General features: G+C 40.3%; 1 protein-coding gene and 1 long non-coding RNA gene across 4 annotated transcripts; one reads left to right on the forward strand and one right to left on the reverse strand.

Moving 5' to 3' along the window:
• Nucleotides 1–37261: 37261 nt before the first annotated feature.
• VAMP7 (vesicle associated membrane protein 7) lies at nt 37262–102283 on the reverse strand. 3 transcript variants are annotated; one of them, XM_077889553.1, is made up of 9 exons: nt 102033–102162; nt 100529–100602; nt 90892–91046; nt 85232–85289; nt 82889–83026; nt 80348–80438; nt 44819–44886; nt 41879–41971; nt 37262–39131 (listed from the first exon to the last, which is right to left on the reverse strand). In XM_077889553.1, the coding sequence occupies exons 2-9, from the start codon at nt 100529–100531 to the stop codon at nt 39063–39065; spliced, it is 675 nt and encodes a 224-aa protein (XP_077745679.1). In that variant the 5' UTR covers nt 100532–100602; nt 102033–102162; the 3' UTR covers nt 37262–39062. The 3 variants fall into 3 exon arrangements, with proteins under 3 accessions (XP_077745679.1, XP_077745681.1, XP_077745678.1); XM_077889555.1 differs by lacking the exon at nt 100529–100602 and having other exon boundaries at nt 102033–102173; XM_077889552.1 differs by lacking the exons at nt 90892–91046; nt 100529–100602 and having other exon boundaries at nt 102033–102283.
• LOC144308693 (uncharacterized) lies at nt 102140–104261 on the forward strand. The gene is made up of 2 exons (XR_013375057.1): nt 102140–102461; nt 104039–104261. It is a non-coding gene; the product is annotated as an uncharacterized LOC144308693 (long non-coding RNA).
• The last annotated feature ends 9998 nt before the right edge of the window (nt 104262–114259 follow it).

The raw sequence follows: 114259 nt of genomic DNA on the forward strand, positions 1-114259 counted from the left end.
TTATGTTCTGTCTCCCTTTCCTACCCATTTCTTCTCCCTTCCCTTCTATTCCCTTTCACTATTATTTATATTCCCCAAATGAATGAGAACATATAATAAAACACAGTATCTTAAATAAAAAGAATACATTGCAATAGTGCAGAAAACAAGAAAAACTCCTAAGACATCTGGGGAAGTTAATCCAGTGCCCTTCCTGGGTGATGGGAGGGATCCAGGGAGAGTCCTGGAAAATCACGATGACCAGTCAGTTCTAAATATGAAGGAGCCATATAAATATAAAGGTACATTTTTTCCCTTAACCTATTATCAATGCATACCCATCATGACAAAACAACAAAAGTGAACCATGAACATAACATTTTTAATGGCACAGCATAGATTACTGAATCATCAAATTGGATGCCAAAGGACTGTTTACTATGGAATAACACTGCAGCAGATCATTATCAAAACACACACAAACACACTGGCACTATTCTCAACACACCAGAGACCCCACGAACTCCTATACCCTCAGCCTAACCCTCAATTATGTCAATTAGGTCAATTAGGGTAGGAACTCTCCTAGCCAACAATCGTACCGGCACCCAGGGACTTGGGGAAGCCCTCTGTCGCAGGAATGGTCAAGCTGCCACAGAGACAGAAATCGTTCCATGCGGAACCGTCACCAACAGAGAGTATGGCACAGACTGGAAGCACCCTGAGACATGAGTCCCCAGTCCACGGACTCTCCCGAGGGTCAGTGGGAAACAATTCCAGGGAGGAAGGCTCACTGCGAAGGCCCCTGTCATTTCTGCATCCTAAAACCCTTTCCACGCCGCCCACACACAGGAACCCAAGCTCCCCTGCTCCCTAATCCTCATCCAACCTGGAGGTCCCACATGACTACAGACCAGCCCCTCAGAGTGAAGACGCCAACTGGAAAAGACACGCAGAAGCCAGCCCCAGGTTCACCGTCGCTGGGCTAACAAACCCTTAGAGTGAGCCTCACTCAGCCTACAGGCTGCCCTCAACTCATGATACCACCACAGACCCCACACAGCCTCCATCCAGGTTCTCTGCCTACGAACCCCAGGGACTGGGGGTAGTTGGACCTGCTCCAGGAGACTCAGTGAGCAACATGCATGGAAAATGTGCCATTTGGAAGAGCAGTCGAGGGAGAGAGGTCGACAAATCCAAAGGCAATCTGTAGAGGGCCCTGTCCAACTGCAGTAGAGCGTGTATGTATCGTTCAGGACATGACCCAGATTCCCAGACCTGAGTCAGTCCTTTGGCTCCTGGCATAGAGCCTTCCCATCCCTAGCATGTGTCTACGGCCTTAGATACCGCTATCTCTCGAAGTATATCCAGAAAATTGATTCCTTAAAGAATCCATCCATGTCGATACATCAATGAATCAATAAAATCACAGGCCACCCGGAACCGAGCCCCATGTTTCCCAACGCCTCGGACTCACACCAGAGATCCAGCCTCAGGCTATATGTTTCTCACAGTTGAACATTCAAGGGCGGACTCGACAGTGCCTCTTCCTAGAATTCCATGAACTCCTGATCCCTAACTCACACCCTGATTAGAGCTACCAAATATTCCACAAACTGACATGGGTCCGAATGCCTGTGAGATTGGGACGTCGGAAGGAAGGAAGACGTGTTCCACCGTTCCAGAGTTGGACTTCTCTTCGGGAGAAACAGACATCAGGGAGTGCACAAGACAGTGAGAGGATGCTGAGAGCTGAGCCCTAAGTTTCATGGCTCCCACACACAGTCCCGAAGCCCTTATTTGGGCTGAGACATGGTCAACTGTACTGGCTAAAGCCCCTGAGCAGTTTCTGCTGGCGGATCGACCTGTGAACTTTTAGACCGCAACGTTGATGGAAACCGGAATATTTGGAAGACCAGCCCCTCAGAGTGAAAACGCCAACTGGAAAAGACATGCAGAAGCCAGCCCCAGGTTCACCGTTGCTGGGCTAACAAACCCTTAGAGTGAGCCTCACTCAGCCTACCGGCTGCCCTCAACTCATGATCCCACCACGGACCCCACACAGCCTCCATCCAGGCCCTAAAAACTAATGTCCCCAAATGATACCCTTACAGGAGGTTTGGAAGTGATGACACCCACAAGTGGGGTCCCGAATCCCAAGGGACGGAGGATGCCAGAGCATCAGAATGGGCTCAAAGGGTAACATAGATGACAAATGTGCCATTTGGAACCGTGGCCCATAGAGCATGCCCAACTGAGGGAAAGACAGCTGCCCCTGAACTTCACGTGCCATCAACCGCTGGTAACTGCCCCTGTGACTGAGCCCCACTCTCGCGGTCCTCCTCCATTCAGCATCCCACTTTGCCTCATCAGTGTCCCCATGCACTCCGGATCAAGCTCTTTCACGCACAATTGTGCTGCAATCACTGAGACCAACGGTCTCGCTGAAGACCCCAAGGAATTTCCTTTGCCTCACCGATGACACAAGTCTCAGCCCTCAACACTCAGGCGATGGCTGACCAGAAAACGCAGGCTAGTTGACAAATAGCGACACTGTGTGAAAGGAATCCAGAAGCGAGTCACTTGTCAACCACCTCTTGGTCCCAAACCCACAGACTCATCTTCAGGCTACAGGCCGGCCTTCATTCAACATTTCAGGGGGGTCTCCATACTTCCTCCCTCAAAGACCCACCCACGGGCTCTCCCACTCCAAATAGAACCTGAATCTTGCCTCTGAGGTGACCTTGCCCACAATGTTGGCCGAGAATGCCCGACACGTACGCTGCCACACCGTCCCCATAAGTGTCGGCCCACAGCACAGAGGGATGTTGTCCCACTTGGAAGAACAGACAATAGAGAGGCCACGACAAAGGCACATGAACACCAAAAGGAGCCTCACTTTGCACGACCCCCTTGAACACAAAACCTGACTTTCAGCCGAGGGCTTAGCCTTCCTCTCGATTCCGATATCCAGAACTATCTGCACCGTACCACTTCCTAGGACCCCACGAGCTCCCGTACCCTCAGCCGAACCCTCAGTGAGGGTTGGAATTCACCTGGCCAGCAATCGCACCCGCACCTCCAGAATTGGGGAAGGGGTTTGTCGCAGGAAGCATCGCACTGCCACAATGACGGAAATCGTTCCACACCGAAACTTCGCCAACAGAGAGTACGGCACAGACTGGAAGCACCCTGAGACAGGAGTCCCCAGTGTTCTGACCCTCCAGAAACAATTCCTGAGACTAAATCTTAGCGTAATAGCTGCTGTGATTTCAACATTCCTAGACACTCTCCACACTGCCCCCAGCAAGGACCCTAAGTGCTCCTGCCAACTAACCCTCATGCTACCTCAAGCTCTGAAATGACCCCAGCCCCATACTCTGCCCGTAAACTGCAAGCAATTTGGGTCCCTTAACCAATGCCGGAATTGTCGGCAAGCAACAAAGATTGAGATTGTGCCATTTGGAATACTGGCGAATTGAGAGAGGTGACAAATCAAAAGGACACCCGGTACTGAGTCAGACATTAAATGACGCCTTGTAGAACACATCCTGAAATCAATCATCAGGCTAAAGTCTGCTCTCAATTCTGCATTCATGGACGGTTTTCACAGTGCTTCAATCCTGGAACACAGGAGCTCCAGCTCGGTAACCCTAACCCTAATTTTTGCCTGAAAAATATTTTGTCCCAAATCTTGCTGCAAACCCATAGGATTTTGGGATGCCTGTCCAACCCCAGAAGTTTGAGACTGCAACACAGAGGGAAATCATGCCATTTGGATGACTGGCCAAATGAGAGAGGAAGACAAATAGAAATGACACCCAGGACTGGGCGTCACATTCAACAACCTATTGGACACCAATCTTGAGACTGAACCTCAGGATAACCACCACCCTCAATTCAGCATCCCATCAGTCTCCACACATCCTCCATCTAGGTAACCTTGAAAATATTCATCCTAACCCTAACCCTCATTTGGGCCCCAAAATGACATAGCCCAGGGTCCAGTGTCTGCCTGGAACATAGATGGAAATTGTGCCATTTGGAAGACTGGCCATTAGAGAGAGGATGACAATCCAATCAACACTCACAACTGAACCCCACATTCAAAGACCCCTTGGACAGAAGTCCTTAGTGCAATCCTAGGCCTAATAGTCACCTTCAATTCAGCTTCCATGACGGTGTTGACACTGACATCATCATCTAGGATGCAACGAGCTCCTGTACCTTAACCCTAACTTGCACTCAGAAATCACCCAATACAAAATCCTGACCATGAACTCCGAGGAATTGGGGATGCCAGACTGACACAAGAAGGGTCAGGCCCCAACATGGATGGAAATCAAGCCATTCGGAAGACCAGCATTAGAGAGAGCTCAACAAATGCAAATGATTCATGGAACTGAGCCTCACATTCAATGACCTGCCGGTAACAAATTCTAAGCCTGAGCCTTGGGCTAATGGCTGCCCTCAAATTAGCATTCCAGGTCTGTCTCCACACTGCCTCCAGCTAGGTCCCCACAAGCTCCTGTGCCCTAACTCTTACCCTAAACTTGGCTCAAAATAGCCCACAAGATCCTGCCCACAAAACCCTGGAAATTGGGAACGCTAGCGTGACCCAAAAGTGTCAGGCCATAACTTAGATGGAAATCATGCCATTAGGAAGACCAGCCAATAGAGAGAACACAACACGGTGAAAGGATACATGTACCCAAGCTCCAAGTTCAATGTCCTACCAGACACAATTGATGAGACAGAATCTCAGGCTATCAGTCACCCTCAATTCAGCATTCCACAACAGTCCCCACACTGTCCCAAGCTAGGGCCCCAAATCTCCTGCACCCTATCTCTAAACCTAATTTGGGCTCCAAAATGACCCAGCCCAATATCCTGGTTGTGAACTCCAAGGAATTTGGGACACTGGACCAACCCCAGAATTGTCAAACTGTAACATAGATGGAAGTTGTGCCACTTGTTAAACTGGCCAATAGAGAGATCATGACAGAGTGATAGGATGTCCAGGCCTGAGTCCCACTTTAAACACTCACACAACACAAATTCTGAGACTGAGCCTCAGGATAATGGTTGCCTTCAATTCAGCATTCCAGGACGGTCTCCACACTCTTTCTAGCCAGAACCCCATGAGCTTCTGCCCCTAACCCTATATTGGGCTAACTTACTCAGCCCCAAATCCTGGCCCCAAACCCCACTGAATATTGGACACAGAAACAACCCCAGAAATGTTAGACTGCAACATAGACGGATATCGTGGGTATTCACAATACTGGCCAATAGAGAAGCATGACAGACCTAAACAACACCCATAACCGAGACCCACATTCAATGACCCCCTTTACACAAATCCTGATAATGAGCCTCGGGCTAATGGCCACCCTCAATTCAACATTCCAGGATGTCTTCACACTGCCTCCAGCTAGGACTCCACACACTCCTGTGCCATAACCCTAACCCTAAATTTGGCTTCCAAATGGTCCAGCCCAAAATCCTGTCCCAAACCCCCAAGATATTTGGGATGCTTGAGCAACTCCAGAACTATCAGCCTGCTACATAAACAAAAATTGTGCCATTTGTAAGACCACCCAATAGAGAGAGGACGACAAATTGACACAACACCTGGACCCAAGCCCCACGTTCAATGACCCCCTGGACACAATACATGAGACTGTGCCTTGGGGTAACAGTTGTTCTCAATTCAGCATTCCAGGACGGTCTCCACAGTGCCAACAGCTAGGAACACATGAGCTATTTCATCCTAATTCTAACCCTAGATTATGTTATGAACTGACCCAGACTGCAGTCTGGCCTTGAACCCCGAGGTATTTGGGATGCTGGTGGACCTCAGAAGCACCAGGATGCTACATAGATGGAAATAGTGCCATTTGGGAGACCAGCCATTAAAGAGAGCACGAGAGACTGAAATGACACCTGGACCCAAGCCCCACATTCAACACCTTGGACACAAATCCTGAGACTGATTCTCAGGCTAATGGCCCTCTCAATTCAGCATTCCAGCATAGTCTCCGCACTGCTACCAGCTAGGACCCCACATGCTCTTTCACTCTAACTCTTGATTGGTTTCTGGCCCAACCCAGCCCCAAAGACTGATTCAAGACATCAAGGGGTTTGGGGAGCCTGAATAACACCAGAAGGCTCATCCAACAACAGAGAAGGTAATCATGCCATTTGTAAGAGTGGCCAATACCAAGAACATGAAATATTTGAAGTAATCCCTGAGCCAAGCTAAGAACTTTGGGACTGTCTTGCACCCAAGAAGTGTCGATTCACAACATAGATGGAAATTGTGATATTTGGAAGACTGGCAAATAGAGCACAAGAAATCTGAAGGGCACCCTGAGCCAAGCCCCATGTTCAGCACCCCCAGAAGACAAACCCTAAACCTGAGACTTAGCCAAATAGCTGCCCTTAATTCGGCACTCCTGCAGGGTCTGCACACACCTGGCAGATTGGGCCCTGCAAGCTCCTGGGCCTTAACCCTAATGCTAGATTGGATTCTGAACTGACTCAGTAGAAATCCTGGTCCCAATCCCTGAGGAATTAGATATACCTGAATAACCCCAGAAATTCAAGCCACAATATAGACAGAAATTGCGCCTTTTGGAAGACAGGCAAATAAAAAGAGCATAACATATCAAAATAGTATCTTGGACCAAGCCCAAAGTTTAGCCACTCCTTGAGAACAAATCCTGAAACTGAGCCTCAGGCTCACCAGCACCCTCAATTCAGGGCTTCAAGATAGTCTCCACATTGCTGCCAGATAAGACCCCACAAGCTTCTGGGCCCTAACTCTAACCCTAAATTGGGTTTTGAACCAACCCAGGCACATATCCTGCTCCAAACCCCCAAGGAATTTGGGACACCTGGAAACCCCAGAAGTCTTGAGCAGCAACACAAGAGACAATCAGGCCATTTGGAAGACTGTCAAATAGAGCATGAAATATTGAAAGGAAACTCTGAGGCCAGTCCCACGTTCAGCATCCATCTAAACACCAACCTTTGCCTGAGCCTCAGCCTAACTACTGCCCTCAATTCAATGTTTGTGGAGGGTATCCACACTCCTGGCAGACAGATCCCTCTGAGCTCTTGGGTCCCAACCCTAAACTAACCCTAGGATTGGGTTCTAACCCAACCCAGTCCCAAGGACTGGCTCTGAAAACCAAGGGATTTGGGGCACCTGAATGCCATCAGAATGCTCAGCCAACAACAGAGAAGGAAACTGTGCCATTTAGAAGAGTGGGAAATACCAGAGCACAAGACATCAGAAGGAAACCCTTGGCCAAGCCTCATATTCAGCATCCCCCTGAAGGCAAACCCTGAGCCTGAGGCTCAGCTGAACTGCTGCCCTCAATTCACTGGTCCCACAGGGTCTCCATGCTGTGGGCAGATTGGACCCTGCAAGCTCCTGGCCTTAACCCTAACCGTAGATTCGGTTCTGAATTGAGCCAGCCTGAAATCCTGGCCCCAAACACTGAGGAATTTTGGACACCTGAGTAACACCAGTATTCTCAGCCAGCAACAAAGAGAAAATTGTGCCATTTGGAAGATCAACAAGTACCCAGCACAGAAGAAATTAGAAAGATGAACTGAGCCAATCCCTACATTCAATGTGCCCCTAAACCGCAAGTCAGCCTGAGCCTCAGACTAATCACTACCCTCAATTCAGTCCTCCCGGAGCACCTCCAGAGTCCAGGCAGAATGGACCCTCCAACTCCTGGGATGTAACCCTAATCCTGATTTCAGTTCTGAACTGATCCAGCCTGAAAACCTGGCTCATCATATTCCAAGAAAATTCAGATGCAAAGGGACACAAGAAGTCTCAGCCAGCAAGAAAGGAAGAAATCATGCCATTTGGAAGACCAAAAATAGTGAGAGCACAAGATATTAAAAGGACTCCCTAAGCCAAGACCCATGTTCAGCTCACCCCTGAACATGAAACCTGAACCTCAGTCTAACTTCTCCCCTCAACCTCTCCACACTGCCTGCTGATAGGACTCTCAAAGCTCTTGAGTCCTAACCCTAAACCTGGTCGGGGTTCTGAATGACCAGACCCCAAAGCCTGATCCAAATCCCCAGAGATTTGGCACACCTGCACAACACCAGAAGTCTCAGCCAACAACACAGTAAAACTGATTTGAAAACGAGAAAAATGTGAGAGCAGGAGAAATCCCAATGACCACCTGAGCCAACCCCCATGTTCTGCTCCCACCTGAATCCCAACCCTGTATCTCAGTCTCAGCCTAAGTGCAGCTCCTGGCAGACCTCCTCACTGCTAGCACACAGGACCTTGAAGCTCCTGGCTTCTAACCCTAACCCTAGATTGCATTCTGACCTGACCTAGCTCCCAATCCTATCTCTGAATCCCAAGGAACTTGGAATGCCTGAAAACACCAGAACTCGGCCAGCAACACAGGAAGAAATCATGCCATTTTAAAGACTTGCATACATCTAGAACAGGAGATATCTGAAGGATGTCCTAAACCACCCTCATGTTCAGCACCTCCCTGATCACTAACCCTAAACCTGGCTACAGCCTAACCCTTGCCCCCAACTCAGCCCTCTGGTCTCCACACTGCCAGAACAGGGTATCCTTCAGCCACTGAGTCCCAACCCTAATCCTAGATTGTGTTTTTTCTCGACCCAGCCCCAAAGCCTCACTCTGAACCCTGAGGGATTCGGGACACTTAATCCATACCAGAAATCTCAGCCAGCAACACAGGAGGAGATCCTGCCATTTTAAAAAAAAGATTTATTTATTTTATGATAGAGAGTGTCAGAGACACAGGAGGAGGGAGAAGCAGGCTCCATGCCGGGAGCCCAACGTGGGACTCGATCCCAGGACTCCAGGATCGTGCCCCGGGCCAAAGGCAGGCGCTAAACCACTGAGCAACCCAGGAATCCCCGATCCTGCCATTTTGAAGACTGGAAAAGAGAGCAGGAGAATTCTGGAGAAACAGTTAAGCCACCCTACACAGTCATCTTTCCCCTGAACAACCCTGAGTCTGACCCCCATTCTCACCTCACCTGATGGTCTCCACCCTGATGGCAAATAGAAACCTGCAAGCTCCCGAGCTCTGACTCTAACAGTAGATTGAGTTGTGTCACTACCCAGCCCAAAAGCCTGTTTCCAAACACCAAGAGATTTGGAACACCTGAACAACACCAGAAGACTCAGCCAGTAACACAGAATGAAAGCATACCCTTTTAAAGATTGGAGAGTATCTCGTATAAGTGATGTCTCATGGAAAATGTAAGCCCACCTACACATTCAGGGCACCCCTGAACACAAACCTAGAATCTGACCCTCACCCTAACCATTATATTCAAATCATACCACCAAGCAGGTCTCCACACACCTGGCAGATTAGCATCACCAAGCTCCTGGACCCTAGCCCTAACCCTAGATCGAGTTCTGATACTACACAGCCCTAAGCTTGGCTCCAAACTCTGAAATACTTGGTACATCTGATTAACATCAGAAGACTCAACCCGCAACACAGAAGCAAATCTTGCCATTTGGATAACCAGAAAGGAGCTAAGCAGGAGAAATCTGAAGGAAAACCTAAGGGCACCCCCATGTTCAGTCCCCCTCAACACAAACCCAGAGACTGACCCTCACCCTAACTTCATCCCTAAACCCTAATCCTAACCCCTAAGGCCTAAACCTAACCCTCACCTGAATTAGAAAATTGGATCATAATGGTTAAGTCATTTTAGATAGTGGGCAGGTGGACACAGTTGAAAACTGTGCTTCAGGTTAAAATGTTTCATGTGTAATCATTTCCTCATATAGGGTTATGTGGTGCTTCCTTCTGGGAAAGTGTCCTTGATTAGACTAAAACACACTGAATTATTCCTTGTGAAGTGGCAAATGTGGTAAAGAGATGATAGTTGGGGAGTCTGAGTGTTTACATGAGGGGTATTTGTGCTGCTCTGACAAGTTTATTGCAGGTTTGAAATCTCTGCAGAGTAAGTTACTCTTCCAAACGACCATGTCAGCACCTGGCCAGAGAGGCAGAGATGATATCACACTTTGTGATGGAGGCCAAACCCTACCCACACCGAGCTCATCCACAGCTGAGAGGCCACTTGCCCTTATAGGAGGCCACATGTTAGCAAGAGGCACCTGGAAGGATTAAATCAGTGGCACCTGTGTCCGGGGTGCAGAAGCAGTGGGATTTGGAATTCCAACTTTCCACAATGCTCCACAAAAACTGTTGAACTGTGAAAATTAATGAATGAAACTTTGGTAAGGGGATTCTAGAAGGGGAGCCCACCACCCCGTGTTAATTATAAGAACAATTGTCAAGTACAGACCCCAACATTAGAACCCTCCACAGGAGAGATTTCTCAGGGACAGGCCCCAACAGGGGAAGTTCAGGGAATGTCCTACAAGACCTTGACCCCTCACCTCCATAGCTCAGCCAGTGAAAAACCTCCATCACCCAAAACCCTGCTTTTATCCAGGGTACTTTCCTTCAAAACAATTCTCCCAACTTTCTTCTCTGTGAAATAAAGTCCCTCTCCTTTTGTTTCTTGCTCTTGCCTGTGTTTTTGGCTACAGCGTGCTTGTCCCGGATTTCAAATCTCTGCTATTCCTGAATAAACACATTTTGCTGGCAAAGTAAGTGGCAGTGTTATTTTTAAGGTTAAGAGAACTAATACATTTAAAACCCTACAGGATACAAAACCAATATACAAAAATCAATTGAAGAGTGCTGGGTGTATACACAACTGAAAAATCAACGAACACTACATTTGAAACTAATGATGTACTTTGTTGGCTAATTGATTTTAATAAGAACAAAAAAACCATAAATCAATTGCATTTCCACACACTCACAACGAGCCACCAGAGAGGGAAATTTGGAAAACAGTCTCATTTATAACTGCATCAAAAAGAATGAAACACATAGGAGTAACTTTAAGCAGGAGGTGTGTCTGAAACATGTTAAGACACTGATGACAGAAACTCAGGGAGACACACGGAGATGGAAAAATCCTCTGTGCTCAGCGATGGGAAGAACCCATTGGGAAGAACCGATGCTGTGAAAATACCTATTCTCCCCAAAGCCATCTATACAGTCAGTACAGTCACTCCCAAACTCCCAGAAGCGTTTTCACACAGAACAAACAACCCCAAAGTGGTGTGGACACAGGAAGGACCCAGGCGGCAGGAGAACCATGACTGCAGACGGCCTGAGGAACTGCAGGAACCAAATGCCACACCGACCAGCCCTGCGGATCCCAAGCTCAGAAAGGGGGCCCCTGCAGCCCCCCACGGGACCCCAAGTCACCAGACACACACCCACGGAAACCCCAGTGTTCCTGCAGCGTGCCCTTCCTCAGTGGGGTCCTGTGAACGCAGACCCCCTTAGCACCCCCGTCCCAGGCAGCTTCTCCTCACCTGCTCTTCCTACGGAGGGTCCCGAGGAGGCTCCTGTCAGCTTGGACAGGGGCTCACATCCCTCCACAGTGGGTCCTGAGAGGGCCAGGGCTCCTGTTGGCATTGATGCAGACCCATGTCTTCCAGAACCCTCCACAGAGAGTCCTAAGGAAGCGGGGCTCCTGTTGGCATGCACGCCATCCCATGACGTCCCAAAGCCTCCACAAGGGGTCCTGAGGAGGCTGGGCTACTGTCAGTATAGACACAGCCACATGTCCTCCCGAAGCCCCCACAGCCGGTCCTGAGGAGGAGAGGGCTCCTGTCAGGGTGGACGCAGACCCACATCCTTCACAGCGGGTCCTTTCAGCATGGACGCAGCTCAACATCCCTCTTCCACACGACTCCTACAAGACTGGGCTACTTATATATAAGAAGTAGTGAAAGGGATTAGAGGGAAAAGGAGAGGAACTGAGTGGGAAATATCAGTGAGGATGACAGAACATGAGAGACTCCTAACTCTGGGAAATGAACAAGGGGTAGTGGAAGGGGAGGTGGGCGGGGGGTGGGGGTGACTGGGTGACGGGCACTGATGGGGGCACTTGATGGGATGAGCACTGGGTGTTATGCTAAATGTTGGCAAATTGAATTCCAATAAAAATATATACAAAAAAAAAAAAACCCCACTGGGCTCCTGTGGATGCAGCCTGAGGTCTTCCGCAAGAAGTTTCTGAGGCGCATTCTCCCATGGCTAGGGGAGCTAGGCTCGGGTGCCCCCCTGTGGGCAGTGGAGGCAGTGCAGGAAACGCTGCACTGTTCAGTGGAGGCATCTGTCCCCCAGTTGGAGTCCAGCTGAATCCATTAAATTTTGGAAATTCAAACTGAAATTGAGCCTAATATCCCCTGACATCTTCTGGAGATGGAATAATTATTTGGAAACCATACATAATAAAATAAAATTCAGATATGAACTTTACAACTTATACCAAAATTCACTCAAATTTGTAGGTAGGGACGCCTGGGTGGCTCAGCGGTTGAGCGTCTGCCTTTGGCTCAGGCCATGATCCTGGGATAGAGTCCCACATCGGGCTCCCCACAGGGGGCCTGCTTCTCCCTGTATGTCTCTGCCTTTCTCTGTGTCTGTCAGGAATAAATAACCTTCAAAAAAATGTAGACAAATTTAAAACACAAAACTATCAAAATATCAAAAAGAAAACAAAGGAAAACGTACGTGACCTTGGTTATAACACAGGTGAAGAGTTTTAACACAACATCATAAGCCAATCCACAAAAGAAAAGAATTGATAGTGGGCACGGCAAGATGTTGGAGGAGTAGGGTCCCCAAGTGAACAGTCCCTATCAACTTACCTAGATAACTTTCAAATCATCCTGAAAACCTATGAATTCAACCTGATAAATAGAGAACACCTGGAGTGCTACAGAGAGAAGAGTTTGTGCTTCTAACAAGGTAAGAGGGCGGGGAAAAAAAGAATCCAGTGGGGGAGGGGCCCCATGAGAAGCCAGGCTAAAGGGGGCAGTGAGAGCCTCTGAGACAGGAAGGCCCAGCCCCAGGGAAGCAAAAACTTTTAAAAATCCACACCAGATTCTTTCTGGATGGAAGGGTGCTTAGCAGGGAAACCAGGCAGAACCGCAGTAGGGACAGTGAAGCCTCATCTCCCGAGGTCACTAACAGAAAAAGTGTGGCCCGGGGAGAGCACACCACAGACCGCGGGCGAAGCTCGGTAAAGGGCTGGAGCTCCTGCCCCATGGGGCCTCAGGAGAAGCTCAGGCAGTGGCTCTGGGCAGAGTGGGCCTCGCCCTGCTGCCTTCAGGGGCCACGGCCTCAGAAGTGCAATTCCAGCAGCACAGGCCCCAGATTCCAGGGCGCCGGGGAACACAGCCCAGGATCCTGCAGTCCCCCTGGGACAGTCGGACGCAGAGAGGGCCAAGGACAGCAAAGACACTCCTGCTGCCGGGCGCCCCCAAGCTGTGCAGATCAGCGCCCCCGCCCCAGGAGCATCCAGGCCAGCACACACTGGGAGACTGTGGTAGTTACTGTGGGAGCTGACTCCAGAGCTGGAGACCTGGCCGCCACCAGTCTTGTTGTTCCTCCTGGTGTCACCCTGTGCCTGGGACAGAGCCAGGCCACCAGGGAACAGGGGCCTCACAAGATAAACAGCTCCCACTGAGCCATGCACCTGGCAGGGGGCCGGGCAGCTTCCCCAGGTGCACACACCTGAGAATCAGCACAGAAGGCCCGTCCCCCAGAAGACCAGCTGGAAGGACAGGGGAAGAGCAAGTTCTTGGCCTAGCAGCACTGGAAAGCTCCAGGGGAAGTCGAGGGATTTACAGTATATAGAAACAGAGGATACCCCTCCTTGTCTTGTTTTGTTTTGTTTTGTTTTTCTTCCTTTTTCCAGTATAACTCGTTTTTAGCCACTCTGCACTGAGCAAAATGACTAGAAATAAGAACTCAGCACAAAAGAAAGAATCAGAAACAGTACTCTCTGCCACAGAGTTACAGAATTTGGATTACAATTCGATGTCAGAAAGCCAATTCAGAAGCACAATTATAAAGCTACTGGTGGCTCTGGAAAAAAGCATAAAGGATTCAAGAGACTTCATGACTGCAGAATTTAGATCTACTCAGGCCGAAATTAAAAATCAGTTAAATGAGATGCAATCCAAACTGGAGGTCCTAACGGCGAGGGTTAATGGGGTAGAAGAACGAATGAGTGACATAGGAGACAAGTGGATGGCAAGGAAGGAAGCTGAGGAAAAAAGAGAAAAACAACAGACCATGAGGAAAGGTTAAGGGAAATAAATGACAGCCTCAGAAGGAAAAATCTACATTTAATTGGGGTTCCAGAGGGTGCTAAGAGGGATGGAGGACCAGAAAGCATATTTGAACAAATCATAGCTGAAAATTTCCCTAATTTGAGGTGGGAACTAGGCATTCATATCCAGGAGATAGATCCCTCCCCCCTAAAATCAATAAAAAAGCATTCGACACCTCGACATTTAATAGTGAAATGTGCAAATTCCAAAGATAAAATCCTTAAAGCAGTGAGAGACAAGAGATCCCTAACTTATATGGGGAAAAATATTAGATTCACAGCAGACCTCTCCACAGAGACCTGGCAGGCCAGAAAGGGCTGGCAGGAATATTCAGGGTCCTGAATGAGAAGAACATGCAGCCAAGAATACTCTATCCAGCAAGGCTCTCATTCAGAATAGAAGGAGAGATAAAGAGCTTCCAAGATAGGCAGGAACTGAAAGAATATGTGACCACCAAACCAGCTCTGCAAGAAATATTAAGGGGGACTCTGTAAAAGAAAGAGGAATTCCAAGGAAACAATCCACAAAAACAGGGACTGAATAGGTATCATGATGAAACTAAATTCATATCTTTCAATAGTAACTCTGAACGTGAATGGGCTTAATGACCCCATCAAAAGGTGCAGGGTTTAAGACTGGATAAAAAAGCAAGAACCATCTATTTGCTGTCTACAAGAGACTTATTTTATTTTACTTTTTAAAAATATTTTATTTACTCATTTATGATAGAGGCAGAGATATAGGCAGCGGGAGAAGCAGGCTCCATGCCAGGAGCCCGATGCGGGACTCGATCCTGGGACCCCAGGATCACGCCCTGGGCCAAAGGTAGGCGCTAAACCGCTGAGGCACCCAGGGATCCCCCAAGAGACTCATTTTAGACCCAAGGAAACCCACAGCCTGAAAATGAAAGGTTGGAGAACCATTTACCATTCAAATGGTCCTCAAAAGAAAGCAGGGGTAGCAATCCCCATATCAGATAAATTAAATTTTATCCCAAAGACTGTAGTAAGAGATGAAGAGAGACACCATATCATACTTCAAGGATCTATCCAACAAGAGGACCTAACAATCATGAATATTTATGCCCTTAATGTGGGAGTTGCCAAGTATATCAATCAATTAAAACCAAAGTAAAGACAGATAATTATACACTAATACTGGGAGACTTCAATATGGTGCTTTCTGCAATTGATAGATATTCTAAGCATAATATCTCCAAAGAAATGAGAGCTTTAAATGATACACTGGACAAGATGGATTTCACAGATATTTACAGAACATTACATCCAAACGCAACTGAATACACATTCTTCTCAAGTGCACATGGAAATTTCTCCACAATAGACCACATACTGGATCACAAATCAGGTCTCAACCAATACCAAAAGATTGGAATTATCTGCTGCATATTTTCAGACCATAATTTTTTAAAAATTGAACTTAATCACAAGAAGAAATTTGGAAGCAATTCAAACATGTGGAGGTTAAAGACCATCCTGCTGAAAGATGAAAGGGTCAACCAGGAAATTAGAGAAGAATTAAAAAGTTTCATGGAAACTAATGAGAATGAAGATACAACCATTCAAAATCGTTGTGATACAGCAAAAGCAGTCCTGAGAGGGAAATACATCGCAATACAAGCATCCCCCCAAAATTGGAAAAAACTCAAATACACAAGCTAACCTTGCATCTAAAGGAACTGGAGAAAGACCAGCAAATAAAACCTACACCAAGCAGAAGAAGAGAGTTAATAAAGATTTGAGCAGAACTCAATGAGATAGAGACCAGATGAACTGTAGAACAGATCAACAAAACCAGGAGTTGGTTCTTTGAAAGAATTGATAAGATATATAATCCATTAGCCAGCCTTATTAAAAAAAAGAAAAGACTCAATAAAATCATGAATGAGAAAGGAGAGATCACCACCAATACCAAGGAAATAAAAACTATTTTAAAAACATACGAGCAGCTATATGTCAATAAATTAGGCAATCTAGAAGAAATGGACACATTTCTGGAAAACCACAAACTACCAAAACTAGAACAGAAAGAAACAGAAATCTGAACAGGCTGATAAACAGGGAAGAAATTGAAGCAGTCATCAACAACCTTCCAAGACACAAAAGTCCAGGGCCAGAAGGCTTCCCAGGGGAATTCTATCAAACGTTTAAGGAAGAAACCACACCTATTCTACTAAGGCTGTTCCCAAAGATAGAGATGGAGTACTTCCAAATGCATTCTATGAGGCCAGCATCACCTTAATTCCAAAACCAGACAAAGACCCCACCAAAAAGAATTATAGACCAATATCCCTGAGGAACACAGATGCAAAAATTCTCAACAAGACACTAGCCAATAGGATCCAACAGTACATTTTTTTTTGATCCAATAGTACATTAAGAAGATTATTCACCATGACCAAGTGGGATTTATCCCCGGGATGCAAGGCTGGTTCAACACTCATAAAACAATTAATGTGATAGATCATAGCAACAAGAGAAAAAACAATAAGCATATGATCCTCTCAATAGATGCAGAGAAAGAATTTGACAAACTACAGCATCCATTCCTGATCAAAACTCTTCAGAGTGTACGGATAGAGGGAACATTCATCAGCATCTTAAAAGCCATCTACGAAAAGCCCACAGCAAATATCATTCTCAATGGGGAAATACTGGGAGCCTTTCCCGTAAGATCAAGAACACGACAGGGATGTCCACTCTCACTGCTGCTATTCAACATAGTACTAGAAGTCCTAGCCTCAGCAATCAGGCAACAAAAAGAAATAAAAGGCATTCAAATTGGCAAAGAAGAAGCCAAACTCTCCCTTTTTTCAGATGACATGATACTGTACACAGAAAACCCAAAAGACTCCACCCCAAAATTGCTAGAACTCATACAGCAATTCGGCAGTGTGGCAGGATACAAAATTAATGTCCAGAAATCAGTGGCATTTCTACACTAACAATGAGACTGAAAAAAGAGAAATTAAGGAGTCAATCCCATTTACAATTGCACCCCAAAGCATAAGATACCTAGGAATAAACCTAACCAAAGGGGTAAAGGATCTATACCCTAAAAACTACAGAACACTTCTGAAAGAAATGGAGGAAGACACAAAGAGATGGAAAAATATTCTATGCTTATGGATTGGAAGAATTAATATCATGAAAATGTCAATGCTATCCAGGGTGATGTACACATTTAATGCAATCCCTATCAAAATACCACAGAGTTTCTTCAGAGAGTTGGAACAAATCATCTTACAATTTGTGTAGAATCAGAAAAGACCCCAAATAGCCAGGGGAATATTAAAAAAGAAAACCATAGCTGGGGGCATCACAATGCCAGATTTCAGATTGTGCTACAAAGCTGTGGTCATCAAGACAGGGTGGTCCTGGCACAAAAACAGACACATAGATCAATAGAGAATCCAGAAGTGAACCCTCAACTTTATGGTCAACTAGTATTCGACAAAGCAGGAAAGACTATGCACTGGAAGGACAGTCTCTTCAATAAATGCTGCTGGGAAAATTGGACATCCACGTGCAGAAGAATGGAACTAGACCATTCTCTTACACCAAACACAAAGATAAACTCAAAATGGATGAAAGATCTAAATGTGAGACAAGATTCCATCAAAATCCTAGAGGAGGACAAGCCAACACCCTTTTCGAACTTGGCCACAGTAACTTCTTGCAAGATACATCTATGAAGGCAAAAGAAACAAAAGCAAAAATGAATTATTGGGACCTAATCAAGATAAAAAGCTTCTGCACAGCAAAAGAAACCGTCAACAAAACTCAAAGACAACCTACAGAATGGGAGAAGATATTTGCAAATGACGTATCAGATAAAGGGCTAGTATCCAAGATCTATAAAGAACTGATTAAACTCAACAGCAAAGAAACAAAGAATCAAATCATGAAATGGGCAAAAGACGTGAACAGAAACCTCTCAGAGGAAGACATAGACATGGCCAACACACACATGAGAAAATGCTCCACATCACTGGCCATCAGGGAAATACAGATCAAAACCACAATGAGATACCGGCTCACCCCAGTGAGAATGGGGAAAATTAACAAGGCAGGAAACCACACCTGTTGGAGAGGATGTGGAGAAAGGGGAACCCTCCGCACTGTTGGTGGTAATGTGAACGGTGCAGCCACTCTGGAAAACTGTGTGGAGGTTCCTCAAAGAGTTAAAAATAGATCTGCCCTACGACCCAGCAATTGCACTGCTGGGGATTTACCCCCAATATACAGATGCAGTGAAATGCCGGGACACCTGCACCCCGATGTTTATAGCAGCAATGTCCACAATAGCCAAACTGTGGAAGGAGCCTCGGTGTCCATAGAAAGATGAATGGATAAAGAAGATATGGTTTGTGTATACAATGGAATATTACTCAGCCATTAGAAATGACAAATACCCACCATTTGCTTCAACGTGGATGGACCTAGAGGGTATTATGCTGAGTGAAGCAAGTCAATCAGAGAAGGACAAACATATGGTCTCATTCATTTGGAGAATATAAAAATAGTGAAAGGGAATAAAGGGGAAAGGAGAGTGGGAAATATCAGAGAGGGAGACAGAACATGCAAGACTCCTAACTCTGGGAAATGAACAAGGGGTAGTGGAAGGGGAGGTGGGCGGGGTTTGGGGTGACTGGATGATGGGCACTGAGGGGAGCACTTGATGGGATGAGCACTGGGTGTTATGCTATATGTTGGCCAATTGAACTCCAATTAAAAAATATACAAAAAAAAGAAAAGAATTGATAACATGAACTTCCTAAAATTAAAACTTTTACTCTATGAAAGACCTTTTTCAGAAAACTGAAACACAAGCCCCACATCGGGAGAAATTACTTGGAAAACACATGTGATAAAGGATTTGTATTAAAATATACATAAAACTCTCATAATTCAGGAAAACAGAAATAACCTAATCGATAACATGTTTATATCTGAAGCTGGACAAAGAAGATGTACAGATAATACACAGGCACACAAAATATGCTCAGCATCCTTTATTATTAGGAGATTACAAATTTAAACAACACTGAGGTAGCGCTGCACACCTATTAGAAATCCTAAGCTACTACAAAAAACAAAAATACCAACTGCTGGAAGGTGAGAAATGACAGCACCTGTCCTTCACGCTGGGGGAATGCACATATGGCCACTTCAGGAGACAGTCTGGCAGTTTTTTTGCAAAGCTAAATAAGTCTCACCTTTAGGATCCAACAATCATACTTCTGGTATTTAGACAACTGCTTTGAATGGCTATTTCCAAACAAAATCTCACATGCAGTTATTCACAGCAGCTCTTTATCTAGTGGTTAAGATCTTACAGAAACCAGGATTTACTTCAACAGATGAATCCATAAGCAAACTGGAGTGCATCCATGTGAAGAGAGTAGAATATGCCACCCCAAAATATGCCAGCACTTTTGTCATACAACCTACAGTGAGTTTTTTCCTATATGTTTCTACTATAGAGTATTTGTCACATTCTGTATTCCACTGAAAGGGAGGAAGCATTCTCTTCAGTCCAAGGTTCTCCTAGCTGCACTGAGAATGAAACTAACATGAGAAAGATTAACAGGGAAAAAAACCCAAAGCTTAATCCTGTACACAGGAAGGGTCAATAATGAAATTGAGAGCCAAAGAAATGGCCAATCTAGGCAGTTTTTATACTTTTTGGACTACAATAAAGTAAACCTGTGAAGAATTCACAGGACAAAGAAAATGTAACCTTGGGAGCTTCAATTAGTAAGGAATTCTAAATAGAATTTGAGCTAGGGTAGTAAATTAGTAAAAAAGTAAGAATGATTATTTATACAGCCTTCTTGGCCCTAAATTTCCCATCTCTGTTGATAAGGAAGTCTCTTCACCTCCTGGTACAGGGAGTTCTTCACATGGGATATTTATTTCCTGCTTCCAGGGGGACTTTTTGGGGGGACTTCTGAGTGTCCTTCTTGCATAGGCTCTTAAGTAACCTTTATTCAAAATAATCAACATGCCAAAGTACACATTTAAGGCAGCTTGATCTTGGGCCCTATACCATCCTGTGATAATATTACATCCTAAATGATTTAAGTAGATTATGATTACTGTTTGGGATGTCAAAATGTTTGGATTTTGACCGATGCATAGTGGCAGGTATAAATCATTAAAATATCATAGAATACTTCAAATCCCCCAAACCTTGATCCTGTTATGTCTGCTGTTTTGCCTTTTCCAGAATGTCCTATAAAAGGGGTAGTACAGGGCAGCTTGGCTGGCTCAGTGGTTTAGGGCTGCCTTTGGCCCAGGGTGTGATCCTGGAGACCTGGGATCGAGTCCCACGTCGGGCTCCCTGCATGGAGCCTGCTTCTCCCTTAGCCTGTGTCTCTGCCTCTCTCTGTGTCTCTCAGGAATAAATAAATAAAATCTTCTGAATGAATGAATGAATGAGTAAAAAGTAAATAATAAATAAATAAATAAATAAATAAATAAATAAATAAATAAATAAAGTCATACAGTGTGTAGCCTTTTCAGACTGGATTCTTTCACTTACCAAAATACATATAAGATTCATCCTTGTCATTGTATGGGATGATGGCTTATTACTTTTTGTTGCTGAATAGATAAAGAGGAGAAAAACAAACAGACGTTTAATAACATGCATATGGTCTGTTTACATGGGAGATGCCCAGGAAAATGGAGTAACTCCCTGACGTGGCCCAGCCATCACCCTAAATGCCATCTTCAGCTTAAGACAGAAAGATTTGGGTGGTGGGAAGGCCAGTTAAGGGACATTACCAGGCCAACCACAGTAAAGGAGAGTGTGGTTGTTACATAGATTTAAGTCTGTGCCTTCTCTTTTGGTAAGAGTGTCTTGGGATTTACTCATTCTTCTGATACAGAGAGGGAGACACTCATAAATGGTGCTTTCCTTTATAAGTGTGCATTTCACTCACCAAATAGCAAGCTCTGCTCAGTTTTCAGAGATTCTCTTGTATCTGCTGTTTCTTAAAATTAATCAGCCCAAATCATCCCTATGCCAAAGAGGTATATTTTGGGGTGGTATATTCTGCTCTCTTCACATGAATGGACCCCAGTTTGCTTATGGATTCATCTATTGAAGTAAATCCTGATTTCTCTAAGATTTTAACCACTAGATATAGAGCTGCTGTGCATAACTGCATGTGAATTTTTGTTTGGAAATAGCTTTTCAAAGCAGTTGTCTGCTTCCTCAGATCCCATAACCCCAGTCTAGTCATGAGTAAAACATACCTGACCAGTCCTCTTCAACACTGTCAAGGTCATCAAAAAAAAAAAGACAAGTCTGAGGGACTGTCCCAGCTAAGAGCCTAAAGAGGGATGATGGCCACATGTCACATGGTGCCCTGCATGCAATAATGGAGCAGGAAGACTTAGAGCAGAGGGAACCTTAATAAAGTATGGACTTTAGTAAATAATAACATGAATATTTGTTCATTAATTGTGACAGTTATGTAAAAAAATAGAAAGAGAGAAGGAATTCAAGGTCAAATAAGGGAAACTTATTGTATCAGACTGGAAACCTAGAGGAAATGAGTGATTTCCTAGTAAAAATACACATTAACAAAATGGACCCCAAAATAAGGACAAAACAAGCTGATCAACTAGTCATCCTGGTACCTCTTCCTTCAGCTGGTTTTCCTCCCACCTCTCTGGGGTTTTCCCAGAGAAGGAAAAGAGACAGAGCTGTTTTGGAGCTTCTCTGAGACACATAGTCTTCCTTACCTAACCCTGGCCCACCAAAAGTGAGGACACTGTGCATAGGATCACAGGGATGTGTCAGCTAGTACTTTTTGGATTGCAAAAGCTGGACACACTTGCTAAGGTAAAATAAATATCTTTTAAATGGTGGAAAAAATTAATGCCTGCAAGTGGCAAAGTAAGAGTGGGTTTGAACCTGGCAGTTTCAGGGGTTCACAATCTCACAATGTGACCTAAACCCTCTCCAACTCTCCATCCTACTAAGTGTCTTTGGGGTAGCCCCATTCACAGACATAGTCTCTCTCACTGCATCTGGGATCTCTAGAAACTCCAGGCTGACACCCACTCACTGCCCATTCTACTGGTAAGGGTTTCTCTTTCCCTTGGGTTCCATGAAAAGTCATGTCTTTAAGTGACTTTGGCCTAGCTTGGATCACATTCTCATCCTTGAAGCCATCAGAGCCCCCAGAGATGGAGCACAGGGTTGGCTAGACTTGGATCACATATAACCATCTTTGAGGTGAGTGGAATGTGGCTGATGCCCTCTGGAGCTGCTTGGATGGAAAGCAGAGGAGATAAAGTTCCTAAAGGAAAGCTGAGGTGCTATACTTCGACATAGAACAGATATTGGGGTGAGGAAATCAACAGATTCCACATCATTAAGGGTCTGCTGCACAATTGCAGAATCTAAAGCCTAAGAAAGGAGGGGGGTCCACTTAGGGTCAGGGGCTACAGCTGCCCACCCAGTGCTCTTGTCCTCCTTGATGGCAAGATACTCTTCTTTTACTTGCTGAAAAAGCAACTTCACTCTTGGTGCTAAACTCAAGGTTCCTGGCTTGGGTATTGGGGTCCTCACATCTCAGAGACTGACAGGCACACACACCTCACTCATGTCCCTGGGAGGAGGGAACCCAGGAGTCACACCTGTCCCCAACCACATTAATCACTCATCCCCAAAGAACACACTGGCTCATTTTCCAGTCTCTTCTGTCTCCTTTACAAAAAACAGACCAAACATGAGGATGGCAAGGATGTTTTTGCTTAGTGAACCAGCAACAGGCCCAAGGACTATTACACACCACAAATCCAGAGTTGGCAGGCCACAGGCCTTGGGACATGCATGTGGCTCTCTGAGACCATGAAGCCTCAGTAAGAAACAGCTCGCTGGGAGACCCAGTGCTCCCATAACCTTGATTCTTAACAAGTATGCATGTCAAAGTTCTACATTACTACTGTGAGGTCAAAGGACTGCAGGGCCAGTCTGTTGTATGACTGTTGTGGCCAGAGTCACATTCAATGTTTGGCAGGTTATTACCTCTCTTGGCAGGCTAGGAGGCTATGAGGGAGGAGGCGCTTGTCTCAACCACACAGATATTCAGAATGGAAACATCCTGAAGGGCTGTCTACACTGCCTATGGACCTGTTAAATTGCCAGGAGCTCAGTAATTGGCTATGGGGGTTGTTGAGACCGTGGCTGGCCTTGGCTAGAGGACCACAGATGCCTGTCTATGTGGCCAGAGGCCAAAGACTGTCCTGTCTGAAACCTGTCTACTGATGCCTGCTCATATGGGATGGAAGGTTCAGCTAGTCCCAAAATGGCCCTACCAGCCCTCAAGAAGGTTGCGTATAGGGGCTGGCAGTTCGCTGCACTCAGTCCTGTATAAATCCATGTGTCTACTGAATGTCCTTGTGTGTTAAGGCTGTGCTGGAGACTGGGGATGCCCAGAGTGGGGCCAGTAGCCCCCTTCCCTGGAAGGAAGGTGGGAAGAAACCATGCATGACCTCTGAGCTCTTTCACAATCCTTGACCCTTCCATAACTCTTGAGGTTGAGTTAGATTTGAAACAGGCAGTGACCTCATCAGATGAAGGGCTAGTATCCAATATCTACAAAGAACTTATCAAACTCAATACCCAAAGAACAAGTAATCCAGTCAAGAAATGGGCAGAAGACATGAACAAAAATTTTCCAAAGAAGACATACAAATGGCCAACAGTCACATTTAAAACGCTCCACGTCCCTCATAATCAGGGAAATACAAATCAAAACCACAATGAGATACCACCTCACACCAGTCAGAATGGCTAAAAATAATGAGTCAGGAAACAACAAATGTTTGCAAGGATGAGGAGAAAGAGTAACCCTCTTACACTGTTTGTGGGAACACAAGCTGGTGCAGCCACTTTGGAAAACAGTGTGGAGGTTCCTCAAGAAGTTAAAAATAGAGCTACCCTACGAACCAGCAATTGCACTACTGGGTACTTGCCCCAAAGGTACAGATGTAGTGATCCAAAAGGGCACCTGCACCCCAATGTTGATCACAGCAATGTCCACAATAGTTAAACTATGGAAAGAGCCACGAAGTCCATCGACAGATGAATGGATAAAAATCTCTCTCTCGGGATCCCTGGGTGGCGCAGCGGTTTGGCGCCTGCCTTTGGCCCAGGGCGCGATCCTGGAGACCCGGGATCGAATCCCACGTCGGGCTCCCGGCATGGAGCCTGCTTCTCCCTCTGCCTGTGTCTCTGCCTCTCTCTCTCTCTCTGTGAGACTATCATAAATAAATAAAAATTAAAAAAAAAATCTCTCTCTCTCTCTCTCTCTCTCTCTCTCTCTCTCTCACACACACACACACACACACACGTATCAGCCATTAAATAATGAAATCTTGCCATTTGCAGTGACATGGATGGAACTAGAGGGTATTATGCTAAGTGAAATAAGTCAATAAGAGAATATAAGTTAATAAGCCAGAGAAAGACAGTTGGTTATATGATTCCACTCATGTGGAATTTAAGAAACAAAACAGGATCATAGGGGAAGGGAGAGAAAATTAAAATAAGAGGAAAATTAAGATAAGATGTAATCAGAGAGGGAGACAAACCGTAAGAGGCTCTTAACCATAGGAAAAAAACTGAGGGTCACTGGAGGGAAGGGGATAGGGAGATGAGGTAACTGGGGGATGTGCATTAAGGAGGGCACGTGATGGGAATGAGCACTGGGAGTTATATACAAATGACAAGTCAATGACCATATACCTCTGAAACTAATAATATACTATATGTTAATTGAATTTAAATAAAATTTAATATTAAAAAATGAAACAGGCAGTGATCTGATGGGCATTTCATTCTTTTTCTAAAAGAGCTCAGGACTAGGGTGCAGACAACCAATGGTATAGCTCAAGCCTCACTTCATGTGTGCCCCTGGATGAGTTCTGTCAGTCCTGGAGGCTTGGAATGCCTGGGTGGCTCAGTGGTTGAGCATCGGCCTTTGGCTCAGGGCTTGATCCTGGAGTCCTGGGATCAAGTCCCATATCGGGCTCTCCGCAGGGAGCCTGTTTATCCCTCTGCCTGTGTCTCTGCCTCTCTCTGTGTGTCTCTCATGAATAAATAAATAAAAGCTTTAAAAAAAATCCTGGAGGCTCAGAGGGATGGAAAGGGAGGAGGGAAAAGAAGGCCAGGTGTGATTAACCATGATCCTAAACATAACCCTCTAACCTCTAAATGTAACTGCCTAACTCCTAACCTATACTCCTCATCCAGGCTCCCAGACTCCAACCCTGATCCTCTAACCCTGACCTTCTACCCAAACACCAAACTCTGACATAAATAATTCTTGAGGCACCAAAACATTTGGAGAAATTTAGTGGGAAGGAAAGGGAAAGATTAAGGGAAGCCAATTTCTATTTTTTGGCACTAAAGTTGCAATGAAGCAAGAAGTAGCTCTGATATTAAACTATGAAAGGAAATGGACTGGGAGAGGGGTGAAAAAAAGAAAATCACTGAGGAGTTCTGACAGTACAATGGAGGAAGATCTCTTGTCTTATCAAGGTTTCTTGAAATACTTGATTTCTTTGTCAAGGCTTTGAAATTCATATTCTATTGTGACATTGTATGACATTTATTATGAAGAACTCAATACAAAGAATGGAGAAAAAGGAAACCTACACACTAACCCCTAATCCTTTTTTTTTCTAACCCCTAATCCTAAACCACATTCAACCCCAACCCAAACCGTAAACCTTAATCCTGTATACTTAGTCCCAAGTGCCAACAGTGGTAAGGTTGAGAAATCCTGGTCTAGGCAAGACCCTTCTGAGTACTTTTCAAAATCCTATGTGAGTCATAAGATTTTCCATTCTGCCTGGTAGGTACAGGCAAAATTCCTTGCCCTGAGTGAGTGTAGGATACTATTCCCTGTAATATTTTATGGGTTCTTTGCCTAGCATTTGAGTAGTTTCCTCAGATCTCTGGAGTCCATTCTCTACAGCTCTTTCCTCTCCAGTTCCCGGCTCTACAAAGACTATGTGTCATGGTCTCCATGGAAATCTCAGCTATGTCTCAACCTAGAGAATATGCCAGGCTTTTCCGGGGTTCCTTCTCACTATATAATTGTCTGGGTACCCTCTCAACATAATCCACTGGGACAATTGTTTGGTTCACCTCTTTGAAGAATCACTGCCCTATATTGCCTGGAGGCCAGTGCCTTAAAAACTGTTGCTTCATATATATGTTTTTCTTTTTTGGGGTGTGGGTACTTCAGAACAGATGGTAAACACGGTCCCTATTACTCCATCTTGCCCAGAAGTGAAAGACTGTAAAGGGCACTACTGAATTTAATGTTCTTTCTCTGTGCATGAGAACTTCAAACATTTTCTTTATGTTGTTCCAAAATTGGAATGAGAACAAAAAAGGTAAATCAGAGCATCAGCCTGTGCATATGGATTTTCTCATATAGAGTATTGCCATGGTTTTCCTTCCTTTTGGAAAAGAGGTGTAAAGTGACAACATATTTCAGATTTTGATAATGTTTTGGCTTTAATAAGCAGCCTGAATTCCAAATAATTTTGTACAATGTACCCTGACCAAAAGAACGTGTTAACTTTCTGAAATAGTCTTTCTTCATGATGTAGAGCAGTTGAATTGATCTTATGAATGAATCTAGGAAGAAACTGGCTGTGCCAGACTGAAATCATTGCTCTTGCCAGAAGGTGGGAATTCTATAGAAACTTCTTTACCTGATGGCTTCTGATGTAGGCCATATCCATTCATCTGAGGGAAACAAACTAATTGTGACACCATTTGACCCTGCAGCCAAGGTTTTGAAGTATAAATAGTTAGCTTGTGCCACTTCATTCTCTGTTCATGACAACCAAATAAGCAGCCCATCTTGTTTTCTGTGTCTGATTAAGGGAGGAATACTCCAGGTGAAACCTGGAGGCCTGGGGAGAAGTTAAATGGGATATTTTGAGTTGCTTTAACCTTGACAAAAAAAATTTTTTTTTACCATTCCTAACTTCAGTTACCTAGATTCAAGTAGCTGATTATTGTTTTGCTATGATCCAACTTTGTGTACACTTGATCTTTGCTTTTTTTTCTGTTTAGCTAACTCTGTTACAATGAATGATTGTCTCCCACTTTCTTATGCCTTCGAGACATTTCATACAGTATCACTCATTCAACTTTAGAAAGATTTTTCAGAATTATATCAAAATGCATTACAATGCCTTGAGTTCTTTTTAAGTTATGTCTCCACCATGGTCTAAAGATAATAGTTGTGGAGGCTATGTGGCCATTTTAGTATTTTTCGTTGGTTTCACTATGGTGTGTGTGTGTGTGTGTGTGTATATATATATATATATGACTTTGTTGGTGTTTTAGGAAGTATATACACCTGAGACAATACTCTTTACTGAAAGTTTCCAGGTCACATTTCGTTTTTTCTTTCATGTTTTTATTTAAATTCTATTTAGTTGACATGTAGTAAACATTGGTTTTAGAAGTAGAAATTAGTGATTCATCACTGACATATAACACCCAGTGCTCATCACAAGTGGCCTCCTTAATAGCCATCACTCATTTAGCCCACCCCAACCACCTCCTCTCCATCAACTCTCAGTTTGTTCTCTATTGTTAAGAGTCTCTTATAGCTTGCCTCCCTCTCTTTTTCCCTCTTCCCCTAAGTTCATCTGTTTTGTTTCTTAAATTCCACATGAGTGAAATTACATGGTATTTGTCTTTCTCTGACTTATTTCGCTTAGCATAATATAATCTAGTTCCATCCATGTCGTTGCAAATAGCAAGATTTCATTCTTTTCGAGGGCTGAATAATTCCATTGTATATCTATATACCACATCTTTTAAATGCATTCATCAGTGGATGAACACTTGGGCTCTTTCCATAATTTGGCTATGGTTGATAATGCTGGTATAAACCAGGGTGCACGTGTCCCTTCAAATCAGTATTTTTGTATCCTTTGGGTAAATACCTAGTACTGCAAATGCTGGGTCATAGGGTAGCTCTACTTTTAACTCATCGGTCTCCCTGCAGGAAGCCTGCTTCTCCCTCTGCCTATGTCTCTGCCTCTCTTTCTCTCAGTGTCTCTCATGAAAAAAATCTTCAAGAAAATACATTGGCAAGGAAGAAGTCAGACTTTCATTATTTGGAAATGATATGATACTTTATATAGAAAACCCAAAAGAAGGACCCTCCGCACTGTTTTCCAGAGTGGCTGCACCAGTTTGCATTCCCACCAACAGTATAAGAGGGTTCTACTTTCTCTGCATCCTCACCAACACCTGTTGTTTTCTATGTTGTTAATTTTAGCCATTATGACAGACAGGAGTTTGACATAGTTTTGATTGTATTTCTGATGATGGTTGATATTGAGCATCTTTTCATGCATCCATTAGCCATCTGTATGTCTTCTTTGGAAAAATATCTATCCATGTCTTTGGACCATTTCTTAACTGGGTTATTTGTTTTTTGGGTGTTGGGTTTGATTTTTTTTTTTATAGATTTAGGATGCTAACCCTTTATAAGATATGTCATTTGTAAATATCTTCTCCCATTATGTAGGCTGTCTTTTAGTTTTGTTGATTGTTTCCTTTACTGTACAGAAGCTTTTTATATTGATGAAGTCCCAATAGTTCATTTTCCTTTTGTTCCCCTTGCCTCTGGGGACTTGTAAGAAAGTGCTATATGCCTGATGTCAAAGAGGTCACTACTTGTGCTATGTAGGATTTTGATGGATTCCTGTCTCACATTTAAGTCTTTTTTTTTTTTTTTTTACATTTAAGTCTTTTATCCATTTAGAGTGTGTGTGTGTGTGTCGGAAGAAAGTGGTTGTTTCATTCTTCTACATGTTTTTTTAAAAGATTTTATTTATTTATTCATGAGAGACAGAGAGAGAAGCAGGCAGAGACACAGGCCGAGGGAGAAGCAGGCTCCATGCAGGGAGCCCGAAGTGGGACTTGATCCTGGGATTCCAGGACCACGCTCCGGGCCAAAGGCAGGTGCTAAACCACTGAGCCACCCAGTGATCCCCTCTTCTACATATTTTTAACCAGTTTCCCCAACACTATTTGTTGAAGAGAGAGTCTTTTTTCCATTGGATATTCTTTCTTGCTTTGTTGAAGATTAGTTGACCAACAAACGATCTGTTCTGTTCCACTGATCTGTGTGTCTATTTTGTGTAAGTATCATACTGTTTTGATGACTATAATTCTGTAATATAGCTTGAACTACAGAATCATGATGTCTCCAGCTTTGCTTTTGTCTTTCAGGATTGCTTGGCTATTTGGGGTGTTTTGCGATTCCATACAAATTTTAGGATGGCTTGTTCTTGCTCTGTGAAAAATGCTGGTGGTATTTTGATAGTGATTTCATTAAATGTGTAGATTGCTTTGGATAGTATGGACATTTTTACAGTGTTTGCTCTTCCAATCCATGAGCATGGAATGTCTTTCCATTTCTATCCTTCATCTTTAATTTCTTTCATCAACGTTTTAAAGGTTTTTTTTTTTTCCTACTGAAAATAATTTCTAGAGTACAGGGCTTCCACCTCTTTGGTTAGGTTTATTCTTAGGTTTCTTATTGTTTTTGGTGTGATTGTAAAATGGATTGATTGTTTAGTTTCTCTTTCTGCTCCTTCATTATTGATGCATAGAAATGGAACAGATTTCTTTTTTCTTTTTTTTTTATTTATTTATGATAGTCACAGAGAGAGAGAGAGAGAGAAAGAGAGAGGCAGAGACACAGGCAGAGGGAGAAGCAGGCTCCATGCACCGGGAGCCCGACGTGGGATTCGATCCCGGGTCTCCAGGATCGCGCCCTGGGCCAAAGGCAGGCGCCAAACCGCTGCGCCACCCAGGGATCCCTGGAACAGATTTCTGTATGTTTTTTATCCTGTGACTTTACTGAATTCGTATATCAATCAGTTCTAGCAATTTTCTGGTGGAACCTTTTGGGTTTTCTATATAAAGTATCATATCATTTTCAAATAATGAAAGTCTGGGATCCCTGGGTGGCGCAGCGGTTTAGCGCCTGCCTTTGGCCCAGGGCGCGATCCTGGAGATCCGGGATCGAATCCCACGTCAGGCTCCCAGTGCATGGAGCCTGCTTCTCCCTCTGCCTTGTGTCTCTGCCTCTCTCTCTCTCTCTCTCTCTCTCACTGTGTGCCTATCATAAATAAATAAAAAAAAATTAAAAATCAAATAATGAAAGTCTGACTTCTTCCTTGCCAATGCATTTTTTGAAGATTTTTTTCAGGAGAGACACCGAGAGAAAGAGAGGCAGAGACATAGGCAGAGGGAGAAGCAGGCTTCCCACAGGGAGCCCGATGAGGGACTCGATCCTAGGATTTCAGGATCACGCTCTGAACCAAAGGCTATTGTTCAACCTCTGAGCCACCCAGGTGTCCCTCCTTGCCAATTTAGACACCTTTTATTTCTTTTTGTTGTCTGATTACTGAGGCTAGGACTTCTAGTACTATGTTAAATAACAATGGTGAGAGTGGACATCCCTGTCCTGTTCCTGACGGTAGAGAAAAGCTCTCCGTTTTTCCCCATTGAGGATATTAGCTGTGAGTCTTTCGTATATGAGCTTTATTATGTTCCCTCTATCCCTTTGTTGAAGGTTTTTATAAGAAACATGTGCTTTGTCAGATGTTTGTTCTGTATCTATTGAGAGGATCCCATGGCTGTTATCCTTTCTTTTACTCATGTGGTGTATCACACTGATTTGTGAATACTGAACCATCCCTGCAGCACAGGAATAAATCCCACTTGATTATGGTGAATAATTCTTTTAATGTACTGTTGGATTCAATTTGTTAGTATCTTGTTGAGAATATTTTCATCCATGTTTATCAGGGATATTGCCCTGTAATTCTCCTTTTTAGTGGGGTCTTTGGTTTTAGAATCAAGGTAATGCTGGCCTCATAAAATGAGTTTGAAAGTTTTCCTTCCATTTCTACTTTTTGGAACAGTTTGAGAATAGGTTTTAACTCTAAGTGTCTGGTAGAATTCACCTAGGAAGCTGTCGGGCCTTGGACTTTTCTTTGTTGGGGGATTTTTTTTTTATTTTGGATTCCATTTTTTTTTTCTGATTCTGGTCTGTTCAAGTTCTCTATTTCTTCCTATTACGGTTTTGGTAGTTTATGTGTTTGCAGGAGTTTATCCATTTTTTCCCCAGATTGCCCAATTTGTTGGTGCATAGTTTTTCATAATATTCTCATAATTGTTTGAATTTCTGTGGTGTTGGTTGTGATCTCTTTCATTCACTATTTTATCTATTTGGGACCTTTATCTTTTCTTTTTGAAAAGTCTGGTTTAAGGGTTTATCAATTTTATTAATCCTTTTAATGAAACAGCTCCTAGTTTCATTGACCTGTTTCACTGTGGGTTTTTTTTTGTTGTTGTTGTTGTTGTTACTTTATCGTTTATTTCTGCTCTAATCTTATTTCCCTTCTTCTGCTTGCTTTAGCCTTTACTTGCCATTCCTTTCCTAGCTCCTTTAGGTATAAATTTAGGTTGTATTTTTTAGACTTTTCCTGCTTCTTGAGGTAGGCCTGTATTGCTATATAATTCCCTCTTATGACTACTTTTGCTGCATTCCAAAGGTTTTGGACCATCGTGTTTTCATTTCCATTTGCTTCTGTGTATTTCTTTCTTCTTTAATTTTCTGGATGACCCATTCATTCTTTAGCAGGATGTTCTTTAACCACCACGTATTTCTGGTCTTTCCAAAATTTTTCTTGTAGTTGACTTCCAGTTTCATAGTGTTGTGGATAGAAAACATGCATGGTATGATCTCAATCTTTTTGTACTTGTTTAGGGCTGATTTGTGACCCAGTATGTGATCTATTCTGGAGAATGTTCCATGTGCACTATTCTGCTGCTTTAGAATAAAATGTTCTGAATATATCCATTAAGTACATCTGGTCCAGTGTGTCATCCAGAGTCATTGTTTCCTTATTGATTTTCTCCTTAAGTAATCTGTCCATTGCTAAAGGGAAGTGTCAAAATCACCTACTATTATTGTATTGTTATCAATGTTTGTTATTGATTGATTTATATACTTGGGTGCTCCAAGTTGGGAGCATATTTATAATTTTATCTTTTTGTTGGACAGCCCCTTTATTATGAAATAATGCCCTTTTTCATCTATTGTTAGTTTTTGTTTCAAAATCTAGTTTGTGGGATGCCTGGGTGGCTCAGCGGTTGAGCGCCTGCCTTCAGCTCAGGGCATGATCCCAGTCCAGGGATCAAGTCCTGCATAGGGCTCCCTGCGGGGAGCCTGCTTCTTCTCCCTCTGCCTGTATCTCTGCCTCTCTCTGTGTGTCTCTCATGAATAAATCAATAAAATCTTTTTTAAAAATCTAGTTTGTGTAATAATAAGCATGGCCACTCTTTCTTTTGATATCCAATGGGATGATAAATGGTTCCCCATCCCCTCACTTTCTTTTTTTTTTTAATTTATTTTTTATTGGTGTTCAATTTACTAACATACAGAATAACCCCCAGTGCCCGTCACCCATTCACTCCCACCCCCCACCCTCCTCCCCTTCTACCACCCCTAGTTCGTTTCCCAGAGTTAGCAGTCTTTACGTTCTGTCTCCCTTTCTGATATTTCCCACACATTTCTTCTCCCTTCCCTTATATTCCCTTTCACTATTATTTATATTCCCCAAATGAATGAGAACATATAATGTTTGTCCTTCTCCGACTGACTTACTTCACTCAGCATAATACCCTCCAGTTCCATCCACGTTGAAGCAAATGGTGGGTATTTGTCATTTCTAATAGCTGAGTAATATTCCATTGTATACATAAACCACATCTTCTTTATCCATTCATCTTTCGTTGGACACCGAGGCTCCTTCCACAGTTTGGCTATCGTGGCCATTGCTGCTATAAACATCGGGGTGCAGGCGTCCCGGCGTTTCATTGCATTTGTATCTTTGGGGTAAATCCCCAGCAGTGCAATTGCTGGGTCGTAGGGCAGGTCTATTTTTAACTCTTTGAGGAACCTCCACAGTTTTCCAGAGTGGCTGCACCAGTTCACATTCCCACCAACAGTGTATGAGGGTTCCCTTTTCTCCGCATCCTCTCCAACATTTGTTGTTTCCTGCCTTGTTAATTTTCCCCATTCTCACTGGTGTGAGGTGGGATCTCATTGTGGTTTTGATTTGTATTTCCCTGATGGCAAGTGATGCAGAGCATTTTCTCATATGCATGTTGGCCATGTCTATGTCTTCCTCTGTGAGATTTCTGTTCATGTCTTTTGCCATTTCATGATTGGATTGTTTGTTTCTTTGGTGTTGAGTTTAATAAGTTCTTTATAGATCTTGGAAACTAGCCCTTTATCTGATATGTCATTTGCAAATATCTTCTCCCATTCTGTAGGTTGTCTTTTAGTTTTGTCGACTGTATCCTTTGCTGTGCAAAAGCTTCTTATCTTGATGAAGTCCCAATAGTTCATTTTTGCTTTTGTTTCTTTTGCCTTCGTGGATGTATCTTGCAAGAAGTTACTATGGCCGAGTTCAAAAAGGGTGTGGCCTGTGTTCTTCTCTAGGATTTTGATGGAATCTTGTCTCACATTTAGATCTTTCATCCATTTTGAGTTTATCTTTGTGTATGGTGAAAGAGAGTGGTCTAGTTTCATTCTGCATGTGGATGTCCAATTTTCCCAGCACCATTTATTGAAGAGACTGTCTTTCTTCCAATGGATAGTCTTTCCTCCTTTATCGAATATTAGTTGCCCATAAAGTTCAGGGTCCACTTCTGGATTCTCTATTCTGTTCCATTGATCTATGTGTCTGTTTTTGTGCCAGTACCACACTGTCTTGATGACCACAGCTTTGTAGTACAACCTGAAATCTGGCATTGTGATGCCCCCAGATATGGTTTTCTTTTTTAAAAATTCCCCTGGCTATTCGGGGTCTTTTCTGATTCCACACAAATCTTAAAATAATTTGTTCTAACTCTCTGAAGAAAGTCCATGGTATTTTGATAGGGATTGCATTAAACGTGTATATTGCCCTGGGTAACATTGACATTTTCACAATATTAATTCTGCCAATCCATGAGCATGGAATATTTTTCCATCTCTTTGTGTCTTCCTCAATTTCTTTCAGAAGTGTTCTATAGTTTTGAGGGTATAGATCCTTTACATCTTTGGTTAGGTTTATTCCTAGGTATCTTATGCTTTTGGGTGCAATTGTAAATGGGATTGACTCCTTAATCCATCCCCTCACTTTCAATCTACAGGTGTCTTCAGGCTTAAAATGAGTCTCTTGTAGGCAGCAGATAGATGGGCCTTGTTTTTTTTTTGTTGTTGTTGTTAGTTTATATATATATATATATATATTTTTTTAACCTATTTTGATGTCCTATGTTTTTTGATTGAAGCATTTTGTCCATTCACATTCAGAGTAATTATTGATAGATACGAATTTAGTGCTACTTTATTACCTGTAAAGTCATTGTTTCTGAATATTTTCTCTTTTCCTTATTAGTCTTTGTTGCTTTTGATCTTTCTTTCCCAAAGTGTTCCCTTTAGAATTCCTTGAAGGGCTTTAGTTTCTATTTGTCTGGGAAACTATTTCTACTTTTATTTTGAATGATAGCCTTTTGTTGGATAAACTATTCTTGGCTGCATATTTTTCCCTTTCAGCAAGTTGAATATATCGTGCCGCTTATTTCTGGTCTGCCGTTTCTGTTGAGAGATCTCCTATTACCTTATTTGTCTTTCCTTATAGCTTAAGGATTTCTTTTCCCTTGCTGCTTTCAGGTTTCTTTCCTTATCTCTATATAATGCAAATTTCACCCTACATCTTGGTGTTGGCCTGCTTTTTGTTGATTTTGATGGGAGTTCTTTGTGCCTCCTGGATTTGGAGGTCAGTTTCCTTCCCCAGATTAGGGAAGTTTACAGCTATAATTTGCTCAAATAAACCTTCTGCCCCCCTTTTCTTCCGGGACTCCTATGATATTAATGTTATTATGCTTTATGGAGTCATTGAGTTCCCTAGGTCTGCTTTTATGACCCAATATTTTTCTTTCCCTCTTCTTTTCAGCTTATTTTCCATAATTCTATCTATTACTTATTCATTCCTCTGATACTTCCATCCTCGTGGTCATTACATTGTCAGTACCATGTCTCAGTCATAGCATTTTTTTTTTTTATTTTGGCCTGACTAGTTTTTAGGTCTTTTAACTCTGTGGTAAGTGTCCTCTATGCTTCTCTAAAGCACAGCTAGTATCCTTATAATTGTTTTAAATTCTGGTTCAGGCATATTATAACTGTTTTAATTAGATCCCTGGCCATGACCTCTTCCTTCTTGTGGGAAGAATTCCTCCATCTCGGCATCTCACTTGGGTCTCTTCTGTGTGTTCCAAAAGCCTTTTATGTTTCATGCTCCTGAAAGTAATGGCTATATTAAGAAGAGGTCATAAAGTGTCCAGGGCCTGCCACTTCAGGAAGGATTTCTGGTTTATGCTGTGTGCACTCTGCTGTTGTGTTTTGGCCGCTCTTTTGCTCAGGTCAGTCCTCTGCAGAGTTTTTCCTTGCCTGCAGTGGGGAGTGTTTGGAACTTATCCATTGTACAGCGAGTTTTAATTAGGTGGGTTTTGGTCTGCTTGTTAAAAGAGGCTAGATCCTATTTCCCTTAGAACTGAAGTTTTGTAGCACTCTATGTTCAGTAGATTTGGTACATGTGGGGTGGGGGATTGTGGTGGTCTTCTGGGGGAGCGTCCCGCTGCTGCTCTGATTCTCAGGTACACTTACCCCTAGCCCTAGTTTAAAAAAAAAAAAGCACCTACAGAGTGCACGGGGGCAGGGGTTGGTGTAAATGGCTCAAGCCTCCACTGTGAGCACTGTGCTGCTCACTAAAGTCCATCTATGCTGATGAGTGGGGGTAAAAATGGCATCAGCCCACTCTGTTTCATCCCCAGAGAAGCAAGTTCATGCCCATTGCTGTTCGGGAAGCCCTCACAGAAGAGTTAACAATCTTCCCTCATGTATTCCAAGCATCCCTCAACTCCCTGCCTTCACCCTGTGTCTGAACTGTCTGCTCACCTGGTAGCACAGTGCTCCTGTTTTATCTCGGGTGGGTTTCAAACCCTGTATTTTAGGGACTTGGTACAGCAGACCCATGCTGATCCTCCGGGGGAGACTCACCATGTTATGGCTGTGCCGGTTTGTCCCAGGGCAGACGTATGAACACACAGGGATGTGGACTTTATGGTAAAGTGCAGCAAAAAGTCAGTGTCCAGGTTAGTTGCCCTCAGCAGGTGCCTCTGCTCCTGTCCTAATGAACAGGGTAGCTCAATGGTGCCTACCAGGTAGGCCATGTCCTCTCTCCCAAATGCACTCCTAAGAAGAGGAACTGTCTATTCTGGTGTGACCCAGAGGATCCTCAGAGCACAATATCCATTCTCGTGCCTCTGCCCTCCTTCCCCACAGGAGTGCTGCTAAGCCTGCCAGGCATGACCCCAGCCAAAGGCATGGACTTCTAAAACTTCAGACTTGGAGTTCTGCTGCTTATTAAAACTCGCAATAATCAGCCCCTTTTGTTTTCCCTGTCAATGGTTTTGGGAAGTGTTTTCCTTGTGCAATGCCCCATGTACTGCTCGCTCTCTCCCCCCTACTCCCCCTGATCAGGGCTCCCTCCCCACCCACCCCACAGCATCTGTGATTCTTTTCTCCCCTTAATCACTTCTCCACACCTCCTACCTCCCATGATGTGGCCTTTTTCTCCTGCTAGTTGTGCAGTCTGTTCTCTCAGTCCTCAGATTGATTTCTTGGGTGTTCAGAATTATTTGGATTTATCTAACTGTGCTCAAGGAACAAGGCAAGCATAAGGTCCCCCTCCTCCTCCTTTTTAACTTCTCCCCAGGTCACACTTCTTAATGTATTTTTAGCATAAGTAAACTATGGCAAAATGTCATCAGAAGAAATCAGATTCCAAGAGTAAATTCTAAAGCTCATTACATTACTCTTAAATTTTATTAATGCCTTCAGTTTGTGCATCATTTAAAACAAGATATGTGCTTTATAAAGCATTCTTATACATAAATAGAACAATGAACAATTAAGTGATTTATCCTTAAAACATGCACATCATTTTTATTCAGGTGTGTATAAGAAAGGGAAATAAGCTTTAAGTCTTTTTCTTTGGATTAAAGACATTTGGAAATTATTATTCAGGAATCCCAAATGTTTTTCCTGGAACAAATGTGTTTTCAAATAAGAAATGTTGATGTAATCAAAAGGCATTAGTGTTGATAAAGAAGACCAAGAAATATTTGTGCCATGGGTAATCACCAAGAAAAGAGTTCCAGGGGAGCCTAAAGTATATGTCGAGTAAACGAATCCAGTAGCATAAATAAAAAGGTTTAGATGGAAGAACAGGTAGCATAAGCCAGATTATGGGACACATATATATTCAAGGCACATGGCTAGGATTACACAGGTGGCTAAGTTTTATAGACTACTTTGTTCTTTCATTTGGAAAATAGTCAAATGTTATATAATTTCCATTTACTTTCATTCATTGATAAATAAATGCAATCAGATTTAGGGTAGCAAATGTCCTTTCAGATACACACCAAAAGTACATAATAGCTAACAGATGCCAGTGTAGCCAAAGCAGTATGATTATACTCCAGTTTTCCCACATTGCAGTTAAATGGATGTAAAGCTGTCTGGTACTATTCCTATATATCATCCTGTCTATTCTCAAGTTTCAAAACAATCCTTCAAAACTAGTCAGATTACAGAATTTATTAATCCATAAAGGATACCAAAACTATTATTCAACAGAACTCAAACCCAAACCCTATAGTTGACAATATTCAGTTTGGGCTTTTCCCAGACTGGAAAAAAAATTCCCACACTACATACCCCTCACACACGTAAAATACTAGTACATCCACTGTGGTTCTCTTATTTTTCTCTGGTGAACCAGAAGAATTTGCTTCTCCACCTCCTCCAGTATCCATTCTGTTAACTATATAATTGCCCTAAATATCCACCAAAAAAGGAAATATATAAAAAAACCCAAAACTTTCAACCGTATCTAAACCATCATCTTTTAAAATCAACTGCAATGGGGAAAAAGAGGATATCATGCTCTGCAAGGTTTATGAAAGGTCAAAACTTTCTTCCTGAACATGAATACTAGGAGGACAAGATTAATTTTGTGTTTCTAATGGGCTAGCAAAATGTTCCCCAGATGACTGACAGAAAATGTCTAAAACTTTACCTGCATGGGCTCCTAGAAACAAGCAGCACCAACAAATTAATTACAATCCCCCAAATAACAATTCTCCATTTATACTGTTTTCAAGCACCTAAAACTCTTCAATAGCAAAAGACATTAAGATGAGATGTTAGCAATGCTATCTGTCTCTGGCATACTTTTGTGTGCACATACAAAGTTCATCCAACATCTTAGTAGACAGCTCATAAGACTGGTCGTTTCTACCTTGGTGATGGCTTTGTGCAATCACAAACAAAAATGTTTTTCTAAATAGATGACTCTAATTAACATACTAAAGAAACAAAAACCTTTTTAAGGCTACTGCTGCAATAAATGGTTCAATCTGAAGTGTGCTGGAATAAATTGGACAAAGATAAATCTGGAAGCGTACAACAAGATTAAAAAAAAAGAAAAAGAGGGTTGAAGAGACTGGCAGACACCATCTGTCAGAATTCAAAGGCTTGAGTCACACAGATTGCTTTTAACTCCTTGTTGTCTCATATTCTTGGTTAATGATAACTTATCTTTTATTTCTTCACACAACTTGGCCATGTAAATCCACCACAGAGAGGTGACACAATGATATAGATGAACACCTAGAGGGAGAAGGAAGGCAATTTTATTTTCTTAAATCTATCATAAGCTCATAAATAATATATAAAGCAAAGTAAAAACCTATTAACAGATACTGGTTCCATTACACAGTAGCAGTTGTGTAATAATATAATAAACCAATCAAGTACTTTCAAAGGCAGAAGTGCAGTTAAAGTGATCCTTTCTGATATAAAACTCACACATCTGACATAAAACTTCATATTTATTTATTTTTTAAAGATATTATTTACTTTTTTAAAAAAAGATTTTACTTATTCACTCATGAGAGACAGAGAGAGAGAGAGAGAGAAAGACACAGGTAGAGGGAGAAGCAGGCTCCATGCAGGGAGCCCGATGTGGGACTCAATCCCAGGACTCCAGGATCACGTCCTGGGCCCAAGGCAGACGCTAAACCACTGTGCCCTCCAGGGATCCCCCTTAAAGTACATTTTTAATAATAAATGCTTGTTCACATTACTAGATTCCAAAAAATAGATTTATTTTAAATATTGGCTTCACTGCCAATTGATTTAGTCAATTGTCTTGCTTTAAATTATGACTTTTTTTGATATCTTTAAGCAGTTGATTTCATAACTCAACACTTGGGGAAAAATATGTTTCTGAATTCCATGCTTGCTCCCAAAAGTCAGCAGTGTGTTTTTGCCTTACTTCTCTACAAATGAGTGGGAGGGGGATGGTTTACAGCAAATTCTGGTTATTAATGAATAAACTACTTATATATACATACACAGATATTCTGATTTGACATTAAGTTGACTGCCACAGCTGAAATATAAGGATTTTTAAAGCTTAAGTGCAATATATTAGGTGACAACAACTTTTGGGAAAGATTGAGACTGCATTAACAGCAGTGCTATGCATGTAATAAGTAGTCAGTAAATACAATCTGAATTTAATGATAATCCAGCTTTATAAAACAACCTAAATTTGCAGACCCAACTTGAAGGAAGAAGCTAAGCTGAGGAGCCTAGAATGTGCCACCTGAGTTATTTGAGGCTATGGCACAATTTCCAGTATAAAATCAACAGATCAATTGGCTGCTCTTCTCTGTTAGGTAAATGCAGCTATCTAAGGTGGAGGTCCTTCAAAAGAGTTCAAGGAAACGTGGAGCTGAGTCATAGGTAACTGCTGAGAGTTAACTTTGGGCTTCTGCAAATGGCAAGAGGATATGGAAAAAGTCGGCTTCTCCTTCTGCCCTTCCTCCTCCCTATGCTCTCTCCCTCTCTTATTCTTTCTCTTTCTCTGAAATAAATACATAAAATCTTAAAAATTTTGAAACATAGCTATGAAAAATTAATACATAGAATGAATAGGGATGAAAAGAAAATTAGCTTGCAGGAAGAGTGAGCTGAATAATTCTCTCAAATGTAACGCAAAAAAGAGGAGTTTAAGCATATTAAGAAGGTTACCAGACATTCAAGATAGTTCAAAGAGGTCCAATATCTGCTTACATAAGGGTTACAAAAGGACAACAGTATATATAGACTCATTTATAAATAAGAGATCTACTAAATAAACCTTAGAAAATTAAACTACATAATGGCCACTTGGTATTTACCCCAGAAATGAAAGGACAGTTAGTTATAAGTATACTTATCAATGTAATTTTATATATTGATATTAAATGTAGATCATATTATCAAGTCATTGGGAAGAGAAATACCATTTCCCAAAATTAAATGCCTATTCCTGACTAAAACTTTAGGCAATTCAGAAACATAAAGTTCTTTAACTTGACAAGAATTCATAATATATACCACTCTTTTTAAAAAGATTTTATTTACTTGAGAGAGACAGATAGAGAATGAATGGGGGAGGGACAGATGGAAGAAGAAGGAGAAGCACTCTCCACTTGAGCAAGGAGCCCAATGTGGACCTCTATCCCAGGACCCTGGGATCACGACCTGAGCCGAAGGCAGATGCTTAATCGACTAAGCCACCCAGGCGTCCCTACATATCAGTCTTATAAATGAAATATTAGAAGCATTCCAATTAAAACCAGGAACTAAAGATGTCCACTGACACCATAATATTCAACATTGCTAGTAACTGCAAATCATATAGACATACATACCTATATAAAATTATATAGAATTATATATTACATGTATATATAAATTTGATAAGGCTGAACTTATTAATAGATGGTATCATAATTTACATATAGTATGAATCAAAAAAATCACAGCCTATGGCTTGTGAGCTAGGAATGGTTTTTATTTTTTTAAAGGTTCAAAGAAAAAGGATATGTGACAGAGACTACATGCAGCCTGAAAAGTATAAAATATTTACTATATGGTTCTTTACAGAATGCTTGCTGACTCCTTAGAAAAGAATCAGAATACAGAAGAATAAACTGAAAACTATTACAACTAGTAAGAGTTGTACAAAGTTGACGATACAAAAAATAGATATATTAGAAAAAACAGAAATAAAGAAATGGAGCATGCAACCAACTAGAAAATAGAATTATAATTAGAAAATACGGAATTAATTACAAAATGTAATTTTAAAAGAATCTCATTTCAGTAGTGACAAAAACATGAAATATCCAGGAATATTTGGAATGCCTTGCCTGACTCCTTACATATAAACATTCTCAATAGGAAGATGGGGTTTCAGAATATTTTGGAGTAACTTCATAGGAAAGCTGATTATTAAGAATTCCAGCATCCAGTTTCTTAAAGATTGAAAAATAAAACAACACACTAAGATGACAAAAACTTACGATTGATACGATGATGATGATGATAGTGAGTTTGAGATTCTTCATACACATGGCTCGTGCAAGATTTCTACTTGTTGTTTTGAAGGTGACAGACTCGAAAAAAAATAAAACATTAATTATTTGATCCCTGGCACAGACTATGTGACCGATTTGTAGTAATACCTGTAAAACTTTTACTTTCATTAATCATGTTGAATCATGAATTCATTACTCTTTTCATGGGTAGAGACTAGCCATTCATAATCACTAGATCTCAGCGGTACTCTGTCAGGTGTATGGTAGGCAGTACAAGCCCACTGGAAAAGCTTCTTCCCTTTTTCTTGTCCACTGAAGTAAGGCAGGTGGTGTCAAGAATCAGAAGTGGCTCCTCCTGCTACTGTGAAAGCCTTTTCCTCTTTATGATCCCAGGAAGAAAGGTTGCAGAAAGCTAGTCGGTTGCAAACACATTTGCCTGTTCTGCCCAATATAATCCTGAGATTTTGAGCCATAAAAATCAGTTCAATTTCCATATGAAAATATGTATTTACTTGTATGAGGCCCAACACCCAAGGAACTTTGCTCCTTCAGTTATCCATTTTCTTTTGCAACACTGACTTCTCAGTATCTACTGAACCAGTCCCACCAGGACACAAAGAGTTCAAAACAACCAAACAACAAAATTCCCTAATAGCCCAGCAATTCTACTCCTAAGTATATATCAAACAGAGCTGTATGCCCAAATTCACTAAAAGTGGAATAAACATTTCAATTATCCATATACTTCATATACTCAAGAAGGTAGAGGAAAACATGCACATGTATAGGAAACATGTGGAAGATATAAAAAAGAATCAGATCAAACTTATAGAGATGGAAACTCTATGAGAAGGGAATAACAGATTACACACAACAAAAGAAAATTAATAGCAACTATCCTAAATGAAATACAGAAAGAAAGACTGAAAAAAATGAACAGATCAACGGAACAAAGTAGAGAATCCAGAGTAAGAATGGATTCCCCAACAGGAGAACATGGATAAACAAACTGTGGTAAATACACTTATATAATCAAATAGTACAAAACAATAAAATAAACTGTCACATTGGACAATATGAATGAATCTCATAGTGTAACAGTGAAAGATGCCAGAGAGAAGCTAGTATATAACATATGAATCCATTTCTATACATTTAAGAACAGAACATCATCTAGGGTAATAGAAGTCATAAAATGGTTACCTCTGTTGGGGATCATTAACAGAAAGGAATATGAGGCAGCTTTCTACAGTATTCGAAATGTGTTTTTCTTTATCTTAACCTAAGTGGCAGTTACATGCATATAGACACGTGTAAAAAGTAACTAAGTGGTACACTTGCTGCACTTTATTCAGTATAAAAATCTATACATAGAAACACACCCATAAAGAAACACACCCGTTAGTTAATTAGCACCTTTTGTTATTCTGGGTCACAGAGTCAACAAAATTAAAGACTTATTTGGAAATTACAAGCTATACTAACACTGGCCAGACCCAGACCATTCTAGCTAAAGAGAGTAATCTTCATGGATTAAGAATTTGATCTGCAGGTATGGGATCAGACACTTTTTTGCCCCATAGTAATGGATTACAAAGTGAGCCTTTATTAGAAACCTGGTATTTTGAGTTGCTATATGGTACTATGCTTCCTCGCTTCCTCCAATTAACATGTGCTTTGACTTAAAACTATTATCCTCCTAAGAACTACTGTTAATAGATGCCCCTGTACAACTGATAATAACAATAAACACTGAAGTAGTTCTTACCATGCACAAGACACTGTGTTAGGCACTTTGTGTGCATTATCTGATTTAATGAGATACATCTCCATTTTACAGACAATGATCCTGAGGCACAGAGAGGTTAAGTAACTTGCCTAAATTCACACAACTACTAAGTGGCAGAGACAAGAATCAATCCCAGGCAGCCTGAGTGTAGAGCTTGTGCTCCTAAACACTACAATCTAGCTGCCAATAGATCCATCACTCATGGATCCATTTCAAGGTATAAGCTACTCTGGTTTTAAATTTGTAATTGTGTAGGGCAGCCTGGGTGGCCCAGCGGTTTAGCCCTGCCTTCAGCCCAGGGTTGGATCCTGGAGATCCAGGATCAAGTCCCATATCAGGCTACCTGCATGGAGCCTGCTTCTCCCTCTGCCTGTGTCTCTGCCTGTGTCTCTCTCTGTGTGTGTGTGTCTCCCATGAATAAATAAATAAATAAAATAAAATAAAATAAAATAAAATAATAAAATAAAATAAAATAATAAAATAAAATAAAATAAAATAAAATAAAATAAAATAAAATAAAATAAAATAAATTGTAATTGTGTAGACCTAAAAAATTTAACTGATCTCTGCCGTCCATCTATCATCTTTCCTGAAAACCTTCATCCACTATCCAGACGGAAAATGCAAAGACACACATCATTGTAGCATAAGTAGGTAACAGAGACACACTGAAACTTTTAAGGCTCGTTGGTCTTTCCCAATTTGACTCTTGCTTGATACAGTGAAGGCTCAAGCTGTCACGGTAAGCAAGAAAGTGACTGAATTGTCCAGTTTTCAGGATTCACACTGGATCACAACTGGCCTGCATATTTATTTGTTTCATGTTTCACACAACGAATAGCAACAGAATGTTATATGCAGCTGAGCTAAACTATAAAGGCATCAATCTAAAGCTTTAAAAATTTGTTTCAGTACACTGAGTATGTTTCACAAATCAAAATTTCCTTAATGGTTACTAAGGGTTGTGGCTTTCATTCTATGCCTCATTGTTATCCTCAACATCACAACATAATCACGTAATAGAGTCAGAAAGAAAAAACCCTGTAAATAATTATATTTAACATATTTCCCTATTATGTTAGTCATCAGTTTGTCTACTTTAGATGCTGAACAATATTACCATATCTCATACTTACCGAATCCACAAGATTTTCTGTTTTATCTATCAATAATTCCAATCTTTCTCCTCGCTGAGCTACCAGATCTGAAAATGTTGGAGAAACCAGAAAATATTATGTTTATATTACAAATAGGCAATTTTTGTCTTTAAGCAAAATCTAGTTTTAATTATACCTGGTATTCTTGAAAACTCATATATATTAGAGAAGCACTTTTATCTTTAAGTAATAAAAGACTTTATTTAGTAAAGCTGATCAACTATAAAGTAAGGGTTGGGGGATCCCCGGGTGGCGCAGCGGTTTAGCGCCTGCCTTTGGCCCAGGGCGCGATCCTGGAGACCCGGGATCAAATCCCACGTCGGGCTCCCGGTGCATGGAGCCTGCTTCTCCCTCTGCCTGTGTCTCTGCCTCTCTCTCTCTCTCTCTGTGTGACTATCATAAATAAATAAAAATTTAAAAAAAAAAAAAAGTAAGGGTTGGCAGGTTTTTTTCTGTAAAAGGCCACAGTCCTAATATTTTAGGCTTTCTTTTTTTTAAGATTTTATTTATTTATTCATGAGAGATACAGAGAGAGAGGCAGAGACACAGACAGAGGGAGAAGCAGGATCCCTGTGGGGAACTCGATGTGGGACATCAGGATCACACCCTGGGAAGGAGGCAGACGACCAACCGCTGAGCCACCCAGGCGGCCCTATTTTAGGCTTTCTGACTCAAATGGTCTTGCCATAATTACTCAACTCTGTCAGATATAGACAATATGTAAATAAATGGGTGTGACAGTATTCCAATGGAACTTTATGCAGATTTGATCCAAGGTTTACAGTTTGCAAACTCTAAATTAAGGATACAATATGAGAGTCTAAAAAACGAGCTCTCAAAATGAGTGAGAGTTGGATACTTCCAGAGTTATAGTATGAAAAATTCTACAGACTCTCTCTCCAACAAAACAACTATAACTTGAAAAATCATGAAAACAAACAACACTTACCACCACTTAAAATCTCTGAAAACTATGAATGTCCTAAAGGCATACAGCAAATGGAGAAACCTATACAAAACAGTTATGTAATATTTATTTTTTAAAGATTTTATGTATTTATTTCTGGGAGACACAGAGAGAGGCAGAGACACAGGCAGAAGGAGAAGCAGGCTCCCTGCAGGAAGCCCGAAGTGGGACTCGATCCCAGGACCCCGGGATCACACCCTGAGCCACCCAGGTGCCCCTTATCTAATTTTTAGTAAGTCAGTCTATGGCACTTAAGCCATAACACGCTCCACCCCACAGCTGAGCCAGAAGCTCTACTTCTGGCAAGTAAAGTCTGGAGGCTATTTCCCTCCAGGTCTCCATCAAAGGCTATGCTTTCTCTGCAGCTGGGAAAAGTCATTAACATTTCTCCTCCCATCTTACCCCAGGCCTAGATCCATGATGCACAGAAGTTCTATTCCCACAAGGCATGCCTGATAGGTCCTGGGTTCCTTTCCTTCACCTAGCTCTACACATAGGGCACAAGCTCTTTTAGAATTTGGATTAGATTTCCCTGGGTCAATTTATGTCTGGGGAACTGTTACCAAAAAATACAGCAGTTAGCCTGCAATTAGTGGAGGCTAACATCTGGGTGTAACAGCAACAGAGACAAGCTAGAAGCTAAACAGGGAGATCAGGAAGAGAGACACTCAGGGAAGTTGTGTCACTCCAGTGTGACTGTACACGCTCAAGGATAGTCCCTCTGGGAAACGACATTAGAGACTGCACACTGTGGGAAAACTAAAGTTCAAAGACAAAGTCCGGCCCAGTCATTAAGCAAATAACCAAACAACCAACCTCACAGGATAAGAATCAGTACCCAGAGTTGCTATAATACATTAACTAAAACACCTAGTTTTCAACAAAAATTATAAGATATGGAAAAAAAAACCAGGAAACGGATAAATATACAGGAAAAAGAGCAGAGGTTGGAAACTTACTCTGCGGCGGGGAGGGGGAGCACTCAAGCTATTGGAGTTACCAATGGAATGATATTAGAAATCACTAAGAAGGAAAATTTAGGAGATGAAGCAAAAGCAGTGCATAAAAGGAAATTCATAGCAGTAAACACCTATGTTAAAGGGAAGATAACGCACAATTCAGTCTATAATTGTATTCCCCTGAAATTAATATATTGAAGCCCTAACCTCTAACTGGATGGTATTTGGAGATAAGGGACTTTAGGATATCAGTAGGTCTAGATGAGGCCCTGAGGGCTTATGGTGGAATTAGTGTACTTGTAATAAAAGTCACCAGAGAGCTTACTGTCTGTCTTACTTTCTGCCATGTGAGGACACAGTGAGAGGGGCCATCTGCAATCCGGGAAGAGAGTTCTCATCAGAATCTGACTAGGCAGGCACCTTGATCTTGGACTTCAACACTCCAGAATCATTGAGAAAATGAATTTATTTAAACCATCCAGACTACAGTAATTTTTTTATAATAGCTGGAGCAGATTGAGAAAGAAAAGATCTCATACTAATAACTGTCTACCTTAATTAACATACTAAATCCTAAGCTAAAGGAAATAAAAAAACAAAAATTTAAAGACAGAACAGAAAAACACTAGAGAAAAATCAATGAAACAAGAAATAGGTTTTTGGAAAAGATCAACAAAATTGACAAAACCTTGCATAAACTGAGCAAGAAAAAAAGACAGACAACTCGAATTACTGGAATAATCACTATCAATTTCACAAAAACGAAAGGGATCCTAAAAGAATACAATAAGCAAGAGTATGTCAATGTATTAGGCAACTTAGATGAAATGGATAAATTCCTAGAAAGACATAAACCAGCAAAACAAATTTTAGATGAAATAGGAAATCTGAATAGTTACAACAAATTGAATGATTACAATTTTTTAAAAAATTTGACTATAGTTGATGCACAATTGTTACATTCATTTGGGGGCACAACACAGTGATTCAGTTTCTCTGTATGTTATGCTATGCTTAGCACAAGGGTAACTACCCTCTGCCTCCGTACATGCTCTCCTCAACTATATTCCCTGTGCTCCACCTTTCACCCTTCTGACTTACTAATTCCCATAACTGAAACCCGGTATCTCCCACTACCCTTCACTCATTTTGGCCACCCCACCACCACCCTCCCCTCTGGTAACCATCCATTTGTTCTGTGTATTTATGGGTCTATTTCTGCTTTTTTGAAAAAAATTATCTATTTATTTGAAAGAAACAGAGAGAGAACGAGTGGAGGGATGGAGAGAGGGAGAGGGAGAAGCAGACATCCTGCTGAGCAGGGATTCCCCATGCGGGGCTCAATTCCAGGACCCTGAGACCATGACCTAAGCTGAAGATAGATACTTACTTAATCAACAGAGCCACCCAGGTGCCCCTTTGCTTTTGTGTGTGTGTATGTTCCTTTGTTGTTCAGATTCTACACATGAGAGAAACACATGGTATTTGTCTTTCTCTAATTGATTTATTTCACTTAGCCTAATACTCTCTAGGTCCATCCATGTTGTCGTAAATGGCAAGATGCCATTTTTATAGCTGCATAATATTCCATTACATGTACATACTGCATCCCCTTTATCCACTCATCAATGGACACTTGGGCTGCTTCCACATCTTGGCTGTTGTAAGTAATGCTGCAATAAACATAAGTATGCATATATCCTTTCCAATTAGTGTTTTCATTTTTTGGGGGGTAAATACCCTGTAGTGGAATTATTGCATCATATGGTATTTCGATTTTTAATTTTCTGAGGAACCTCCATACTGTTTGGACAGTGGCTGTCCCATCTATACCAACGAATGCTGCGTGAGGGTTTTTCTCCACATCCTCACAGATGCTTGTTATTTTGTTATTTCTTTATTTTTGATACTAGCCATTCTCACCAGTGTAAGGTGATAACTCATTGTAGTTTTTATTTGCCTTTCCCTGATGATGAGGGATGTTAAGCATCTTTTCATGGGTCTGTTGGCCACGTGTATGTCTCCTTTGGAAAAGTGTCTGTTCATGTCTTCTACCCTTTTTAAAATATTTTATATATCTACTCATAGAGACACAGAGAGAGAGAGAGAGGCAGAGACCCAGGCAGAGGGAAAAGCAGGCTCCATGCTGGGAGCCCGACGCGGGACTGGATCCCGGGTCTCTGGAATCACACCCTGGACTGAAGGTGGCGCAAAACCGCTGAGCCACCTGGGCTGCCCCTTCTGCCCATTTTTTAATCAGATTGTTTTCTTGATGTTGAGTTGTATAAATTCTTTGAATATTATAGAAATTAATCCCTTATCAGATATCATCTGCAAAAATCTCCTCCCATTCTGTAGGTTGCCTTTGAGTTTTGTTGATGGTTTTCCTTTACTGTGCAGAAGCTTTTTATTTTGATGTAGTCCCAATAGTTTTCGCTTTCGTTTCCCTTGCCTCAGGAGACACCTCTAGAAAAATGCTGCTAAGGCCAATGTCAAAGAAATTACTGCCAGGGTTCTCTTCCAGGATTTTTATGGTTTCAGGTCTCACATTTAGTTCCTTACTCCTTTTTGAGTTTACTTTTATGTATGGTTAAAAAAAAAGTGGTCCAGTTTTCCCAACACCATTTCTGGAAGACACCATCTTTTCCTCATTGTGTGTTCTTGCCTCCTTTGTCATATATTAATTGATGACATAAGTGTGGGTTTATTTCTGAGCTCTCTATTTTGTTCCATTGGGCTGTGTGTCTATTTTTGTGCAAGTACCATGCTGTTTTGATTACTACGGCTTTGTATTATGTTTTGAAATCTGGGATTGTGATACTACCACCTTTGTACCTCTTATGATTGCTATGGCTTATTTGGAGTCTTTTGTGGTTCCATACAAATTTTAGTATCACTTGTTCTAATTCTGTGAAAAATACTATTGGTATTTTGATTGGGATTATATTGAATTGTAGATTGCTTTGAGTAGTATGGACATTTTAACAATGTTGATTCTTCCAATCCATGAGCTTGGAGTAATATCTTTCTGTTTCCTTGTGTTGTCTAAAATTTCTTTCATGAATGTTTTATAGTTTTAGAGTACAAGTCTTTCACCTACTTGGGCAAGTTTATTCCTAGGTTTGTTTATTCGTTTGTTTTTTGGTACAATTGCAAGTGGAATTGTTTTCCTAATTTTTTTCTGCTACTTTAGTTATAAGCATATAGACACACTACTGACGTTTTAGTATAAATTTTGTATCCTGCAATTTTACTGAATTTATTACTTCTAGTACATTTTGGTGGAGTCGTTAGGGTTTTCTCCATATAATATCATGTCATCTGCAAATAGAAACAGCTTAACTACAACCTCACCAATATGGATACCTTGTATTTTGGTTGTCTGATTGCAGTACTCTGTTGAATAAAAGTGGTGAGAGTGGGGACACCAGGGTGGTGCAGTCGGTTAAGCATCCAATTTTCGGTTCTGGCTTAGGTCATGATCTCAGGGTTGTGAGATCAAGCTCTCCACTGGGTTTTGTGCTCAGCACAGAGTCTGCTTGAAATTCTCCCTCTGCCTCTGCCCCACCTCTCTTGGACTCTCTAAAATAAATAAACCTTTTTTTAAAAGGTGGTGCGAGTGCACATTCTTGTCTTTTTCCTGATCTTAAAGGAAAAGTGCTGCGATTTTCGCCAGTGAGTATGTTAGCTGTGGGTTTGTCATGTATGGCATTATTATGTTGAGGTATGCTCCCTATAAAATCACTTTGTTGAGAGTTTGAATGCATATTCAATTTTGTCAAATACCTTTTCTGTATCTATTGAAATGATATGATTTTTATTCTTTTTAAAAATTTTTTATTGGAGTTCAATTTGCCAACATATAGCATAACACCCAGTGCTCATCCCATCAAGTGCCCCCCTTAGTACCCATCACTCAGTCACCCCCACCCTCCACCCACCTCCCCTTCCACTCCCCCTTGTTCATTTCCCAGAGTTAGCTGTCTCTCATGGTTTGTCACCCTCATTGGTATTTTCACTCATTTTCTCTCCTTTCCCTTTATTCCCTTTCACTAATTTTTATATTCCCCAAATGAATGAGACCATATAATGTTTGTCCTTTTCCGATTGACTTATTTCTCTCAGCATAATACCCTCCAGGTCCATCCATGTCAAAGCAAATGGTGGGTATTTGTCATTTCTAATGGCTGAGTAATATTCCATTGCATACATAGACCACATCTTTGTTTTACTGATGTGGTGTATCGTGTTGATGGATTTACATATATGTTACCATCCATGCATCCCCAGAATCCATCCCATTGGATCATGGTAGTGATCTTTTAAATGTACTGTTGGATGTGGTTCACTAATATTTTGTTGAGGATTTCTGAATCTATGTTCATCAGCGATATTGGTCTGTTTCCCTTTCTTTGTGATGTCTTTGTGTGGTTTGGTATCGGGATAATGTTGGCCTTGTAGAATGTATTTGGAAGATTTCCTTCCTCTTCTATTTTTTAAAATAGTTTGAGGAGAATGGGTATTAACTATTCTTTAAATGTTTGGTAGAATTCCCATGTGACCATCTGGTCCTGAATTTTTAATTTTTGGTAGATTTCTGATTACTGATTCAATTTTGTTACTAGCAATTGGTTTGTTCAGATTTCCTATTTCTTCCTAATTTGGTTTTGGAATTTTAGAATATTTCTAGAAATTTACCCATTTCTTCTAGGTTGTCCATTTTTCTTGGCATATAATTTTTTAGTACTTTACTATAACCTTTTTATTACTGTGGTGTTGGTTATTCTCTTTTATTCTGATTTTATTTGGGTCATTTTTAAATTTATTAAATCAAAAAAATGTAATTCCAGTGTAGATAACATACAGTGTTATGTTAGTTTCAGGTGTATAATACAATGATTCAACAGTTCCATATATTACTCAGTGCTCATCAAGATAAGTGTACTCTTAACCCCCTTTACCTGTTTCACACCCCACCATCCACCTTCCCACTAGTAATCATCTGTTCACTATTAAGAGTATGTCTTTTGGTTTGTATCCTTTTTTACCTTTGTTCGTTTTATTAATCCCACATTATGAGTGAAATCATATGGTATTTGTCATTCTCTGGCATATTTTGTTTAGCACTATACTCTAAATCAATCACGCTATTGCAAATGGCAATTTTTCATTATTTTTTATGGCTTAATAATATTCCTGTGTGTCTGTGTATGATATCTTTATCCATTTATCTATTGATGGACAATCGGGCTTCTTTCATAGTTTGGCTATTGTAAATAATGCTGCTACAGACATAGGCATGCATATATTCCTTTAAATTGGTGCTTTGAATTCTCTGGGTAAATACACAATAGTGTAATTAAGAATAGTAAGGTAGTTCTATTTTTAACTTTTTGAGGAACCTCCACACTGTTTTCTACAGTGGCTGCATCAGCTTGCATTCCCACCAACAGTGTAAAAGGGTTCCCCTTTCTCCACATCCCCACCAACACATTGTGTTTTTTATTTTAGCCATTCTGACTTGTGTTAGGTGATATCTCATTGTAGTTTTGATCGACATTTCCTTAATGATGAGTGATGTTGAGATCATTTTAGATGTCTTTTGGTCATCTGGATATCTTTAGAAACATCTGTTCATGTCTTCTGCCCATTTTTTAACTGGAATAGTTGGTGGCTTTGATGTTGAGTTGTAGAAGTTCTTTATATATTTTGGAACAAAGCTTTTAACAGGTATGTCATTTGCAAATATATTCTTCCTTTCAGTAGGTTGTCTTCTAATTTTATTGTTTCCTTTTCTGTGTGGAAGCTTTTTATTTTGATGAAGTCTCAATAGTTTATTTTTGCTTTGGATTCCCTTGCCTCAGGAGACTTATCAAGAAGGATGTTGCTACGATCAATGTCAGAACATAATGCCTGTGTTCTCCTCTAGGATATTTATAGTTTCAGGTTTCACATTTAGGTCATTAATCCATCTTGAGTTTACTTTTTTGTGTATGGTGTAAGGAAGAGGTCCAGTTTTCCTTCCACTTCTCAGAGAGACTTTTTCCCCATTGCATATTCTTGCTTCCTTGGTCAAAGATTAACTGATCATATAATTGTGGGTTTATTTCTGGGCTCTCTGTTCTGTTCCATTGATCTATGTGCCAATTTTTGTGCCAGTACCATACTGCTTTGATCACTACAGCTCTATGATATAACTTGAAGTCTGGAATTCAGATACTTCCAGGTTTGTTTTTATTTTTCAAGATTACACTGGCTATTCCAGGTTTTTTGTGGTTCCATTCAAATTGTGGACTGTTCGTTCTACTCCTGTGAAAAGTGCTATTGATATTTTGATAGGGATTGCATTAAATCTGTAGATTGTTTTGGATAGTACAGACATTTTAACAATGTTTGTTCTTCCAATCCATAAGCATGGAATGTCTTTCCATTTCTTTGCCTCATCTTCAATTTCTTTCATCAGTGTTTTATAGTTTTCAGAGTACAGGTCTTTCATCTCTTTGGCTCAGTTTATTCCTAGAGATTTTATTATGTTTTTTTTTATTATGTTTGATGCAACTGTTAAAGGGATTGTTTTCTTAAGTTCTCTTTCTGCTGCTTCAATATCAATGTATAGAAAGGCAACAAATTTCTATACATCAATTTTGTATCCTGTGACTTCACTGAATTCACTTATAGTTCTACTAGCTTTTTGGTGGAGTCTTTAGGGTTTTCTACATATAGTATTATGCCATCTGCAAAGACTGAAAGTTTGGCTTCTTCCTTGCTGAACTGGATGCCTTTTATTTACTTTTGTTATGTGAATGCTGTGGTTAGGACTTCCAGTCATGTTGAATAAAAGTGGTGAAAGTGGACATCCCTGTCTTATTCCTTACCTTAGGGGTAAAGCTTTAGAGGTTTCTTCCCATTGAGGATGTTACCTGTGGGTTTTTCACATAAGGGCTTTATAATGTCGAGGTATGTTCCCTTTAAAACTACTTTGTTGAGGGTTTTAATCATAAATGGATGTTATTTTTCAAATGTTTTTTCTGCATACTTTGAAATGATATGGTTTTTATCTTTTCTCCTCTTGATATGAGGTAGCACATGAATTGATTTTCATATACTGAACCACCCTTGCAGCCCAGGAATAAATCCCACTTGTGTGAGGTGGATGCGGTTTTTCAAATGTATTACTGGATTTGGTTTGCTAGTATTTTGTTGAGGACATTTTCATCTATGTTCATGAGAGATATTGGCTTGTGGTTCTCTTTTTTTGTGCTGTCTTTATCTGTTTATCTGGTTTGGGTATCAGGGTAATTCTGGCCTCACAGAATGAATTTGGAACCTCTCCTTCCTGTTTTATGTTTTGGCAAAGTTTGAAAAGAATAGGTATTAACTCTTCTTCAAAAAATGCTTCATAGAATTCCCCTGTGAAGCTGTCTGGTCCTGGACTTTGATCTGTTGGGGGTTCTTCTTGTTACTGATTCAACTCCATTGCTGGTAATTGGTTTGTTAAAATGTTCTATTTCTTTCTGCTTCAGTTTTGGTAGATTATGTTTCTAGGAATTTGTCCATTTCTTCCAGATTGGCCAGTTTGTTTTCATATACTTTTTCATGATATTCTCTTACAATTATTTGTATTTCTGTGGTGTCAATTGTTATTTCTCCTCCTTCATTTCTGATTATTTGCTCTCTCTCACTCTCTTTCGCTCTTTCTCTTGTCTGACTAGGTTTATGAATTTTGTTAAAATCTTCCAAGAAACTGCTTGTTTCTTTGATTTTTTTTAACTTTCCACTTCATTTATTTCTGCTCTAATACTTATTATTTCCTTTCTTCTGCAAGTATTGGGTTTTATTTGCTCTTTCAATATTTAGGTGTAAGGTCAGATTTGTTTACTTGAGATTTTTCTTGTTTCTTGAGGTAGGCCTGTGTTGCTATAAACTTCCCTCTTAGAACTGCTTTTACTGCATCCCAAAGATTTTTGGACCATTTTATTTTCATTTACAATTCTCTCCATGTAATTTCTGATTTCTTCTTTGATTTCTTGGTTGATTAATTTATTATTTAGTAGTATGTCATTTAACCTCCATGTATTTGTTGTGGTCTTTCCAGATTTTTTTCTTGTGGTCAATTTCTACTTCCATAGCTTTGTGGTCAAAAAAGATACAAGGTTATGACTTTGATCTTTTTTAATTTGTTGAGACTTGTTTTGTGGCGTAATATATGATCTATTCTGGAGAACATTCCCTGTCCATTTGAGAAGAACGTGTATTCTGCTGTTTTAGGATGGAATGTTCTTTTTTTTAAAAGGTTTTATTTATTCATTCATTCATGAGACACACACAGAGAGAGGCAGAGACACAGGCAGAGGGAGAAGCAGGCTCTCCACAAGTAACTCGATGTGGGACTTGATCCTGGGACTCCAGAATCACACCCTGAGCCAAAGGCAGATGCTCAACCACTGAGCCACCCAGGTGTCCCTAGGATGGAATGTTCTAAGCATATCTCTTTAATCCATTGTTCTACTGTGTCTTTCAAAGCCACTGTTTCCTTGTTGATTTTCTGACTGGATGATCTGTTTATTGACTTAAGTTGGGTGTTAAGGTCCCCTACTATTATTGTATTACTACCAATTACTTTCTTTATGTTTGTTATCGACTGTTTTATATATTTGGGTGTTTCCATGTTGGGTACATAAATGTTGATAATTGTTATATCTTCTTGTTGGGTTTTCCCCTCTATTATTAAATAGTGTCCTTTGTCTCATTCGTCTTCATTTGGAAGTCTAGTGTTTCTGATATGAGTATTATTACCCTGGCTTTCTTTAGGCATCCATTTGCATAATAATGTTTCTCCATCCCATTCCTTTCAATCTGCAGGTGTCTTTAGGTCTGATATGAGTCTCTTATAGGCAGCATACAGATGGTTCTTTTTTTAATATTCACTGTCTCCCTATATCTTTTGATTGGAATGCTTACTCCATTTACATTAAAAGTAATCATTGAGGGATCCCTGGGTGGCGCAGCGGTTTAGCGCCTGCCTTTGGCCCAGGGCGCGATCCTGGAGACCCGGGATCGAATCCCACGTCGGGCTCCCGGTGCATGGAGCCTGCTTCTCCCTCTGCCTGTGTCTCTGCTTCTCTCTCCCTCTCACTATGTGCCTATCATAAATAAATAAATAAATAAAAATTAAAAAAAAAAAAGTAATCATTGATATAGATATGTATTTGTAGCCATTTTGGATACTTGTTTTGTGGTTGTTTTTGTAGTTCCCTGATCCTCTCTTCTCTTGTGTCTTTCACAGTTTGCTGGCTTTCCTTAGTGATGTATTTGCAATCCTCTTTATTATTTGCATATCTATTAATGGTCTTTGATTTGTGGTTGCCATTAGATTTGTATATAATATCTTCTGCCTATGGCAGTCTATATGAAGTTGATGGTCATTTAAGTGTGAATCCATTCTCCACTCCTCTTCCCTCCCCCATGGTTTATGTATATAGTGTCATATTTTTATACCCTTCCATCTACTGAATTCCTTCACTCACTTTTGCAGATATACTTGTTTTTACTGCTTTTGTGTTTCCTACTTTTCCTACTATTAATTATGGTCATTCCTTTCCACTAAGAGTTCTGTTTAATATTTCTTACAGGGCTGGTTAGTGGTCATGAACTCCCTCTGCTTTTGTTTCAGGTAAACTGTCTCTCCTATTCTGAATGATAGCCTTGCTAAATAGAGTATTCTTGGCTGCAGAATTTTTCTTTTTGGCACTTTGAATATATCATGCCACTCCTGTCTGGACTGCAAAGTTTCAGCTGAAAACTCAGATGATAGCCTTATGGGGTTTCCCTTGTGTGTAGCTACCTTCTGTTCTCCTGCTGTCTTTTTTTAAGATTTCATTTATTTATTCATGCGAGACACAGAGAGAGAGGCAGAGACATAGGCAGAGGGAGAAGCAGGCTCCTGTTGGGAACCTGATGCAGGACTCCATCCCAGGACCCCGTGATCACGACCTGAGCTAAAGGCCAACACTCAATCACTGAACTACCCAGATGCCCCTTTCCTGCTGCTTTTAAAATTCTCTCTTTATCAGGAGACTAGTTTACTCATTTCAGGGTGTATCCCTGAAGAACATTATTATGCAAATGGTGCCTTAAAAAAGCCAGGGTAGTAATACTCACATCAGAAACACTAGACTTCCAAACAAAGACTGTAATGAGACAAAGGACACTATTTAATAATAGAGGGGGAAACCCAACAATGCCCCCAGGCATTTTCCAAGCTGCTGTTGCTATGCTATATCTCCACAGGCTGTTCACTGTGCTGTCTCTTTAACGTAGTAGGAGTGGGAGGGTACTCACTTTCCTCTTATCATCCAGGCTCTTCCAGAAATGAGCCCCCTGATTTTTAAAATTCCAGGCTTTAAGTTCCACTGGTTGTGAGAACTCATGAGATTTTCCCCTTCTGGTTTTCAAAGACACATGTTATGTGGATTCATCTTCCCCACATGGGCTTCCTAGTGTGATAGTCTAATTCTCTGTCCAGTTCACGCCTTGGCTCCCTCCCCCACATTCCACAGATGGCTGTGCTTCCTTACACTCCCCACCACATCTCCATCCTTCCTACCCTCTTCAGTGTGGCCTCTTCTCTGCTTTAGCTGTGGAGTTTGTTCTGCCAAACTTTGTATGAAAGCCTATGTATGTCATCCGATATAAGTATTACTACTCAGGCCTTCTTTATTTACTGCCATTTCCATGGTAAATGTTCTCTCATCTTTTCAGACTGTATGTGTCTTTAGGTCTGAGGGGAGTCTCTGGTAGGCAGCATAGAGATGGGTTCTGAGGGATTTTTTAATCCATTCTGCCTCCCTATGTCTTTTGATTGGGCCATTTACAATCGAATTACCCATAAGTATATACTTATTGCCATTTTGTTGCTTTCTGGTTCTTTTTCTAGTTCTTCTCTATTCCTTTCTTCTTCTTGCTCTCTTTCTTTGTGATTGATGAGTTTCTGTACGGTTATGTTTGGCTTCCTATTTTTTGTGAATCTCATACAGGTTTTGACTTTGCGGTTACCATGAGGTTCATATGTAACATCCTAAGTATACAGCAGTCTATATTAAGTTGACAGTCTTTTAACTTCAAACATATTCTAAAAAAATTTTTTTTATTCTCTCCTATACATGTTATGTATATGCTGTCATATTTTACATTTTTATTCATAATTTCCTTTTGTCTAATTATGGCCTTTTCTTTTTCACTTAAAGAAGTCCCTTTAACATTTCTTGTAAGGCTGCTTTGGTGGTGATAGACTCATTTAACTTTTATTTGAGAAATTCTTTCTCTCTCAACAATTCTGAATTATGACCTTTACAGATGAGAGTATTCACGGTTGTGGGATTTTTGTTTCTTTCATCACTTTGAATATATCACTCTGAATATATCACTCCACTCCCTTCTGGCCTGCAAAGTCTCTCCTGAAAAATCAGCTGATAGCCTTGTAGGGTTTCCCTTATAGGTAAACATTTCCGCCTCTCTTGTCGCTTTAAAATCCTCTCTTTAACTTTAATCTTCGACATTTTAATGATCATGGGTCATGGTATGGACTTCCCTGAGTTCATCTTCTTTGGAATAACCTGTGTTTCTTGGAACTGTATGTCTGTTTCCTTCCTTAGGTTACTGAAGTTTTCAACTATTATTTCTTCAGGTAACTTTTCTGTCCCTTTTCTCTCTCCTTTTCTTCCTCTGGGATCCCTAGAACATGAACATGTGTTTGCTTGACGTTGTCCGAGAGATTCCTTAACCTAGCCTCACGTTTTCAAATTATTCTTTTCTCTTTTTGCTTGCTTTCCATTACCTTGTCTTCCAGACCATTGCTATGTCCTTCTGCACCCACTAGTCTACTGCAGATTCCCCTAGGGTATTTTCTAAATTGCTGTTATTGAATTCTTCGACTCTGATCGGTCCTTCCTAGTACTTTACAAATCTCCTTGTTGAAGGTTTCACTGAGTTCTTCCATTCTTATCTTCAGCCCAGTGAGCATCTTTACCATCATTACTTTAAATGGTTCATCAGGCATATTGCCTGTCTCCATTTCATTTCGTTATTTTACTGATGTGTTATCTTGTTTCTTGGGGAGCATGTTGCCTTGTCTCCCCATTTAGCTTAACTTTCTATGTGTGTTTCTATGGCTTAGGCAGAACAGCTACTTCTCCTGAAATGGAAGGAAGGGTCTTGTGTCTGGTTGTCCCACGTGTAGACTGTGTATGCTTGGCGATCTCTGCTGGCTGGAGCTGTGGCTGGCATGGCCCGAGGGTCTGGGAGTTCTCCACACAGAGGGCACCGTGGCAGGAAAGCTAAAGCTTGAAGTGGGTACAGGTCAGTACAGTCCCTGGACTCTTCACACAGTGCATCGATGTTGTCCAGGGTATTCTGGGTTTTCCATATGGCAGTGCCCTGGCAAGGTGGCTGGAACTGAGGCTGTGGGTCGGCCAGGAGGTCCCAGGGCCCTCCATACAGAAGGTGCTCTGACAGGATAGCTGAAGCTGAAGTGGATTCACACTGGGATATGCCAGGACTCTCTACACAGAAGGTGTCCTGAAGTGGCAGCTGGAGCCAAGGCAGGGTATAGGCCGGGGGGTCCCAGAATGTCCCATACGGGGGGGCATCCTGGCAGGATGACTAAGCCTGAAGTGGACGTGGACTGGTATGATGCCTGGGCTCCCCCCACAAAGTGTGCCTGATGGGACAGCTGATGCTGAAGTGGGCACAAGATGGGATGTCTTGGGGTGCTTGACATAGGGGGTACTTTGACTAGGTGAATGGAGCTGAGGCTGTCACAGACAGGGATCTTATGGGGTGCTCGACACAGGGGTGCCCTGGTGGGGCAGGTAGATCCAAAGCAAACGTCAGATTGGAGGTTCCCTAGCAACCCATCTGAAGCCAAAGCAGTTGGGTCCTGGAGTGTTACACGGTGCCTTGACCCTTGTCACTTTGGCACAATGGCTGGAGCTGTACTGTGGTCACCCTGGTGGGATGGCTGGGGCCGGTGTGGGCAAGAGGTCTGGGGTTAACTGAGGCAAAGCAGACTAATTTTGGTGCCAAGACTCTGTACTGGTCTGTGCTTTCAAGGTGGCGTGAGGAGAATAGACCATGTCTGTCAGCCTCTCCCACCCAGAGACTGTTCTAGCAGCTCCCTGACCATTTGGTGGCATTCTAATGTTGGCTCTCTCATATGCCAATTACTCTTTTAAACTAGGTTTTTCTGTGCAGCAGGAGTTCAGGGATGATGTGGGGTAGGAGAGCTGGGGCTCGCTAAAGCAGCAAACCGGCTTTGGTGTCCAGACCCGCTCCCGTCAGTGCTTTCGAGAGGAAGGGGGAGCATAAACCATGTCCTTCACCAGCCCCTCTAACCCAGAGAGTTCCAGCAACTATTCTGCTCTTTGGTGCAGTTGCTGGGGTAGCTCTTTCATGAGCCAGTTTCTCTTTTAAACCATGACTTTTTTTTCTGTGCCCAAGGACAGATGACTGTGCTCCCAGTCCCTCAGTACTATCCCTCACCACTGCAGTGGGCGGCATCAGGGGTAGGGGTTCCCTTCATTACTGTGTCTCCATCTCTCTTGCTGTTGTCTTTTGCTTTTCTATCTTTTGTTGTGCAGCCGCTGTTCAGCAGGCCCTCAGTTCCTCCTCAGGAGCAACTGCTCCATCAATAGGAGTAATTTGGTGTGTTCCACGGAGAAGATGCGATCAGGATCATCCCACATCTCCATGTTGAACTGGAACCTCTGAACCAAAAATTTTAAGATTTATACAATGGAAAGCCCTTACCCAGATAGCTTCAAAGGTGAATTCCACCAAACATTTCAAGAAGAATTAACACCATTTTTCAAAAACTCTTCCAAAATAGAAGTGGAAGGAACACTTCTCTACTCATCCTATGAGGCCAGTATTTCTCATATCGAAATATCAGACAAAGACTTTACAGTAGGCTGAGGAGGAGGAAGATTCAGAGTAGGGGACCGTAGTTTCATCTGTTTCCTGGAATTCAGCTAGATAACACTCAAATTCTGAATACCTGTGAACTCAATCACAGATCTAAGAAAAGAATTCCTGCAATTCTACAAACAGAAAAGTGACCATTTTTTTGCAAGGTAGAAAGTGTGGAGAAGTGAATCCAAAGTGACGTATCAGAAGATAAACCATGGTAGGGGAGGAGCCTCCATAAGCTGGCTACCAGAAAGTGATATAACAGCAGAGCACAAAATTGTTACTTTTAGAAGTCTGCTCTGGTGAGGGATATCCCTGCCTGAAAGGTGCTCAAGTGGCGAGGCTGAGCAGAATCCTAGGTGAGACAATGTGGTCTCAGGATCCCTGCGGTCACAGAAAGAATGGGGGTGCCTGAGTGTGGCAGAGGTCCCAAGCATCAAACAAGGAAGCTGGCTGCAATCAGTGAGCCCAGGAGTGGGCTCTCAGCTCAGTGTTACCATAACCATGAACTGCAGCATGATTGGGTGACTGCTCTCTGAGCAGGGGCCTAGCAAGCAGCAGAACCATGAGGGGACTCTTCTCCTTCCCCAGGAGTACCATGGGTGCACACCTTAGGAATCTGCAAGGGATTGGACACTCCAGCCATGGGGAATGAACTGCAGGAGTCTACAGAGTTTGGAGACTCAAAAAGGGGTCAGTCCCTGAGATAAAAATGCTTGGTCACAGGCTGAGTAAACACAGAGTACAGATGGAAACGAGGGAGACAAAAATGATTGCTTTTCCCTGAGAGCACACCGAAGAATGGAGGCCAGGACCTTTCAGCTCTGGGGCTGGAAAATGGGACACTGGCATTTTTATTTTCATCCTCTAAAGCAGTATGGAAAGGCTTCAGGAAACAAAAGCCACAGAGAGCAATTCGGAGCAGCTTATACTACCACCGCCACCCCCAACCCCCACTCCGGCAAGGCTGGCGCAACTCTGCCCAGGCAAAGAAGTTCGAGATCAGCACAACAGGGCCCTCCTCCAGAAGACCAGCAGGAACATCCAGCTAATACCAAGTCTGCCAATCACAGAGTACTGTAAAACTTCAGCACTAGGGGAAAATAGTATATAGAATTTGAGATTTTTTTTCTCATGATTCTTTACTCTTTCAGCTTAAAATTTCTTGTTTTCTTTTCAAAGTTTAGCAACTTTTTAACTGTTTTCTAATTCTCATTTTTACATTTATATTATACACTGTATATATAGTCTTCATTTCATTGTATTCAATTTTGTTTCTGTCTATATAAGTTTCTCTTTCTTTATAATTTTGGGGGTCTAGTTTCTTCTAACAAACAGACCAAAATATACTCAGGACCTAGTATGTTACCCTGTTCTGTTCACCTATTTGATTATATTCTCTATTTTTCCTTTTTTTTTCTTTTCTGGTTTCTGATATTTTGTGATTTGATTAGTGTGTGTTTTGCTGGGGTCATGACTGGTATTTCTGTATTCTGTTCTTCCTTCATCTACTCTTCCTTGAACAACACAAAAAGACAGAGAAACTCATTCCAGGAAAAAGAACAAGAGGCAGTACTAACTGCCAGAGACTTAATAAATATGAATATTATTAAAATGTCAGAGCTTGAATTCAGAATAATGATTATAAAGATACTAGCTGGGCTTGAATAAAGCACAGAATATAAAGCACAAAGAATCCCTCTCTGGAGTAATTAAAGAACTAAAATCTAATCAGATCAAAATAAAAAACGGTGTTTTTCTTAAAGATTTTATTTATTTATTCATAAAAGACACAAAGAAAGAGAGGCAGATACACAGGCAGAGGGAAAAGCAGGCTCTATGCAGGGAGCCTGATGTGGGATTTGATCCCGGGTCTCCAGGATCAGGCTCTGAGCTGAAGGTGGCGCTAAACCACTGAGCCACCCAGGCTGCCCAAAAAGGGTATTACTGAGATGCAGTTAAAAACTGGAGGCTCTCTCACTGCCCATCGAAAGATGAATGGATAAAGAAGATGTAGTGTATGTATACAATAGAATATTAGCCATTAGAAACGACAAATACCCACCATTTGCTTCACTGTGGATGGAACTGGAGGGAATTATGCTGAGTGAAGTAAGTCAATCGGAGGACAGACATTATATGGTCTCATTCATTTGGGGAATATAAAAAATAATGAAAGGGAATAAAGGGGAAAGGAGAGAAAATGAGTGGGAAATATCAGTGAGGGTGACAGAACATGAGAGACTCCTAACTCTGGGAAATGAACAAGGGGTAGTGGAAGGGGAGGTGGGTGGGGGGTTGGGGTGACTGGGTGATGGGCACTGAGGGGGGCACTTGACGGGATGAGCACTGGGTGATATGCTATATGTTGGCAAATTGAACTCCAATAGAAAAATATAAAATAAATAAAAAAATTTTTTAAATGGAGGCTCTAACTGCTAGGATAAATGAAGCAGAAGAGAGAATTGGTGACATATAAAATGATGGAGAAAAAGAAATTGAGGAAAAGAGATAACTACTGGATCACAAGGAGAGGACTCAAGAGGTCAGCGATATTATAAAGTAAAACAATATTAGAATAATTGGAGTCCCAGAGGAAAAGACGGGGAGCAGAAGGTATATTTGAGCAAATTATAGCTGAGAACTTCCCTAATCTATGGAAAGAACAAACATTCAAGTCCAGGAGACACAGAGAATGTCCCTAAAAATCAATAAAAATAATTAAACATCTCAACATGTAAAAGTGAACCATGCAAATTTCAGAGACAAAGAGAAAACCCTGAAAGCAGCTCAGGAGAACAGGTCCTTAACCTACAGAGGTCAAAACATAAGGCTGGCAACAGACCTATCCATAGAGACCTACAGGCCAGAAAGGATTGTCATGATATATTCAGGGTGCTAATTGAGAAAAGTATGCAGCCCAGAATACTTTATCCAGCAAGACTATCATTCAGAATAGAAGGAGAGATAAAGAGCTTCCAGGACAAACAGAAACTAAAAGAATTTGGGATCACTAAACCAGCCCTGCAAGAAATATTAAAGGGGATCCTTTGAGAGAAGAGAAAGCCCAAAGTAACAAAGAGCAAAAAAAAAGACTAGAAATAGTGACTTTACAGGTAATATAATGGCACTAAATCCATGTCTTTCAATAGTTATTCTGAATGTAAATGGGCTAAATGCTCCAATCAAAAGACACAGGATATCAGATTGGATAAAAAAAGCAAAACCCATCAATATGCTGTCTACAAGAGACTAATTTTAGACTGAAAAACAACTCCAGATTGAAAGTGAGGGGGTGAAAAACCATTTATAATGCTAATGGACATTAAAAGAAAGCAGGGGTAGAAATCCTTATATCAAATAGATCTTAAACCAAAGACTGTAATAAGAGATGAGGAGGGTGCTACATCATGATTAAAGGGTCCATCCAACAAGAATATCTAACAATTATAAATATTTATGTTCCTAATATAGGAGCAGTCAATTATATACACCAATTAATAATGAAATTAAAGAAATGCATTGACAATAATACAGTAAGAGTAGAAGACTTTAACACCAAAATCACAGCAAAGGACAGATCATCTAAGCAGAAGATCAACAGGGCTTTGAATAACACACTGGCCCAGATGGACTTCACAGATACATTCAGAGCATTCCATAATAAAGCAGCAGAATACACATTATTCTCCAGTACACAAGGGATATTTTCCAGAAGAAATCACATACTGGGTCACAAATCAGGTCTCAACCAGTACCAAAAGACTAGGATCACTCCCTTGCATATTTTCAGATCACAGTTCTTTGAAACTTGAACTCAATCAAGACCACATCACACCACATCACAGAGGAACTCAAATACTTAGAGGCTAAAAAGCATCCTACTAAAGAATTCCTACTAAAAAATTCCTGGTCAACCAGGAAATTACAGAAGAATTTAAAGAACTCATGGAAACAAATTAAAATGAAAACACAACTGTTCAAAACCTTTGGGATGCAGCAAATGCAGTCCTAAGAGGGAAGTATATAGCAATACAAGCCTTTCTCAAGAAACAAGAAAAGTCTCAAATAGACAACCTAACCATACACCTAAAGGAGCTGGAGAAAGAACAGCAAATAAAGACTAAACCAAGGAGGAGATGAGAATAATGATCAGAGCAAAAATCAATGAAACAGTAACCAAAGAACAGTAGAACAGATCAACAAAACTAGGAGCTGGTTCTTTGAAAGAATTAATAAGATCAATAAATCCCTAGACAGACTTATCAAAAAAAGGAAGGACCCAAATTAATAAAATCATGAATGAAAGAGGAAAGATCACAACCAACATCAAAGAAATACAATTTTAAGAATATATTATAAGCAACTATATGTTAACAAATTAGGCCATCTGGAAGAAATGGATCCATCCTAGAAGCATATAAACTACCATAACTGAAACAGGAAGACACAGAAAACCTGAACAGATCCATAAGTAGCAAAGAAACTGAATCAGTCATCAAAAACCTCCCAACAAAAAAGAGTCCAGGGATGGATGGCCTCTCAGTGGAAGTCTACCAAACATTTAAAGAGGAATTAATACCTATTCTTCTGAAGCTGTTTCAAAAATAGAAATGGAAGAAAACTTCCAAACTCATTCTATAAGGTCAGCATTACCCTGATCCCCAAACCAGTCAAAGATCCCACAAAAAAGGAGAATTACAGACCAATATCCCTGATGAACATGGATGTCAAAATGCTCACAAAGGGGGTAGCCAATAGGACCCAACAGTACATTAAATGGGTTATTCTTGACGACCAAGTGGGATTTATTCCTGGGCTGCAGCGGTGGTTCAACATTCACAAATCAAAGTGATACAGCACAACAATAAAAGAAAAGGACAAGAACCACATGATCCTCTCAACTGATGCAGAAAAGGCTTTTTACAAAGCACAGCATCCTTTCTTGATAAAAACTCTGCACAGTTTAGAGATAGAAGGAACATACCTCAATATCATAAAAGCCATCTACAAAAAGCCCACAGCAAATATCATTCTCAATGGGGGAAAACTGAGAGCTTTTCTCCTAAGGTCAGGAACACGACAGGGATGCCCACTCTCACCACTGTTGTTCAATATAGTACTAGAAGTCCTAGTCTCAGCAATCAGACAACAAAAAGAAATAAAATGCATCCACATTGGCAAAGAAATCAAACTCTCCTTCTTTGCAGATAACATGATACTATACATAGAAAACCCAAAAGACTCCACCCCAAGATTGCTAGAACTCAAACAGGAATTCAGCAAAGTAGCAGGATATAAAAGCAATGCACATAAATCAGCTGCATTTCTATTCACTAACAATGAGACATAAAAAGAGCAATTAAGGAACCAATCCCATTTACAATTGCATCAAAATCTGTAAGATAGTTAGGAATAAACTTAACCAAGAGGTAAAGGATCTTTATTCTGAAAACTATAAAAAAACTCATGAAAGAAATTAAGGAAGACACAAAGAAATGGAAAAACATTCCATGCTCATGGGTTGAAAGAACAAATATTGTGAAAATGTCTATGTTTCCCAAAGCAATCTATACATTCAATGCAATCCCTATCAAAATACCATCAACATTTTTCACAGAGCTGGAACAAATAATTCTAAAATTTGTATGGAACCAGAAAAGACACTGAATAGCCAAAGGAATGTTGAAAAAGAAAACAAAAGCTTACAATTCTGGGCTTCAAGCTATTACAAAGTCATAGTCACAAAGACAGTATGATACTGACACAAAAACAGACACATAGTTCAATGGAACAGAAGAGAGACCCAGAAATGGATCCTCAACTGTATGGTCAACTAATATTTGACAATGTAGGAAAGAGTATCCAATGGAAAAAGGACAGTCTCTTCAACAAATGGTGTTGGGATAATTGGACAGCCACAGGCAGAAGAATGAACCTGGATCATTTTTTTACACCAAACACAAAAATAAACTAAAAATGGATGAAAGACCTAAAGGTGAGACAAGATTCCATCAAAATCCTAGAGAAGAACACAGGCAGCAAACTCTGTGACCTCGGCCAAAGCAACTTCTTGCTAGACACGTCTCCAAAGGCAAGGGAAACAAAGGCAGAATTGAACTACTGTGGCTTCATCAAGAGAAAAAGCTTCTTCACAGCAAAGGAAATAGTCCACAAGACTAAAAGACAACTGACAGAATGGGAGAAGATTTTCTGCCAATGTCTTATCAGATAAAGAGCTAGTATCCAAAATCTATAAAAAACTTATCAAACTCAACAGCCAAAGAACAGATAGTCCAGCCAAGAAATGGGCAGAAGACATGAACAGAAATTTCAGAAAAAAAAGACCTACAAATGACCAACAGACACATGAAAAAGTGCTCAATGTCACGCAGCATCAGGGAAATACAAATCAAAACCACAATGAGATACCTCACACCAGTCAGAATGGCTAAAATTAACAAGACAGGAAACAACAAACGTTGGCAAGGATGCAGAAAAAAGGGAACCCTCTTACACTGCTGGTGGGAATGCAAGTTAGTACAGCCACTCTGGAAAACAGTATGTAGGTTCCTCAAAAAGTTCAAAATAGAGCTACCCTACGACCCAGCAACTGCACTACTAGGTATATGCCCCAAAGATACAGATGTAGTGATCCAACAGGCACCTGCTCCCCAATGTTGACTGCAGTAATGGCCAAAATAGCCAAAGCTATTTGGCTGCACCCCAATGTTGATCACATCAATGTCCACAATAGCCACTATGGAAAGAGCCCGATGTCCATAAACAGATGAATGGATAAAGAAGAGGTAGTGTATACACACATACACACACACACTGGAATATTACTCAGCCAACAAAAAAAAGAGATCTTGCCATTTACAGCAACATGGATGGAAGCAGAGGGCACTGTGCTGAGTGAATAAGTCAATCGGAGAAAGACAATTATCACATGATCTCACTCATATGTGGAATTTAAGAAACAAAACAGAGGACCATAGGGGAAGGGAGGGAAAAATAAAACAAGACGAAATCAGAGAGGGAGACAAAGCCTAAGAGACTCTTGATCAAAGGAAACAAACTGAGGGTCGCTGGAGGGGAGGTGGGGGGACAGGGTCACTGGGGGATGGGCATGAAGGAGGGCACGGGATGTCACGAGCACTGGGTATTATTAAGACTGACGAGTCACCGACCTCTACCTCTGAAACCAACAATACACCAAATGTCAATTAATTTAAGTTTAAAAAAAGATACCACAAGAGAAAAACATTATCTCTTAAATTTAGACATAAAATCTCAAAAAAATAGAACAAATCTAGCAATATATAAAAGAGATTATACAACATGATGAAGTGGCATTTATTTCAAAAATGCAAGGTTGATTTAATAACCCAAACCCAAATATTGTGAGATACTGTATTTATAGAATAAAGGACAAAATCCACAGAATTATTTCAATAGATGCAAAAAAAGTACCTAGTAGAACCTAATACCCTGTATATAGAAAATCTTAAGGAACTCATTAAAAAGCTAGTAGAACTGATCAAAAAAATTTCAGCAACGTTGCACAATACAAAATCAATATACAAACATCAACTGTATTTCTACACATTACTAATGAACCATCCAAAAAATGAGAGAAAAGTTATACAACAGTGGTCGAGATGATCATAACAGGCAAGAGCTCAAACTGAGCTCAACCCTAAGTACAACAAGTGGGGTGATGTCAGCATCATGGCAGTGTAAACTTCATTGACAACAACATCAATAATTTTTCCAGCACTGACCCTTCCCAAAGGTGACACACCACAGGGCTGACGGAGCTGTTGGCAATCTCTCCCCCAGGGGAAAGGGACAACAGTGAGTGAATATGTGGCTACTCCAGCTATGTGACAAGCTACTGGAGAAAGCCATTTCTCGCTTGCAGCATCTAGACTAGTGAGGCAGAACCTCCAAGACTGGGGGCAGGGAGGAGATCAGGAAAGAGGTCAATAAAAATACCACAGGGGATCCCTGGGTGGCGCAGCGGTTTGGTGCCTGCCTTTGGCCCAGGGCGCGATCCTGGAGACCCAGGATCGAATCCCACGTCGGGCTCCCAGTGTATGGAGCCTGCTTCTCCCTCTGCCTGTGTCTCTGCCTCTCTCTCTCTCTCTCTGTGTGACTATCATAAATAAATAAAGAATTTAAAAAAATAAAAAATAAAAATATCACAGGACATTAAAAGAAAATACTTCCTGATAGCTGTGCTCAGGACTTAAGCAGGAAGTCCACCCCCAAGCCTCTGGTGACCCTCACCCAATGATTCCTTCACCAGTCCCACAGTCACCTCCTCCTCCTCTGTGGCTAGCTTCTTATGCATGCTCCCAAGTGGAGTGGCAAGAGTGAGTTCCAATTAAATATAGTACTCCCAGAATATCTGGGAGGCAGGGTCTGTGGGCAAGGGAGAAACCATAAACTTAACCTGGAAACCAAGAGGTTTCTGGCAGCCAGCATGGCAAGTTGTTAAGTCCAGAGAAGACATAAAAGCTTAAGAATTCTACAGGAGCAAGTAAGAAGCATGGAGCCAGACTATCCAGACAAGGTTGGAGAAAACCCCAGGTAATAGGGCCACAAATGCTGTTTCCTACCTAAGGGTAACTACTAAACATTTTATTTTTTTAAAGATTTTATTCATTTATTCATGAGAGGCACACACAGAGAGAGAGAGAGAGAGAGAGAGAGAGAGAGAGGCAGAGACACAGGCAGAGGGAGAAGCCTCTTTTTTTTGGCTTTTTATTATTTAAGATTTTATTTATTGATTGATGAAAGACAAAGAGAGAAAGGCAGAGACATTGACAGAGGGAGAAGCAGGCTCCCTGCAGGGAGCCCGATGTAGGACTCAATCCCAAGACCTGGGGATCATGACCTGAGCAGAATGTAGATGTTCAACCCCTGAGCCACCCAGGTGTCCCCATGCTGGTCTTTTAAAAGCTTGGCAGGTGTTATTCTATATGTTGGCAAACTGAACACCAATAAAAAAATAAATTTATTAAAAATAATAATAATAAAATAAAATTCCATAAAACTTGCAAAAAAATTCAAAACAATAAAAATAAATAAATAAATAAATAAATGAATGAATGAATGCTTGGCAGGAAACGGGAAGAGAGATCGAAGTTGGTGTCTAGCGCCACCTTCAGCCCAGGACGTGATTCTGGAGACCCGGGATCTAGTCCCATGTCCCGCTCCCTGCATGGAGCCTGCTTCTCCCTCAGCCTGTGTCTCTGTCTCTGTCTCTCTCTCTCATGAATAAATAAATAAAAACTCTTTTTTTAAAAAAGTAATGAAAAATAACCAAAAAAGCCTGTATGATCAATTGGACTCCAAACCTACAAATATTATAATAACTAGGGTTCCAGAAGGACATAAGAGGGAGAACAAGACAGAAAGCTTATTTAAAGAAATAATAATGGAAAACTTCCCCCTGGACATCTAAGTTCATGAAGCTAAGAGATCACCCTATTATCTCAAAGCAAAAAGACCTTCTTAGGATACATTATAATAAAACTGTCAAAAATCAAAGATTAAAAAGAGACTCTTAAAAGGAACCAGAGGAAAAACAAAATTGTAATCTACAAAGAAATTCCCATTAGACTATGAGTGGATTTTGTAGCAGAGACCCTAGGCCAGAAGTGAATGTGGAGTAACATATCCAAAGTACTGAAAGAAAAAATTTCCAGATAAGAATGCTCTATATGGGGACATCTGGGTGGCTGAGTGGTTTGGTGCCTGTCTTTGGCCCAGGGCGCGATCCTGAGTCCCAGGATCGAGTCCCACATCGGGCTCCCTGTGTGGAGCCTGCTTCTCCCTCTGCCCATGTCTCTGCCTCTATCTCTGTGTCTCATGAATAAATAAATAAAATCTTAAAAAAATAAAAAGAATACTCTATATGATAAAATTATCCTTCAGATATGAAGGAGAAATAAAAATATTCTCAGACAAATAAAAGCTAAGGGAGTTCATCACCACTAGACTTGCTATGCAAGAAATACTAAAAGGGAAAGACACTAATTAGTGACATGAAGACATACAAAAGTATATAATGCACTGGTAAAGGTTAAATATACAGATTTAGAAAACTCTCATTCTATAACAGGATGTGCGTTCAGCACTTAGCTATATAGTATAAAGGTTAAAGGAAGAGTGTTAGAAATATCTACAGCTACCATAAATTTTTAACAAATACACAATAGAAAAAATCATGACACTAAACGTATAAAAGGGGAGTTTATGTAAGCCCCATGAATACTGCAAAGCAAAACCTGGAATAGATTCACAAAAGACAAAGAAAGGGGAAATGGAACACACAATTCCAAAACATTACCAATTTTAAAAGGTACACAGTCATTCAGGACAATATAGATAGACCTAGAGGATATTATGCTGAGTGAAGTAAGTTAAACAGAGAAAGACAAACACCATATGATTTCACTTATATGTGGAATCTAAGAAACAAAACAAACACAGAAACAGATGTACTGGTGGCTGCCAGAGGGGAAGGGTATTGGGGATAGGTGAAAGGGATTAAGAGGGATAAATTTCAGGTTATAAAATAAATAATAGGGATGAAAAGTACAACACAAGGAATATAGTTACTAATATAATAACTTTCTATGGTGACAGATGGTAACCATACTTAACGTGGTGAGCATTCCCTAATGTATATAATTGTCAAATCACGATGCTGCACACCTGAAACTAATGTAACATGGTGCGTCAACTATATTTCAATTAAAAGCTACATATATTTTCTGGGATACACACTATATTCTGTGGGAAAAAATAAACAAAAGAAAAAAATAAAAAGGTAGGCAGATATGGAAGGAAAAAGGAACAATGAAACTATAAAACATCCAGAAAAGCAATGAATAGGATGGAATTAGTAGGTTTTTACATTTCAGAAAGTACCCTAACTGTATGTTCACCAATCAAAAGGCACAGAGCGGCTGGATGGATTAAAAAACAACAACAACAACATGTTGCTTATGTGGGACTCCCTGTAGATTTAAGTACACACATAGGTTAAATGAAGGGATGGAAAAAGATATTCCGTGCAAATGGAAACCAAAAGAAAGTGGGCATAGCTATACTTAGACAAAAATGGTAAAAAAAAAGATGAATACAGTCATTACATAATAATAAAGTGGTCAATTCATTCAGAAGGTATAACAATTTTAAGTATATACACACGCAGGGGCGCCTGGATGGCTCAGTTGGTTAAGTGTCCAACTCTTGATTTCAGCTCAGTTCATGATCTCAGGGTGGCAGGACTGAGCCCTACATGGGCATCCATGCTCAGCAAGGAGCCTGTTTGGGATTTTCTTTCCCTCTCCCTCCATCCTTCCCCCGACTCGCATACTCTTTTTCTCTCTCTCTAAAATAAAAATAAATCTTAAAAAAATATATATATATGCATACAATATCACCTAAGTATCTTAATACTGACACCTTAAGGAAGAAACAGATAATAATACAATAATAGTGGATGACTTCAATACACCCCTTTCTAGCAATGGCTAGATCATCCAGACAGAAAATCAACCAGGAAACATTGGACTTAAACTATAAAAAGTGGTCATAACAGACACACACAGAACATTCCCTCAAACAGCAGCAGAATACACATTCTTTTCAAGTGCACAAGGAACATTCTCCAGGATACATCATATGATAGGACACAAAACAAGTCTTAGCAAATTTAGGAAGACTGAAATCATACCAAGTTATCTCTTCCAACCACAGTAGTAGGATACTAGAAATCAGTAAGAGGAAAGCTGAAGAATCTATAAATATGTGGAAAATAACACATTCTTGAACAATCAATGGGTCAAAGAAAAAAAAAAACAAAAGGAAAATCAAAAAATAACTTGAAACCAATGAAAATAGAAACACAACATAATAAAACACATGGGATGCTACAAAAGCAGTTCTGTAAGAAAAGGTTATAGTGATAAATCCATATATTAAGAAAACAAAAAGACTTCAAACAGCCTAACTTTAACCTTCAAGGACTAGAAACAAAAGAATAAACTAAGCAAACCCAAAGTTAGTGTAAGGAAGGAAATAAACAAAGACCAAAGTGGAAATTAATAAAATAGAAACCAGAAAAATAGAAAAGATCAATAAAACTAATGGCTACATTTTTGGAAAGATATAATTGACAAACCTCTAGCTAGACTAAGAAAAAATAGAAGATTCAAATAAAATCAGAAGGAGGAGACATCACAACTGATACCACAGAAATACACAGGATTATAAAAGACTCTTGTGAACAATTATATGACAACAAACTCGTTAACCTAAAAGAAATGGATACAGTCCTAGAAACATACAACCTACCAAGACAGAATCAGAAAGAAATAGAAATTCTAAACACTCCCATAATGAGTAAGGAGATTGAATCTGTAACCAAAAACCTCCTATCAAAGAAAAACCCAAAACCAGATGGCTTCATTGGTTAATTCTATCACACATATAAAGAAAAATTAATGCCAAACCTTCCCAAACTCTTCCAAAAAAACCAAAGAGGAAGAAATACTTCCAAATTCATTTTACAAGGCCAGCATCACCCTGATACCAAATCCAGATAAGGACACAACATGAAAACTATAGACCAATATCCCTGATGAACACAGATGCAAAAATTCTCAAAAATATATTAGCAGGGATCCCTGGGTGGCGCAGCGGTTTGGCGCCTGCCTTTGGCCCAGGGCGCGATCCTGGAGACCCGGGATCGAATCCCACGTCAGGCTCCCGGTGCATGGAGCCTGCTTCTCCCTCTGCCTGCTTCTCCCTCTGCCTTGTCTCTGCCTCTCTCTGTCTCTCTCTCTCTGTGACTATCATAAATAAATAAAAATTTAAAAAAAAAGATTTAAAAAAAAAAAGAAAATATATTAGCAGATTGAATTCAACAGGACATAAAAATGATCACATACCATGACCAAGTGGGATTTATCCCTGGCATATAAGAATGGTTCAACCAATACAACTCAATACATGCGATAAATCATATTAATATTATACAAGATCAAAACTTATAATCATCTCAATAGATGCAGAAAAACATTTTACAAAACATAACATCATTTTCATAATAAAAATCCCCACACTGAGTACAGAAGGACATTTTTCAGCGTGATATATGTCAGATATGACAAACTCAAAGGTAACATCATACTCAATGGTGAAATATTAAAAGCTTTTCTTCTAAGATCAGGAACAAGACAAAGGTGCCCATGCTCACCACTGCTATGTACTGGAAGTCCTACATAGAGCAATCAGGCAAGACAATGAAATAAAAGGCATCAAAATAGAAAAGAAGAAAAACTAGCATCATTTGCAGATAATATGATAATATATATAGAGAAAATCCTAGAGTTAACTAAAAACTGTTGAACTAATCAACAAATGCAATAAAGTTGTAGGATATAGAATCGATATACAGAAATCAGTTAAATTTCTATATACTAACAATAAAATATCCAACAAAGTAATAATGAAAACTATCCCGATCATAATACCATCAAAAAGAATAAAATATTTATGAATAATTTTTAAGATTTTATTTATTCATTCATGAGAGAGAGAGAGAGGCAGAGAGACACAGGCAGAGAGAGAAGCAGGCTCCCCGCGGGGAGCCAGATGCAGGACTCAATCCCAGGAATCCAGGATAACAGCCTGCGCCAAAGGCAGACACTCAACCACTGAGCCACCCAGGCGTCCCGCTTATGAATAAATTTAACCAAGTAGGTGAAAGATCTCTGCAATGAACTCTACAAGACACTGATGAAAGAAATTAAAGACATAACAAATGTAAATATATCTCATGTTCAATGATCAGAAGAACTAATTTTTAAAAGATTTTATTTATTCATTCATGAGAGAGACAGAGAGAGAGAGGCAGAAACATAGGCAGAGGGAGAAGCAGGCTCCTTGTGGGAAGCCCAATGTGGGACTCGATCCCAGAACCCCGGGATCACGACCTGAGCCGAAGGCAGACAATCAACCACTGAGCCACCCAGGTGCCCCCAGAATAACTAATTTTAATAAAATGGCCGCACTACCCGAGGCCATCTATAGATTCAATGCAATGTCTTTCAAAATTCTAAAAGCATTTTTAACAGAAATAGAAAAAAACAATCCTAAAATTTCTATGGAACCACAAAAGATCCCAAATAGATAAAGTAATCCTGAGAAAGAACAAAGCCAGAGGCATCACACTTCCTAATTTCAAACTATACTACAAAGCTATACTAATTAAAACAGTGTGGTACTGGAATAAACACAGACACATGAACCAATGGAACAGAACAGAGATCCCAGAAACGAACTCCCACATATACAGTTGACTATGATTTTTCCAAGGAAGCCAAGAACCCTCACTAGGAAAAAGATGGTCTCTTCAACAAATGGTGCTGAGAAACTAGAAAATGACATGCAGGAAACTGAAATTGGATTCCTTATACAATCCTCCAAAATATAACTTGAGGGGATCCCTGGGTGGCGTAGCGGTTTGGCCCAGGGCGCGATCCTGCCTTTGGCCCAGGGCGCGATCCTGGAGACCCGGGATCGAATCCCACGTCGGGCTCCCGGTGCATGGAGCCTGCTTCTCTCTCTGCCTGTGTCTCTGCCTCTCTCTCTCTCTCTCTGTGACTATCGTAAATAAATAAATAAAATTTAAAAAAAAACAAACAAAAAAACAAAAACAAAATATAACTTGAAATGGATTAAAGATTTAAGTTCGAAGACTAAAACCATTAAATTCCTAGAAGAAAACAGGAAAGAAGTTTTTTTTTTATTATTCATGATAGACATAGAGAGAGAGAGAGAGAGAGAGAGAGAGAGAGAGAGGCAGAGACACAGGCAGAGGGAGAAGCAGGCTCCATGATGCCGGGAGCCCAACTCAGGACTCGATCCTGGGACTCCAGGACTGCGCCCTGGGCCAAAGGCAGGCGCCAAACCGCTGAGCCACCCAGGGATCTCCCAGGAAAGAAGTTTTTTGACACTGGTCTTTGCAATGATTTTTCTGGATAGGACACCAAAAGCCCAAGCAATAAGAGCAAAATTCAACAGGTGGGACTATATCAAACTAAAAACCTTCTGCAACAGCAAAATAAACAATCAACAAAAATGAAAAGGTAACCTAGAGTATAGGAGAAAATATTTATAAACCATATATTGGATAAGGAGTTAATATCTAAAATAAATAAGGAATACATACAACTCAGTAAAACACAAACAAAAAATCAACAACAACAACAAAAAACCCACTATTAAAAATGGGTAGAGGAACAGAAAAGGTACTGAAAAGAAGTCATCCAGATGGCCAACAGACGCGCAAAAAGTTCCTCAACATCACTAATCATCAGGGTCATGCAAATCAAAACCACAATGAGATACTGTGGATATCTCACACCCATTTGAATAGCTACGATCAAGAAGACAAGAAATCACAGATGTTGGTGAGGGTGTGGAGAGAAGGAAGCCCTTATGAATTGTTGGTAGGAACATAAATTGGTGCAGCCACTATGGAAAATAGTATGAAAGTTCCTCAAAAACTTAAAAATACAACTGCCATATGATCTAGCAATTCCACTTCTGGGTATACACCCAAAGGAAATAAAAACAGGATATTGAGAAGATACCTGCACTCTCATGTTTAATGCAGCATTATTCACAATGGCCAAGGTGTGATAACAACCTAAGTGTCCATCAACAGATAAAGAAGATGAAGTATACATATACAACAGAATATTATCAAGCCCCAAAAAAGAATGAAATCCTGCCATTTGTGACAACATGGATGGATCTTGAGGGCACTATGTTAGTGATATAAGCCAGAGAGAGACATATATTATATATTACTTACATGTAATATAAGAATCTAAAAATGCCAAATTTGTAGAAACAGGGAATAGAATGGTGGTTACCAGGCTCTAAGAGATGGACAAAGTGCAGAGATAGTGTTAAAGGGTACAAACTTGCAACCAGAAGATGAATAAATTCTGGAGATCCAGTGTACAGCACACCAATCATAGTCAACAATACTGTATTATACGCTTCAATATTGCTAAGAGACTACATCTTTAATTTTCTCAGTGCAAAAAAGAAATGACAATTTACATGATGTGATAGTGGTGTCAGCTAGAAGTAAAAGTGGCTATCATATTGTAATACATAAGTCAACACCTTAAACTCACATAGTGTTTATGTAAATTACATCTCAATAAATTAAAAAAAAACAAGGACAGGTAAAGATTTATTAGCCAACAAGCAGAGCGAGAGGGTAGTCAGTGGATGAAAAATTACTGACAAAAAAATCAAGGGTATGTCTAAACTAGCCTAAAATAATCTTTCTAAAGGCAAGCCAAGAACTTCTACATCAAAGGGAGAGGATGAGGAACCTGATCAGCTATCAATGGTGATCAGATATCAAGGGTAGGAGATTAACTTAATTAAGACTGGCTCAGGTAGACCTGACACAGCCCAAGAATCAGGCCTAGCCAAATAGAGGGCTCAGAGGAGATGGTCTAACACTTGGTCAAGCAGAAAGTCTTTGTCATCTAAGATCTGTATGCCAAAAACTACAAAATATCATTGAAAAATTTAAAGAAGACCTAAGTAAATGAAAAGACATCTCATGTTCATGGATCAGAAGTTTAATATTGTCAAAGTTGGCAATATTTTCAAATTGGTGGCACAACTCTCTGAATAGATTAAAAACCACTGGATATTATACTTTAAATGGGTGAATTGTATGGCATATGATTTTTATCTCAATAAAGCTGTTTAAAAAATCAAAGGGAGATTATTAGAAATGCTTCTGCTAAATTTTAATTTGATATCTCAGTAATTCTAAAAATAAGTAAGTCATTTAAAAGAAGCTGACTTAAAAGTTTCACTTTCTGAGAATCTTACGCATTTGCAATAAGCAAAACTGTAGCAGTTGGCTGACTCACTTTCAGGTAAAATAAATATATTTGGTAACCAAAAACAGATGGAAAAGAAATATTAGTAGTTTACTCAATAGGTGCTATAGCCTGTATCTAGACATACAATTAAAACTAAAATCAACAAGAGGAAATTACCTCAAATAGCCAAGAGACAAACATATCAAGAGCTGTTTCTCCCTTTTTTTTTGTTTTTTTGTTTGTTTGTTTGTTTCTCTCTTTTATGCTCAACATCACTGATCTTCAGGGAAATACACATCAAAACCATGATAAGATATCCCTTCACACCAATCAGAGTGGCTAAGATCAACAACACGGGGAAACAACAATGTTGGTGAGGATGTGGAGAAAGGGAAACCCTCTCACACTATTATTGGAAATGCAAACTCAGTCACGGTGGAAAACAGTATGGAGGGTCCTCAAAAGTTAAAAACAGAATTACCCGATGACCCAGCAATTGCACTACTACTTACGCAGAGAATACAAAAATACATATTTGAAGAGGTACACACAATCCACTTTTTATAGCAGCATTATCTACTATAGTCAAATTATGGAAAGAGCCCAAATATCCAACTGCTGAATGGACAAAGAAAAGGTGGTATATACACAATAAAATATTACTCAGCCATCAGAAAAAGAATGAAATCTTGCCATTAAGAAAAAAAGAAATCTTGCCATTTGCAATGATGTGGATACAGCTAGAATATATAATCTAAGCAAAGTAAGTCAGAGAAGGGAAAACGCCATATGATTTCGTTTGTGGAATTTAAGAAACAAAACAAACGAGCAAATGGACAAAAAAAAAAAAAAAAGAAACAGAGGCAAACCAAGAAATAGACTCTTAACTCTAGAGAACACACTGATGGTTACGAAAGGGGAGGGAGAGTGGGAGAATGAGTTACATTGCTGATGAGGATTAAGGAGGACACTTGTGGTGAGCACTGAGTGTTATACGGAAGTGCCGAGTCACTATATTGTACATCTGAAACTAATATTATATTGTATTTTAATTAATTGGAAATAAAATAAAAATTTTAAAAAATGTTTCTCCCTTTTGCTTATCAATCTTGTTCCTGGGAATTAATCTCAAGAAAATTAAGAGAAATAGGCCCAAAACCATTTATAGCAGTACTGTCATTATAACACAAACCTCTAAATCAGTGCTACCTAAGTGTCTGCTACTGCTTCAACTAAGTCTCTAAGCACACAGTTCAGGCCAGCTGGCACATTCATAACAAGACATTCTCAATGAAGGAAACACAGCACTGACTGACGTGCTGGTGCAAGTCCTTCATCTGGTTGTAAAACAGTACTCTGAGTAACACCTCTCTAAAGAACCAAAGGGTCCAAAATACGGATATGATTCATAACCTATGATCTAGCCCAATGAAACACTATGTGGGCATAAAGTAGTTTAATGACAGCTAATGATAATTCCAATCTTACTACGTGCCAGGCACTGTACAAGATGCTTTACATACAGTAACCCTAACCCTAACCCATCTCCTTTTTGCAGATTAGAAAACAAAGCTCAGAGAAGTTGAGGATTGACCAAGGGTTCACAGTAGGTTGCAAGTGAAATCAGGACTCAAACTCAGGCACATATGACTCCAAATCTTGGTCACTATATTATATTGCCTCAACAAAAGTGAATACGAATTATTATTATAATATATAGAGAGATAGATAAAAAAAATTTTAAAAATCGAAATGAATCTGAGACGTAGAGCATTTCTTTTCTAAAATGTCTTTATAGCTTGTACCTGTTCTAGTAATAAATGTACAAGTGATTCAAACAGTAATTCCGAGATTATAAGTTCATTGGCATCTATGAAATTTGACAATGTCTCAAAAATCTTATAAAATGACAATATAATCATTTTCACTTTTTTAATACAAGTTATTATCTGAGTTATTTCCCTTAAAAAACTTAAATATGCATTCAAATCCTCTGGAAGGCTTGTGCAAACAGATTGCTGGGACCCATACAGAGTTTCAGATTCAATAGGTGGGTCCTAGAAACTTGCATTTCTAACAGGTTCCTAAGAGATGCTGATGCTGCTGGCCCAGGGACTACATATTGAGAAGGAGTGCTTTTAAAAAATTAGCATCATCCTAAATCTAAACTCAACTGCATAAAACATAAACTTGATGCATTTCTCTGGGTTATTTTAATGTGCTAAATAGCTTGACAAAATATTCATAGGCTGACAGAATTTATATCATAGTTCATTCTTTGAAGAGTACAACGGTTTTTTGGACCAATTCTTTCTCTCAGTCAAGAGCTACAGACTTTCTGAGGCAGTCAAAAAGTTATACTTTAAGTATCTACTGATAATATCAGCTATCTGGGTATTTTTAATTGCTGAAATGTTGTAAGAGTCTCAGAAATTAGTCTTGCTAAGCCAACGAACAAATTAGAATGGAGAAGAGTCATAAGTACTAAGAAAACACAATTCATACTGGAGACGATATCATAGGTAATTTCATATTTAAGCTAATAACTAGTTTCCAAAACTAAGAATAAGGAAGTACTATTTCAGCCTTTCAAGAATAACTGGACCCCAATCAAGTAATCTATTATCATTTTTGCCCATATTCATGCAGACTATACCATGAAACATACCTATGTTTCTGACCATGATTCCTTTCAGTTCATCCACTTGGGCTTGAGTCTCCACCACTTTGTCTATGCCCTTATTCTCAGAGTGATGCTTCTAAAAGAAAAGAAGATTTAACTTACTCAGACATTATTTACAATAGTTAAACGAAAAGGAATGACATTGAGGAATGCTATTAAATTATGCCTGTAATGATACAAAAGATACATGCAATTTCATTAAAAATTGTTATCAGGCAGCATTAAAAAATGTTACTATGTAAGTCTTATAGTATAAAATATCATTTTTTAAAATGAAATAAAGGTAAATGTATTATAATCGACCTGTTTTATCTATCCATCCATCCATATATATATCTGAGACTCTTGGGGCAGAAGTATGGGCTCATATCATCTGTGCTCAGACAAGAGGGAAAAAAAGAAGACCATAATTGGGGCAGGGAGAATAGGACAGGGAAAAGTACTCTAAATTTTCCCCACTGCTTGGGTATGATGAGGAGGGGCTGGCCTACCCTCTGAGCATCTACTCTTCTACCTATTGGGATCAGAGTATGCATCCTATTTTCACTGGCTTCTTACAGGATCTAGAAATGTAAGACATTAATAATAGTATATATTTTTAAATTATTATCCATAGCTATCCACAAGTCCTTTAATATACAATATTCCAGTCGCTTCACTGTGCTAAATGCTTCAAAGAGAGAACATTGTTTAATCTACCCAAAAACTCCATAATTGAGATGCTCTTATTACCATTTCCATCTCCATCTTATTATTATCTCACAGCTGTTATGTTATAGATGACAATCCGGGCTCACATTTGTTCAGAGGGTCACAGACACGGAGCTATGGACAAACTGGCTAAGTTGAAAGTACTGCTGCCAGCTTACCCTATTTACCTTTGACTATACATTGGTAGATTTTTGGTTGCTGATGTTTTTATGGTTTCACATATATGAATGTTTTCTAGTGCAAAGCATAAAACAAAGCAACTGACCAAGATTTATAACCATTTAAAAGAATTTCACCCCCAGAAGAATACATATTTAAAAGTGTAACACTCAAAAAAATGCTAAAAAGAATACTTAAAGGAGAAGTAAAAAGAAACGGATTCAATTACAAGAATTCTTTTTTTTTCCTCATTCACAACACAATCATAGAACATATGTCTTTGCACTCAAATAGTTTCATGGCTAAAAGGGAAGCATTTTTAAAGGTCTCAACATCATTAGTCATCAGGGAAATGCAAATTAATACCACAATGAGATATCACTACACACCCACTAGGATGACTAAAATTAAAAAGACCATAACAAGCGTTGGCAAGAATGTAGGAACAGAAGAACTGCTGGCGGGAATGTAAATGGTACAACCACTTTGGAAAAAAGTTTGATGATTTATTACAAATTGTGGTGTATGCATACACTATTCAGCAAAAAAGAAGAGAACTACTGATTTATGCAACCTGAATGAGTACCAAGACACTTACATTGAACATGCAGGACACAAGAAAAGTATGTAATATATAATTCCATTTATAGGAAATTCTAGAAAAGACAAAACTACTTCATAGTGACAGAGAATAGAGCAGAGGTTGCTGGGGCAGAGTGCTGCGGAGGGGACTGACGGCAAAGGAACATTAGGAATTTTTAGGGTCATGGAGATGTATTTTGAAAAGGGCAGTATTTCACAACTGTATACTTACACAAAGGTTCACTGAGCTGACCATTAGGTATTCATATAGATGAACAGACTCAAATGACTGCATTAAGCTGTTCAAAAATTACAGTTGCCTTGGGAAGCCTGGGTGGCTCAGTCATTAAGCACTGGACTCTTGACTTCAGGCTCAGGTCATGATCTCAGGGTCATAAGACAGGCCCACATTGGGCTCCCTACAGTGTGGAGCCTGCTTGAGACTCTCTCTGTGCCCTACCCCTATTCCTCCTTGCCACTGTCCCTGCCTGTGCACACATGCACTGTCTCACACACACAAAAAAATTACATTGCCACATAGGAGGGTAGAAGTTTAATGTACAAGGTAAGAGGTCATTTGGCATATTGAGTGGATTCATGCATTAGACAGGTAGCTCAAGTAGATATCTTTTGTTTTCTGATAAGTTAATTTCCTTCTTTTTAAGATTTTTATTTTTTCATTTGACACAGAGAGAGCACAAGCAGACAGAGTGGCAGGCAGAGGGAGAGGGAGAAGCAGGCTCCCTGCTCAGCAGGAAGTCCGACATGGGGTGTGATCCCAGGACCCTGAGATCATGAACTGAGCTGAAGGCAGATGCTTAACCCATTGAGCCACCCAGGCACCCCTCAAGTACATGATCTTTAACATCCTTCCCCATTCCTAGATACTTTGAACCTATAATAGACAGTATCACTGATTATTTAAAATTTTTCTACCTGGGAAGTTTTATTATGTTGACATTAATAGCACAATCAGAAAAATATATTTGCAGGTCAGGGTCCCCTATATTCAAAGTACTTCAAGGTAATAAAGAAGATATGAATCAAAATACTACATCCTGAAAAAGATCTTACCAACTGTGCAGCCAAGACACTTGAGAACTCGCTGTTCATGGCATATGGGAGTGCTGTCTGTGCTCTTGAACCATATGTAGTCTGGAACCTCTTCTTAATCTCATTCAGAAAATTAAATGCTCGGGAACGTTCAAAATCCTGAAAAGAGACCAACACAGAGTTCACATCAGAAGGTAAACAAAGATGATATGGATGATTAACAACAACCATAAGAACAGATAACATTAACTGAGCAATGATTCCAAGAGAGGGAACTAACACTGACCTAATTTCACAATTAGGAAACAAAGGCTCTTAAAAGGTAACTTGGCAAAGGCCAAACAAGTACTAAAGAAAGAACCAAGAGTCCTATCCAAATATATTTGACTACTGCTAACTAAAGATAACAGTATCTAGGTTAGTTTCCTCAGAGTAAGAATTGGGTTTCATTTCCTCCATATCTTTCACAGGATCTATTAGAAGGCCCAGCACAAGAAGAGGCTTAACAAATCCATAATAATAATAATACAGTCTTTCACACACAAAGATAACATTACTGATATAAACTTTGAGTTGAGTTTTTTTAAATTGTGATGGCATACTTGAAAAGATCAAATGATGTACTCTTATCTGATCCCAGCCAGTCAAAAAGTTTGTGTGTGTGTATTCACACACAATTATAACTCAATAAATAGAAAACTCAACTCTGATTAACTCAAATTAGTGATATTTCTCATCTATTCCAAGTCTTTTCACATCAGTCATTTCAGATATAGCTGGATATTTAAAATAATTTTAGAAAATACTATGAAACCAGAGAATAAAGATCATTTTAAATTGATCATAGAAAATACTGTGAAACCAGGGAATAAAAAGCAGGGATGAGGGATCCCTGGGTGGCGCAGCGGTTTGGCGCCTGCCTTTGGCCCAGGGCGTGATCCTGGAGACCCGGGATCGAATCCCACGTCGGGCTCCCGGTGCATGGAGCCTGCTTCTCCCTCTGCCTGTGTCTCTGCCTCTCTCTCTCTCTCTCTGTGTGTGTGACTATCATAAATAAATAAAAAATTTAAAAAAAAAAAAAAAAAAAAAAAAAAAAAAGCAGGGATGATCACTATGGTTGACACTCATCTCCATTTCAGCCAAGATGATTAGTCTAAGCTAAAGGTTCTTACACTGGGCTCAGTGATCCAAATTCAAGGGGTTCATGCACTTGGATAGAAAATAAATCACATTAAGTCTTAAATTTCAAATCTGAGTGTAGGTAACAAACCAGAATAGTACCAAACAGTACCCATGACACTGTCACCAATAGAAATCTTTTTTTCACATACCATCAGTTACAGACAGATCAAAATATCATTAAATCATTATTGACATATGACTAGATCTTGTTACTTAATGAATTCATAAAAAGGCATATGTATTACTACATCAATTTTAAACTACTCAGAATACTGTATTTCAATATAATTGATTTTGTCTATAATCATGTATTTCATACATTTTAAAACATCCTGGGAGGGGCCCATGAGTGTAAAAGGGGTCTGTGACACAATAAAGGTTAGAAACCCTGACCTATGGCAATCATACCAATTCCATGCCTCTTGTCACTGACAGATTTCAAAATAAGTATATAACCCAGTCCTAGCCAATAAGACATGAAAAGAAGTTCACTTTGAAAGAGGAGAGAGGAGGGTGTGCTTCTGAGAACTTCCCTCATTCTTAAAGTAAGAGATTTGAAAAGACATAGTCCTCTTCTCTGGACACAGATAAATAAGCATGTGGCTCCATGCAACCATAGGGTAATGTATCTAGGAAGAAGCTGACACTAAGGATAGCAGAGGAGAGAAATGACCTTGATGGCGTTGTTAAGTTACTGAGCATTTTGGTCTAGAACCTACAAAATACTCAAAAAACAACCAATGTAAACTACAGGTTGACAAAGCTGACCGTAATGTGTTGTGATTTTGTTTTCCAACGGTCTGTATACATTAAAAAATTCACTACTGATTGAATAAAATAACCTATTTATTTTAATATTTCAGATAAATAGTTTTTAGAGGATTTGATAGCAAAGGGTCATGATTATGAAGACCGGTTCTTACTACACAATAGGATAAATGTAAAAGTTGCAAGAGGTTAGTTAAGCTAAAACTCTACCAAAATGAACTGATTTCCATATACCCAGACATCAAGTCTTGTCATTTGCTGCTCCATATGATAAACGCAAAGTATCAAAAACATTTCCAGCTATGGACAGTTATAATCACATCACCTTTATCTACCAAAGATATAGTATAATTAAGAACTGACTCTATTAACAGTACACACAGTTAAATAGCAACATGTCTTCAAGTTACTTACATCATCAGTGATACAAAGATATACAATCCTGTCTTGGCAGATGTAATGAAACAAATAACTGTAGGATAAAAGATATAAAACTTACTGTGGTTATGAGCAATATCTCTTTCACTTCCATCTTCTATGTATAAGCAAACTTAATACTGCCAATGTGACGGTTTCATTTACAGATACTATATTTCTCCCTCTGCCCCTCCCCTATACACTTGTTACCCTCAAGTCCAACTGGTAAGAATAAATTAAGACATTAAAAGAAAGTCTCTACCCTAACAGTGTAGCACAATGGTATGCACATTACCCATTAAAATGGTAGCTGCAAAAGTGTAATTGGAATCTTAGGGCCTGAACAAGAGATGACATTTTAGGAGGGACACATAATTAAGATTAACCTCCAATGGGCTATAGGTCTTCCTTGCCTTGTTTTCAGATCTCAAAGCAATCACGTTTCCCACCAAATACCCAACATTAACATTTGTTTGGCATCTATTTTGAACCAGTTACCGGGCTAGGTGCTGAGGATACAAATAAGCAAAACCATCAGGCCCTGCCTTAACAAAGATCACAGGGCAGGGAATTATAGAGCAGCAGGGTAAAACAGGATGAGGAATAAAAGGCAGCACACGGTGCTCTGGAAACATAAAGGAGACACCTAACAGAGTTTAGCAGAGAGGGTAATGGGAAAGACATCCTGGAGCAAGTGATGTCTGAGTCAAGGCCTGAAGAACAAGATGGCAAGGTAAAGAGCAGACACAGAGCGTTCCAGAGTGAAAAATCAACAAGCATAAAGGCCTGGAAATTATAAAAAGCACATAATGGGTTTAGTAAAGTCAAATGAGTTCACATGACTAGTGTGTGAAATAGAAGGAAAAAACAAATTGCCTGCACAAATGAGGCTGGAGAAGCAAGCAAATAGCAGGTTAGGTTATATAAGATGTCAAAACCTCATTAAGCACTATCCTAAGAATAATGAACAAGCATCAAAGGATTTTAGCCTGAAGAGAGTGTGATAAGATTCATCTTGAAAAAGGATGTTTTGACTAGAGCATGGAAAATTGACTGAAATGAGGACCAGACAGGAGACAACTGCAGTAGAGCAAGTAAGCAAATGAAGAGGGAAATAAATTCAAGTGCTATGGGCAATGAAAAAGAAAAGGCGAAACAAATTTAACAGAACCTGATAACTGGCTACTGGAAATAAAGCAGAGGGATAACTCAATTTTGCCTCCCAGATTTCCACCTTGGGCAAGTGCATAGATAGGAGTACCTGCTGAATTATACTTTTAATGTTCACATAAAGGCTTGATATGAATTACAAGGAGGTATGGGAATTCAGGCAAAAGGTCTTCCTCCACTACTGTAAAACCGTTCACATCAATCCCACCAATAACTTCCACATCGCCGTATCAGAGAGTGGCCCTCTCTGAAACATGATTCTGTTGACCACTTCCTTCTGGAAAGTGTTTTCTCTCCACTACATTTCCCAACACCAGACTTGCCGGGTTAATGTGGTAGTCTCTTTCTCACCCTATTGATATCCTCTGGCATCCTCAGCTCTCCGTTCTTCTCACACACGCTCCCTGGATGGTGGCATCCACTGTCCTGTTTTATTGTTGTTTTCAGCTACCACAATTATGCTGATGATTCCCAAATCCAGATCTGACTTACTTCCTGAGCTCCAGGCCGACATATACTACTGTCTACTAGACACATGCAATTGGACAGACCATAGAGCACTTAAACACAGCATCCAAAATGGAAGTAATACTAGAGAGTAACTTGATGCCAAGACCACAAAACTTGCAAGGTATGGTCCCTGCCACCAAGGAGCCTACAGTCAGGGGACAGAGGCAAAAAGTAAAGATTGCAATTATAATCCAGTGTGTTACTACAAAATGAATAAACAAAGGATGCTATGGAGACAAGCCATAAGGGGGCACCTGGTCTGGTCTTGGAATTCAGGGTTTCTAAAAAAGGAAATATCTAGGCTCAGAAAAGCAAAGTCATTTTTTTTTCAAAGTAAGATTAACATATTCCAGGAAAAGGTACTAGCTACTGCAAAGAACAGGAAGAAAGAACCCAGTATTGAAATGCAAATAGCTAAGCAAGACTGGGGAACAAAACTGAAGCCCAAAGCAGTGAGATATGAGGCCAGAAAAAGAAGTAGGGACATACACTGAAGTCTTCCAAATCATGTTAAGAAACTTTAAGTGCACAGAATACCTGAAGGAAAGGGATGTGATCAAAACCGCCCTTTTAGAAGGATTAAATAATGGTGAAGAGAGTACCTCATCTGGGACCTGTAAAATGAGCAAAAATTTATCAGGGGGCTGGGAGGGGAGAGACAGTCCAAAAGCATGAAAAAAAGATACAACAAAGCTTGAAATGACACAGCTAGGTCAAGGAATGGCAAGGACTCCTACAGAGATAAGGGTAGAAAGGTCAGGAAGGGACAAAATTATGAAGGTTAAGTTTGGGCTTTACTCTAAAAACAGTGGATTTTTTTAAAGCAAGAAAGTTGTAGTCACATGATGTGAAATACAGATTTAAGGAGGGTGCAACTAGAAGCTGAAAAACCAGTTGGAAGGAGGCTATTAAAAATGAAAAAATGATAAAGCCCTAAACTAAACACTGACAAGTGGGATTAGAGGAAAGGGAAGGCACTGTAAATCTCTTGTAGGAGAATGGCTAGGATTCGGTGAGGAAGTCAAACATGATCCTTAAGTGTCAGGCTTGACCAACTCAATGGCTGGTGAAATACCAGAAGGCAGATTCGATTTCGGGGGGTAATTGGCTGTCTTACAGTAAAATGGACTTTTTTCTTTCAGTGTACAATAGTAAGAGATATTTTTAATCAAGATGATGGAATATGATTATAGGAAAGAAACCAAGGCAGAAGGCTAAGAGAAAAAACTGGGTGATGGAGCCTCACTGGAGAGGACATCGGGCAGGATGGGATCAGTATGCAGGTGGAGAGGCACAGCAGAGGGATCATGTTGCCTTCTTTACCATAACCACATTTTGACAGGATTACATACTCTGACATCCCTTGTAGCTAGATATGGCTACGTAACTAATTTCTGCCTAATAAAATGTGAGTGGAGGGTATGTCCCCACTTCCAGTCTTGCCTCTAAAAGGACTGAATGTGCTTTCCCTGGGCATCTTCCTGGAAACTGACCTGGAACACAGGGACCATAAGCCTAGTAAGTATTTTTTTTTTTGGTAAGTTTTTTTAAACACTATAAAGCCACACTCACAAAAAAAGCTGGGATCATTCCACCCCTCAGACAATGTCTGGACCTCTAAACTCTACCAACAGGCAGCAGACTACAAAACCTGTCCAGTCCCCAAAGATGATACTTTCTCACACCCACTTTGGCTGTGGCCAGATAATAATGGACAAGGAAGAGCCTCCCGGAGAACAAATCCAAGAATCAGGGATAAGAGACAAGGGAATTCCTCTAATAAAGCAGAACCACTGACCACTGCAGGATGAGAACAGGGAGCTCTTGAAATTGCTATGAAGTAGTTACTGGAACACTGCTAGGAAGCAGTGACTTCTGTTTCTCATTCTTCCCTTTTTGAGATGTGAATTTGTAACTTCCATGTTGCTGATGTTCTTCTACCACGCTCTTTTGGGTTGGGCGGGGAGGGGGGGGCAGGAAGAACATAGGACTTTGCTTCTACTTTACGGTCAGTAGGTCACAGGAGCCACCCCTGGGCCTGATGGAGAAGAGGCGAGTCACCCACGCTCTCTGAGCTGGACAGTTGATCAGATGAGTCTTTGCAGCCATCTCCGGCAGAGAGGATATGTACACCCAGAGAGGAGTACACCCAGATACGTGAGTGGCCCAGAAGAGTAGAACAGAAGATTGTAACTTGTCTCCGATTAATATCCTGTAACTTCTTCCAGAGTAATAGAATTTTAACTGAACGTACAGCTGCACAGCTATAAATGACAAATTCTAGCCTCCCTTCCAGCACGTAAGCTACATAACTATGTGGGGAAAAATAAAATGTAAGCCAAAACTTTTCAACAATATAATGTCAGCCTACTTCTGGGCTTTGCCTTTAAAAGTACTAGGCAAAAACTGTGGAAGGAGCCTCGGTGTCCATCGAAAGATGAATGGATAAAGAAGATGTGGTCTATGTATACAATGGAATATTACTCAGCCATTAGAAATGACAAATACCCACCATTTGCTTCAACGTGGATGGAACTGGAGGGTATTATGCTGAGTGAAGTAAGTCAATCGGAGAAGGACAAATATTATATGGTCTCATTCATTTGGGGAATATAAATAATAGTGAAAGGGAATAGAAGGGAAGGGAGAAGAAATGGGTAGGAAATATCAGAAAGGGAGACAGAACATGAGAGACTCCTAACTCTGGGAAACGAACTAGGGGTGGTGGAAGGGGAGGAGGGCGGGGGGTGGGGGTGAATGGGTGATGGGCACTGAGGGGGGCACTTGACGGGATGAGCACTGGGTGTTATTCTGTATGTTGGCAAATTGAACACCAATAAAAAATAAATTTATTATTAAAAAAATAAAAAATAAAAAAAATAAAAGTACTAGGCAAGCACAGAGAGTTAAGAACTAAAAGGAGCCGCCTTGGCCAGAGCTGAGGACACTATCTGAAAATGACAGAGCCACCCCACCAGCCTGGAAGTACTCATCTCTGGGCTATCTCATTTAAGTAACACTGTACTTTGAGTATCTCTCTTACAGTAGCTTAGACTAGACTAGATCCTAAATTATACAAGGACCTAGCTTTGGAAAGTAATAAGAACCTCCTTCTGAGATAAGAACTAAGGAAATTAGGATGGGTTAAATAACAAAAGTTTTTTTAAGTATTGATGAAGAAGGCTGAGGCACTTTTTATCTGATTTACTAAGATTTCCCATCTATGCCCTCCCTAATCCATTCTCCAACCAGCCAGCAGAGTGATCTTTCTAAAGCAAACCTGACCGCGTCACACCCCAGCTGAAAGTCTTCAGTGCCTTCCCACTACCCACAGGGTAGAGTCAACCTATTCACATGGTCTACGAGGCCCTACGGGACTTCGCTTTTACCTATCGCTCTAGCTTTATTTTCACCATGCTGGGTAACCAGTCACGGAATACCACCTGTAGTTTCCTAAACATATGCTATGATTTCATCACTCCATACTTCTCTACCGACCGTTGCCATCCTCCTATCCACTACCTTCCACTATCTACTACAATTATCTATGGATTTGACTGTCTCCTCCATTAAACTATAACCTCTCTGAGGGCAAATACTGTGTAATTTCTTGTTGTATCCCCAGCACCAAGCACAGTGCCTGGCAATAGTCAAATGCTCAGGAAATATTTACTAAAAGAATGAACAAAGGATAATCATGCCTCTCAATCTGTATCACGTAGCAAATACCCTAGAACTCTATAGCAAAGTCATATTTTACAAGTAACATTACCATGTCTTTCTTTAAAATATATCACTTCCATGATAAAATAATTTGAATTCATAATGAACAGAACCAAACCATTTTCTAAGCTGCTAAAGGTTACTGTCCTGTCAGTTTATTTATCTACCAAGAACCTTGTTTTCTAGTTTTCTATTATTCTTATTATAATCAAATCCATTTCTTTCACCCTCTACCCATGCAGAGCAGAACTCACTTGCCATGTGAGTATGTGAGTTTGTTATTTTCAGAAGGTATCTTAGCCAGAATCTGCTCTGTCACCTCCAGGAAGTTTCCTCCACACCAAGCATGTTTGGCAAGGATAGTCGTTCCCCTGGCAACAACTGCAAAAAGAATGGCCATGGCTTCAATCTATCAAAAGGAAAAAAAGACACACAAAACTTAGAATATTTTTACATGATCTTTTAAAAGAAAACTATCACTTACAACATCTACCTGAAAAGTCTTTTCAATATTCATTTTTTAATTGATCTCTATTTGACACATAATGTTACCTTAGTTACAGGTGTACAACACTGTGATTTGACAAGTCTACAACTTATGCTATGCTTACCACAGGTGTAGCTCCTATCTGTCACCATGCAAAACCATTATAACTCATTGACTATATTCCCTGTGACGTACCTTTCGTTCCTAAGACTTGCTGACTCCGTAATGGAAGCCTGTATCTCCCACTCCCCTTCACTCCTTTTTGCCGATCCCCCTTCCCTGTCAACCATCAGTTTGTTCTCTATATTTATAGGTGTGATTCTGCTTTTCGTTTTTTTTTAATGCATTTTTTAGATTCTGCAGATAAGCGAAATCATACGGTATTTGTCTCTTATTTCACTTAGAATAACACCTTCTAAGTCCATCCATGTTGGAAATAGCAAGAACTCATTCTTTTTCATGACTGAGTAATAATATTCCGTTGTGTGTGTATATATAGACATATATCTGTGTATGTATGGATATACACACATCTTTAACCATTCATCTATCAATGGACACTTGGGTTGCCTATCTTAGTTATTGTAAATAATGCTGCAATAAACAGAGGGGTACACATATCCTTTCAAATTACTGTTTTTGAATTCTTTGGGTAAATACTCAGGTGGAATGACTGAGTCATATGGCATTTATACCTTTAATTTTTTGAGGAAGCTCCATACTGTTTTCCACAGTCGTTGCACCAATTTACATTCCCATCACCAGTGCACAAGGATCTCTTTTTTTCCACACCCTCACCAATACTTATTTGTCTTCTTGATACTAGCCATTCTGGCAAGTGTGAGATTCCTCATTGTGGTTTTGATTTGCATTTTCCTGATGGTTAGTGACGATGAGCCTCTTTTTTCATGTGTTTGTTGGTCATCAGTACGTCATTTTTGGAAAAATGTCTACTTGGGTCCTGTGCCCACTTTTCAATTGGATTTTTATCTAGGGGATATTGCTGTTAAGTTCTTTATATATTTTAGATACTAACCACTTATGAACATACTGTTTGTAAATATCTTTTCCCATTCAGTAGGTTGCCTTATAGCTTTGTTGGTGGTTTTCCTACACTGTGCAAAAGTCTTTATTTTTGATGTAGTACCAATAGTTTATTTTTGCTTGTTTCCCTTGCCTCAGGAGACATATCTAGAAAAATGTTGCTAAGGCTGATGTCAAGGAAATTACTCCCTACTTTTCTTCTAGGAGTTTTATGGTTTCACATTTCACATTTAGATATTTAATCCATTTTGAGTTTGTGTATAGTGTAAGATGGTGGTCCAGTTTTCCCACCATCATTTGTTGAAGAGACCGTCATCTATTCCCTATTGTATATTCTTGCCTCATTTGTTGACTAGTAGTGGATCATATAATTGTGGGTTTATTTCTGGGCTCTCTAATCTGTTCCATTGATCTATGTGTCTGTTTTTGTGCCAGGACCATGTTGTTTTGATCACTATAACTTCGTAATGTATCTTGAAATCTGGGATTGTGATATCTCCAGCTGTGTTCTTATTTCTCAGGACTGCTTTAGCTATTCTGAGTCTTTTGTGGTTCCATATAAATTTTAGGATTATTTGCTCTAGTTTTGTGAAAAATGCTATTAGTATTTTGATAGGTAATGCAGTGAATCTGAAAAATTGAAATGGACATTTCAAAAATACTGATTCTTCTAATCTACGAGCACAGAAGATCTTTCCATTTGTTTGTGTACTTAGAGACAATATTGATCAAGGTGCTATAACATTAATGTAAGACAATAACAGGCTTAACAAAAAGGTCACAGTCTCATACAAGCTTACAACCCTAAACCATGTCGATATGCATACATATATAGAGCCACACCAAATATGTGCATATGTGTGCATACAATGTAATATATATATATAACACACATTGATAATATACATTTTGCATTTATAAATTATACAGCATGATCAGATATCACCATCTGAAAAGCAATTAATTACCATAAATAGTAAAGGGGCATAAAGAGATGGTTCATCCTTTTTTTATTGAAGCATAATTAACATACAGTGTTATATTAGTTTCAGGTGTACAATATAACAATCCAACAATTCTATGCATTACTCAGTGCTCATGCTCATCACCATAAGTGTATCTTAATACCCTTCATCTATTTCACCCATTCCTCCAACCTCCCCTCTGGCAATTACCAGGTAGTTCTCTGTATTTAAGAGTCTGTTTTTTGTTTGTCTCTTTTTCTTTGTTTTGTTTCTTAATTCTACATATGCAGTAATCCCACTCTGAAAATTTATCTTAAGGAAACAGTTCAACAAAAGTTTGACTCTAGATTCAGAAAGATATATATTAACAATATTAATAGCCCATATTTATTAAGTGCTTACTGTGTGCCAGGCACCATTTTAAGCACTTTATATTAACCCACTCAATACTTACATCAATTAAATTATACATTATTATGATACTTATACTAAAACGAGCAAACTGCAATAAAGATGACCTAGATTGCCCAAAATTAAAAAGCTAGTAAGGGATAAGAGTTGAGATTCAAACTGAGTCAGTATGGTTCTATACCCACAATCTTATCCCTCTAGAATATACTGCCTCTACCATCAAGGCATTATCCATAATAGAAACAAACTGAAAAGAACCCAAACCTTCCACAAGAGGAATGGTTCTCTAAATTATGGCAAGATTCTTTGTAAACATAATATTTCTAAAACAATACAGCATGAGTTAAGTCTATTTTTCTCACTTTAATGAATTGTACTATTTCTCTACATAACAGTCCTATTTCTTTTATCTAGAGAATAAATTTATACAAAGAGATGACCAAGTACCTTCCTATTCTTCTACTAAATCTTCAGCTTAATGTTATTTGTTAACATGTTCAGTTTCATCCAATAGACAAGTGGTTCTTCTTTTTAAATTTATTTATTCATGAGAGACCCAGAGAGAGAGAGAGAGAGGCAGAGACACAGGCAGAGAGAGAAGCAGGCTCCATGCAGGGAGCCCGATGTGGGACTCCATCCTGGGTCTCCAGGATCAGGCCCTGGGCTGAAGGTGGCGGTAAACCACTGAGCCACCAGGCTGCCCTAGACCAGTGGTTCTTAAACTGTAGGTCAACAAGTTATCTTGGGTGGAAGAGCAATAGTCACTGTTAAAAATTCAAATTCTTGGCACCATCACCTAAAATTCCGACTCAGTAGTTTTGAAGTAAGACTCTGGAATACATATTTAAGGTAAGCCTATCTAGATGCAGGTGATTCACACAACCATATTTTATGAAACACAGCAAGACCATAAAGTGCTTAAAGTCAGGGAATCCAGATTCCTTCTTGGAATCCCAGCACTGAAAGACAGCACATAGAGAAGAAGCGTTCATCTATCTCTTGAGCTGAACACCTCTCAGGGTCTCTTCTTCATTCTCTAAATGAGGGTGTTCCCCAGGTTGTGTCATTTTTCTGGATTTCTCTTTATACGTATGCAGCAAGTTACAATTTCCAAATCACTTTCTCATTCATTATATCCCTTGATCCTAAAAGCCTCAATTGACCCTATAACACACTCCAAGTACTGTGCCATTTCTTAAAATCATAATCCAGGGCAGCCTGGGTGGCTCAGCGGTTTAGTGCCTGCCTTCAGCCCAGGGTGTGATCCAGGAGACCCAGGACTGAGTCCCACGTCAGGCTCCCTGCATGGAGCCTACTTCTCTGCCTGTGTCTCTGCCTCTCTCTCTCTCTCTCTCTCTCTCTCTGGTCTCTCATGAATAAATAAAATATTTTTAAAAAAAGAAGGGAGTCACTGGCTAGTCAAAGGGATATGCAGCAAAGCGAAACAGTAATACAAAGAGAACAGAGATAAGAAATCATATTGTCCCTGAGACAGATGAAAAAGTAGCAGCTTTAGTCCCTTAGTAGCTTCAAGAAGAAAACTGAAGTTGGCAACAATACAAAAAAAATAAATATCTAGTGTCTTAGTGGACCATACGCTCATTAAGAACTGACATCAGGTAATTGCTTAAAATGCTTACATAATCTTAAATTACATTAAGAAACAGGGTGTCTTGATCTTTTTAAGTACTATTACCATTATACTCTGTGCTGGTTAGAACACATGTGGAATACGGAGTTCAACTCCAGGTATAGTATTTCAAGACTGGATGGAAGGGTGACATTATGGGTAAGAGACCTGGACATTCTATCCCTTGAAGAATGGCTAGAGAAACTAGAAATATTTAACATTAAAAATAGAAGACGTGGAGGGAGCGTGACAGCAGCCTTAAAGTTTACATGAAGTACAGTCACTGAGAACAGGGAGTGCATTATTAGAAATATAATTAGGAAAAATAAAATAAAAAATAAATAAAAAAAGAATATAATTAGGAACAATGGATATAAGTTACAGGGAAGTAGTATTTTGTTCAATAAAATCAGTCCCCAATTAAAAAATCTCTGTTAAATATCAGGTACATAGTTTACTTTCTTCTCAGATATTGATAATAGGAATTTCTTACTCTCTTCTAGACTGTGAAAAACATCACCTATCACCAAATGTCATCTGCCCTCATTGTAACTCTCTTTTCTTTAAAGATTTATTTATTTATTTATTCATGATATATATATATATAGAGAGAGAGAGGCAGAGACGCAGAAGGAGGGAGAAGCAGGCTCCACACCAGGAGCCCGACGCGGAGCTGGATCCTGGGACTCCAGGATCGCACCCTGGGCCAAAGGCAGGCGCCAAACCGCTGAGCCACCCAGGGATCCCCTCATTGTAACTCTCTTGCAATAGATTCTGTAATGTCTTTTTAAGTTTTTATTTCAATTTCAGTTAACAGTGTAAGATTAGTTTCAGGTGTATACTGTAGTGACTCAACACATGTATACAACACCCAGTGTTCACCACAAGTACACTCCTTAATCCCCATCACCTAAATCTGTAATGTCTTAATGAGTATTGGGATAATAGAAACAACTGTGAAAGAATATTGCATTTAAAGTGAGAAAACACTCTGGAAAACTGCGTGGAGGTTCCTCAAAGAGTTAAAAATAGATCTGCCCTACGACCCAGCAATTGCACTGCTGGGGATTTACCCCAAAGATACAGATGCATACAACGCCAGGACACCTGCACCCCGATGTTTATAGCAGCAATGTCCACAATAGCCAAACTGTGGAAGGAGCCTCAGTGTTCATTGAAAGATAAATGGATAAAGAAGATGTGGTTTATGTATACAATGGAATATTCCTCAGCCATTAGAAACGACAGATACCCACCATTTGCTTCAACGTGGATGGAACTAGAGGGTATTATGCTGAGTGAAGTAAGTCAATCGGGGAAGAACAAACATTATATGGTCTCATTCATTTGGGGAATATAAAAAATCGTGAAAGGGAATAGAGGGGAAAGGAGAAAAAATGAGTGGGAAATATCAGAGAGGGAGACAGAACAGGAGAGACTCCTAACTCTGGGAAACGAACTAGGGGTGGTGGAAGGGGAGGTGGGCAGGGGGTGGTGGTGACTGGGTGACAGGCACTGAGGGGGGCACTTGATGGGATGAGCACTGGGTGTTATGCTATATGTTGGCAAATTGAACTCCAATTTAAAAAAAAAAAATATATATATATATATATATATATATATATATATATATATATATATATATAAAGTGAGAAAACACGGGAGCCCGGGTGGCTCAGCGGTTTAGCGCCGCCTTCGGCCCAGGGCCTGATCCTGGAGACCCAGGATCGAGTCCTGCGTTTGGCTCCCTGCACGGAGCCTGCTTCGCCTGCTTCTCCCTCTGCCTGTGTCTTTGCCTCTGGAGACCCAGGATCGAGTACTGCGTTTGGCTCCCTGCATGGAGCCTGCTTCACCTGCTTCTCCCTCTGCCTGTGTCTTTGCCTCTCTCTCTCTCTCTGTGTCTCTCATGAATAAATAAAATTTTAAAAATATATAATTTAAAAAAATAGAGAAAACCCAGCACTGCTAATTACTAGTACTTTGTGAATGTCTAACAAGTTATAAAGTGCTGTATAAATATAATATTCAAGAAAAAAAGAATGGAAAAGATAAGCCAGAGAGAAAACAGAAGGAAATAAAAAACCAATAATGAAATATAAAGGGAAACCCTGTCTCAACACTGTTCCTCCCTGTTCTCTTATTCGTTCCTTGCTTGGTCCCAGAGCCGTTATCCCAGTTCTACTTCCTTCCTGCTAAGAATCCTGTATGAGTTTCCGGTAGCTGCCTTGACACAGTACCAAAAACCACAAAGGCTTAGAACAACAGAAATTTGTTGTCTCCTACTTCTGGAGGCTAAAAGCCTGAAATCAAGGTGTTGCCAGGGCCAGGCTCCCTCGGAAGTCTGTAGGGGACAATCCTTTCTTATCTCTTCCTAGCTTCTGGTAGTCTGCTGGAAATCCCTAGCATTCCTTGACTTTCAGCTGCCATCACTTCAAACTGTGCCGCCCTTGTCATATGGCATTCTTCATATGTGTCCATGTCTTCACATTGGAGGCTCTAGGTCTTTTCTCTTATTAGGTCACCTACTCCACTATGACCTCATTTTAACTTCCATCTTAATTACACCTGCAAAGACCCTTATTTCCAGATAAAGTCACATTCACAGGTAGCAGTGGTCAAGATTCAAAATATCTTTTTTTTTTTTTTTAAAGATTTTATTTATTTATTCATGACAGTCACACAGAGAGAGAGAGAGGCAGAGACATAGGCAGAGGGAGAAGCAGGCTCCATGCAGGGAGCCCGACGTGGGATTCGATCCCGGGTCTCCAGGATCGCGCCCTGGGCCAAAGGCAGGCGCCAAACCGCTGCGCCACCCAGGGATCCCCAAAATATCTTTTTTGAGGGCATAAAACATCTTACAAATTCATTGTTCCTCCCAAAGCATTCTTACTCTTCCCTCTCTCTATATTCACATCATGCCAACTTGACTCCCTCTTCTCTCCAAAACCTTTATTCCATCTCTTTTTTTACTCTCATTAAAGGCCTGTCCTTAAAGGGATGGGTCGAAGGGCAACCTCCAAGAGTTTGGAGTTAGAATCTTGCCTAGAAGATTCCAAGAAAAGGACATTTTTATTCCCGTTGCTGGGATTCCAAAGGAAAAAAGATATGCTACAGGGGAATCCAACTGAGAATTCTAGATGTATTTTTTTTACAGAGAAATTATTAAATTGTGGTGAAGGTCTTTAAGTCCATGAAAGGTTAAGATGTTACCAACTGGCATAATAACTGAAATGCCTGAATAGCATTATTATAAAGAAAAAGGCATCAACTTACAAAAATATCTTTTTTTCCTATATTATTTATTTATGAGACACAAAGAGAGAGGCAGAGACATAGGCAGATGGAGACAATGTGGGACTCGATCCCCGGACCCAGGGATCACACCCTGAACTGAAGGCAGATGCTCAACCACTGAGCCACCCAGGCGTTCCCTCAAAAAAATCTTAAAAAGGAATGTTTAAAGTATGCCCATTTGTAAGTAATGGATTGCCTGTATTAAAATCAAAGAACAAATTGCTCAGAGCACCTATGGCACAGTTGCTTAAGTGTCCAACTTGGTTTCGACTCCGGTCTTGAGATCGAGCCCCGTGTCGGGTTCTAAGCTCAGTGCAGAGTCTGTTTAAAACTCTCCCTCTGCCTTTCCTCACCCCACCCCCACCACATTCTCTCTGTCTCAAATAAATTTAAAAAATCTTTTAAAAAATTCCTCCCCAATCCCCATGTCCCTCACTAGAAAAAAAATACATCATAATAAAAAAATTAAAAAAAAACTGCAAATAAAATAGCACAGCAACAATGCAAACACTACTCTTCAGTGGAGGCATCTTTAAGTAGACAGTGAGATGGTTTTAGGGAACTGAGTAAAGAAAAAGGCCAAGTCAGTTTTTCTCACATTCGAGTCTCTGTGTTGAGGACTCTTTTTTTTTTTTTGAATTCTGTATTTTTATTTTAATAACATTAAAAAATGTATGTAAATATCCTGGATCTACACATGTATCTTATAAATGAGTGATAGCACACAATCCCATGCTGCAATTTGCATCATGAAGACCTAAGAGCCAAGAAATTCTCTAAGATGACAGTGCTGGGAAGCCTGGGTGGCTCAGAGGTTTAGGGTCGCCTTCAGCCCAGGGCGTGATCCTGAAGACCCGGGATCGAGTCTCACGTCAGGCTCCCTGCATGCGATTATTATTAATATAAAAATACAAAATTTATCTTTCGCCATAACAATTTACAATCGAAAGATATCTGCATAATAAAAACCTTTTATTTGAAGAATTAAGACTTGACATTCTGAAAATGACATAGTGAGAAAGTAACAATTAAAAAAAAAAAAGAAAGTAACAATTATCTCAGGCTAAGGAAAAAATAATACTTGAAGTTCTGACTGTACCAAGTGGAAACCAAATGATACTATAATGTGCTGTATGAACACAGATCGTGCAACTGTTCAAACAAAAAAAAGGTGGAAAAATGGACTTCTCATGTAGCACATGGTATAATAGTGAATGCAAAATTCAAATGAATGCATTCCGTATCATTATTTATATTATTGCAAAGGAATGTATCATGTTAATGCTTGTAACAGCTCATTAGCAGAATGTTTCATAGGAAATACACATGGAAATTAGATTGTTTACAGTCTTATACTGTTAAATTGGCCCATTAAATTAAATAGGAAAGGGGCATGGAAAGTGCTCAGGAAAGAGATGGGAACACATTTTATGGGAGAGCTATGGAACAAGAGAAGGCACAGAAGTGACAACCAAGTAGGGAAGGCAAAGTAGCCTGATGAGATGGAAAGCCCCACATTCGGTGAATGAGAAGGTCACCTTCTCTAAAGGTGAATGACCTTATATAAAGAAGGCCTTGGGGATCCCTGGGTGGCGCAGTGGTTTGGCGCCTGCCTTTGGCCCAGGGCGCAATCCTGGAGACCCGGGATCGAATCCCACGTCGGGCTCCCGGTGCATGGAGCCTGCTTCTCCCTCTGCCTGTGTCTCTGCCTCTCTCTCTCTCTCTGTGACTATCATAAATAAATTAAAAAAAAAATTTAAAAAAAAGAATAAATTTTCAAAAAAAAAAAAAAAGAAGGCCTTGTGTAAATGAAATAATTAATGGATTGGATCAAATTATTTTTCTATTTCAGTTCAACACATATGTTTTGAGGGTTTACAATATGACAGCCAATGTGGTAGACAGGGGAGATATGAAGGCCAGTAAGAAAGGACCTCCATACTCAAGAGAGCCATAGTACAATGGGAAAGACAGAAATAAATGCAATAAAGTGTAACCAGTGAATAATCTAAAACTGTATAATATTATTCAGATTTTTTAAACATCTGTGGTTATCTCACCATGGGTGAAGAAAAAATGCAGGTGTCAGGCTATGTACTAGGAATTTCCTCAGCATACCGTTAGAATCATGTCTCTGGAAGAGAGATCAAAGTCTATTTTATCCTATCTTTCCAGAACCCAGCACAGTGCCTGGCATACAATTTTCCCTCAAATATTTGTTAAATAAATGAATGAATCATGAGCATGTTTTGGTTTAAATAACAGATAACTTCACATTCTGTAGGACCTGGTAAGAAGGATATTTTCATTACTAAACTATCTCCTTAAGTAAAATAAAGCAGTTGAGCTGCTTTCATCTAATCTAATCCCCAACTCTTCTGTCTGGGTCTTAGGAGGAAATAAACCAACGACAAATAAACCACCAATTCTGATGTAATAACCTTGAAGATAGAAGAATGAAGAAAAAAATATCAATATGGCAGAGGAAAAGAAATGTCTACGAAAAGTCTGAAGTCTGGTTACAGAGTTGTATTCTTGGTGGTGTCACAAATATTCTTTTAGGGTCATGTTCTGAGACCCAACCCAAGCGCTCGGACTTTCTCAGGATAGGAGCCTACCCTATGTCAAGTCAACCACCTGTTCTACTTTGCATTAACCACCACCACATCCCATCATCTGGATTATTCTTGTTTGCCCACACATACGCAAACACGTAAGCTACTCAGAGTAATGATCTCCTAGATCTTCTTTCTAGCTGTATCCCTTGAACTCAGAAGAGTGTCTGGCACACATTAACCTTTGAATAAATATCTATTAAACATATGAGTGAGTCTGCTCTCAGCCACAGCTATTTAAAGGGAAAACACGTCTCTGGGATCAAGGGTGGGACAATGGAGGTACAGGGAGTTGGGCGCAATGAATAAGACAGAAAAGGACCTGACAACTGGTCATCTGTGGGGGTTATGGGAGGGAGATGTAAAAAATTCATCAAAGAGTCTAGTACATGGTCAGAGCTTGTTAAATGCTGGCCAATTTTAACCGCACCATACAGAGCTGATGCTGCGGAAACAGGTCTGGGTAGAGATACGGAGTCCCTATGCGAAGTGAGGAAGAAGAGGAATGAAACAATGGGCGGTGAGAAGGGCACGCGGAGGAGTACAAACCCACGAAGGAGCTCCGAAGTAGGGAAGCGGAGTGACGTCATGAAAACAAGGGCGTAGAGACGAGTTTTTAGAAGACTTAGATCACAAGATTGAATCTCAGGATTCAAAGGCTGAGGAAAGGTGTTGGAAAACGCGAACTGAGGGAAAGTTAACGTTCCCCCACCCGTGACAACAACTTAAGTGACGCATTCTGACACTCTTTCATTGGAGGCCTTTTCAGCGGCAGGAAACGCAGTTCATCAAAACTGAACCTGCCCGACAATTCGAACCGTCGACACCAGAGAAGCCCAAGTCACCCTTGCACTGCCTCCTCGCTCCACCCCGCACCGGCTCGTCCACACCTCCGCCCCCCTCCGCGTCGTCTCCCCGCCTTCTGCCCAGCGCGCCCCGTTCCGTTTACCTGGCCGGCGGCCCCTGAGAGCGCGTGGGCTCAGAGACGAGGGGCGCGAGTCGCAGCCGGACGGCCGACTGCCCGCTACCAGAGGAGGCTGGGACCGGACGCCACCGGCTTCCGCGTAAAGCGCCCCGCCCGCGCGCGGCCTCCTGGGAATGTGAGCGCTCCTCCAATAGAAGTGGGCCGTGGGGCGGGGCCTGCTGCATTCCCAGCCCCGGCACTTCCCAGTGGCCGCACTGCATTCTGGGAGTGGTAGTTCCAACTGGCGTAGCGCCCGGTCCTCCGCAGAGTCAGTAACTCGTGCTAAACGACGTCAAGCGAGGTTGCTGCCGCCAAGGGAAGGATGCAGGGCCGCGAAGAGTGCACCGGCACCGACTCGGGGGGACAGATGAAGAGCGAAGCCTGCCCCGCTGCCTACGTGCTGGGTCTTGGCAGGTAACGTCTCCTGTTATTTCACAAAATAGAGCTGGTGTCCCAGGAACCTTCTGCTTTCTCTACGGAATTCCCTGACCGCCTGAAGACCCCGACAACCCTTCCTCCCATTCATTCGTTGCCAGTAATAGAAATAACTCTCCTCCGCCTCCGCCGCCGCCTCCGCTCCTCGGATCTGAGCTCCCCCGCGCGTCCGCTTTGCTTCCCTTTGCCCTCCCGACTCCGAGCCTCGCTGCACCGCTGAATCCTTCTGTCCCGTGACTCCTCCAATGGTCCCTGCTTACTTGCTCCTGACGACTAGCTTTGAAAGGTTGGCGGACTTGCTCTCGCCCACTGCATTCCGGAGTCACCTTGCTCCATTTCGTGCCTTCGAACCTGTCACCACACAGACGGAACCTGTGGACTTTTGCTCACCTCTCTCTTCCAGTCAGAATTCTCGATCCTGTTGCTAAAACACTGACACTTCTCGACAATGACCGTCCTTCAAACCTGCAAGATTTCACATGATTATTTCCGCCCTCTTTAAATCCTCTTAGCGTGGAACAAAATACCACAAACTGGATGGCTTAAGCCACACAAATGAGTTCCTCACCGTTCTGGAGGCTGGGAAGCTTCGGACAGGAATGCCGGCGAGCCTGAGTTCTAGCGGGAACCCGCCGGCCCCCTTGCAGGCTGCTACCTTCTGGCCGCATCTCCCCGGGATGGAGAGACCTCAGCTCTTGCACAGCTCTCGGCGGGGCAGCAGTGTCACTCCGGAGGGCTCCACCCTCCTGGCCTACTTACCTCGGAAAGGCACCACCTCCAAATACACTCACATTGAGCAGCAGGACTCCCCCGTCTAAGTTGGGGGGAGGGGACGCAAACATCCACTTAATGGGACCTTCTCTTCTTCCGTCTCTGGCCGGCGCGCATTCCTGTTCACCTCCCGCTTCTATGGCAGCTCCTCATTTTCCTTTGAAATGTTCATGATTCATACTGTTCTGCCCTATGCCCTTTGGTGCTATTCACAGGTGTCTTGGGTGATGTCACCATTCCCACTGATTTGGGTGTCATCTGTATGCTGCGGGTTCCACGTGCAGGAAGCCCAGTAAAGACTCCTGAAGCCCAGACTGAAACATCTAATGACAGCTGGGCACCCCTTCTAAGCACTTAAAACTTAATGTAGCCTTCAGATGACCTAAAACATTTCTTCCCTCCCCTCTCCCGTAGCCTGTTCTTTCTCCTCCTCTAATCACTGCTCAGTGAACACCACAACCGTGCAGTCGCTTCCTAACACCAAAAGTCGCCTCTCATTTTGAGTGATTCCCCCCTCCGAGTTCACATTGAAACCGTCAGCAAGCCATATTAACTCTATCTCCTAAAAACGTCACTTGCCAAGCTTCTATTTTCTCATATTTAGATTGAGGATAATAACAGTACCTGTCTTCAACGGTTGTTGCAATGATTAATGAACAATAGTGCCAGACAGAGAGGAAGCACTTGAGGACGCTAAGAATTTATCAGACAAGCATTGTGTTTGTCACTGTCTCTCTTTCATTGGGTCTTACATAATGGTAACTAGCATTTACTTTTTTATTTAGTTTATATTCAGGGAGAAAGAAAAGGAAAATTAAGAAATGCTGAGATGGATGCCTGCATGGCTCACTGGTTGAGCATCGGCCTTCAGCTCAGGGCGTGATCCTGGAGACCCTGGGATGGAGTCTTGCATCGGGATCCTCGCAGGGAGCCTGCTTCTCCCTCTGCTGTGTCTCTGCCTCTCTCTGTGTGTGTGTCTCTCATGAATAAATGAAATCTTTTTAAAAATGGTGAGATACTTTGTACAAATTACCTCTACTCCATTCCTCTTTGTTTCTCCAAGCATGACAAGGTCGTGAGGCACTATACACATGGTTCTAATCCAGTATCTGCAGGACATACCATACCTTAGTTATTGTTATCGGCTCTGAGGGGGCTACAGACAACTCGAAGTACATTAAGAGAATCATGACTAAAATGATCAGGGCACTACAAATCACGAATAATGTCTCTGTACCTGTAGTATCTCCTTCACCATCTCCCCACCCACCCCTTCTTGTCACTTGAGATTGTTCTTTCTAAGACAAAATCTGATCACTTTGAAATCCTGCTTAAACCCTTCCTTGGCTCCCCATTATATAGAGGATAAAGTCTAAGATCTTAATAGAAAATCCATGGCCTTCCATAGTCTGGCCTATCTCTACCTCTCCTGCTTTATATTCTGCCTCTCTCAATGACACACTCTCTGCTCAAGCCTGCTTCTCTATGGTGGCATTCACTCATCCGTCCATCCATCCATCCCTTCCACTATTATGTATTAAGTGCCTACTATGAGCCTGGCCTATCATACATCCTGGAGTGAACATGACAGACATTGTCCTTGCCTATATGGAGCTCGCACTTCAGTACCATGCTCTTTCACGTCTCTGCATCGTTGCACATGCTACCTCTCCTGTATAAATCTTACTTATTAGTCAATACCTATCCCAAATATCATGTCTTCATTTTACATAAAAATATATGTTTCTTTTTTCAGATTTATCCACCTTCCGCAAGGGTTTACTATTCATATTAGTATTTATTTTATTCATTACCTCTTCTTTGTGAGAAGGAATAGTATCTTAGAAAGAATTTTGGAATCAGTCCTGAGTTAAGAGCTCTGTGAACTCTAAATGTTCCCTCAATTTAGAGATTTTAGGGCTCTATCAAAGCCTCTCTTCTTACTCCATGTTCTCTCCCAAAGTAATATGTCTGTGCTCCAAATTTTTTTTTTAGCACAAGCCTTTCTATTGGGAAATCAGGGAACGTCTCTCTCGGGAGGTAACATTTAAATTGAAGCCTGAATGTCAAGAAGGAGTTGGCCACAAGAAGATAAGAGAGAACAGAAGAAATAAAGCCAGAGTGATTGTAAGGTAGTCACAGGGAGAGAAGAGTGGTAGGAGAGGGATCACACCAGGTTTCTCTAAGTATTGTGAGCTCCTTCCCATTTTGTGATCTTTGCACCAGCTCTCTCTGCTTGGAGTTCTATTATGTCTTATCTTCTTAGGGCCAGAGAGGATCTTGCAAGGCTGTAGAAGCCAGAAGAAGGAATTTGGATTTTATCCTAAGTGTAATGAAGATTCATTAGAGAGGTTCCAGCACAGCACGGATATGATCTGATGTATGGGTTTTTAACAAATTATCTAGCTTTATTTTAGCATGCTAATACATAGTCTATCTTGGTAATAAATTAATATCTACAGTTTTAAAAAATACACTGGGTACTTTGCAAGAAAAATGTTTCTGGATGTGTATACTAATGTGCATATAGAACCATTTAATAGGTCACTTTATAATTCTGTAGTTACTTTATCATCTGTTACTATTTCATCAAGTTACTGAAGAATGGAATATCTTCTTTATAATCCATTATTTTAGATAGTTTGTGTGTATGGACTAAAGGTTTCAATTTCCATTTCAGTTCCTGCAGCTACAAAGCCTAGAATTATAGAACTGATGGTTTAGGTAACCTAATCCAGTCTCCTAATTGTATACATGAGAAATCTTCTGGTCTTAACTAAGATTACAACGGTAAAAAACGATGGAGTCTGGATTACAAACCAGCTCTCATGTACTAAATGCTCCAGAAATGTCTGTTGGGCTAAAATAAGATACGTATATTACACAGATGTCTAGTCCTATGTGGGAGATCCTGGTTTTACATTCCACTTAACAGGATTGGATCCTGATGTGTTATTTTGTGATTCGCAGACAAATCCAGAGACTGTTGCTTTGGCATCAAAATCATGCACACTGTTGCATTCTATCACTGATCACCAGTGCTGTTTATGCTTCTTTTCTCCTGGATATTTGGTCTTAGGCAAATTTTCTTCTTGCTCTGTGCTCAAAATAGACCTATCTCAAGAGTGCCTGTTCTTTGAAATTTACAATCAGCAGAGGGAGCTAACACATTATCAATATGTTACAAAATCATTGGCCTTTGAGTAAGGAGAGTTCATTTTTTCTTTTCAGCTCATTCCTGTCAGAGTCATCACATATCCTGCTCTGTTTGAGCTGTCAGTGGTTCCAGCACCAGCTTTGGCAAAGCAATTCTGAGGTGTCTTTCCCACACAGCGATGAAATTTCTCATGACATCAAGAACATACCGTTTATTTACATCTGCAGTTAGAACAACGCTTCTCATAATGTACCAAACACTTTCAGCCAACAGCTCTTGATAATGTATTATTTCTCAGCCTAATGGCTACACATAGCCATGGTACTAGCAGGGGAAAAAAAAACCCTTATAGACCAGTTTTAATTTAAACCTCCAGCATCCATGTGCAGCTATCAGTAATAGAATGTTCACATGCTAATAAGCCATTTTTCTCTCTAATTGCAAGAGCCATTTCCCAAACAACCTTCCAGATGTCAGAGCATTTTTGTTGACTTTATATACACACAGGAAATTCACATTTACAAAGGGAGTTTTGAAATTTTCGTATAAGTGAATCTAATTTCTTGCTTTTCCCAGCACTGTAACAAAGGAAAGCTGATGATCCATCTCTCTTTATATATTTATTTTTCTCCAGGACAGCATTCTTCTGTCACAGTGTGCCCCTAGTTTGGCTGCAGATTATAGAGGTTTGTTAGATGTGCTCAATGAGTGCATCTACTCAGATTTGGCCTCCCATTTTCAAGACAATCTTCAGCAGTTAACTTTAGATGCTTTACTTTTTAAGTGAAGTGACATGATATGAAAGTGCTGGGAACATTGTTGCCAGCCATAAAGGCTTGACATCAACTCCCATCTGGAGAGCAATTTCATTAGCCTTTTCTGAAAACCACTGAGTATCCACATATAGAAATATCTGCCCTGGTCTGGCAAATCTATTTAAGCATTTTATTTACTAGATTGGCATATATTGCTCCCCTCATTCTGTTACCAATTTTACATCCCTTAGCTGTTTGACTTTTGTCTTTTTTCCACTTTTCATGAAACATACCGGATATTCATAAGGAAATTCCAAATTCTGTGACCATTTCATTTTTGACCTTTATACATGAAATTCTAGTTCTGGAGAAATATTCCCCATTAAATTCACTGAATTTTCTCTTTAATAGCATGACTAACTCAAAATGGTATCTAACAGAAGAGGCATGCTTCACAGAACATGAACATCATTCTAAAAAGGATCAAACCGGGATCCCTGGGTGGCGCAGCGGTTTGGCGCCTGCCTTTGGCCCAGGGCGCGATCCTGGAGACCCAGGATCGAATCCCACATCAGGCTCCCGGTGCATGGAGCCTGCTTCTCCCTCTGCCTGTGTCTCTGCCTCTCTCTCTCTCTCTCTGTGACTATCATAAATAAATAAAAATTAAAAAAAAATAATTTAAAAAGGATCAAACCAAGGGCAGGCCTGAGGCTTGGTACAGAACATGGAAGTAAGTGCAGCACTAACAAGAACTCATTTTCTTAAGTTTTTAGATTTCTAAAGCGAAGGTGATATCAAATTACAAGAAGGGCTTATTTGAATCAATAACCAAGTCAAAAATACGGGATACTAATGACTTTGAAGTAGATAATGCTGCTATCAAATAACAAGTGATTAGATTTATGGCATAAAAATGATGAAATGGAGGAAAAAGAAGCACTGATTGGAAATTTTCCTCCTTTAAAATTATGATAGAAAATTAAGAGCACTTCCAATTCAAAGTTCTAAACATAAAATCCAGGTATGTCACATCTTTTGGCTTGTTTCTAATATGATGTAAAGAATCCACATTCTAATGGAACAACAAACCACAAACCTGGTGTCCCTAGAGAAGAGGCCTGTAACTTGGCATTTGGTTTTTTCCACCTTGGCTCATCCCCACTTGTTCATGTTTTGATTCCTCAAGCCTTTAGCATTTAACCAGTTATTCATTGGTGGAAGGGACTGGATTGTTTCTCCACACATAAATTGACCTTCGTCATTTTGTAATGAGAGGACATCCAGAACATGTAGCTACATCTTCCCCATTTTCCTCCTCTTACTTGGTGATGATGAAGATGCCCATATAAATTATACTGACATGTGCAGGAGTAGAAACACATCTGCAAGGCATGATCATATTGCAGATGCATGATTTCCACCTTGGAACAGATAGGTATGTTCTCACCTTTGAGTTTTTGCATCAGCTGTTTACTCAGCACTGAATGCGGAACAGGTGCACATGTCTTTCTTATAATTCAGGTCCCACCTTATATGGCCCCTCCTCAGATGGACTGTCCATGACCACTGATCACTAAACATTCTTCTGTTTTGTTTTCTTTACAAAATATATGCTCAAAATAATTTTTCAATGTTTACTTGTTTATTTTCTGCCCAACTAAATTTTATTCAATGATAGAAAATATAAATTCCATACAGGAAAGAACTTCATTGCTTTTGTCCATTGTATCTCCTCAAGATGACATAGAGTTTGTTTTCAATTACAGTTTGTTGAAAGAATGCATATTAAGGAAAAGGGCCAACACTCCTCAGTACCAAAGAGTATTCTATGGTAAATATAAATTGCTGCACTTAATCATTGTAGTAATGCTGTGAACTAATTATTATTATTGTCAACCTCATTTTCCAGACAAGGAAACGGAGGCTTCAAGCAGCACGGAAACTGACTGGGGCCAAGGTTTGCTTATGGAGGTCTTGGCTTCCTGTCTACCCCTCTTGCATAAATTTCAGAAGCTCTTTAAGAGGGAACAAAAGGAGGGGTGGGCAGTCAGTGTTGATTGCCTAAATTGAATAGTCCCCGGGTTGGTACACAACCTGTTGGCTTCCCTAGTCCTCCTCCATTTCTGTTCCTGCCTTCTTGGCTTCAGTGCCTAAAGGGGGACATTTAGGAAGACAATGCTGGGATGGGGAGGAAGCAGAAAGCACCCATTTCACAGCAAAATGGTTGGAAGACAGTGAGTAAATGGTAGTGAGGAGTGAAATCTTTTGGAGTACACCACCTGGGTACCTAGGCAGAAATGCCCAAGGGCCACGGAGCTTAAAGCAGGGCGCAGGACAGGATTGGGAGATGGACTGGGCAGGCCTGGTGTCGTGTCACTGCTAGCAGCAGCTGCTCTCCAAAGGGTGCACTGGAAAAAAAAAAAAAGGTGCCCTGGAAGGACAAGGAAGAGCACCCTGCCTGCAGCGCTCTTCCCTCCAGCCTAGAGTGGATTCAAGGATGGCTCTCCTTAGATACTGAACGTAATGCTTGACACCAGGTTTGAGAAAGTGCCAAGAAACAGGCTGAACCTGAGACCTTCTAGCAGGAAGGGAACGTAACAGTCAAGTAGCCCAAAGTAGCTTTGGTTTTCTTTCGTCTCTTTTGTTGCTCCTCAAAAACAGAGCAGACAGGGTTTCATCTCCTTCCCCACCGGATTCACATGGAGCACTTCTCTGGAAGAAAGTAGACTGGGGTTAAAAATAATGGGGAAACCACCACTGGAGTCCACCCCTATAGTCTAATACGATAAGGTTCAAAGGGGTTGTTCAAAATCACCCCAGAGTTAGACGCTACAGAACTGGGACCAGAACCAGAGGAGGCTGTCCCCTGGACCCTTGCTCTCCCCAGCATATCTTAAGGGTTTTTTTCCTCCCCACTACAGCCTTCAACTTTTTTTCAAATATGTGCCTATGGTAGTTCCCTGTAAGGATGAAAACAAAAGCTTCAAATAGCTCATATGTAATGATAATGGTCTTCATGTTATAGTTTAGAGTATTTGAGAGTTATGAATACATATGTAACACAGAGAAATACTATATTAAATATGTTATATATAATTTGTCCGTCTTATTCACCTCTGGAAAATAATCGCACAGTGTTTTAGAAGCTCTGTAAAAGAGTGGCTAGAATCCATTCACACATCTTGTGGCACACAGGAACACTGTTTCTCAACTCTGTGTTGAAGATTAGTACATTTTCACACAGCCATGCAGACCGTTAACTTTGTTGAGAGATGGAAATGCTAAAAGTGAGGGAAAACCTCACTTTTAAAATATTCAATTAGCCAACATAAAGTACATTATTAGTTTCAGATGTCATGTTCAATAATTTATCAGTTGTGTAGAACACCCAGTGGTCATTCAAGTGCCCTCCTTAATGCTCATCACCCAGTTACCCTGTCCCCCCACCCACATCCCCTCCAGCAACCCTCGGTTTGTTTCCTAGAGTTTAGAGAATCATGAGAGACTCTTAACTATGGAAATGCTTTAATAAGACTAAGTTTCTAATTATAAGGGTAAGTCATATAGAAATTTAAGACGATTAAAGCAACCTACAGGCTAATGGCTTCTGTTTAGCAAGACTTTATTGAATCCTGCTGAAGACCATGAACTGGGGACTACAAACAAGGGTAAAACCATATGTTAACAATCTGGGTAGAGGTGTAAAATAGACATATAGATAGGCATGGTACAATAATAATTTATATGGAAGATATTTTATGGATAAAGTAGGCAGAAGAAAGAAAGAAAACACATTAACATTTTATTTGTTGAACATTATTTATTGAGTTCTTGCTATATCCAAGACACTAATACAATCATATACAAAACACAGTTCCTGCCCTCTTGGAGACTGCATTTTTTTGAGTTCCTACTAAGTATAAGGCAATCTTTCTTACATCAGTATTTTTTTAAGTATACTTGATTCTCCATTATTATTCCAATAGCTCTGGATAGTATCACTTTTAAGTCTACCTCTTGAAATCTCAGCAACAACTAGAATTTTAAAGACAATTCATAGATGTCTCCCTATGTAGATATATAAAAGGACATGGTGAAAAATAATGAGAAAACTTAGGTTACAGAGGTTAGGTACTTTATTAAAGGTTAATGGCAAAACTGAAATTCAAATCCAATGTCTATTTTGATTCCAGAGTCCCCTATATGCCTTTATACAATGCAGCTTCCTGTGGGGCCAAGCCCAAGCTGACTTCACAATCAAACCACATCTTAAGAGATGAGTAGGACAGAAGCATAATACAGAAAAAGATTGTAGCTTATGTAATAAATCACACAGAAGGAGCCTTTATTCAGTCATTAAAGTAACATGATTCAGTTGTCAGACATAATGAGAGAGTTATTCATATAATTTTATCCTAATTAGAAAGGCCAACATTTAGGAATTTTTTTTTACAAGTTATCACCATGACTTTTATTTTGACCTCCTGAAATTAAACAGAACGTTCAGTTTATCAAACTTTTACTGAAGCATCATGTGCCAAGAAATATGCTGAGTACTAGAAATGCTCTCAAGGTATTCAAATAATTATATAATTGATTCATTCAAAATATGCAAGGGTAGTAGTCACTGTGTCCTGAATTTTGTGGCAATTCTGGTTTTAATACAATTCATATGACTTCACCTTTGTGACTTTCATCTGTAAAATCATGAGGTTGTATTCGCTGGTCTTTAAGAGACATTTTTACGATTTTGCTGTATTGAAATAAAAAAGTTTGCTTTAAGCAATTGCTTTTCTCTTTCAAATGTTGCATTCTAATCTATTTGATACTTGATTCTGAGGAATAACACTCTTATCTTTTGCTTTCTCTTGGTTGGCAGGTGTTGGAATTGATGCAAATAGAAATTGCACCACGTTTGTATTGCCCAAGGAAGGCCATACTCTAAGAAACTCTTCATTACAGGATCATGAAGAAGTGAATGTAAATGTCCATTCACCTAGAGCTTGGTGATTTCATCCTAGAATCATTGGGCTAAAACACTGATTCCTTAACAGGAATACAGGGCTACATCAGAATCACCTGAGGGTATTAGCTGTTAATATCAATTCCTACGAAGTCACATTTTTAGGGATGGAAGAAGAGGATCTGTATTTGTAGCAAGGGATCCAGGTGAGTCTGATAAGCTTAGAAAATACTGGAAAAGACTATGAAAAAGTATTTATTTAATCCCCCAACCTCAAATTAGGACCAGATTTAATCCTAAACTAGGGTCGGATTTTTCAATTTATAGTAATGCCTACCAGAGTTAACAACACAAAATGTCAGTATGTTGTTTAGTGAATATAACCTAAATCTTTCTTTCTGTAGTTTCAAGTCTGCAAGTGGTACCCCATAATTCTGGAATTAATAACTCTAGGATATACTGCTGTCAAGGCCTAATTTCAGTTGCCAGTTTGTAAAAACAATGCAAATGAAATCTGTGAGTAGACAGAGACCATAAACCTCATTGTTTTCAAACATTATTCAAAGCTTACTTTCATTTGATAAGTCATAGAAGTGTTTTTTAGCTACATGATCTGTAGCTACATGATCTTATGCATGATCAGTAATATAAAAATCAGAAAATGCAGGTAGGTAATAAGGAAAATATAAAAAATCAGCTTTAATCCTACCATTTAGGATATGTATCTCACAAGACTTTATATATATGTGTATACATGTATAGAATTACTTTACACTTTTTCTGAGTGCTTATATTTTATGAGGTTGTATAGGAAAGCAAAATTCATTATACCATGGATAAGATCACCAATAAATTGCTCACTTATAAAAGTATTTCTCCTCAAAAATCCCTCCCTGCTTAGCAATAGCCTCTATGCCATCCATCACATCATTGGTCCTTTGTTGACTATTGAATGCTAAAAATGCAAGAATTGCAAATTAATTGCAAGGTAAAATTATAAATTTTGCAAAAGATACAGGATTTCATAAAAGTGAAAATGATGTTGGATAACTGCTTCAATGCGCCATAGCCACTGTTACATGAATTAGATCACTTAATAAATGAAGGGAAGAAAATCTACATGGATGATAAGTGGTAAGGATTTTGAAAAAAAAAAAGGATTTTGATATCAAATTGATGAGGGATCTTTTTTTAATTTTTATTTACTTATATAGTCACACACACAGAGAGAGAGAGAGAGACGCGCAGAGGCACAGGCAGAGTGAGAAGCAGGCTCCATGCACTGGGAGCCCGACGTGGGATTCGATCCCGGGTCTCCAGGATCACGCCCCGGGCCAAAGGCAGGCGCTAAACCGCTGCGTCACCCAGGGATCCCTGATGAGGGATCTTTAGAAGAAATGATGAATTGTTCAAATGTTGGAGCAAAAGTGATCCTTTTTATTCTAGGAGAATAAAAAATGTGGTGAAGGATACTATATCATATATCATGTAATACTACTGGAGCAATGCCCCAAATCCCCCAATTATTTCATTCTTTGTCCATTATAAAATTTGTGCACAACTGCAATTAAAACCTAAAATCTTTTAAACATGAGATTAACAAGCATATTTTTGTAATTTTTGGTTTTATTTTTATAGATGAAATCCTAAACAAACCTTGTTTTTTTTTTTTCCAATTATGATGAAATTTTATTATCCTTTTAGGTTGATTCTCTTCAGGTATCATTTTAAGAACTAGTTGTCCTTAGATTATGAGGACTTTCTGGGTATGTATATGCATGGTATTGTTTTTCTTTTTGTTGGAGATATAATAGACATATTAGTTTCAGGTGTACAACATAATGATTTGATATTTGCATATATTGTGAAATAAGTCGACATCCATAACCATACATAGTTAGATTTTTCTTGTTATGAGAACTTTTTTGTTTCAAACAGAATTTTATTTAAATTTTCGTTAAAAAAAAATTTTAAAAAAAATAAATTTTCGTTAGTTAGGGGATCCCTGGGTGGCGCAGTGGTTTGGCGCCTGCCTTTGGCCCAGGGCGTGATCCTGGAGACCTGGGATCGAATCCCACATCAGGCTCCCGGTGCATGGAGCCTGCTTCTCCCTCTGCCTGTGTCTCTGCCT

Source organism: Canis aureus, chromosome X (genome assembly GCF_053574225.1).
Source record: "Canis aureus isolate CA01 chromosome X, VMU_Caureus_v.1.0, whole genome shotgun sequence".
In the NCBI taxonomy this organism is placed as follows: domain Eukaryota; kingdom Metazoa; phylum Chordata; class Mammalia; order Carnivora; family Canidae; genus Canis; species Canis aureus.

Excerpts from the sequence above, each read along its gene's own strand:
- VAMP7 (XM_077889552.1), bottom strand. The coding sequence starts at position 102,268 with ATGCAGTGCGGCCACTGGGAAGTGCCGGGGCTGGGAATGCAGCAGGCC. Across the intron at positions 83,027-85,231 it reads ATCTTTGTATCACTGATGAT|GATTTTGAACGTTCCCGAGC; the intron begins GTAAGTAACTTG and ends GTCTCTTTTCAG. Across the intron at positions 44,887-80,347 it reads AATCATGGTCAGAAACATAG|ATCTGGTAGCTCAGCGAGGA; the intron begins GTATGTTTCATG and ends CAACATTTTCAG.